The 144,179-nt window shown below is 45.7% G+C and overlaps 2 protein-coding genes and 1 long non-coding RNA gene across 3 annotated transcripts; 1 reads left to right on the plus strand and 2 right to left on the minus strand.

Moving 5' to 3' along the window:
• The first annotated feature begins 3,643 nt into the window (after positions 1 to 3,643).
• SHISA4 (shisa family member 4) lies at positions 3,644 to 68,551 on the plus strand. The gene is made up of 5 exons (XM_083173233.1): positions 3,644 to 3,875; positions 59,367 to 59,538; positions 60,120 to 60,253; positions 61,716 to 62,027; positions 66,638 to 68,551. The coding sequence occupies exons 1-5, from the start codon at positions 3,794 to 3,796 to the stop codon at positions 66,691 to 66,693; spliced, it is 756 nt and encodes a 251-aa protein (XP_083029359.1). The 5' UTR covers positions 3,644 to 3,793; the 3' UTR covers positions 66,694 to 68,551.
• On the minus strand, positions 18,075 to 24,109 carry LOC146059286 (uncharacterized). Its single transcript, XR_014470211.1, has 2 exons — positions 23,728 to 24,109; positions 18,075 to 18,184 (listed from the first exon to the last, which is right to left on the minus strand). It is a non-coding gene; the product is annotated as an uncharacterized LOC146059286 (long non-coding RNA).
• A 5,746-nt stretch (positions 68,552 to 74,297) lies between the features above and the next one.
• Positions 74,298 to 118,163, minus strand: LMOD1 (leiomodin 1). The gene is made up of 3 exons (XM_083173234.1): positions 117,552 to 118,163; positions 80,192 to 81,661; positions 74,298 to 75,100 (listed from the first exon to the last, which is right to left on the minus strand). The coding sequence occupies exons 1-3, from the start codon at positions 117,783 to 117,785 to the stop codon at positions 75,074 to 75,076; spliced, it is 1,731 nt and encodes a 576-aa protein (XP_083029360.1). The 5' UTR covers positions 117,786 to 118,163; the 3' UTR covers positions 74,298 to 75,073.
• Between the last annotated feature and the right edge of the window lie 26,016 nt (positions 118,164 to 144,179).

Consider the following 144,179-nt stretch of genomic DNA (forward strand, 5'->3'; position numbering starts at 1 on the left):
TAATAATAATAAAAAAAAAGAATATATATATATATATATATCACATACATACAGGGGTGTCAACAGCAGTGTAGACCCCTGGGCATAGCAATGTATTGGGGCCCCTACTGATCCTCCAGCGGTAGGGCTGGGGGAAGCTATTTACCCCTTTACTGCACAGATGGTGGGAGATGAGGTGGGAGAAGGGGGCATTGGGCTGAATGAAGGGGCCCTGATACATAACTTCCAGGGTGGTAGAGGATGTTTAATACGCAGAAGAGTGGTGTATAGTGGAGTGGGCTGCTTATTCATAATTTTCTGGTGGGAGGACAGCTTGCTTGACTGCAGATATCTCCAGTTCCCGGAACTATTTTTTAGCTTTTAATGGAATTGAAAACTAGAGAATCCCACCTACCAAATGGTACTGGGGACTAGGGGATCAGATTTCAGGAGGCAGAGCAATCTGCCAACGAGTATATAAAACTACATACCAGGTGTGTGGAGCTGGAGCATTAACCAGCTGCTGGAAGGCTGATATCTCTGGTTCTGGGAACAGTAGAGACAAGCTACTAGTGTCCATCAAAGGGGGAGAGTCCCAGCTTTTGGAATATACCCTCAGAAAAACTCTAAATTAGAAAGAATCTGAAATATCTGACTGGGAAGAGCAATTAACAGGCTTGGATGGGGACCACTGCTTTGAAGTCAGATATCTCCGGTTCCCAAGGGCCGATTTTTAAAATTCTTGTACCCATGGAAAGAGGGGACCCTCAGCCTTCAGCCTAGGTCCCTTAGACTCCTGAGGGGGTTTCTGGGTACTCAGACCCCCCCCCCCCCCCTGCGTGCGCTACTCGCTTGCATAACTTTTTGAAGTAAAGCCTGTGATGTCATAGCAAGACCGGATTAAGGGTAGTATGCTTAAATATGGTCGACAGTAACATTGTTGACATTCATAATTTTGACACATCAACTCTGCAATGTTAGCCTAGTTCAACATGTAAGCATCCTCAGAATGTCATTATGTCCACAATGTCGACACCTGCATGTCGGGTACAGATAGGGATTAAGAACAGATAGGGTTAGTGATAAGGGGAAAATACTGTAACGCTGCTGAGTCACCTGTCTGCTCTAGAACTGCTGCTCACATGAACACAGATGAAGAAGCTGCCGCCAGGACCAAGTAATTGACTGCTGGGCCACTACAGATGTTAGGTAAACATTCTATCATGCTGTGATAAGATCATTGTAGACATTACGAATTTGAACATGGTCATCTTAGTATGTTTACAACATGATGTAGGTTGACCTAACATACTACGCATAGATTAAGGACCACATGAGCAAAATTATCAATTGTGACAAGAGGAGGAGCCATGTGGGCATATGCACCCCTACACGCTTAGTGTCAAAGTCTCCCTAAATATGTAAAATTTGAAAAACATCAACATTTTGGGTGGAAAAATAGAAACTGTTTTAGGGGGGCATGCAATCTCGGCTGCCAATCTCTCCTGACAGCCATGATCCTGGCTGCCCGACAGCAAATCGGCAGGCAGGCAGCCTGCCCATTGGGAAAATGGCCGTGGATTGTCGGTCTACGGCCAGGATCGCTACAATCCACAGCCGTTATTGGTAGAACGGGCCCGACAGCTTTTATTGTCAGGCTTGTTCTGCCGTGATCCCTCTTTAATGCTGTTGGTAAAGACAGCATTGAATAGGGCCCCACCCCTATTTCCCCCATCGGGAATAGATGGGGAGGATTGCATACCCCCCTTAATACTTATGGTCAACAGGGTGGCCAGTCAGGAAGATGGTATTATCAATTTGTCATGATGAGAAGCAATTTTTAATTTGGATTCCTGGGACTGTAGTCCCATCCACGCTATTATTTTTCTGGCCTTATGTCACAGTGGTCAGCAATGCTACTTTACAGATCTGACATAAGTACTATGGGCCTTATTCTGGTTCACTCTTAGAGGCAAATTCCTTCTCAAATGGACAAAACCATGTGCACTGCAGGGGGACAGATGTTACTTGTGCAGAGAGAACTAGATTTGGGTGGGGTTTTTCTTCAAAGTGAGATCTATATTGCAGTGTAGAAATAAAGCAGTCAGTATTTTCCCTGCACAGAAAAAAAATTACTCACCCAAATCTAATTCTATCTGCACCTGTTAAATCTGCCCCCCTGCAGTGCACATGGTTTTGTCCATTTGAGAAGGAATTTGCCTCTAAGAGTAAACCAGAATAAGGCCCTATGGGCGAGATGTACTAAGCATAAAAAGTGATAAAATGGAAAGTGACAAACAACCAGCCAATCAGCTCCTACCTGACATGTCACAGGCTGGGTTTGAAAAATGTCAAGCAGGAGCTGATTGGCTGGCTGTTTATCACTCTCCATTTTATCACTTTTCAAGGCTAAGAACATCTGTCCCTATGTGTGGAGTTTGTATAATCCCACAATGTTTGGCTATTTCCTACACATTCTCTGGATTCCTTCTACAGCCCAGAAACATAATGGGGCAGATGTATTAAGCCTGGCAAAGAGATAAAGTCGAAGGAGATAATGCACCAGCCAATAAAGTCCCAACTGTTATATTTCAAACACAGCTTATTGGCTGGTGCATTATCTCTTTCCACTTTATCTCCAGTTTATCTCTTCTCTAGGCTTAATACATCTGCCTCATTGTTGGGTGATGAGGTAAAAAAAAAAAAATTGACCCTATGGTCGTTTGTCTTGGTTGCTGATCAATTCTATATGCAGAAAGATTAGTTGTCTTAAATGATCTGGCACACCAAAGGCGAGATTCACCAAACTAAAAATGCTGTAAAAACCCTGTTTTCGGGATTTTTACTGCATTTTCATATGCAGCAAAGCCCCACCGCTGGGTCTTTGCTGTGGGGGGTTACGCCAGTTCTATATGGCGTAACCCCATGGAAGCCTATGGGCTTCCTTTCGCGTCTCCCGGCGCACCCCCCACCGATCCGCGATGCCCTCCCTCACTTGTGTCCGGGCAACCTCCTGCTGTGCTGCCCGGACCAGTGATCTCCTCCTCCCTGCACAGCTTCCGGGTGCAGGGAGGAGGAAAAGGAGTCCTCACACAGCCGTGTGAGGGTTCAGGGAGGGAGGGGGGACCCACAGCACATCGCCGGCCATCGCTTTTGCGTTAAAAATCGCATGTTACTGCATATGCGATTATTAAAAATGCGGCGATGTGCTGCGGGAGTTATTAGAGAATTCCGCCCATTGTTCTGTGTGTAGGCAAGATGAATGATACCATGGATGACAAACTATTTGGTATTTGCCTGTCCACTCCCCTCCTCCATTTTCCCCAAGTCTTTAAGATTGTGATTGTTTTTTTTTTTTTTGTACCAAATGATATATCCTTAATGATTTGTGGTCCTGAACGGCCTATCTACTGTATAACCGGAGATCGTTTGTACAATCAATGTGTCTATGCACAATATCATTTGTCTGGGACAGTGTACAGGAGTTCAAGGAAAATTGTCAATGACACAGGATCATTGCCATCGTTAACAAGTAACAACAAGTAGTAAATAACATTTATACGCGTGTGTCCCCCGCAGATGCGGGCAATGTGCCGTTACGAGCGTAGGGCAGGCAGCGGGCATGTGCAGAGTGGGTTACTGTCACCGCCGGGAGGAGCGAGAGACGCCAGAGGAGGGGAGAGAGCTGCCTGCTGCGGCTGCCTGCCCCTCTCACACATCTCTCCACGCAGACTCCGGACCGCCGGAGGGTATAATACACAGCGAGGGTGACTCCCTCTAAGCTCCTGGCTGCACACTGCACAGTCCTTTCTGGATGTTGTGGAGGCGGCTGCAGAAGATGGCAGCGCAACTTCAGGGAGTCGCCTGGATCCTGCTCTGCGTCTTATCAACATTCGGTGAGATTCTGCTCCCCTGACGCTATCTGTGTGACTCACCAACAAATACAGTGTACGCGATACTTAGGTGTGGTTACAACTTGCTGTGTGCTGGGGGACTCAGTCCTGTTATGTTCGGTTATTTATAACTCTGGGGTACTTACTGTTCTCTGTGTTTGGTAAAGCTGATTATAGAATAAAGAGACATTTGCCCTAGAGCATTTTATATTACTTATTAGCATACAGTTTTGTTTCTTGTTTGTGTGTGAATATATATATATATATATATATATATATATATATATATATATTATTAATGTGTATATATTTTGTGTGTATTTATTTACACAGAATACATGAGTGGGAAGGGATACTGAAAAACAGGTCTATAAACGCATCTTGGTAAACAAATATGATATTGTGCCACATATATGATTATTGCACTGGTCACTACCTCTGCTGCACTGATCAATAGCTGCCTTCTCATTTTGAGGCCAAAACTGTACAGGTGGAGTACTGCCTCAAATAAGGTTTACAATTCCATGCCAAATTCTAGGAGGAGAGATGTTTTTCATGTACTGTGGCATAAGTAACTCCTGCAGCATGAACAGCATAGCACACAATGCAGTCAAAAGGTAAGTAACATGTGGATCTTGGCAAAAAAGTCATTATGCTGACCATAATTTATTGCAGAGACCATATTTGCTGACAGCAGTACAATTACAGTGTTGAGTAAACATATAAGGGCTGCAGTACTCTCATACATAGGGCCATATTCAATAAGAAAAATTTGCCGTGTTTCATGGCGAGTTTGTGCTATTTTCGCGTTGGAAGGAGCATTTTGCTCTCCAAAAGTGAACCACCCTATTCAATGTGATATTTTCGCCGTCTTTTTAAGTGATTTTCGCCGTGTCTCTCCGTGTAGCAATTCTCCATCTTTTCATGGAGAACTGCAATGTGAACTTTTAAACTAAAAGGTTTTTTTTTTTAAATTTTGGTGTAAAAAAATCAGGAATTTTTTTCTGTGAAGGGGCATGTTATTTTTATTCATGTGCTTATAGCACATGAATATATATTTAATAAAAAATATATATATTTAAAAAAAAAAAAAATTTCACAGAGCAGCCAGCAGGGGGACGGAGCTCTCGAGCCGCTAATTAGATATTCATATATTCACTGCACCCGATCATTACATATGCACGATCGGATGCAGTGAATACTGGGTCCCCCGCTGGCTATAGGGGGGGCAGCTTGTGCTGCCTGGGTCCCGGGGAGCCCTCCATCCCTCCACATATGTTCTGCCACCGTCCCCCGGCTCCCTGCCGCGGATGCTCGTCCGCTGCAGGGGTTAAGACTCGCCGCGAGTGGCGGCGAGTCTTAACCACATTGAATAGTGGGAGCAGGAGTGGCAGCGAGCCCTCCGGAACAGGGCGAGTGCATGGCGAGAGAAAAAATCTCTCGCCATGCACGGCGAATTTTTCTCATTGAATATGGCCCATAGTAATTCAGTATGATACTTTTGAAGACTTTCACAACTTTATGATACAGAGACCCATTATTAATCACAATCTCAATGCGATCTGGGCCCAATATTCACTCCCAGAATCGCAATGCAGTATGTGATCATACCGCATTATGTATCAAAAAGCATGTGGGTACAGAGCAGAGTCGGCACTAACCAATTTTATACCCTAGGCAACATTTTAGCTGGTGCCCCCTAGCACCACCACTAGTTCCGCCTCTATACCAGCATCCATTTCCATTATGTTACACAGTAGTGTCCGTTATTCACAATACTACCACATATTACTCCAACAGCACATTACTACTTTTCCACATTACATAACCCCATACAACTCCTTATTCACATTACACCACAGCCTATGGCTCCTTATTCACCTTACACAACCCTGTACTGCTCCTTATTCACATTACAAAATGTATACCCACAAAATATAAACATATAGATGTGACACTTTTTATCTTACCCTTGATTGGGTCGCAGGTATGAATGTGCCACGATTGTGAGTATTCGTGCCAAGCTGCGCTCCATTCGTGGAAGCTTCCGCACCCATGCGATCCTATAGATCACTGGGCATAAATAATATAATAATACAATAATTCTAAAATAAATTTTAAATATATCTATACATACTATAACATTTAATCAATACAAACAAATTACAGCTGTCTTGTTGTCTGCATACAGTGCAATGACTGCTGCATCCTCCTGCTTGTTATACCCGCTGTCTCTCCAAGATGAGCCATCTTCCCCACAGCGTACGCGGTGCCAAACTTCATTATACAGTGTGCCGGCACAGGCTTTCACTCTCCTCATTGGACGGCCGACGGTGGCGCAGACAACCTAGCAGTGCATTGTGGTGCCGTCAGCGACTGCCGATGAAGCCGCAGCACTGCAGATTGGTCTTCCCAGAGTAGTTTTCCTGGGGGTGCTTAATCCAGCCCTGGTCTGTGCGGCTCCTACTGCTACCTATTGTCAGGCAGAACCCGCCCTAGGCTTGGAGCTTGGAGTGGGTGCCCTTAGACATACAAATGTCCTAGGCCAGTGGTTACCAAACTTTTTGAATCACAGCACCCTACTGCATAAGAATATTTTTCACAGCACCCCTAGGCCAAAAGTGAGAATTTCATAAAAAAAATATTAAATTAAAAAAATTGTGATTACATTTTTACCCTAGGTCCAGTTATGTGGTGAGTAACATGATTCACTTCTGCTTACCCACATATTTTATAATCAAAATCAACTTTATTGGCCATGCATACATGCATACACTAGGACATTTTTGTGGACAACACAGCAGCACCAGTATGAAAACAAGAAGGGGGGGGGGGGAGGGGGCACATACATTATAAGCATTTTAATCCTTAAGGTACGTTTTTAGTGGACAGGTAGCAAAGAGTTTAGAGTTTATTTTATTTTAATGGGCAGAGTTCAGGATTTCGCTTGCTTGGACGCAGTTGTTCAGTGGATGGCTAATGGGAAGAAGCTTCTTGCAGATCTGGTAGTCCTCACAGGGACGGACCTGAAACGTCTTCCCGATGGTAGAATCTCAAACAGGTTGTAACCTGGTTGCAGCTTATCTGACACAATCCTTCCTGCACGCTTCCTGGCCCTGGCTGAGTATATATCTTTGACAGGGGGAGGCCAGTTCCAATGATTTTCTCTGCTGTCTTCACGACACTTTGTAGTCTTTGTTTGTCATTTTCACGGGCCCCCCATACCAAATTGTGATGGAGGAGCATAGGACGGACTCCACGATTGCAGTGTAGAAAACACACAGCAGATCCTGCGGAATGTTGAATTTCTTGAGTTGCCTCAAGAAGCACAGTCGCTGTTGGGCTTTTTTGACATTAGTGATTATGTTTGGTCCCCATTTCAAATCACTGGTAATGGATGTCCCCAGGAATTTGAAGGAGTTAACCCTCTCCACCTCTGCGTTGGATATTTCTAGCATGGCCAGGGCTTTTGGTTTGTTTCTGAAGTCAATCACCATCTCGACTGTTTTGGAAGGGTTTAGGACAAGGTTGTTGTCTGTCCACTTCTAGTCTGTATGCAGATTCATCACCCTCTTTGATTAGGCCAATGACTGTGGTGTCATCCACAAATTTTATGATTTTCACTGATTTCGCCATTGAGGTGCAGTTGTTAGTGTACAGGGAGAAGAGCAGTGGGGAGAGGATGCATCCTTGAGGGGCACCAGTGATGATCGTGTGTGCACTGGACATGTGGGCGCCGGCTCTCACCACCTGTGTCCTTTCCATTAGAAAGTCCGCAATCCAGGAGCATGTTGATTCTGGTACTCCTAAGGAATGGAGTTTTGGATGCAGGATGTGGGGGACGATAGTGTTAAAGGCCGAGCTGAAGTCCACGAATAGAACTCTCACATAGGTGCCGGGGAGGTCGAGGTGTTGTAGAATATGGTGCAGCCCCAGGTTGACCGCACCATATTGGAAGCCACAAGCACTGATTTTGCCTATTTCATTGACCATAAATAATTTGAATTTGTTATGGACCACCAACCTGAGGCACCACCTAGGCTCACACTTTTTGAACCACTGTCCTAGGCATTAGCCTGCTTTGCCTATGGCCAGCTCTGGTACAGGATCTCTGAAAGGAACTGTCCCTACAATTTGCTTGGAGTGAAGTTACCATATCAGCTCTCTTCACTGCTCTATTGAGACTTCTGCATATGTGTGGTCTACTGCCCGGGTTGGTTTAGAGATATCCTCTCCAAGCAAATTGGTAAAACAGAAAATGAAGGTGGGTTACTCTTAGTACGCAAATAATTTGCCACTAATATGGGTCACTCTGGAGTGTTCTTCGGCACACTCAGTACATAAAATGCACAAAATATTTACAATAAAATCACAATAAAAAAATACAATACTGCTAGACAGAATTGTATGGATCCATCCATGATCCATTTCTGTTACATTTTTTCCATATTTTCTTGTTTGCTGCCTTCATTGCCATATGTTGTATTTTCATAATTCAATAAATATATATTACAAAACAACAACAAAATACAATAATGATGATGATGTAAACATGTACAAACACAACAAGCTCCCAGGGTTCAGTTCTTGTAGGAACTGTTTGGAGAAAGCAGTTCTAAACAGGATTGTACAACAATTGCAAGCAGCCCAGGCAATATGCTGATGGTCAGGTCCTGTTAAATGGTATCACGCCTGCTGGGTGCCGGACGTCTCCCCGATAGTCGGGATTCCGACAGTCATTACTCCGACGTCGGAATCCCGACTGCTCCCTCATGGGGGTCCACGACCCCCATAGAGGGAGAATAAAATAGGTGGCGAGTGCAGCGAGCCCGTAAGGGGCTTCATTGCCCCCCAAGCCCCCCCCCCCCCCCGCTGTGCAGTCGGGATTCCAACGTCTGAGTAATGACTGTCGGAATCCCGACTGCTGGTGAAATATACCACACCCCGCCTGCTAGCTGTCACCGTCTCCCAGGAGAATACTCCCAACATGTTTGCTCTGGTTTTTCTCAAGGCTGTAATGTGTGTGTGCAGATAGTACTCCAGTGTGTTCCTGTAAGGTCCCCCCCCCACCAATCCCTGATCAGGGAAGGCGGTTCTGAACACACCAAAAGCCTTGAAAAAGACCAGAGGACAGGTAGAAACTTTTTCCCTGCACAGAAACAAAATAACCCACCCAAATCTAATTCTCTCTGCACGTTACATATGCCCCATCTGCAGTGAACATGGTTTTGTCCATTTGAGAAGGAATTTGCATTTGCGAGTGAAGCTGAGTAACCCCCTTAGTTCTCCTATTGCCAGGTCTGGTGCAGGGAGACGCAGTGGTGTGGCGGCCTTACGTCTATGTCAGTGGTCCTGCATGGCGGTGACATTGCAGGGAGGGCTCCGTTGTGGAGATGATTGTAAAGAGCTTGCTGCTGCTGCAGTGTAGTCGGACTGACCAGTGAACTAGGGGGAGTCGACGCGTTTAGTCTCATAGCATTGGAGACTTTTTCAAGATGCCACAGCTGGTTTGAGTTGCATTATTTAAGGGATTTCAAGAATTCATTATATCAATCACCTGTCAATTCAGTGATTTAGTAATTATTTGTTGTGCATTTGTATAAAAAAAAAATCTGTATATACATATAAGAAAATTTAAAAGCAAATAAACAATTAACATTGTAATTTATTTCTTGATTTTTAGGATTCTTGCATCTTATTCTATTATATCATAACCTCCAAAGCAACAGTAATAGCTGATGAGGTTGTCAATTATTCATTAGTCATTAGACATTAAGGGTGAGATTTAATGGGATGAGAGTTTCAGAAAGTGAGAGATTTGGTGAGAAATCTCCAGTTTTTTTAAAGTGGCAATCATTTACACTGCAAAGCCAGTTTGATTTTGCAGTGTAAATGATTGCCGCTTTAAAAAAACTGGAGATTTCTCACCAAATCTCTCACTTTCTGAAACTCTCATCCTATTAAATCTCACCATATGAGCTTTGCAAACAGTTCCATTTAAATGGATGTATATATAATCACTATAGTAACCACCCAGTCACTTGTGTGCGCCCCTAGTCCAGTGGCGTAACTAGAAATTTTGTTCCCCCAAGCCAAAAACATTTCTGCCCCCCCCCCCCCCCCGTGCACCTCTGTATCCCCTGTCCTATCTGCCCTCGATCCCCCCTGCACCTCTCCATCCTCTGTCCTACCTGCAGCATTCTGTCCCCGATCTGCATCTACCCATCCCTCTGTCCTCCCCTGTACCTTCTATCCCCCTTGCACCTCTCCATCCTCCTGCACCTCTGCCCCCCCCCCCTCACCTATCCATCTCCCCTGTCCCCCCTTCACCTGTCTATCCCCCTGCACCCCTGTATGGTACGCAAATAAAATGTATATAGAAAACATAAAAAAAAAAATTGACAAAATACCTGCCATTATTTACCTAACTTCTTCAGGCAGACAGCAGGATGGGGCGGGCAGAGGAGGTAAAGTGCTGCGCTAGTCCCTGTCTCATCCATGATCCATTGCAGCCTGCGTGCCAGCTACTCCTGGCGCAGGCTGCAACTTCACAGCGCCGGCTGCTGTAGCTGCTTCCACAGAGCAGTGCTGCGGTTGCTAGCATGCTCTCTCTCTCTTTCTCCACCACCCCCCATAGTGCTCACTTTTCATCTGCTGGCTGCCGCTCTATACAGCAAGCAGGGAAGTGGCGGCCACAGTGGAAGTACAGAGCGGGCTGTGTGGAAGGGGGAGTGACATGCAGGGAGAAAGGGGGAGGGGCTCTGTGTGAGGCTTGCTGTGTGAGGATGCTCATGACCCACCCACAGCCCGCCCCATGGACAGGTCATTAGGCGGGTCAATGAGCGTCCTCACCTACAACCAGAGACGAAGAAGAACTGAAGTCTGCGTATTGGCTGGCAGGCTGCTGCAGCTCACAAAGAACTGCAGCCTCCGGCTCCGTGACCCTGCGCCCTGTTGGCGCCGGCTCCCCCCCCCCCCCCTGGCCACCGCTAGCGCTGCGGACCCATAGCTACGCCACTGCCCTAGTCAATAATACCTGTGCATTACACTCCACACCTCATGTTGCACAAATGCTAGCTGATAGAAAATAAATCCTCCATGTTATTGTGACCCTGTTTAATTCATCACAAAAATTGTACAAATCTGCAGATAACTCTGGGGAGATCTTCCCTTTGCAAATATTACTTAATTACATCTTTATATTCAATCTAGCCATTACAGGAGAATTTTCATTTTTCACCCACACCCATTGAGATAACCGATTTCTGCAAAATTGAAGCATGTGCGCAGTACAAGCTAAAATAACTTCATTTTCCAGATACATAGAATTTTTTTTTTTTTAGATTCAGTAATTTTTATTATTTTTGCATACAAACAAGGAAACCCCCCCACATATAAAACATACATAAAATGGAATGAGTGACAGACGGAGTTGCAAATCCAATTATACAATAAGCAGAGTGTTAGTGAACCAAAAGGTATAGCTGAGACAGAACATTCTAGAAATCGCACTGCTGCGAAGTAATACAGGATATATGTATAAACCCGAGGGCGCCTACTCGGGTAAATATTGAGGTGGTTCCTTATACTGTATGAAGCAGTCATGCTCACTAAAAGGGAGCAATATCATCCAGCACTAAATAGTTTGTAGCATAAAGTAATTTACAACTATTTTAATAGTTACCAAGCAAGACCATCCATCGCGGTTACTGGAAAACTAAAATAAATCACACCCCCCCAAACGCCCAAATCAAACCACCCCTAAAACCCCCCACCCTGTACTACCCATCCCCAACTAGGGTGCACTTGGATCCCTAAACTATAGTCCCAGCCCAAACTTTAACTATCTATCTAAACCCTACCCCCCTCCCAGCTTTACTATACTACCCCCCCCCCCCCCCTCCCCTGCTGATACAGGATGTTAAGTTCAATGAATGTGGTGGCTTGGGGGCAGTTCCCCCAGACTCCAAAGACATAAATTCGATATTCAACTTCCCCACTAAATATAATAACCAATTTGTGTCCATTTTCCCATTCTAAACTAGTATATGTAATTAAACATTTTGTACAAAAGGGTACAGTACATGGAAACAATTAAAGCAGGCATAAGAAAAAGATTTACATAAGGGCATATCGGTGCAAAGCAGATATAACCTAGTAATAAAAATACATTTTAGTAAATTAGTCAGAACCAAGAGAAATGCAAAAACATTGTAGGTTTCCAAACAGCATGCGGATCTAGTCGTGCCAGCTCATCAGTCCCAAAAAGGATCTGTATATATCGATGCGGAGCTAATCGGGCCAGTTCTTCAGTCCCAGAAAGGATCTATATATAGCACACAGTAGGAGATCAGGCATCCACGTGTAGACTGGGGTAGGATCAAAACTCTTGTAAAGCATAGCCCAGAATCTCAGAGAGGTAGCGGGTATAGAAACGGATATATAATCGTAGCATCAGGATCTATAAGGGTGAAGCATGGTATAGCAGATCCAGAGAGGTGCAGCAGGTTATTGAGAGTCACAGAATCTGCATGTATTGTTACAGGGCAGTGAGGGGACGGAAAAATATCCACACAAACTGTTCCCAGCACGTAATCCATCGCAGGATACATAGAGGCTGTATCAGAATGAGCCAGAGGCATAGAATCCATGGTCATGGAGCATTCCCCTCGAGCATATAAAGCCTCATCCTTACCCAGATAGGCAGCAGGGGTAAGTACCTGGGGCGCAGTAACAGTGGTTACAGTAGGAGGGTTCTAATGCGCATATGGAGTACCCAAGGTACAATCATGTAGTACAGACAGCTCCCGACACAGCCTGTCAACAGTATAATTTATAGCCTGTAGTATACAATGCAGAAGGCTCACCATTTTAGCAGCAGGATTGTACAGATCTTGGTCTAGGTGAAGTACTCAGTCCACTTGCCAGGTAAGGGAGACCTTTAAGCAGATTTGCAGGCTCAGAAGAAGTAATGAGCGCCCATGGATCCCAGCCTGTGTAGAAGTCGCGTCACAAAGGTAGCCCAGGCCAGGGGCCAGACGACCAGGGCTGCACCCGCGCCTCCAGCCAGCCAAGCAGCGCAACTCCACAGAGGTGTCCCCCCGCTCACCGCTGTAAATCCACTGGAGGGTTACCGGCCACCACCTCCCGCCAGACCACCGGGCCAGGCACCTGCGCAGCTAATATGAGAGGGCGCGCTCCGGGAACTCCAGAGCCGCCAGCGGATCCAATATGGCGTCCACACCAGGAGGATAGGACACCCAGTCACGCCCGTACAGTCGCTCAGCTTTCTGTGCACCGCCCAGACAGGAGACAAACAGCGCGGGGAATCAGAAGCAGCTCCGGAGCCTGTGGGGGTACGTTTGCCGGTTGCTGGGACCACGGGGGAGGATATTAAACAAGGATCTGGTCGGAGCTCTAGCTCCCCGCGTTCGCTCGTGTTGCAGGCCAAGCCACGCCCCCAGATACATAGAATTTGACGGCAGATAAGAACCATTCGGTCCATCTAGCTTACCCCCCTTTTTTTTTAAATTGAGTATATTTATTGATTTTGCATTTAAAAGCAAACAAACACATTACAATATATTATAGATTGTGGTGTTACAAAAGAGGTGCACATAGCATATAAGATCATAATCTTTCAGATATACAGAAGGATTTACAAGATACATGTTAGCTCTCAATAGCATAGACAGTCACACAAATACCCAGAGGCGCCATCCGGGGCTTCGCATCCAGCAGTATGGAAGAAGATATAACAAAACAACATGCCTTACAAGCAGACACTACGCACCATCAAATTGCAGTATAGAAGCAGACATCAGATGAAAACACCACTTAGGATAATAAAATAGCTCGCTATCTAGCCTACTTAGATCTAAACCCACTAATACTTACAAAGAAAAAAACACCCACAAACCCCAAAGCAACCCTCCCACATAACACCCCACCCTGTACAACCTACCCCCAACTAAGGCATACCTGGTTCCCTCCCAACTAACTAAACTACTAACTCTAAAAAGGGATAAATTCGTGGCCTGCAGCTGTAAATAGCTAGCCTAGCCTAAAATCCTAATTCCTCCCTTACTCTCATCCCTCCATTCCCTACGCAATAGTACCTATCTAACCACCCCCCCTCCCCCCACCCCATATAAAGGATAACAAAACAAATGCCTAACGGGCAATAAAGCGGGATCAAATAGTTTTGAGGCCCAAGGGTAACTCCTCTGAATCCCACGGATAGAAAAGCTATGCAATAAACAAAGCACAGAATAAAAAAAAAAATGTTGGGTAAGCAGAATTTAGAAACCCAGTTACTGAAATATAAAGTGGCCCAGAGCAGGGAGCTCAGAATTATATGATCATCAGGATATAGAATATAGAACTGACCCCGACAGTTATATAGAACTGACCCCGACTCTCCCTAAGTAAGCACGGCTGCTTAACACATATTGGACATATATAACACAGATTCTATATCAGAGAAAGAGAACACATTAATGTAAAAATAAACAGAGATATATAGACAAACTATCCAATGTTAATATGCGGGCCAGGAATCTAGTCCGGCCATCTCTCAAGGTTATGAAGGGCCCTCGAAGTAGGGAATAGGATTGTCTCAAAGTATCGCAAACGCATCGAAAAACCAGGATATTTGAGTAACCGGATCCAGAGTTCCATAACAGCTGAAATAGACAGCGCAGGGTGACCTAAACAGTTCCCACCATAGTCCAAGCAGAGAATATAGAAAGATATCAGGGAGTATATTTCCATGAAGCAGTGAATTTCAGGATCTGTATAGCTTATAGTTCCAAGGCCAAGAAGGACAGCCTCCCCAACATTAGCACCATATCCAACCTGCTTACAGTAGACCAGTAGAGAAGCCGTTGGACAGAGCTTTGGAGAGTCCACAAAATCAGGTGTTGTTGGCATAGAGTCAGTAGTAGGGGTTACCTTCATTTGACAGGATTGATCCAGAAATGTCTCAGATGTAGGCAACACACAAGCCGCAGGTACAGGATTTTCTGAGATAATGTTCACATCTTCTAGTGCAATAAGGATCCTCTGTGTAAAGGCATTAATGGCCTCAAGGATGGGGTGTAAGTGGTCAAACATCGCTGATACAGTGTAGTAGAGGCATACCCCAAATAGATATTGAATGTAGGATAGTGGTGGCTAGCACACCACTCACCTAAATACACAAATGGTAGTGGATGGAGCAGCCCAATTTGCGCTTTATGAAAGGCTGTACCTTGGCAGTATGGACGACACAGTTTTCTCTCCCTCTGTTAGTGTAAGGGTGTCCCCGCAGGCTTGTGAAGGCCAGGCTCCTCCCTCACCAGAGCTGCAGTAGATGTGCCCCGTCTGAATGCCAGTATGTGTGCTGGGGAGCGCAGAATGGCAGCACAGAAGACCACCGCCGGGCGTCAGACAGACCAGCGCAGGAGCCGGGCACCCGGGCAATCAGTGCCCTGTCAGACAGCAGTGGCGGCAAGATGGTGTCGGCACCAGACCTCTGCCCTGCAGCTTGTAGTGAGCCGGATATCTCCACAGCAGGCGACCCGATCCTGCCCGTGGAGTGACCCAGGTAGTCTAGGAGATCTCCCCCACAATCAGAAGCGGCCAGGTACCGATGGGCAGAAACAGGATGGGTAGACAGGATGGTTGAAGTGGGGAGCAGCGGGAGAAAGCTTCCTCTTACCTGCCCGTCAAAGCCACGCCCCCAGCTTGCCCCTTTTTTAACCATATTGTTAACCTTAAACCCTATTTGATCCTCCTTTCTTTGTGAGGATGTCCTTATGTCTATGTTATACATGTTTAAATTGTTCTACTATATTAGCCTCTACCACCTCTGATGGGAGGCTATTCCACTTGTCCACTACCCTTTCTAAAGTAATTGTTCCTCAGATTTCCCATGAACCTCCCTCCCTCCAGTTTCTATAATGTCACCCCCTTTCCCATTCTCCAAACTCTACATATTTGAGATTTTTTCTGGGTAAGTTTTGTAGGCCATGTACAATTTTAGTTGCCCTTCTTTGTACTGTCTCTAGAGTATTTATATCCTTTTGGAGATATGGTCTCCAGAACTGGACACAGTATTCTAGATGAGATCGTACCAATGACCTATACCAGCCTCGGGTTGGTGGTCCAGGACCAATTCAAATTATTAACGCAGGGGTTCCCAATCTTTTTATAATCACTGCACCCTAGAGTATCAGAATTTTTCCAAGGCACCCCTAGACACCCAAAAATATATATCAAATGAAGTAGATTGTGTTTATATGTGCTTCTTAGGTTCAGTTACGTGGTAAAGGGCAGGATTTGGTTCACATTCTTTGTACACATTTTATGATTGGCAGCCACCAGCACTGGTTTTGTCCAGAAATAATTGTCCATCCCTACTGCCCCTATGGTATGTTACCCATAGCAACCAATGTCCACTAAGACCATCACGGTGTGTGCGGAGTGCAACGCATGTTCAGCAATTAAGCAATTGCTCGTTTGCAGAAAAATTGGTATTGTAGATATTTGCTTCAAACATTAAAAATCCACCAAGTGCAATTCACAAAAGGTTTCCCAATCTACTTCAAGTATTATCAAATATTACAAGCAGCTGTATAGAGAACACTCTTCACATAGAGAACACTCTTCACATGTAAACAAGATGAAACCTGAAGATTAGAAACAAATTGGCCAAGCCTCTGAGAGAGCATCAATGTCTGAAAATACATACTGACTGGAAGCTTTTAAATTACTAAAACATTTATCATGTTTTACCAACAGATTTTAATTTAGAAAATGTATTTTAAAGCCAGACAATGGGTGTGTAAATGCAATCTGTCCAAGGAAAAATTTCAACACAATACAGTACTTAAAATATATATATATATATATATATATAGGAGGCACTAGTCTGGTTCAAATAAACACTGCGTAATCTATCCCAAAGACCCTTTTTATTTGTTGCGTGTGCTGCAGCTCCACAGAACCAATCAGCAGTGTAATGGCTCATCCAAAAGATATATATTATGGAGTGCTACACACACAGCAAATGGAGTCAACCAATTGATCCAAATACAATTTATTATAAAAATATATGTTTTTAATAAATCATAAAAAATATGACATATAAAACAATTTGAAAAATTATATATATATATATATATATATATATATACACAGTGGTCGAAGTGGGGCGGTATACGGGGGTATGCCATACCGCCACTTTAATCTGAAGAGAAAAAAAAAACCTTTTTTCCCCCCCTCAGGATGCTCTCTGATCACTCAGCAGCGCATATTGTGCTTTTGTAATACCCCTGTACAACGGGGCAGTCTGGCAGGGGACGTTGATGGACAGGGGGGTGTCCGAAGGTGCGCACTATATTCACTCTTTACTTTTCCATACCCCCACTTCAAAATTTCCATACCCCCACTTCAAAATTTCCACTTCGACCACTGTATATATATATATATATATATATGTAAACAAGAAAAAGCATACTGTTTCATAAACATGTAATGCTAAGTTAGCTATAGAATATAAGCAAACAACTTATTGCAGCCACTGAGCGGATCTGAAACACTCCTTGAATGAATAATGTCACTTTGGCCCTTATTCTGATCGGTGCGGATATTCCCGAATTCTTACGGTGCGCTGTACGGCGGCGTGCGGGCATCGTCCGTAGAAACGCCCACGTGTCCTCCGCATTCGGACGGACTCACTCTTTAAGAACAGGGCGTGTGTACGGACGACATACAAACCGTGCGTGTGCGGTGGAAACGTACAGATTCTTGCACGGTCTTCCCGCACAAGCACGGTCTTACCGCGTGAGAACGTATGGAAAGCTGTCCGTACGCCCCGATGCGGAGTATTTACGCACAATCCAACACTTTTGTACTGAGTACACACAGCGATCACATGACCCACTTAGGCTATTAGGCAACCTCCTGAAAAAGGGATTGTTAGCAATTTCAATCAATTAAATGCTCATCTATACTGACCCACATTCCTACTACATTCATGACACACATTAACCCTTACAGCATGTGACCCTAACATACATCTATCTACACTATGTACATTTTGCTTATTTTAAACATTTTAAACAACTTACACATATACTTTAGCATGTTAGAAAAAAACACTGACAACTTTCAACTTTAAAGAACGATTTATTCATACAGAACGGTAAAAAAAAAAATTCAAATTTCCCCATCAATTATTTCGTCCATTAGGACCAACATTTCCCTCATCAGGCCTCTGACTCTAAGGAGGGCCCCACGGCGACCCTCCTCTGCTTGGGCAGGCTCATCTGTGGAGGAAATTAAAAATGAAAAATGACTAATGATATTCATGCATACATTTAACATAGTCAAACCTACATTTTAAACATGCATTCTGAGAGGTGTGTGTGTATATATATATATATATATATATTTCCAACAGAAGCGCCGCACTCCAGCCACTTGAATAAAGATTATTTAATAGTCAAGCTATAAAAAGCAACGTTTCAATACAATTAAGTATTATCGTCAGGCTACAGACATATTCAAACACACAGTTTAAATAGCAAAAATCCGCGCCTCACGGCCAGCGTGCACGCCCAGCCGGGGGACGCCTCCAGATGACATCATAATTGTTACGTTACTACACAAATGTGAAACAAAACCAAAACACTTATAAAGAAAAAACACACAACATTGAACATTGCATATAAAAAGTATCAATGTAACAAACACTATAATGAATGAAATATCAAAGACCCGCAACAGCAGCAGTTAACCAGAATGGAAATCAATGTAACAGTACATTTAAACCAACATTTTCATTCAGACCTTTGGGCGCAACTGTATCCAGCTTAATGATCCACTTAGCTTCACATTGTAGCAAAGCCAGTTTACGATCTCCTCCACGGGGAGACACTGCAATATGATCAATCATTCTATATTTGATGGTAGATACATTGTGTCTAGCAGTTAGAAAATGACGAGCTACTGGCTGCTCACTACCACCTTTCTTTACTGCTGTGGAGATAGCAGAACGATGGGCTGTCATTCTTTCTTTAAAAGCCCTCTCCGTTTTACCAATATAACTGAATCCACAGGGACAAATAATTTGGTATATAACATATCTAGAATTACATGTTAAAGTATGTCTAATAGAAATAGTTTTACCAGTCTGTGGATGGCAGAATGACGAACCTGGGATCATATAACGGCACGTAGTACAGGGGCATCGGACACAGCCCAATTTCTTAGAGCTATCACTAGGAGCAGTGTAGGTTTTAACCAAAAAGTCCCTTAAATTAGGGGGGCGTTTATAGCAAGACATTAAACGTGTAGTACCCAGACCCAAATCGGGGTCTGTCTGAATCATTGGCCATAATTTTTTAGCTGAATTATTAATTGCTGTACTCTTTTGATTAAATGAGTTTACCCATGGCAAAATAGGTTGATTGTCAGCATTGGATTTAGTGCTGTTAAGCAATGTCTCTCTGTCCAATCTGAGGATCTTTTCTTTAGTGGACAGGAGTTCAGATCTAACATAGCCACGTGCCGTAAACTTATCTATCATAGAATCCATCTGTACAATGGCCGTATCCCTATCAGAGCCAATGCGATACACACGTAGCAACTGAGAATAAGGAAGGCCATGTATTAGACTCTTAGGGTGACAGCTGGTAGGAAGTAATAGATTATTCCTGTCGGATACCTTGGAGAATAAACATGTGTCAATCTTACCTTCATTCAGGTTAATATTGACATCTAAAAAATGGACCTGGCTATTACTAAACGTTACATAAAGATGGTCTCCTGTCCGATGAAACCACTAATTGGTATGATAAGTTAAACACTCAGGTGCAAAATTATAAAAGGGACTTGATTAAATTTAAGAAGGACAAAAGGTCCAAAGTGGACACTGATTATGATACGAACACTGTTTACCGTTGGACTGATACAAGTAGAACTACTGGTCCCAGGAAACCTTTTTTCAGACGGCAGCGTAATAGGGGTGACTTTGATCAGGCCTCATCCACAGAATTCAATTCCTCCAATAGTGAGTCAGATAACCCCACAAGGGGTCCAAAAAACTCCAAAGCCGCCCACCCATCGGGGGTTTATACCAGGGCGAGAATCGCAGGAGGCTCCGTGGATATACCCGTAGAGGTGGCCGTGACAACCAAAAAAAGAGGCAAAGGGCGTGCAGCCAAGCCACCAATATAGCCCAAGAGTTGGTGGTGAATCTGTCTTCCTATGCGCTTACCCCTGCTGAACACAGTGTACTTTCAAAAGGTTTATCCTTTTGTCCTTCGTCTAATTTTTCTAAGGTTCAATGGACTGTGGATCAACATAGACTCCATCGGGGTCTTAAACTTAAAGAACATTTTGTAAAAAATCCTATTTTGCCACAATTGATACAACCTGAAGTGTTACCGGTGCAATTAACTAAATTATTGCCCAGGTCCAATTTTGAACCTCAGTCCTTTAATCCTACTATAAAAACTTTTATGCGGTTACTAAATGAAGATACAATGGACAATTGTGGTTCTACAAGTGATATACCTGTTAGTAATTTCAGCAGGGCTGATAGACTTGCTTTGAATGCACTACGTGACAATAGCTCTTTAATCTTTAGGTCCGCGGACAAAGGTGGTGCGCTCGTTATCCAGGATGCTGATCGTTACCATCTTCAGGTGATGGAACACCTGAATGATGAGCACACCTACAGTTTGTTACAGGAGGATCCTACACCTTTGTTTAAAGTTGATTTAATTGATGTGCTTCAAAGAGGTGTTGATGATAAACTCATTTCAGCAAAATTGATGAGTAGTTTGATTCCAGTACATCCGTTGGTACCGGTCTTTTACTGTATACCCAAGCTGCATAAATCAATGTCAAATCCACCGGGTAGACCAATAGTTTCAGCAAGAAAATCATTGTTTCAATTACTGTCGGTGTACATTGATAGTGTACTTCAACCCTGTATTCGTGTACATCCCTATTATCTATTGGATACTACCTCCCTGCTACGTAAACTTGCTTTAACTTCTGATTGGGGTAGTGATTTATGGCTATTCACTATTGATGTGAGTAGTCTTTACACTGTGATCCCTCACAGTGATGGCTTACTGGCGGTGAGGCGGTTTCTGAATGATAATGTTGAGTACATTGGTCCTGATGTGAGCCTGTTGGTAGATCTCTTGGAATTGATTTTAACCAAGAATTTTTTCTTATACCGTGACAAGTTTTATGTTCAGAACGTGGGATGTGCGATGGGGGCGGCGGTATCGCCATCCTACGCGAACATATTTATGTTTCAAGTGGAAAAAGAGTTGTTATTTGCAGATCCCTGTGTGGCGGGTAGGATTGTCTTATACACCCGCTACATAGACGATCTGTTGATATTTTGGAGAGGCAATCCTTTAGATCTGGTTAACATCATTGAGACACATAATTCTAGTCCCAGTCCAATTAAACTGACATTTACGTTTAGTAATAGCCAGGTCCATTTTTTAGATGTCAATATTAACCTGAATGAAGGTAAGATTGACACATGTTTATTCTCCAAGGTATCCGACAGGAATAATCTATTACTTCCTACCAGCTGTCACCCTAAGAGTCTAATACATGGCCTTCCTTATTCTCAGTTGCTACGTGTGTATCGCATTGGCTCTGATAGGGATACGGCCATTGTACAGATGGATTCTATGATAGATAAGTTTACGGCACGTGGCTATGTTAGATCTGAACTCCTGTCCACTAAAGAAAAGATCCTCAGATTGGACAGAGAGACATTGCTTAACAGCACTAAATCCAATGCTGACAATCAACCTATTTTGCCATGGGTAAACTCATTTAATCAAAAGAGTACAGCAATTAATAATTCAGCTAAAAAATTATGGCCAATGATTCAGACAGACCCCGATTTGGGTCTGGGTACTACACGTTTAATGTCTTGCTATAAACGCCCCCCTAATTTAAGGGACTTTTTGGTTAAAACCTACACTGCTCCTAGTGATAGCTCTAAGAAATTGGGCTGTGTCCGATGCCCCTGTACTACGTGCCGTTATATGATCCCAGGTTCGTCATTCTGCCATCCACAGACTGGTAAAACTATTTCTATTAGACATACTTTAACATGTAATTCTAGATATGTTATATACCAAATTATTTGTCCCTGTGGATTCAGTTATATTGGTAAAACGGAGAGGGCTTTTAAAGAAAGAATGACAGCCCATCGTTCTGCTATCTCCACAGCAGTAAAGAAAGGTGGTAGTGAGCAGCCAGTAGCTCGTCATTTTCTAACTGCTAGACACAATGTATCTACCATCAAATATAGAATGATTGATCATATTGCAGTGTCTCCCCGTGGAGGAGATCGTAAACTGGCTTTGCTACAATGTGAAGCTAAGTGGATCATTAAGCTGGATACAGTTGCGCCCAAAGGTCTGAATGAAAATGTTGGTTTAAATGTACTGTTACATTGATTTCCATTCTGGTTAACTGCTGCTGTTGCGGGTCTTTGATATTTCATTCATTATAGTGTTTGTTACATTGATACTTTTTATATGCAATGTTCAATGTTGTGTGTTTTTTCTTTATAAGTGTTTTGGTTTTGTTTCACATTTGTGTAGTAACGTAACAATTATGATGTCATCTGGAGGCGTCCCCCGGCTGGGCGTGCACGCTGGCCGTGAGGCGCGGATTTTTGCTATTTAAACTGTGTGTTTGAATATGTCTGTAGCCTGACGATAATACTTAATTGTATTGAAACGTTGCTTTTTATAGCTTGACTATTAAATAATCTTTATTCAAGTGGCTGGAGTGCGGCGCTTCTGTTGGAAATATATTGCTGTAATTGCCGTGTGGGCACCCGCCGAAGATACCTGTTTCAGTGGCTGTGCTGGATCGTCTGGATTCTATATATATATATATATATATATAACTATATATATATATACACACATATCTACCTATATATATGAGACATACACCTATACATACATGCATACATACTACATGGAAAGCCTGATTTTGGCCCTCTACCCTTTACTCTGTAGAACACCTCACAGTCATACTGCTCCTTCTCAATCCAAACCCACCCATGACTAAGCTCTGAGAAGCATGCCACGCGCTGCACCAATCACAATTCGGCAAACAAAGTTCAGTGTCTGTTATATGATGGAGCCTGGCAGGGGAGTTACACAACTCTCAGGAATGCTCAGTACATTTGTGCAATCAAGCATGGCTTGGCTGCTGATGGTCTGCTCCAGAAATCATTGTCAGAATGCCAGTTAGGGGAAGCTGCAGCACTAACCCACTCCCATGCTCAAAAGCATTACTAAGACCAAATACACACACAATTATGGTGAAAAACATACATGCAGACCGCAGGGGGTGGTTAGCTAGAGGAGGGCCCAGGGGCACTCACCACTTGTTACTCCAGTCTAAGCCACGCCTGGCCATACTCCATTTATGCCATACTGAATCTAGTTTACAAAGATCATTCACCAGTAAACTCTACTCACCTATATGAGCCTACAGATTGTATGCAACCAGCAGGGACATGTAACCCTTACATGAGCAAGTCATCACTTTCTTTCTGGATACAGATTAACTACACAGGTTCAGTGGCACTTCAATTCGACCTGAAAGCCATCCGCACAACCTGTGTCATTAATATGTGTCCAGGATGAAAGGGATGGTTTGGCCACCCTATCTAACCCCAAAGTGTGTCTGTTGCTACCCAATTTGTTGTTTGCCTTTATAGTATTTTCAAACACATTTGAATCAACAGTGCTACATATCAAATAGTGGATGACAAAAGGAATAACGAATCTTTATGTATACATACCACTTTCGGCCGCCTGCTCCACCTCACAGGCCTCCTCATCCTCCCCCTCTTCCTGGGCCTCCTCGGCCGGCACGACCTCCTCCTCGGCTGCCACCTCTGCCTCCACTGGCCACTCAGCCTCCTCCACTCCTTCACTTTCCTCTGCCACCCCTTCCTCATTCTCTTCCTCCTCGGCCATCGCTGGCTCCGCCTCCTCCTGGGCCTGGGGCGCCTCTGCCTCCTCCTGTGCCTGGCCTGCCTCTGCCTCCTCCCGGGCCTGCCTTGCTCGTGCACGTGCTGTGTTTGGGAAAAATCAAAAAAGTGCCAATTAGTGGTAATTTGTATTAAGCCTTATCAACCTATAAATGCAAAGGTTAGAGGTACTGATACTTGTACATGCAAACAGCTCCTCAGTAGCCTTTACAAAACACAGCCTGTAACATGGCAGGTATGCTGTGACATTTGGGCCATTGTAAGCATCACAAGCATTAATCCTCCCCAATAACATATTTTATGACCATTACAGGGTGTCAATCAGGAAGTAGCACTCATATATTGTATGCCATGTTTAACTCATGATCAGGCTGCTGACCTTAGTGGATTAAATAATGTCAGGTAAGCAATCATGTACAAATCCACATTTACTGTTGAAATACTCACATCTAGCAATGCTGGCCCTTATGGTTTGAAGCCTCTCTGGCTCCCTGCGCCGGAGGTCGGACCACCGCCGCTCAAGCTGAGCGATGGTCCGCCGCACATGGGTGCGGGCGTATATCCGCCGGCGGGCCACCGCATAGGCAGAGCGTTTCTGCCTATTCGTGATGAATGGGCCCGCACGACCCAGCCTGGTCTCCATAACGGAGACCAGTGTCTTCAGCTCGGCTGCAGAAAAGGGTGCTGCTCTGCCATAAGCCGCCATCTTAGCAATGGCACAAATCAAACAATCATGTGCTGTCATTGGTTGATCAGAGTGATATTTGGTATTAACTTTATTGTTCATTTGTACACTAACAGCGTGTATGCGCCCGAACAGACGGCTAACCCATTGCATCGCACACCCATCCTAAACAGTGTAAAATAAGATGGAAACACATTATATCTAATCTATAACATTCACCAAACATGGGTCTAAGCAACTGGTGAAATAGTGTGCATCTCTAGACACTTACACCTAACTCCACATGCTGCCATGTGTACACTTACCTTCTACTGGCCCCTACTACAGAGGTGGAATGAAAAGTAGCTAGCATCTAACCTGAATGTGGAGTGCTTTCACATGTGATTTGGATGCTAGCACTGATTACTTGTGGCTAAGTGGTGGACTGGATTGACATATGGAATGAGTAGTGTCAGTTGTACTACCTAGCAAACAAGTGCACAGTACAGAAGTACATTCAAATATACATTGCATGTCTGACCTCAGTTGTATTTGGTCATTGGTGTTGGAATCTGCATTTAGCAAATAAATCAGACTTACTAAGTTTGCCATGTTTTTGTGAAATATTTTTCAACACCAAGGGGCGGGACGTATGCGCCGCACGGTTGATGCTTGCGTACGGGACGCGGCCGTACGGAACGCAGGTTGCAGCTGATTAACGCCAATTACAGATATAGTATTTAAAGTTGTCCTAGAAAGGCAAACAGTTGTTGCAAACATGCCAGGCTCAGAGTCAGAGGAAGACCAGGTGGTGCAGAATCTCTTGTCCCGCATGGAAGCCAACACCACCTATGTGCCCCTCAACCCAGAGCCCACAGATGGCCCATCCACATCAGGCCAATCAGCAGCAGGGCCATCCTCAGCATCAGCAGAATCATTGGGAACACAGCAGGTGGCTTCCCAACATAGTAGCCAGGCCAGCACTTCAGGTACAGCAACCGGTGGCCGTGGCAGTGGCAGTGCCCGTGCCCGTGGCCGCAGTGGGGCAACAAAGGAACCAACCACAAGAAACATGGCATATGAACCGCGGGAGCTTGACATCCTGGTGACCCGGGCACGTGATTTAATTGAGTGCCCAGCGGTGAAGTTGACACACACAAGGAGATGGAAGATCTGGGAGGAGATAACGGCGGAGATTAATGCAGTGGCTCCACAAGTTCGTCAGACGGAGCACGTTAAGAAGAGGCAAGTACATGTGTGTTACATTTGAGTAGGACAAGTCCAGTAATGTTAACATTCAATATTAGATGGAGTTGGTCAATGGGTGTTCACGTTGCTTGGAGGCACAGACATGTTGGCCATTACATAGAATTGATAGTTATTGGAGGGTGACTGTTTTTGTATCTTGTAAGGGTTGGTTTGAAAAATGAATATAATGTAAGTTTGGTGTCAGTAGTCACATGTTGTATTATGTTTCAGATTGCAATGGGTGCTACAGCAAACATGAGTAGTTACATGTATTAATATGTACACTTTGATTGCAGGTGGCACGACTTCAAAGGCAACCTCAAGAAGAAATTGACCCAGCGGTGGGAACACAGCCAAACCTCTGGGGCTGGCCCCATGCCATCTAAGCTGGAGCTCACCCCCCTGGAAGAGATGGCCCAGTGCTGTATAGCAGTGGAGGAGATCCGGGGGGTGAGCACTATAGACAGCGAGTCCCCAGCGGAAGTGATGGCTTCTACGCTTGAAGGTAATTATTTGCCAGGCCATAAGTAGATGTTTAACATTTGGCACGGAATGTGTGGTAATAGGTAATTTCTCGTTCAACAGCATCCCCACCGCTTGGTCCAGATTCTCTTGAGGAGGCCGTGGAGTCTGTGCCACCTGGCCCCAGTAGCAGGCCCGTGCAGCAGCCGCCGGGATTGTCCGCGGCTGAATTGTCCATGTGGGGCCGTGTGCTGGATAGTATTGTGCAGCAGGGAGAGTCTGCATTCGAGCGGGTGCGTAGGGCCGAGGAGGTGCTGCAGGTTTTGACCACCAGCCAGCAGATTATTGCTGAGAGCCTGCAGGCTATGAGTGCCAGCCAGCAAGCTATGAGTACCAGCCATCAAGCTATTGCTGCTAGCCTGCAGGTGCTGGCTGATCAAGCCCTGCGGCAAAATGACCTCCTCCTCCGCCATAATGAACTTATGGTGGAGCTAGTTACCAGCAATAGGGCCCTAATGTCACCCGCTTCGGGTGCATTACCAACACCATCACTCCCTGCTGCCAGAGGGGGAAGAAGATCCACCCCCTCACCAGCATGTGCTCCACATGAGGCACCATCTGACTCTGGCCGTGGACGAGGCCGAAGACCTGCTGCACGTGGCAAGGAGCCTGCCAGGGGCAAACGTGCTCGCAAATGAACTTGTGTCCCCATTAATCTCCACCGTTATGTCTTCCCAAATCTTCCATTGAGCTGTGTGTGTCAGCATCCTGTGTCAACATCCGTGCCCAGGGTCACCACATTTGCCCGCGGTTCAAATGTCATGTTTGGTTCCCCTGTTGCCCTGTTTCTGCTAGCATTACTGTGTGCTGTACTTGAAGTGTCGGTGCTGTACTTTTGTTGTGAAGCCACCTGATGTGTTCCTAATGATTCTGCTGTGGCTATTTCTTCTATATTATTTATTTTTTGGCCTGTTATGGTCCCATTTGTTTTGTGTTGTTTTTTACATTTTTACCAAAGTGTCTTTAATAAATGTTATTTGAGCCCCACAAATGTCTGTATTAATTGATACATGCAGAAGTGCCATGTGTATTAGTATTAATAATATTAAGCTGTGTTGATTATTTGCAGTGTAAAAGTGTGTGACAAGTGCAGCATGTAATGTTCCCTTTAAGCTGCAATGCTTCCAATTGTAGCAGTGAGAAGCGTGTAATTAACAAGTAATGGGTAAAGTATGTGATTGTATTGTGTTCAGGTGACATTGGTTGAGGTGCGTCCGTCCTGATTATGCGTTCCGATTGCCTAGCGCATGACCGAGTGGTGTCCGCAAAGCAAGAGTAACCTGTTGGACACCGCACATTTCTTCCCTTTTTGCTCGCGTGCATTCGGCGTGCTGTCCGAATGCACGCCTACCAAAATGTGTGTACTCCCCCGTGTCCGCCCATGTTTCCGCCCAGTTTAGCCCACTTTGAAACTACGCCCCTGTGTCATTCCGCATGACGCCCATAACACACCCATATTGGCCGAGTGATTGCGGTGCACATTTCTGTACAGTATTAGTGAGAACAAGTACGGAGACCATGCGTGGCACATGCGCGTAGCGTTCTCCACGCTTGCGCAGACGGCTAAAAAACGCCATCCGAAAGAATTCGGAAAAGTCCGCACCGATCAGAATAAGGCCCTTTGTTTCAAAGGATATATATATATATATATATATGTGTGTTAATAGGGCAACTTGATACTTTTAGTCACAGTCTTTGCAGATAATGGAATGTTTTTATAATATTTGTGACACAAGCAAAAGGAGGGTTAATAGTTACCACCGTATCAGCCCTGGACCCGGGTCACGGAGTAGTGCATCTGCAGGTGTTTCCGTGGTGCACAACATGCTATGTAAGCTCCGTTCTATATGTGGTGTGCGGGTTGGCTTATTGGCTCCTTTTCTCACAATGGAGCCAGGGGTACCCGATCTGTTATCGTCTCTGTGTAGTATGGTGGTTGTGGCCAGTGGGAATTTGTGCACCTCCACTGTCGGCACAGCCGTCTCCTGCTGTCGTCGCTAATTGGCATAAGCCCCATGGTCCTTTTGTGGGGGAGATGTTACTCCATACAGTGTCCCAATTTTAGAGCTGCTGTCGGCTAGGGTTTAGAAAAGTCGTTTTAAGCTTGTGATCATCCTGGCATGGTGCGCGGCTTGCTCCCGCGTCTGATTTTGAAAACAAGATTGTGTGGAGGGTCCACGCTCCACTCAATCTCAGCTCAGTAGTCAGGTTGGGGGTGTGGTCTCAACGCGTTTCTCAGCCTACCAAAATCAATGGCTGCTTTATCAAGTGGTAACTATTAACCCTCCGGTACTTATGTATTATCTGGGCTCCCATGTTAAAAGCACCCCATTTTTTCATACCCCTACTATCCAACTATGCATAGAGTTGATTTTATACAGTGTGGCGAGCGCAGCGAGCCACCGTGCCCGAAGCGTGGTGAGGGGACGCGGTCTCATAAGAAAAACGGGAGCCCAGATATTACATAAGTACCAACCCTCCTTTTGCTTGTGTCACAAATATTATAAAAACATTCCATTATCCACAAAGACTGTGGCTAAAAGTATCAAGTTGCCCTATTAACACTATATATATATATATATATATATATATATATATATATATATATATATATATATCCAAGTGGGGAAATAAGCACTCACAAAATTCCTTCAATAAATGCTGGGGTGTCCATGAACTCAGGTGTCATACTTTAGAAGTATTAGCCACATGTATCCAATAAGGTAGAGCGCACTCACCAGACTTTCTCCAGAAAACTTGTTTAAAATCACAAAGCTTTATTGGTCCATTTTAAAAGTGGTCGACGTTTCGGGTCCACAGCTGACCCTTTTTCAAGACACTGCAACCAGTTGTACCACCAAGACAGCATAAAAACACTTGTCGCCCTGAGCCTGCTAAATACCCACAGACAGCCTCCCACAACTTGTTACTAGCCAATCGCAATGTTAGTTAACAATTTAATACATCTGTGTTAGCGCGCGTTACCTGACAAGCGGGAGTTACTGCTCAGTCTGACACGCCAGACCCGGCGTGCGTTCCACGACTTCCGGAAGTGATGTCGTCACTATCCGGCATTGTTTGCGTTCCAGCGCTTCTAAAACATAGTGGAAGCTACTTCCGCATTTGCGGTTCACATGTATTCCACTTGCGCTATCAGGTCAACGACCTGTCTATACGTATTTATATTAGCTTTGGGGAACGTTATGCAGGAGGGAGCTGTGAAGCAGAGAGCCAGCCCAGGAGACCAGTGTGTATGTACATAAAAAACAAACGATTAAAACAGTCTGAAACAGTGGGAAATGTCACCCCTCAGGATAGGAAAAAAAATTAACCCTGTCAGGTGCAAGTCCCACCGCCAGAGGCGCATCAGTGAAATGTGAAATTTTTTTGGAAAAATGAAAAAACATTGTATATCAAAAAATCAGCATATTAGGAACCATGATAGGTGCTTAATATTACAAATGATGAATAGGCTTACAAAAACTTGAAAGATGAACTGTACCGCACTTCTATTAAACATTCTACACCAGTAGATACCCAATGGTTGTCAAGGAGGAATGGCTGCTACAAGTGTCTTGGATGTATCACCTGCCGGGCACTTGTGGTGGGCTCCTATTTCTGTCATCCGCACAGTGGCAGAAAAATATTTTTAAGACATAAGTTGCATTGTCTGATGGACCATATCATCTACTATTTAATTTGTCCGTGTGGCCTTATGTATATAGGGAAGACTATCCGAACCCTACGAGAGAGAATGACACAACACCGTTCTACAATTAAATTGGCTCTCGAAACAGGCCACACTGACAAGCCGGTTGCAGCCCATTTTCTGTCTGCGAAACACCAAGTGTCATGTCTCCGTTATATGATCATCGATTGGATTGCACCCCCTATGCGTGGAGGTGACCGGGGCCTAATGCTGTTAAAAAAAGAAGCCTTCTGGATCCAACATTTAGATACGGTAGCACCAAAAGGGCTCAACGAAATGAACTCTTTATCCATGTTTTTGTAAGCCTATTCATCATTTGTAATATAGCGCAAGTGGAATACATGTGAACCGCAAATGCGGAAGTAGCTTCCACTATGTTTTAGAAGCGCTGGAACGCAAACAATGCCGGATAGTGACGACATCACTTCCGGAAGTCGTGGAACGCACGCCGGGTCTGGCGTGTCAGACTGAGCAGTAACTCCCGCTTGTCAGGTAACGCGCGCTAACACAGATGTATTAAATTGTTAACTAACATTGCGATTGGCTAGTAACAAGTTGTGGGAGGCTGTCTGTGGGTATTTAGCAGGCTCAGGGCGACAAGTGTTTTTATGCTGTCTTGGTGGTACAACTGGTTGCAGTGTCTTGAAAAAGGGTCAGCTGTGGACCCGAAACGTCGACCACTTTTAAAATGGACCAATAAAGCTTTGTGATTTTAAACAAGTTTTCTGGAGAAAGTCTGGTGAGTGCGCTCTACCTTATTGGATATATATATATATATATATAACATGCAGTCAGTCTGGCACTTTGTGGAGGGAAAAACAGCTACCCGGGTGCCCTCTGGGGGAACATGTAGTCACTGGCGCATACACAGGCAGCGGCACTGTTTAAAAGCTTTTTCAAATGGTGCTTTTATTTCCCGACGTTTCGGGGTATGAGAACCCCGGTTTCAAGGTGAATAAAGAACAGGTATACAATGTAAGATTCTACCTTAAATAGACAGGCTGGAAGGATGTGCTGGGCGTCCCGTTCGTGGCGTCGCTGCGGCTGCTTCCGGGTTGCCGGGTTCCGGTGACCTGTGCACTGACGTGCAGGCTTTGGTTGTCTAGCAACCAGTATCAACAATGCCGGGCTCTCGCCGTCTGTGCCGCAGTTACAGCCTCGGAGGGGACTGTGGGAATACAATAACAAAAACATGTAAAACCAAGTGCATGACTATATGATGCTGCTTTCCCACTGCAGACCCGTTTAAAGTACTGGTAATCTTAAATGGTATTTAAAACGGTATTAGCATTCCCACTGCAGCAGATTACCGTTTTAAATACCATTTAAGTACCATTCCCATTGCAGGTAAAACGTTTAAGCTGTTCAAAACGTTTTTACAGCAGAAATGAGTGCCTGTCATTTTAAATGGGCTTTTCAGGGTTAAAAAGGCACCTACCTATGATGTTTTCACAGTATAAAAGGAGGGGGAGGGGCCAGGACAGATTAGTGCAGCAATCACCTAGGGATGGCCATCGTTGCCATTGTCATCGATGGTTGCCATCGATGGCAATTCTGCAACTGGCCATCGATAGTGCTAAACTATGCTATGGTTGACCATCAATATTTTTGCATATCGATGGTCATCCATTATGTTTGTTTGATTGGCCTGTGGGCCAATCAAAACACGGGGGCGGGGCTTCGCAGGTGTCGGGGGCGGAGCTATGCTCCGTGTCCCGGCACTTAAAAAAAAAACAGCAAAACATCGTTTTGCTGTCTCATCGATGGAGGGAAACCATCTGGTTCTCCCTCATCGATGGCTAAAGTATTCGACATTGGCCATGAACCATCGATGATTTCAAATCATCGATGGTCGATGGCCATCCCTACAATCACCATGGCTAGCAGAGCACATGTCTCTGTGGATTTTGTCATTGTTTCTGCTGTAATGCTGATTGATTCAGCATGTGAGAGGGTCTTGCAGCTCCTTACATTCTGCTGTTTGATTAATTAAATATCACCAGCAATGCTCCAAAAACGTGTGCACTCTTCTACAATCTTCTCCCCACAAACTTCCTGGTTGTGGGGAGGGTCAGAACACAGTCAACAGCCTATCACTGAATTGTAGCCTGTTGTTATCACTAAATAACGTTTAAGAGGCATTCCCACTGCCTCAAAAACGTTATTTTAGCGTGTAGGACTCTGCTTTTAAAACGGGTTGAAATACCATTTAACTTTAAACGGTATTTCAACTCTGGCACTTTCCCACTGCAGCCTTAAACTGTATTTTGCACTGAAAAATCGGCAATTTACCGTTTTTGAGCTGCAGTGGGAAAGGGGCATTATACTAACAAACATTTCCTGTGAAAGTTAAGACACATGTGTGTGTTATTGCACATGTGATTGTGCTGTGAACAAATATACAGATAAAAAATACAAATAGAAGAGATGTTAAAAATGGAGTTAACAGTGGCTAACAATGGGTATCAAACTGAAGTTGCTATGAACCATCAGGGACATGGCTATGTCGGTTACCTCTTTTACTTTTAACGCAAAGTGGGGAACAATTGGTTGTTATAGATATGTTTCCCTAAGCCTTCCCTATCGTGTCTCTGTGGTTATAACCTAGCCCAGTGCCCAGAATACTTGCTGTATACGATGAAGATATAAGAATATATTAAATGAATATATAAATATATGAAGTTATAAGAATATATTAAATGATAGTCTGTCATTTAATCCATCAGGTTTGCTAGTTTTTAACACGACCAACAAACCTGATGGATTAAATGACAGACTATCATTTAATATATTCTTATAACATATCTTCATCGTATACAGCAAGTATTCTGGGCACTGGGCTAGGTTATAACCACAGAGACACGATAGGGAAGGCTTAGGGAAACATATCTATAACAACCAATTGTTCCCCACTTTGCGTTAAAAGTAAAAGAGGTAACCGACATAGCCATGTCCCTGATGGTTCATAGCAACTTCAGTTTGATACCCATTGTTAGCCACTGTTAACTCCATTTTTAACATCTCTTCTATTTGTATTTTTTATCTGTATATTTGTTCACAGCACAATCACATGTGCAAAATAACACACACATGTGTCTTAACTTTCACAGGAAATGTTGGTTAGTATAATATAGTCATGCACTTGGTTTGACATGTTTTTGTTATATTATATTCCAACAGTCCCCTCCGAGGCTGTAACTGCGGCACAGACGGTGAGAGCCCGGCATTGTTGATACTGGTTGCTAGACAACCAAAGCCTGCACGTCAGTGCACAGGTCACCGGAACCCGGCAACCCGGAAGCAGCCGCAGCGACGCCACGAACGGGACGCCCAGCACATCCTTCCAGCCGGTATATTTAAGGTAGGATATTATATTGTATACCCAGTGGCGTAACTATGAAAAAATCTCCCCCCCGCAACAACCCTTTTGCGCGCCCCCCGCCAGGTCGACCCCCCCAACCCCCTTACCCCCTGCACGTAGTGCCGCTGCGTCTGCCCAGGGACCTTCAGCCGGCGAATCAGTCTGCGCTGCGGCTCTCCGTCTCCCTGCTCTCCCGGCTCCTGCTGTGATAAAAAACATCACTCAGAAAATGGCTGCCCCCGTACAGCAGACCGTTTTTAAGGATGCTAGAGGAGGCCTCCGCCTCCTCTAGCATCCTCAAAAACGGTCTGCATTAAGGGGGCAGCCATTTTCTGTGTTTTACCTTTTTTATTGCAGACGGAGCAGGGAGAGCAGGGAGACGGAGAGCCGGCAAAAGATCCCGTGGCAGACGCAGCGGAACGGTAACAATAACCCCGCAGCCCCCCGGCGCCCTTACCTTCCAAGCGCCTCCCCGCCACCGCGGGGGCTGCGGGGCGATAGTTACGCCACTGTGTATACCTGTTCTTTATTTACCTTGAAAACGGGGTTCTCATACCCCGAAACGTCGGGAAATAAAAGCACCATTTGAAAAAGCCCACGGAAATAAAAGCACCATTTGAAAAAGCCCACGGAGTGCCGCTGCCTGTGTATGCGCCAGTGACTATATATATATATATATATATATATATATATATATATATATATATATACAGTATATATATATAGACTTCTTGGGATGGACACAGCACTCCAGACACGTAGATCTTCAAACGTATAAAGTTTTATTCAAAATGGCAACGTTTCAATGCGAATGCATTATCGTCAGGCTCCTGACGATAATGCATTCGCATTGAAACGTTGCCATTTTAAATAAAACTTTATACGTTTGAAGATCTACGTGTCTGGAGTGCTGTGTCCATCCCAAGAAGTCTACATACCCATTTGACACTGGCACCCGACTAAGCAACGATTGAAGGGAAGCTGTGCCCGGCATACAAAAAGTCTATATATATATATATATATATATATATATATATATATATATATATATATATATATATATATAGCATTTGTAATAGCTCCGGCACTCACTGCATAATACAAATAACTGTCCCGGTGCCCTCCACAGCATGCGCAGGCAGGCTAATGAATATCAGAAATATCAGCAGCGGCACTCGGTAAATAAAGTCAGTCGACACAACGCCATGACTGACTTTATTTACCGAGTGCCGCTGCTGATATTTCTGATATATATATATATATATTAAGCAATGGGGGGATCCCCTTCCTGCGCTCAGAGTGTACGAGCAGCTCCTCTGAGGGGTCCTCTGTTAGACAGGACCCGAAAGATAGGTATGTAAAGAAATGGAATTTCAGAGAGCCCTTCAGAATATAAGACAATTTAAAATAATTGATATTTAATAAAATATACAGATATATAAAAAACCTGTAATCAGGTAATATACAGATACATGTGATGAACAATGAATAAAGCTCTTATTAGTTTTTCAGTTCATATGATGACAGGGCCCAACGCGTTTCGTCATAATCATGACATTATCAGGGGCGAGAAATGAAATCGGATATCACTATGGTTGTCCTATACCGTGGTATCCACAGATGAACAATTCTAGATAATATTCGGGAATATCCCAATCACTCGAGACAGAAAAAGTTTTTCTCAAAGTCAATTAGGTTGTTTTTAGGGACTTTTGTTGGAAGAGAATTTCCACAATAATGGGCTCAGAAGCAGTAGCATGCAGCTGGAGTTCACCACAGTGTATGCATGCTACTGCTTCTGAGCCCATTATTGTGGAAATTCTCTTCCAACAAAAGTCCCTAAAAACAACCTCATTGACTTTGAGAAAAACTTTTTCTGTCTCGAGTGATTGGGATATTCCCGAATATTATCTAGAATTGTTCATCTGTGGATACCACGGTATAGGACAACCATAGTGATATCCGATTTCATTTCTCGCCCTCAGATGAAGTCATGATTATGACGAAACGCGTTGGGCCCTGTCATCATATGAACTGAACAACTAATAAGAGCTGTATTCATTGTTCATCACATGTATCTGTATATTACCTGTACTTGTTTCCTAGCACGGCCACACCGATTTACATCGGGGTGGTCGTGTCGGAAAAATCGCGTCGATCGCATCGCATGCGATTTGGTCGCATGCGATGCGACCGACCCGATTTTTTGATTAAATCAAATGTAAATTAGGTCCCTAGGACCCGATTTTACATTGGATTCAATGTTAAAATATTCCCTAGACCCCCAAATTTTACGACGTAAACTCCACCCCACGGTAGACGCCAACCCGAAGCGTGGCGAGCGCAGCGGTGCGTGTCCTCCGACCTTTTCATTCCCCTACTATCCACGTCGGCGTGGAGTTGAGAATATATAGTGTGGCGAGCGCAGCGAGCCACCGAGCCCGAAGCGTGGCGAGCGGACGCGTATAACTTCACAGGTATACGCGTCCCCTCGCGGGGCACGCTGCGCTCGCCACGCTTCGGGCTCGGTGGCTCGCTGCGCTCGCCACACTATATATTCTCAACTCCACGCCGACGTGGATAGTAGGGGAATGAAAAGGTCAGAGGACGCGCACCGCCGCCCCTCGCGGGCTCGCTGCGCTCGCCACGCTTCGGGTTGGCGTCTATCGTGGGGTGACGACGGGGCCATCTATATTGTGAAATGGGTCATATTGGCCCATTTCACATTTTTCACAATTTTTTCAATGTGAGATGTACTTAATCAAGTCCATCTCATCTTGTGCCATTATAATGGCACAAGACCGACGGGATCCTCACGATTTCAATGTTAAAAATTATTTTAACATTGAAGCCTATGGCAAAATCGGGGGCATCGCGTCGGGACCAATGTTAATGGTCCCGACCGACGCGATGCCCCCGATTTTGTACTTTTGCCGGCGAAATGGACCTGATTTCAAAGGAAATCGGGTCCATCGTGGGGATCGTGTACCTTAACTTAAAGGTACACGATCCCCACGATTGTGGCCGTGCTAGGAAACAAGTACCATATTACCTGATTACAGGTTTTTTATATATCTGTATATTTTATTAAATATCAATTATTTTAAATTGTCTTATATTCTGAAGCGCTCTCTGAAACTCCTTTTCTTTACATATATATAGCTGTCAGACCAGCACTCGACCCGAAAATGAGCGATGACCTAGGTGCCCCCTGGAACTATGATGTAGTATTCGTGCTGGACAAACAGCGGCACTCCACAGGATCTTTCAAATAAACAATGTGTTTAATAAAACCGACGTTTTGGGCCATAAACGGAACCCCTTCTTCAAGGTGTATAAACCTTGAAGAAGTGGTTCCGTTTATGGCCCCAAATCATCGGTTTTATTAAACACATTGTTTATTTGAAAAATCCTGTGGAGTGACGCTGTTTGTCCAGCACCAAATAATATATATATATATATATATATATATATATATATATATATATATATATATATATATATATATATATATATATATGCTTTGAAACAAAGTGACACTCAGTGGCTGCAAAAAGTTGTTTGCTTATATTCTATAGCTAACTTAGCATTAAATGTTTATGTAACAGTATGCTTTTTCTTATTTACATATATATATATATAACCACCTATAACCAATCAGCTAAACAATTCCACAACATACTAAGAAAACACTGGCACATTTTACAACAGGACCCTGACCTCACACCATCAATACCTGACAAACCAAAAATCACCTACCGAAAAGCCCCGGACATCAGACAAAGACTGGTACACAACCACATTAAACCCAAGACTTTGACACAGACAACCATTGACCACACCACAGGCTTCCACTACTGTGGAAGATGCACTGGCTGCAAAAACATGTCTAACAAATCCACTAAGAAAGTCCAGGCTTGGACATCCACAACAACAGGTAAAACATTCAAAATTGCACAACAGACATCATGTGAACACACAGGGGTGATATATCTTTTGAGATGCCCCTGTGGTCTAGAGTACATAGGAAGGACCACTCGCACACTCAAACAGCGCATATATGAACACATCAGGAACATCCGCATAGGATATGAAAATCACAGTGTATCCCTACATTACAAAAACCATCACAACAGCGACCCCAAGGATCTATTCTTCATGGGAATAGAAACCCCCCTTAAAAATTGGAGAGGGGGAAATCATATAGACACTCTCAACAAACGAGAGCTTTTCTGGATTTATACCATTAAGACACTGAACCCAAAAGGACTCAACATTGATTTCCATAACAGCCACTTGGGTTAAACCCTATGATCCTGACCCCATCATATAATGCTACTAACAGACACTGTGTTTTTCATAAATTATTTATACCCTGCAACCACCATTTAACACATTAAAATTGATACTTCTCCCATGTCCATTACTATTAAGCCAGACATCACCCCTCATCTACACTACCCACCGCATAACAACTGACACCCAGCCCTCATAGGGTTAACAGCCCTCCGTCCCACACACACAGAGCACAGCCCTTTTTGATTGACACCACATCACAGCCAATTAGAGACCCACAACCCAGACCAATCAAATCCCAATGATTGCGTCCACAGACACGCCCCTCCAGCATAAATCAAGCTTCACCCTCATCTGCACCATCCTTGATAAAGGCCCCAGTGGCTGAAACGCGTTGGACACTTCAAGCATCAACCCACAGCATCTACTGCAGCATCTACTGCACAGGCACGCATTCTCCTCCAGCCGGAGTCGAGCGCTCGGTCCCCGGTGACGTCATCGCGACATTGCGTCATCGCGACAACCCGGAAGTAGCGTCCGAGCAGGCCGCACTTCCATCGGAGCGGCTACACACTTCTCAAGCCAGCCGGGTCAGCATCCCTCACCTCGGAGTGGCACCCACAGCCCGGGACTTCAGCACAGCACCGCTGCGCACCACTCTGCAAGAGCATCACTGGGGTAAGAATCCTGGGAGCGGGACGCCGCCACCCAGCACAACCCATACAACCATCAAGTGACTTTGCCTCCAGCCCCCCCTTTGCTGCTGTTTGCTCTGGACTGTACTCCCCCCCATTTGCCCCACTCACAACCCCTTTCTCATTCCCATCTGCTCGCATAAGACATAAGCCTGCTGGTTTATGGTTAAAGGGTTCTGCTGACCCCTTACACCCGCAAGGGCTTATCACCAGCAGCTTCCACATCACCCCCACCTGTATGAGACATAAGCCTGCTAGGCTTATGGTAGAAAGGGGCCTGCTGGCACCCCAATTCCCCCACGGGGCTCATTCAAGGTTCACCCTTACTTCATATGTACATGTATTTGCAACTATAGAAATAAAAGACATTTTTTGATTTCACACCATCAGCATTGTGTCACTCATTTACACATACAGAGGAGAGCGCTTAACTAAAAACCTCTGATTTATACTATTTTGAGCACGGACCACTCAGTTAAGCTGCCCCACATACAAAAGGCTAATAAGCGCTGTAACCACCCCTATTATCTCATATATATATATATCACTTTTCAAATTGTTTTATATGTCATATTTTTTATGATTTATTAAAACCATATATTTTTTATAATAAATTGTAGATGAATCAATTGGTTGTGTGTGTAGCGCTCTATAATATATATCTTTTGGACCAGCTAATACAGTACTTGCAGTACTTAAGAGGCCCATACATTTGTCTGATTTGGGACGATTTCGCCAGATCCAGACAGATCTGGACGTGCAATTGGATGTGTTTAAAACCTCATCCAACCTGATTCGCGGTCCCGTGATCATCGGGTTGGACTTTACAGAATCAATCTGTCGGATCGGACCCTTCAGTGGCACATGGCAGGTGCTTTTTAGCACCCACGATGTGTTGCTCCGATCAGTAGGTGTGTGAGAGCGGTGAAGCACCGCTCTCACACACCTATGTGCAGCAGTGGGGTCTGTACAGCAGCGGCTGGGAAGTGGCATCCGTGCGGGGCAGGTAGCAGGGTCCCTGCAGTGCTGGGCAGTAAGTCAGTGGGGTCTGTGCAGCCAGGAACTAAGTAGAGCTATATGCTGGTCGGCGGTGCGGGAGCGCTGCTGTATTTGAAAACACTGGGCGGACGCTGATTGGCTGAATTCAGCCAATCAGTGTCCGGACAGTGTTTTCAAATACAGCAGCGTTTCCCGAGCCACCCCCCAGCAAATATCGCTACTTAGTTCTCAGCCACTCCAGGGACTCCGCTGCCTGCCCCACGCCGCATAGTGGCTTGCTACACTCACCACCTATTTTATTCTCCTTCTATGGGGGTCGTGGACCCCCATGAGGGAGAATAGCCGTCGGGGTAATGACTGCATGTGAGTGGAATCCTGACTGCCGGTGAGTCCGTGTTAGGGGATTTCTTTGCTCTTGTCATAAGGTAATACAGATACCACATTGGGTCATGAGGTAATACAGATACCACATTGAGTCTGTTCCACCCAAGTGAGACATGGAGCTATGTTTCTTTTGAAGGTTTTGAGCATGTCATTTTACCTCAGGCTCTCCACGTGCGCAACTTCTTCATAGTCTCATTGAGAATTTAATATCTGATTTACAACCTGTTCTCTTTACTTTAAAATTTGGTTTATACAAAAATAGAGAAGAGTTTCTGCTCAATATGCAGTGATTTTCTCTCTTTTGTATATTGAGTACTTGCTCAATTTGTCAGGTAAAATTAGGTAGATCATAGCCAAAAGGCCTGTTCGTGGCAGGTGATCCCGAAGAGACTACGAGGTGGCCATTTTGATGTAGCGGAATCTGGTTGATGTGTTCCCTTGCAGAAATATTACAAGGATGACCAAATTTAGCTTAGTAAACCTGTGCCTACCTCCACTAGGCAATCCAAGTATTTTTTTTTTCTCCACTGGATTTGGACTATTATGGGATTCCCTCTTACATTTAGTTACAACTGCAAGTAATGCTGCAGTCACCACCACCAGGTTCCTACATCCTTTACATTTATTTTTGTATAAACCAAATTTTAAAGTAAAGGAACAGCTTCTGGATATGTGTGGACATGCTGCTGCAGTACCTCCTATTTGGTGTCTGCTAATTCACATTGGGCCAAATGTATTCAGCTTTAACAAGTGATAAAGTAGATGGTAATAAAGAATGATAAAGTCCCAGCCAATCGGTCCTAACTAACTGTCATTTTTTAAACACCCAGTAACAACATAGTTAGGACATAGTTTAAACAACATAGTTAGGAGCTGATTGGTTGGTGTATCACTCTTTATTACCCTCCACTTTATGATGTTAAGGTTTAAAAACATTTCTCCTACTGGGCTAAATCCAGAACAGCTGGATATTGGAATAGTGTGTTGCACTATTCTGTTGGTCATTATATACAGATGTAGTTGTCTTAAAGGCAAAATGTTTATTGCTCAATGTCTTGAAAAAGACACTTCTGGCAAATGATACTGTGGGGTATAACGGGTGTGTTACAGGGGTCCGACAGTCGGGATCCCGACAGTCATTAGCCCAACGTCGGGATCCTGACTGGCCGGACCCAGACAGCATGGTGAGCGCAACTAAGCCCCTTGCGGGCTCGCTGCACTCGCCACGCTGCGGTTGTAGCGAGCCACCTTTTCTATTCTCCCTCTATGGGGGTCGTGGACCCCCATGAGGGAAAATAGAAGGCAGCCATCGGGAACCCAGCTGTCGGTGTTTTGACAGTCGGGATACCGGCGTCTGGTAAATGCCTGTCGGGACCCCGTCCGGCACCCGGTATAACACCATATAGATTTTACAGAAGTCAGCCCTTTCATTGGGACAAGCCTCAAATAGTCCTCATGGCATCCAAACAGAACCATCAGTTCACTCGGTACTCCTCTAGAACTCGGGACCCAGAGGCTGTAGATGCCTTAATGACGCCTTGGTTGTTTCAGATCATCTACCTATTCGTGCGGTTTGCGTTTCTACCTAGAGTCCTCAAGCGCAAAACCCGAGGACACACCACAGTCATCCTTATAGCTCCGGACTGGCCTCAAAGTGCATGATATTCAGATATGTGGCTTCTTCTCATATACAACACTTGGCCACTGCCTTCAGGGAGGACCTTCTTCAACATGGTTTGTTTGTTTATTCATACTAATCTGCATTTAATGGTGTGGCTGTTGAAACCACATTGCTGAGAAAATTGAGTACTCCCAGGTCTGTGATTCCGACTATGGTTCATGCTCAAAATCATGTATGTGACTTCAGTGCACTATTACCGTATTTGGAAATCAGAAGTGGTGCGAGTGTAAGTAATTTCATACCACATCGTTCAGGTTTGCCCTGCCTCCTACTTTTTTTTCAAGCAGGGTTCTTGAATGGATTAAGGCTAGGGTTTTTGCCTAGGCAAAGTCTGATTAGATATCAAAGTTCACACATGTTTTCAGTACCAGGATTCAAACTTAAAATACTGTCAATCCTGGGATACCTGGGAAACGCATATTTAATGGAATGATTCTATAGGCCGCCAAACTCGGCTCCTGATTGGCCGCTGGGCAGCCAAAAGAATCATCGGCCCTAGTCATTTTGTCCCCCGTATTTTGGGAACCAGGACCGGCCCTTGAGCCTGGTGCTGGTTTTATAAAATCCAGGGGAACCCTATTTGTTTTGCCCCGTGATTTTATGAAACCAGGTCCGGCTCTTTGAGCCCGGGGCTGGTTATGCTTAGGAGGGGGGACCTCATGCCGGTTTTTTCGCGTTGTTTTTTTTTTGTTTTACCAAAAATCGCAAGTTTAGAAATGTGCACATTTTCATGACTGAAAATGCGCACATTTCCATGACTTAAAATCGCCACAAATCGCACCATATCGAAATTTTCCCCCGCAAATTCGCATTTCCTTAAATATGCGGATTACAAGGGAAAAATGCGGGGGGGGGGGGGGGGGGAGTGCGATGTGCGGCGATATGGTGTGATTTTAAAAATTGCGAAAAACTCTCATTCTATTAAATGTCACCCTTTGTGTTTAAATTGAATGGAAATAAGTTTACCTGTTGCTGCTGAAGAAAAGCTGGTTTTGTTTTGGACTTAGGGCCGTATTCTGCTCGCTATGGTGGGACCGTAAACGGGCCGATCAGGGTTTTTTTTCATCTGCGCATGCGTAGCTTTCGCAATGCGCAAGTGTGGCGACCTCACACCGCTCACGGACGGGTCTCTCCGTGCGAAAAAACCTGTCCGCAAGAGTACGGTCATTGTGGGCGGCATGGGTGCGTTTTTATGTGAGCGGCCGAAATAATGTGGAAAACTGGGCGTAAACATGGGCGTACACGGGGGCGTGCACCAAAAATGTACGGTGCTACAACCGCTCGATCGACGAACGCACCGTGCATTTTGGGACAAAAACAGGCTGACGCCAAAGATAGCTCCAGACCACCCCTAGAGATACCGCATGAGAGCGGACGCCTGGGTCTGCTACTTAACGCTGATTACTACACCTGAATGTAATAAGCAATGCTGCAGCCTATTAAGTGAAAACCATGATTTCACTACCTGCAAGCCACACACAGCCCTCAAACACATTGGAAGCATAACTTTCTACACTTCTCTACATGTAAAGGTTGTTTTAATTTTAGGTAAGATTCATTCTAAGACCTGCTTATATATGTCAAGGTAGTTATTTTATAACCATCTAAGTAAGTGTTTTTGTATACTTTAAAAAGCAGGACACTTACTTCACAGAAGTCTAAATGTGTCAACTTTTTCACTGTAACACCAACATAACTTTATTTGGTACTCTTTACTTAGTTGGGCGCCCATCGCGGTGATCGCGGGCATCGCGACCAGTACATTAACGGCCGCGACGCGATGCCCGCGATCACCGCGATTTCCCATAGGGTTCAATGTTAAATTTAGTGCTGCCCGCGATTTTACATTCAATGCTTCAATGGCCGCGATTTGGCTATAGGAATCAATGTTAAATGGGCTACAGAGCCCAAATAGGCACAATTAACACTTAAATGTCCCCCCAAATTTGTAACGCCACCCCACGATCCACGCCAACCCGAAGCGTGGCGAGCGCAGCGAGCCCGCGAGGGGCGGCGTGACGCGTCCTCCGACCTTTTCATACCCCCACTATCCACGTCGGCGTGGAGTTGAGAATAGAATAGTGTGGCGAGCGGACGTGGAGACCTGTGAAGCCCGCGTAGGGCCACGTTTACCTGTGAAGGTATCCGCGTCCCCTCGCGGGGCTCGCTGCGCTCGCCACGCTTCGGGCTCGGTGGCTCGCTGCGCTCACCACACTATTCTATGCTCAACTCCACGCCGACGTGGATAGTGGGGGTATGAAAAGGTCGGAGGACGCGTACCGCCGCCCCTCGCGGGCTCGCTGCGCTCGCCACGCTTCGGGTTGGCGTGGATCGTGGGGTGGCGTTACAAATTTGGGGGGACATTTAAGTGTTAATTGTGCCTATTTGGGCTCTGTAGCCCATTTAACATTGATTCCTATGGCCAAATCGCGGCCATTGAAGCATTGAATGTAAAATCGCGGGCAGCACTAAATTTAACATTGAACCCTATGGGAAATCGCGGTGATCGCGGGCATCGCGTCGCGGCCGTTAATGTACTGGCCGCGATGCCCGCGATCACCGCGATTTCTTTACCCACGACGCCCGCGATGGAGATCGTGGGCGCCGTGATAGGTAAAGAGTACCCTTTATTTAAAAGTAAAACCAATGTGGGGACACATAGATAGTGATTAAAATGCAACATTAGAACATAATAAATATACATGTAATGAGGGTTAAAATGTTGTTTTATTAGGGTGTTTATTAAGGTAGACAATTGAGTTAATAGAAAACAATTATTGAATAACAATTAGAATAATTAATTAAACGTCTTAATTATAGTTAAAAAGGAAGATTTGCAGTGCCATATATGTGAAGGGTATGCCACCCTGCACGGACATACGCTCACTCTCATGATCGGTGACACACGCTGAGTTTTCCATTAAAAAAAGGCGAGACCCGTCCATGCACTGTGGCGTACGCTCCAATATACGGAAGATATCGGTGTGAAAACGGATGAGACCCGTCCGTATACGGTGGTGTACGCTCTGTTGTACGCCAGTTAATGGTGTCTAAGAGGAAACCCGTCCGTATACGGTGGCGTACGCTCAAGTGTACGCCACTCCCCATTGTCGGTGTTTGTGCCTGTCCGTATGCGTATGTTTTGTGGGCGAACTTAGGCTCACCGTCCGCGTAAAGGGAAAGGTACGGTGAAACGGACCATACATACGTTGCACCGACCGAACCAGAATAAGGCCCTTAATGTGCTGCTGGTTAGCCTCCTGTTAATTTGCTTATTAATAAAACCCTGTCTTGCTGCAACCTATTTTTTTTAAAGCCTACCTGTCTTGGAGCCAAGATCTCACAATACATACATACATACATACATAGACATACATACAAAAGTCAGTTCAGCAAGATTAGGTATATACAGTTGTGCTCATAAGTTTACATACCCTAGCAAAATTTGTGCTTTTTCTGGCCATTTGTCAGAGAATATGAATGATAACTCACAAACTTTTTTTCACTCATGGTCAGTGGTTGGATAAAGCCAGTTATTGTCAAACAACTGTGTTTACTCTTTTTAAATCATAATGACAACAGAAACTACCCAAATGACACAAAGGTTTACATACCCCAGTTCTTAATACCGTGTATTACCCTTTAACATCAATGACAGCTTGAAGTCTTTAAGGTGCCTATTGAATTATCATGATTGACATGTACCTTAACTTAACTCTAAATTACCCCTAGAAATAAATCACATAGACATTCTTATTCTAAAAAAAATCACACGGACAACAACTGCATAAGTTAAAAGGTCAACGATATTAATTAACGTGGTATGACCCTATTAAAAGGAATGGCCAGGAAAGCGCTTGGAGACCAGCTCAGGTCAAAAATGTTAGTAATGGCAGCGACTACAATGCCCCAACTTATAACCAGGGCGATGAAAAGCCTCCATTGAATTTAAGGCACAGCCCGCACTGTGACGGTCTTACCGCCCCTCCTATGGCATGGAGATGACACTTCCAGGAAGTGGCCAACGTCCCCCCTCGGTGGCAGGACCACCTGTACCTCAAAATTTAATGCTGGTCGAGAGTGCCTTCCCGCAACAGCTAGGTTCAAAATGACCACTATAGGTAACTACTGCAGAACCGCCACCCGCCAACCATAACAACAGACCTATGCTAAACTCAACAAAAAAACCCTGTCCTAAACAATGGAACAGGTCTTGGAGAAAGACCGTCATGCCCTCGTCTGACAAATGGACACCGTCTTTCCTATAGTAGTAGGGGGACTTGCGGACTAAAGATGGTGCCGAACGGCAATGCCGCCAAATGACGTGACCGCTATGGAAACCGTTAAAGTTAATCTTTTCCAAGGCAGCCAGATCCCAACAACCCCTCCAATGCAAGCGAGGCACAATGTCGGACCATACAATTCGCAACTCATGCCAGCGACCGACCAATGTCTTAAAATCTGCCTCTAACCTTAAGATCAGACCAAGGTGGACAACCAATACAGTACATCTGGGTGGCCCCATCTGTGTTCCTTAGCGAACAACAGGGTTAACAGACCGTCCCAGTGAAGCCCCCCTGACACCAAACCAATAAACCGCCCTTGCCACTAATGCTACGGGGGCCCTGGCAGCTAACTGATGCTTAGTGCCCGACAAACCAGACAGTTTCATGAGTCATTGAGGGAGGGGAAGGGGCTGAAAGAAGGGGTTAGTATTGTAAACTTAAACTGTAAGATAGCACAACTTAAGGTTAGGACATATACAATACACAACTTGAATTAGTACACAAAGGACACAAGTAAACGTGAAAACCTTAAAAAACCTCCAGTGGACTTGAGGGGGAAGCCAATTGTGAATCAGACTACTATCAGAGGAAAAATTAAAAAATTCCCTTCACACCCTCGATTCTGAAACGCTGTCCGTTCCAAAACCGAGTGTAAACAAAGTTTTTGGGTCCACTCAACAGGCGCGTGCTAAACCTTATCTAAACGTATATATGACTTATATGCGGAGGACTTCCAGTGGCCCAGCTCCTGGATGGCTGCCACCGGAAGTCCTGCCGCAGCTGCGCTGGTGGCCGCCTCAATATGGAACAAATTCGTCCCATAATCGGCGACCCCCATGCTCAACGCAGCCACACAATGCTTAAATACCGCAGTAAACTGAAAGCGCGTCAATGGCGGTGCATCAGCATGCGCAAAAAACTGTACTACCCCTACCGGACTCTGAGGCATATACGCCCCGGCCAGTCGCACGGTGCAGACTTCTCCCTCTGGCTGAGCCTTCAGGGACACCCACCAGCCTCTGTCTAACTGATCAGTCTTAGAATGGCGGATCTTACAAAGGACGAGCCCGTCCTGGAAGACCATGTCTTTGAACCGCAGACCGGAATCAGCGGCCCTCTTACTGGCTGCCACCAGCTCGCTGACGCGAAGGCCCCAAAGAATGCAAAAGAGAACGCCACCTGAAATAGCGACGCTTCACTCACGCTCTCTGCTACCCCGGGCACGCAGTCTATCAATTTCCGCAGCATCTGCAGATCGATAGGCTTGCGAGAGTCTGCCGCAACCGGCTGCTCCCTCACCCAACCCCTCGTAGCCTTTGCAAGCACAAAGGATTTGGTAGGGTCCTTTTCCCCGTGTGGCCGGGCATGGAACGAAATCCCGGCCAAGGCAGCCGCCATGGCCGACTTTGACCGGCCCACCCTATAGTGACTCCACACAAAAGCCAGCAAACGGTCTTCGACCGACTTACCGCTGCTCTCCTGGACCATCTGAAAAGCCACCCAATCTTGCTGAGCGGCTGCATACGCCCTACGAGTGGAAGGGGCCAGGGATCTCAAGGCTAATTCCTTCATGTCTGCTCTATGATCTGCCATACAGAACATGGACAAGTGAGCCCCTGGGGCGCTGCACTCTGTGCCAACAAAGCACATGTTCTATTTATAGTATAGTCATGGCTTGCAGTAATGGGATTTGAGGGAGGAAAAAAAGGGGGATTATTTATAAAACAGGTACCACTCATAAAAATGCATTAAGCTCAATTTCTATATTAAGACCTAGTGGCTCTAATGTTTAGATAAACAATAGTGCAAGTTGAAAACTCCCAATGGTTTGCGCAGCAATACAATTTATGCAGCTGGTAGTAGGATCAAGACCTAAGGTGTCCTCACACCTTTGTGAGTGAACGTGAATGAAGGTTTAGTGTATGAATACACAAAGTGGTAAGACCCCTTCACCACTGCAGTGAGGTAGAGAAAAGTTACGTCCCTACTGTGGATTCGCTCCTGGTGGAAGGAGTGGACTTCATCTTGCACAACAATTTTTCACAAATTTAATACCCTTAAACCTGGGGGACTTAACACAGACTTTGAGTTAAAATGTTTCCTCTAAAATCATATTTTAGCTTACTGCAATTGTTTTATCTCAATATGAAACCGTTTTTAACCTATTTCTTGTTCTTTATTTATTTTTTGGATACCCTTGAATGTGCAATGAAGTACTGGCACATCTTTCCCAAAACAAAGATGGCGCCTGGAGTTTCACTTACAAACAGAGGACTAGAGCGCACCTTACAAAGGGAGGAGTAGATATGATCTGACACTTCCAGAGCGGGGGAAAACAACAACACGCCACGCCCGATTGCAGATGACATCATCTCACGCACACTGGAAGTGCAGCACGCACCAACCGGAAGTGCGGCAAAAGACACATCCGGAACCCGGAAGAGGATACGCTGATCACATGGAGAGCTAGAGACCTCTGGATTGGACACCCAGAGGATAAAACTCGACCCAGAACTTCAGACCACACACTCCTTGAAAAATAACTCAGTGGAGGTGGAAACGCATTGGAGGAAGCCGGGGAAAGTGTTTGGGGACTGCGAAGTGGACACTCCATACCATCTGGATCTCAGGAGAGGGAACCGGTACCTGCCTGAGAAACCTATTGCCCTGATGCGAGTTTAGAGAGCTGCCTAAACCCAGTTCTCCACCACACAGGGTAATTGCCCACTTTCTGTCCCTACACCTACCTGGCTGTTTTATAGATTGTAATTTTGTGTGTTTTATTGGAATCTTTTTACATTAAATACTACACTATATCCGGTCCTACTTGTGCTTTATATCCATGTCCACATACCATGGTCTGATATACCTGGGAAGCAAGTCCATATACAGGGAGAAGAAAAGATAGAGACCTGAATATAGCCCTCAGGGAGAGCTTTGAATATTTCTATTCCTGGTTCGGAGGCGGAGAAGAGGAGACGCCACTCCCACAATAGGGACGTAACTTTTCTCTAATGTTTAGAGCCTGGACGCACCAATGCAAAAAGGTGCTAAACTTCTCAAAGTAGGAGCAAGAGACAGAGCATCCCATTGGCAAACATTTGTCCAAGAAAAACACCCTTCTAACTGAAAACCCATAAAACAGAATAAGTCGGGGTGTAACGGGAGCAAGACTTAGGGCCTTATTCTGGTTAGGTCGGTGAAACGACGTACGGTCCGTTTCACCATACGTTTCCCGTACGCGGACGGCGAGCGAAAGTCCGCCCACAGAACAGCCGCATACGGACGGTCACAAACACTGACAATGGGGAGTGGCGTACACTTGAGCGTACACCACCGCATATGGACGGGTCTCCTCTTAGACACCGTTAACTGGCGTACAACAGAGCGTACGCCACCGTATACGGACGGGTCTCGTCCGTTTTCACACCGACATCTTCCGTATATCTGAGCGTACGCCACAGTGCACGGACGGGTCTCGCCTTGTTTCAATGAAAAACAGCGTGTGTCACCGATCGTGAGAGTGAGCGTACGTCCGTGCACGGTGGCATACCCTTCACATATATGGCACTGCAAATCTTGCCTTTCAATTATAATTAAGACAATTAATTAATTATTCTAACTGTTATTCAATAATTGTTTTCTATTAACTCAATTGTCTACCTTAATAAACACCCTAATAAAACAATATTTTAACCCTCATTACATGTATATTTATTATGTTCTAATGTTGCATTTTAATCACTATCTATGTGTACTAACATTGGTTTTACTTTTAAATAAAGTTATGTTGGTGTTACAGTGAAAAAGTTGACACATGTCGACTTCTGTGAATTGAGTGTACTGCTTTTTAAAGTATAAAAAACACTTTCTGAATGGGTGTAGATGGTTATAAAATAACTACCTTGACATACTGTATATAAGCAGGTCTTAGAATGAATCTTACCTAAAATTAAAACGACCTTTACATGTAGAGAAGTGTAGAAAGATAAGCTTCCAATGTGTTTGAGGGCTGTGTGTGGCTTGCAGGTAGTGAAATCATGGTTTTCACTTAATAGCCTGCAGCATTGCTTATTACATTCAGGTGTAGTAATCAGCGTTAATTAGCAGAACCAGGCCACCGCTCTCATACGGTATCTCTAGGGGTGGTCTGGAGCTATCTTTTTTGGCCCAAAATGCACGGTGCGTTCGCCGATCGAGCGGTTGTAGAACCGTACATTTTTGGTGCACACCCCCGTGTAAGCCCATGTTTATGCGCAGTTTTCCTCATTATTCCGGCCGCTCCCCTAAAAACGCCCCCATGCCGCCCACAATGACCGTACTCTTGCGGACAGGTTTTTTCGCACTGAGAGACCCATCCGTGAGCGGTGTGAGGTCGCCGCACATGCGCATTGCGAAAGCTACGCATGCGCAGATGAGAAAAAAACCCTATCCGCCCGTATACGGTCCCACCGTACAAAGCAGAATAAACCCCTTAATGTCTAGCTTGGCCATGAGTGCGCCCTGTCCGAAACTGCGGACCAGGCAGAGTACCTCATTAAATAGTTGATAAAGTACGCTGCAAACATCATCAGGAATGGCGGCATTAATGGAAGCCCCGTGGGGGTAAGACAGGTGCTGGATTTACCCGGAGCTTTCTTGGGCACTACTCCCAAAGGGGAGAAACACATGTCAGGCAATGGCTCGGCAGAGAAAGGGCCGGCCATCCTGCCCAATGCCACCTCTGCCTGCACCTTCTGTCTCAACACCTCGGGGAAATCCACTGCCGACTTCTGCGGGAAACCACCCTGACCGCCTCGGGGATGGGCAAACTGAAACCACAATTAAAACCTTGCAACAAGAAACTGCCATCATCCCTATTCGGGTAAAAGCACAAACGGCGCTCCAGCTCGGATAGTACTATGGGAGAGGGGGCCTTACTTAGCGCCGGTGCCGGCCTCACCTGTGGCAGCAGACTTGCATGTCTTTGCAGGGTGACTGGCTCCGCAATTAAGACATTCGTGGCGAAAACAGCACTTAGTGCCCCTGCCGCACCTAGAGTCATTAAACGCAAAACACTTGCCTTTTGCGGCAGGCTTTTCGCCCTTCTTACCCAGGGGAAATTACTTTTTTGGGTGGGCCTCGGCTGAGGTGTGGCCTTTGCCAATAACCTCCAGCCATATTTCTACATATTTTATCCCCGTCGGCATGACCCGGGTCCGTCGTGGGTAAGAAGAAATTTTTTTGTCATAATCCCGCCACGCTGTGCCCTTGTAAGCAAGGAAAGACTCGTTCACCAGGAAAATATAACGAAAAACATTGGCATGCTCCTCGGGCCTAGTGTCTAAGTAGCAGGATGCAAATATGAGGAACCCTTTAGGCCAGTGGTGGAAACTCCGGTATGAGTTCTCCCCTGTGCCGGCTGCCTTCTTGGCCTTGTCAAACTCTATCTTCACATCACTAGTCAACGTGAATACGTCAATGAATTTCCCCTTCGCAATCTTTCCTTTTATACCCTTACGGAGACCCCTGGAGATTGCGGTATTACTGGAGTGAACCATGTCAGATGACAGCTGGAGAGCAGTGGCAGCCTTAGCCTTCCTAGCACGCTTGCCCCCACCCACTTGCCTCACTACAGTGCACGGCACTAGCTTAGCAAACTTGCACATGCACCGAGTGGCCCCCGATTCGTTGCTGCTAGCGGAGGAATGGCATGAGGAAGAACCAGAAGAAATATCATCGTCATGCTCACCGGTACCAGAATGACCGACTGCCTCCAGCATCCCACTTCCTTGTGATGTCTCAGCCATGGCCGGATCCTCTTCGGTGCGACAGTGACCGACGAATGAAGAGGTGCGGCCGGATGGGTCCCTGACAACATCGTATCAGTGTCCCGGGCCCCAGCCAGAGCATTCTCCCTTGGGATTTGTGCAGCAGGGGTTAGAGAAGCAATACCAACCAACGAAGCTCCCACTGACCCCGCGTAGGGAGCCGATGCGGTTGCAACTGAGCTAGCCAACAGGGGTGGCAGGACCGACAACCCATGGGAGCTAGCAGGGTTTGAGATACATACGTACCCCCCCCCCCAAGTACCTGGCCGTATGGGCCGCAAGGCTGGGTGACGGGCCTGTGTATGGCTGGTACGCCTGCCCTGGGAGGGCTTAAAACCCCATATGCTCCTGGCCCGTATAGTATGCTGGATGCTAGGGGCCAGCTAGGTAGGGAACGACCACTGCGAAGGTGCCTGCTGACCCGCAAAGGGCGGAAAGACTTTCTGGAAACCCTCCCCAAAACTGGGATAGCCAAAATGCCCACCCATGGGCGGGGTGCGATGCTGCGCCGCGTGCGCAGACCCCATGGCGGCCAATGGTGGGGGCTGGAAAAAGGGGCCTGCTGATGAGGGAATAGGGGCCTGATCCTGGAGGAGCTGAATGGACCCATGTATGCTACCCCCGGAGGGACGCTGCCCCGCAAACAAGCTACCCAGGGGAATACCACCTGCAGCATGCTGCAAACGGTATCCGGACTATTTGTCTACAACAACAAGATAGACAGCTATTAGGTCGACACCATTAGTTCGACAACTCAATAGGTTGACATGCCTTTAGGTCGACATACCATTAGGTTGACATGTCATTAGGTCGACACTGCCATTAGGTCGACAGTGTCTAGGTCGACAGTCAAAAGGTCGACATGTTTTTTTTTTTTTTACTGTTTTTTGAGCCGACATGTGCCGACAGGCGGTATTCCATGCCCTACCATCCACTACGGCGTGGAGTTAGATTATAATAGTGTGCCCGAAGCATTGGGAGCGATGCGAGGGGCTGCAGTTCACTTCAAACTGTGTCCATGTCGACTGTGTCGCAATTTGGGTAAAAAAACAGTGAAAAAAACCATGTCGACCTTTTGACTGTCGACCTAGACACTGTCGACCTAATGGCATGTTGACCTAATGGTATCTTCTTGTTGTAGACAAATGGTATCTTCTTGTTGTAGACAAATGGTCCCGCATCCGCTGCAAACTAGGGGACAAATAGTAACCAGCAGGGGGAGTCAGCACACCACTACTGCTGGTGTACAGGCCAGTTATTGCAGCCCCCATACCCAGTTGCCACCAGTTATAATGAGCATCCCCTCCTCAACTGGTGCCACAGGAGTGGACACCCCGAGGGGTGGGGAGCTCAGCCCCGCGGCAATGGTACCCGCTTCTGGGGTATGGATGGGGAGTAATCCAGCCGCCGCTGGGACCGTGTCACTTTCGGCCGGGGCAGGGGAGGAGTGAGAGAGAGGTGAAGAGCAGGTGACAGCGGGGGGGAACAAGTGCAGGAGCCGGGACAGCCGTGGGCTGTGCTACAACCAGCGCATGGGGGTCATTCCCAGATCGCCACCAGCCAGGCGGGGGTAGGGGGAGCATGCGGCGTTGACCGGCGGCTGACAATGCCGCCGGAGTGTGCCACAGGAGGTCTGCCGGCCACGGGGGGGGACCTACAGGAACTGGCCGGACGCCCACTTCCTGCCACCATGTGCTGGGGCCGCAGGCAGAGAACTAGAGGCATCAGTGAGCCAGCGAGGAGGGGGAACAGAGCGCCGCGGCCGGGACATTATGGAAGCAGGCAAGTGGGGAAATTATAGAAGTGGGACAGAGAAAAGAGGACAAAAGTTTATTTGAGGAAAAGTGAGAATGGGTGCACTTATCTGCTGCCTTGCAACGACTTCCAGACTAGATGAAAATCCAGACTTAAAGAGGAAGTAGCATCATCTGACCCCCCTTTATATACCCCTGCATAAACTACCACCCCTTCTACACCTAATTGGCTACTCTAACCATCAATCACCTGACTTCTATGGGTAATAAACCAGTCACAAAACTTTATTAGGGCAATCACAAAATTTGCAGGCTCTTAAATGCCCTCATGCCTATGCAGCCCTCGCTTAATCTTGTGGTAGTTGTGGATGAGGCTCTTTATTTTTTCAGATGGTAAAGCTGCCCATTCTTCTTGGCAAAAAGCCTCCAGTTCCTGTAAATTCTTGGGCTGTCTTGCATGAACTGCACATTTGAGAAGTCCCCAGAGTGGCTCAATGACATTGAGGTCAGGAGACAGATGACCACTCCAGAACCTTCACTTTATTCTGCTGTAGCCAATGACAGGTCGACTTGGCCTTGTGTTTTGGATAATTGTCATGTTAGAACGTCCAAGTACGTCCCATGCACAGCTTCCAGGTTGATGAGTGCAAATTTTCCTCCAGTATTTTCTGGTAACATGCTGCATTCATCCTGACATCAATTTTGACCAAGTTTCCAGTGCCTTTGTAGCTTACACATCCCCTAAACATCAGCAATCCACCTCCGTGTTTCACAGTAGGAATGGTGTACCTTTAATCATAGGCCTTGTTGACTCCTCTCCAAATGTAACGTCTATGGTTGTGGCCAAAAAGTTTAATTTTGGTCTCATCACTCCAAATGACTTTGTTCCAGAAGTTTTGAGGCTTCTCTCTGTGCTGTTTGGAGTATTGTAAGCGGGATGCTTTGTGGCATTTGCATAGTAATGGGTTTCTTGTGGCTACTTGACCATGCAGCAATTTTTTCTTCAAATGCTTCCTTATTGTGCATCTTGAAACAACCACAAAACTTTTTTTCAGAGTCCCGTATTTCAGCTGAAGTTATTTTATTTTTAGTTATGGAATTTTCTTTGTATCCCAAACAATTTTCCTGGCAGTTGTGGCTGAAATTTTTGTTGATCTACCTGAACGGGATTTGGTTTCCACGGAATCCCTCATTTTCCACTTCTTAATTAGAGTTTGAACACTGCTGATTGGCATTCTCAATTGCTTGGATATCTTTTTTTATCCCTTTCCTGTTTTATACATTTCAATTACCTTTTCCCGCAGATCCTTGGACAATTCTTTTGCTTACCCCATTACTCAGAATTCAGACACGTCAGTGCAACACTGGATGAAAGATGCAAGGGTCTTTCAGGAGACCAGAAACTCACTGACCTTTTATACACACTGATTACAAGCAAACAGATGGTTACCTTTAGTGAGGATGGTTACCTTTAGTAGCCATTCAAACCCATTTGTGTCAACTTGTGTGCATGTTATGAGGCCAAAATCTCCAGGGTATGTAAACTTTTGAGCAAGGTCATTTGGGTAATTTATGTTGTCATTATGATTTAAAAAGAGTAAACACAGTTGTTTGACAATAAATGGCTTCACCCAACCACTAACCATAAGTGAAAGAAAAGTTTGTGAGTTGTCATATATCTAGACGGTTATAATAAAAGTAAATGTTTCTGTCATTAGTGTATCACACTAGTGGGGCAGTACGGATGGTGTGGATGGTTAGCATTACTGCCTCACAGCACTGAGGTCATGGGTTCAATTCCCACCATAGCCCTAACTGTGCAGAGTTTGTATATTCTCCCCGTACTTACTTGTGTGGGTTTCCTCCAGGTACTCCAGTTTCCTCCCACATTCCAAAAATATACTGGTACGATAATTGGCTTCCAACAAAAATTAACCCTAGAATGTCTGTGTGTACATGTACATGTGGTAGGGGAGATACATTGTAAGCTCAACTAGGGCAGGGACTGATGTGAATGTTCAAATATTCTCTGTAAAGCGTTGAGGAACATGTGTGTGCTATATAAGAAACTGTTAATAAATAAATAATAAATTGGAAACCCCTTTTATGTAATTTTATTAATACTAATATACAGGGACGTGCAGTCAGGGGAGGCAGAGCCTCCCCTGTCATAACTGATAAAAAAAAAATACAAAGATGATATTTATTTCATATATGCTGTTATAAATATCTTATTTGATTTTTTTTTTATTAGTTAACTAATGAGGTGGGACTGGACACTGAGGGAGGCTGGGCGGCAGCGGGAGCTGTGCCTCCCGCTGACAATTGAAAACTGCCCTGCAGCAGGGGGCGGGAATAACCTGCAGGGGAGAAAAGATGCTGAGAAGCCCATCTAAATTGTATGGGAAAGCGGCATCTACTCCTCTGCCTCAGTGGCAGGGACGCACGCCCCTGTCACTGAGACAGATGTGATAGGACAGCGGAGAAGGCTGTCACTCACTGACAGCCTGTATCCGCTGTCCCTGAGCTGCACAGTGTCACTGTCAGTGTCTGCTGCAGGGACCTGATCAGCAGCATGTAAGTGTTTAGTTAATTAACACTGCACTTACACACAGAAATGACACACATTATATAATATAACATGTTCTATCATATTAAAAATGCATCCCGACCCCACTCAATTCCCCACACACTCACACTAGGTTTTATTTCACACTCACACACTTATTTTATTTAATTTGACATTTAACCAAGGGGCTGGCGGGAGTAGGGGCAGAAGCATTGCTGGCAGGAGCAGCTTTAGGGTTAGGGGCAGCAGTGGCGCTGGGCTGGCGCAAGTAGGGGCAGCAGCAGCGCTTGCAGGAGACAATCGGGCAACAGCAGTGAGTACCGCTTCTACCGGCCAGGCCGCTGCAGGGGTGCAGCTGACACTGACAGCTGTAATAATAATCAGCGCTGCGGGTGGTAGCAGGCAGGTGGTAGCGGGCAGGCGGGTGGTAGCGGGCGGGTGGTAGCGGGCAGGCGGGTGGTAGCGGGCGGGTGGTAGCGGGCGGGCAGGCGGGTGGTAGCGGGCGGGTGGTAGCGGGCGGGTATTTCATTCTGGCCGTCCACAGCTGGAATAATCGGCTGGTGGTAGCGGGCGGGCGGCGGGTATCTCATCTGCGGCTCAAAGCCGCGGGACTCGGCCGCCCACAGCCCTGCGCCGAACCCCCAGGCTCTACCAAACTCCCCCCTCCGGCTGCCGTGGTCCCTGTCAGGTCAAGAGCAGGGGTGCTTTCAGTGCTCTTCCCCGCATGTGAAGCGGGGAAGAGCACACACAGGCAGGGAGACCATAGGCTGCAGTGCTGGGCGATATAGATAGTAATTAGTAATTTTTGCACTACAAGTCCCAGCATGATTAGTCAGTTGCTGGGACTTGAAGTGCAAGAGTAAACGCTAATTACTATTTATATATTTATTTATAGCTATATTGGAAGCGGTGGCAGTGGGTGTAATATTTGAAATTTAAAGATGGCTGCCGGGAGCCAATCAGAGTGTGGCATGTCTTGGCTCCGCCCCCTCACAAAGGTTTTTTAAGAGTCGGGGTGAGCCAGCTGCTGGCAGTCTGCCTGCAGGAATGGAGCAGAGAAGAGCTCCCAAGAAACAAGACACCAGGAAGTCCTAGTAGGTGGCAGCCTTACAAAAGGCTGCTGCCCACCAGGTGAAGACGCCGGAAGCCCTGGTTTAGCGGCAGCCATGCAAAAGAGCTTATTGGCTGCCGCCTGCCAGGTGAAGATGCCGGAATCCCTGGTGCAGCGGCAGCCATGCAAAAGAGCTTATTGGCTGCCGCCTGCCCGGTGAAGACGCCGGAAGCCCTGGTGCGACGGCAGCCGTGCAAAAGAGCTTTTTGGCTGCTGTCCGCCAGGTGAAGACGCTGGAAGCCCTGGCATGGCGGCAGCCGTGCAAAAGAGCTTATTGGCTGCCGCCCGCCAGGTGAAGACTGCTGTGTGTTAATAAAACTTTACACGGTGTGGGTGTTTTTATTGGAGTATTGGTTCTGCTGTGGGACTACAAGTCCCAGCGGGCCCATTAATGCGCTGCATGCTGGGACTTGTGGTTCCCCAAGTCCCTGCATACAGGGAAAGGTTTGCTTTGATTTGTAGTTCCGCAGCAGAACCCAATACTTAACTTTTTTTACACTTATTTTATCAGCCCGGTGTCCACCGCCCTGGGACGCCGGGGACAGCCCCGGGCTTCAGCCCAGGATGGGTGAAGCCTGGAGGGGGGGACCCCTTTTTTGGGGGGGTCCCCACTTCCCCAGGTACCCCGTCCAGGGCTGACCAGCCAGGGTGATCATGCTTTGGCTGGAGAACCTTACATAAAAAGTGTCCCCCAGCTGTGGCATGACTCCACTGGCTGTTGGAGCCCGGTGCTGGTTCCAAAATATGGGGGACCCCCATTTTTTTGTCCCCTGTATTTTTTGGAACCAGGACCGGTCTAAGAGCCTGGTGCTGGTTTCTTAAATATGGGGGAACCCCACCATTCCCCCCCCCCCCCCATATTTGGGGAACCAGGACTGGCTCAATGAGCCCGGGGCTGGTTATGCTCGGGAGGGGGGACCCTACACGTTTTTTTTTTTTTTTTTTTACTTGTGCACACTTTTCTAGACAACCATGCACATATCTCACTGAACTGTGCATGGTTCTGTCAAACCTGTGTGCGAAATTTGGTAATGTTTACCAAAAGTCCTGTGAAGATGCAGGGAAATATACTGTATGTTATTGTTCAATTTCAATTAAATGGTAAACCTATCCGGTCTGTACTGTATGTGCGTAAATCTGGCTCTGATACTAGCCAGTGCCTCACCAGTCACTGACCTCACCGCACGTCACTGCTAATATACAGTACTTACATAGAGTTGCCAGCTTTCCCATTTAAAGTTGATACATGCTGCATATGTGGAAATGGCATATATAGCTGTACTAAAAGTTGCCGCATGTAACAGATACATATTTGGGTGTATGCCCACTGTTTAATCATTGACCTAGCAACTCTGAACAACCAGCTAATTATATGATAATGAGCAACATCCACTGTAATACATATCATTTCTAATTCTTGATAGAGAGCAGAATGAGCATCACAGTTTTTTACATATCTAATCCCTTATTGATAGATAAATGGTGGTATTAAGTCTTGGCCGATAATTCAGCCAGGCAGAAATATCGGCAATCAGTATTCAAAATATCGGCCATCAGTAGTCAATGACTCGGGCCCGTTTCGATGTTTGGGGTCTGCGCATGCACAAGCCCGTATTTGCACATGTGCCTACCCCGGCAACGCATGGCTTTGGAGAGTTTTTACTGATTTCTATTTGCAAAGGCCATCAAATGATTTTTCCGGCTAGTGGAGTCATGCGAGGGGATGTGTTCTTGTTACACATGCCCTTGCATGTTACCGAGGGGATTAGGCGGTGGTGGAGGGCAGGCAGGTTGCGTCTCAAGCGCTCAGTAAGCTACGATGCTCGCAGCTTACCAAGCCAAACTGAATCAGGCCCAAAGAGACAGGATCAAATCATAACTCACACTCTGGCTGAGGGTGTGCATGGAAGGACTCTATGGAGACTTTAAACAGTACTATTTTAACTTAACCTGCCTGGAAAACGGAGGAGGTCATGAAGTGCCACATGGGAAGGGGCAAGGAGGACAAAGGGGACTGTGGGGGAAAAGGTGAGGAACAAATTAAGTGGGAGGTGGGAAAAGTACATGACTGGTCCAAGAGGACATGCCAGCCCACAGTAACTAGCCACTCAATGTAGAGGTGAGCGGGTGCAGGGGGTAAGTATGGTCCTGAGGCAGTACGAGAAGGGCTGTGGAGAGGGAGGATGCAGAGCAGTCAGAAAGGTGATTATCATATTACCTGTAGATGGTCACCGTACTGCAGCCCACAACCCAGTACTTTGATTGGCACCTTTCATATTTATTTTGTTTAAGGGGCGGGGGAGGCTCCAGCGCCTATGTAATTGCATCATTTCACTGTCTGTTTTGTTTATTTTTTAGTGTCCGGGGATGAAGACTGTCTCTGGTATCAAGATCGCAGTGGTGGTTGGCATAATGGGCATGACTGCAATTTTTTTTACTTTTGCTGTGGGGACTGTCACCAGAGATACTGCTGTTTGGATCCTAGTAGAATGATCACTGAGAGAATGCAGAAGAATTGTCTTTCTTTAAGGTGTTTTTCCCTAACCCTTTTTTTCCTTTTATATAAAATTTTAGTATGTTCTAAGCTTTGCTTTCCCCTGTTCCAGTGTTGTTATTGCATAATTATTGGTATAGGGTCATTAGGTCTACAAGCATTGGGTCAACAGTTATTAGGTCGTCATGCAGGAAGGTCGATATGACTGAAGGTCGACAGGGTCATTAGGTCGACAATCAAAAGGTCGACATGGGGTTTTTCACATGTTTTTGAGCCGACGGACGGTATTTCATACCCTACCATCGACTAGGGCATGGTGGGAGAATAAAATAGTGCACGTAGCGGTGCTACGTTTCAGTGTCCATGTCGACTGTGTCGAAATTTGGGACAAACTTTTTTAAAAAACCCATGTCTACAAGGGTTGAGCTAATAAACACAAGGGTTAAGCTAATAAACTAAGGTTGAACCTGATGGGCGCAAGTCTCTTTTCAGCCTTAACTACTGTGTAACTATGCTGGAGACCTAATAAACCATACCCTTATTATTTTCCTTTTCCCCTTTGGTATAACCTCATTTTTGTAATTTTACACTAAACATTGTTTTTTTCTCTGCTACAGTCCAAAGACTATTGTTGGCATTGGCTTTGCAGTACTTCTTTTCTTCGTGGTGATTGTTACCCTGATTTGCTGCTTCATGTGCTCTTGCTGCTATTTGTACCAGCGACGCCACCAGAGAGGAACACCATACACAGGTAGGCATAGCAGCAACGCTGAGCAGTCTCCTTTGACTGTCCTAGCATCCCAGGTTTACTTAGGAAAACCCATCTTTACTAAGAATACAGGTCAAATGAGCTGTTGTTACAGTTTATTTAAATAAACAAAATGGAGTTTTTATTATTGCAAATATCTCCCAAGGTTTTGTCAGGATAGCAGTGGTGGTATATTTTTTGTATTCAAAAGCAATATGCCATCAATGTACCAAGTACATTGCTTGTATTCATAACTTGCTTTATCATAATGCACATGCCCCACCTGCAGTGCACATGGTTTTACACCCATTTTGGGAACAAATTTGTCCTGCGATCAGGTCAGAACTAGGCCCAAGGTTTACTACAACAAAAAAATGCATTTTTTGTTTAGGCTTGGGTCCTGTCCCCAAAATATAGAATTATGGTATGCAAATATTAGAAATACGGAAAATGCCTGAACCTAAAATACTTCTGGTCACAAGCATTTTACATGCCTAATTTGTCTCCAGAATTTACTCCTGTTGCATTCCTTACACATAAACAATTAGATGTTTACAATTCCACTCTATGAGCAGCTGGATGTGGTTTAAATCAGTTTAGGATGAGCAAGATAAACATATGCTTATAGGCAGAAGTTGTCACAGTCGTACAGACCTCACAGTTGCTAATGTTAAAGGTGCCCATATTTGCCTGCGAATCGGTCACTTTTCCTGCGATAAATTGCATGAAATGCATCCAAATTGCATGTGGTTGACATCAGGTCCGATGCGCTGTCCAGTGCACATTGCATCAGAGCCTGAACATGGCACCTGCTTCACGATAGGTAAGTCATCCAGCCAATCCTTCCAGCGGGCTTGGCTGGGGATCGCATCCGATACATTGTATGCAAAAGAACTGCATATGATGTATCGTATGCAGTCCTGCCACCCGGGAGGCTCAATCAGGGGCGACTTATCCCTTTGGAGATGTCACCTTAGTGTATGAGGACCTTAAGAAAAATGTTTTCCTTCCAGAACCATTGTATTAAATATTATCCCACTTAAATTATTTTGCTTATTTAAATCATTATGCTGATTACTGTTATTTACTTCTGCCTCAAAATATCTTTAAAAATTAAAAACTAATTTGTGTCATGTTATGAATAACTAACCTTTCTTAGCTGTAGCTGTACACATAGATAAGCTCTAAGGAACATTGCAGAGACCTACAAGCCATGCAGCTTTACTATTCTTGTTATATACATACATCGTAACACTGCATTACAAGGCTAAATTTCAGAAACAATTTACACTAGTACTTGATCCTACATGGGTCACAAAATTAAGTACCTGCTCGTATCAGACGGAATATAGGGAATGTGGCGTTCCCAAAAACTTTCCATTTTTAATAGTTGATATTGACAAATGCCAGCATTATGATTAATGTATATTTGACACAAATGTCTGATGGGTATTTTGTTTTACAGTTCAAGAAATCCAGATGTCAGGAGTTCCCCAGCAATCTATGTACCCTACTCAGCCTTCATACCCTACTCAGTCTTCATACCCTACTCAGCCTTCATACCCTACTCAGCCTCAATACAACATGCAGTCTCCATACCCTATGCAGCCTCCATACCCCCCACAACCTCCATACTCCACACAGCTACCATATCCAACAGATCCTAAATTTGCTTCACCTCAACCAGGATATGAACCTCTTCCAGTGTACCCACCAAGTGACCCAACAGCCCAATACCCTATGTATAATCCGGAACCTCCTGTGTACAATCAAAATGGTAAGATAGAATTTATTGTTTATTTTCCTGCCTTCATTTAAAGTTTTACTTGAATAATAGTAACTTTCTATCATTACTCTACTATTTTCAGATTCCCCCACAATAGTCTATTCATTTTAATGTATCAGTGGCAGGTTTTGTATTGTTTTACAAAATACATTATTAGACACAGATGTGTCCTCACTGACACACCAATGAAAATGCAGCTAATGGTGCCCATACATGTATCCAATCACATTAATTTGTCACATTAATTTGTCCTAAAGCACTGGTGCCCACAGTGCTTTATTCCAGCACCTGATCTCGTAAGTCATCTCCGACGCCACATCGGATGCTGGAAGAGAGCAAGCAGCAGTGTAGCGCAGCTCTGTGAAGGAGCGCTGGCGGTGGGCACCAGAATTTGAAAAAGCTATTTAAAACACTGGGCGGCCTTCTGATTGGCGTAGAGAACTCTCCGCCAGTCAGAGTCCTAACATTCAGGTGTCCGCTAATATGCTGAGAGCCCAATGTTTTAAATTGCTTTTTCAAATTCTGCCACCACCTCCAGTGCTCCTGCAGCCCACTCCCCGACCTCACCACCAGCCCTTAAGTAGACATGCATACAATGTGGTCAAAATCAAAGGATTGTAAGCAACATCGCCCTAGTGTATGGGCACCATTAGCCGCCCCATGAATTGCATAGCTTTAGAAAAACAATTAATCAATTAATTGTATTGCAAATAATCAACATTACTGTCTAGCCAGTCAAAAGGTCGACATGGGGGTTTTCACAGTTTTAGCCGACATGTGCCGACGACGGTATTTCATGCCCTACCATCCACTGTGAGAATAAAAAATAGTGTGCCTGAAGCATGGCGAGCGCAGCACACTTTTTTAGTATCCATGTTGACTGTGTCAACATTCAGGACAAAAACAAGTGAAAAAAAAACCATGTCAAACTTTTGCATGTCGACCTAATGCTTGTGTCGACCTAACCCCGATGTCAACCTTCAGTCATGTCAACCTAGATGCATGTCGACATTCAGTGGTCTACCTAATGACTGTAGACCTTGTTCTTGTCGACCCTATGACCCATACAGTCCATTAAAGGTTTTTGCTAAAAGAAGAAAAGAAACGGGGTCATTTCTAGAGCATTTGGCTTTATATTGTTTTGTGATTTTTCTTCGTTGTTGTAATGCTCCTTACACATTATTCACTACAGCATTATGGCCCTTCTAATAAGTTTCCTTTACGCCTTAGTATGCCCGCGCAGTAGTGCCACGTACACCATGTTATGCCACACACAGAAAGTCCCTTTGCAACATATTATGCCCCTTTCACTATATTAGTGTTAGGATGACTCAGCTCCATTTTCCCTGGGTACCCACTAGTACATTAAATATTCTGGCAATCAGTCCAATAAATAGCTATACATGATGTACTTAGTATGTGATTTTCTGCAGTGGGAAAGTGATAAATAAGCTAAGATAAGTTAGCGGTTCCTTCCTCCTTGCCTGTTGCCTTCGTTACCAAGGACTGTCTATGTACTAGTTCCAGGAACAGAAACAAGTCTTGCCACTGGTTCCATCACTCACATTCACATAATTTGAAGTTCACTCTATCAGGGTTTCCACACATCACATACACGCACAAGCACAGCATAACTTCACACACATAGCATACACACTTAAAAAATACACAGCATGTACACAAGACACACATAGCAAACATAGGGTGTGATATGGGATCCCGACAGTCATTATCATCGGGATCACGACTGGCCGGACCCAGACAGCCTGGTGAGCGCAACAAAGCCCCTTGTGGGCTCGCTGCGGGCACGGTGGGTAGCTACGCTCGCAACCTATTCTATTCTCCCTCTATGGGGGTCGTGGACCCCCATGAGGAAGAATAGCCGGTGGCTGTTGGGCCCCCGTGTGTCGGGGTTTTGACTGTCGGGATCCCGACGTCGGGCAAATGACTGTCGGGACCCCAAACATACACACAGCATACATAAACACAGCATGTACACATATACACATAGCAAACATACACACATACACACACACACATGCATACAAGCACACACAGCATATACACACAAACATACCACCCCCCCTCAAATATCAGCAAAGTGTACCTGCTCAGAAGCTGGGTACAGTCCAGGCCTTCTCACTCACAGCACATGTAGCACGGCTGGGGCTTAGAGGACCTGCACACTAGCTACCTCTATCTGCAACCTGCGGCAGCCTGTCTCTCTAACAGGAGGCAGCTGAGCTGCCGGCAGCTGCACAGCCAGTCGGCTGGAGTGGAGGTTGCTTTTAATAGAACAGCTGGGCTGCTTGGCCCGATGAATCGATAGGCAGGGGGGGTTTCTATGAACTCAGAAACCTCCCCTGTTTGCGCTGGTGATCAGTATTGCTCCGTGTCTCTGAATGCCTTTCTGCCATTTCATCTTGGATGTCATATCACTGCCTCAAACTCAAAATTTCCAAAACAGAATTAGTTATATTCGCACCAGCCAAGAGTAGTTACCAACCTGATATCTCTATCACTGTTGAAAACTTGACAGTCCATACTACCCCATAAGCTTGCTGCCGATGTGTCATTCCTGACTCTGAACTGTCCTTTATTCCTCACATTCAGTCTCTCTCTAAATCATTTTGCATGCATCTAAAAAACATATCCAAAATTCCACCTTATCTCACACAAGAAACTCTAATCCATACACTCATTATCTCACGCATTGACTATTGCAATAGCCCCCTCACCAGTCTTCCTAAGAAAAGACTCTCACCACTACAATACATTTTGAATGAAGCTATGAGGCTGATCTTTCTGGCTAGATATTCAAAATCTGATGATCTGTCAGTCACTCCACTGGTTGCCTGTATTCTACCGTATTCAATATAAAATACTTCTACTTATATACAAAGCCATTAACCTGATAATACAAACATACATCTCTTTGCTTATCTCAAAATATATCCCTGTCCGACCTCTCCACTCTGCACAAGATCTGCGTCTCTCATCCACATCATTACTAGATCTCAGTCATAATTGCAGGACTTTCTCAGCACCCACCCTATGGAATGCCCTTTCACACACATGAAGACTCTCCTCTAGCCTCCAAACTTTCAAGCGATCCTTGAAAAGTCACCTCTTCAGACAAGCCTATTATAGGGCCTTATTTTGGTTCATTCTTTCTGACAAAATCCTTCTTAGATGGACAAAACCATGTGCACTGCAGGGGGGCAGATGTAAAATGTGCAGAGAGAATTAGATTTGGGTGAGTTATTTAGTTTCTGTGCAGGGTAAATACTGACGGCTTTATTTTTACACTGCAATATAGATCTCACTTTGAAGTAAAACCCCACCCAAATCTAATTCTCTCTGCACATGTTACATCTGCCCCACCTGCAATGCACATGGTTTTGCCCATCTAAGAAGGATTTTGTCAGAAAGAATGAACCAAAATAAGGCCCATATTCCGGAACCCCCACATAACCTTCAGTATCTAATTGCATACCATAATGAATGTCTTGCAGTGTGGTGGGACTATAAGCTATAGATTCCTATTCTTAGGGCCCTTCTTCCTTTATGTCGGTCTGTTACTACACAGTTTGTTTAATCACTGTTGTTTCCAATTGTAAACTGCAATGGGATATGCTACGCTATATAAGTAACTGTAAACAAATAAAATAAATATATACTAGCAGCAATATCCTTCAATAGTTTTAATGACAGTGCAGCATTTGACAGCTGTAATTTTGTTTTAAGGATACATGGATGGGTGTGTTTATGATAAAATGTAACATCTTAGGTCAGTGGGGTAACTATTAAATTTGCACCCCCCGCCGCAAATTCGGGAAGCGCCCCCCCTTTAGGGTTAACAAACCCGCCTCCAACCCCTAGGGTCAACAAACCCCCCCCCCCCCCTCCCCGTGCAGCCGGTACCTCCTGCCGCCGGATCTTCTGTTAGAGGTCCCGGCTCCTGCAGCATATAAAAAGTGACACTCAGAAAATGGCTGCCCCCATAATGCAGACAGTTTTTGGGATGCTAGAATAGGCGGCGGCCTCCTCTAGAAACCTTAAAAACGGTCTGCTGTATGGGGGCAGCAATTTTCTGATTGTCATTTTTAATTAGCTGCAGGAGCTGAGACCCGACAGAAGCGTCGGGGGCAGGTGGCAGTGTGTAACTATAGCCCCGCAGATACTATAGCCCCGCAGATAGTTATGCTACTGTCTTAGGTTATATCTCCCTATAGGGCCAGATGTACTAAACTTGAAAAGTGATAAAATAGAGAGTGATAAACAGCCAGCCAATCAGCTCCTACCTGTGATCTCACAGGCTGTGTTTGAAAAATGTCAGGTAGTAGCTGATTGGTTGGTTGTTTATCACTCTCCATTTTATCACTTTTCAAGCTTAGTACATCTCGCCCATAGCTTTTGGAAGTAATCATTTATTTTATTAACTAGACATGACATTACAGTACCTATCTGATAATTTAAGATAACAAAAAAATACATTGCAAGTAAAACAGGTTAACTGCTAACAAATATTTAATGAATATCCTCCATTGAAAGATGCTTTAACAAATGTTAAAAATGTTGCTTCTCTTTCTCCTCCTCAGTTGCTGATCCATATCCTGCACCTCAGCAACCCAATGCGATGAAGCCTGGCCTATGACAACACAGATGCAGGAAATTCTTATTTTTTGACTTCACTCTCCCATTGAAAAACACATCATTATACCATTTAATTACACAGTTATTGAATGTAAGCATAATGTTCTTTGTATGGCTCATTGGGGCAGATGTATTAAGCCTTAACAAGATATAAATGCCAGGGTGATAAAGAGAGATAAACGTCCAGCCAATCACCTCCTAACTGCCATGTTACAGGCTGCGTTTGAAAAAAGTCAGTAAGGAGCTGATTGGCTGGACATTTATCTCTCTTTATCACCCTTACATTTATCTCTTGTTAAGGTTTAATACATCTGCCCCATTATTTGCCAATTTACAGATATGCTAATTGTGAGAATGAGCTCATAATTGCACTCCCTAGTTTTATTATTGTTATACGTTTTCTTGCGTTTATGTTTGATGCAATGTAACGGTGCCCATACAGAGTGCGATGCGTACCATGCATTTTTAACTAGATTGCATCGAGTTCAAAACGCATGTGATGTGCTAAAGCACTTTGCACTATGCGTTTTGAACTAGAAGCGATACAATTTTGTTCAAAAAGTACAGGCAGCACATACTTTAGCCCTTGTTCTCTTTGAATCACAAGGCTGAGAATTTAGCAGCCTTGCGCACAGACACCCGCCCCCCTTTGAATGCTGCGATCCCCCGCACAGCTGCCAATGGATGATTTGCATAATCATCCGTTCACAGTCTTGGGTGGGGGGAGATATTATTCGATGGTTGGCGACCATCGAATGATTTCTCCAGCGCTCACAGATCTGAGACGCCTCTGTGGTGTCTCATATCTCCGAGCGCCCTGTTTGGGAAGTTGGTGGGCAGCAGACATCCGCTGACCTCAGCTGCCCGCCCCCCACACCCACGTCATAGGGAAATTGACCATGACGAACGTCCATGAAACGCTGGGCTTTCCCATGGTTGAATCACACGCCCCTGGCCCGGACTTCTGTGTGCGAGAGCTGTGATCGCTCGCACACAGCGGCTGCACATGTACATAAATAAGTATGTGCAGTCGCCAAAAATCGGTCCCTTTATGTGCAGTGCAATGTGATGTGCGCGGTACACCGTGTATGGGCACCATTAGGTTTCGATTCATAAATTCTCTTTTGTGGGCCCCTTACAATGCTGCCTGTCCGGAGAAGATTTAATTTTGATTGAATTATTACACCGTGTTTTAAAGTAAATATGGCTTATGTCAAAGCAATGTCCCGTATCATTGATCATTGTCCCTCAAAGCCACATTACTTCTTTGAATGCAGGAAAGGGTTATATACTTCCTTGTATAGCTAAATCATCATCTGAGTCTGGCGAAGCATCACTGTTTGTGGCTTTGAAAACCACAGATGAGATTGTTGGTGAAATATCAGAAAGCTGTTAACAAATGTTTTTCGTTGAGTTTGAAATATTGATTATTCCTAAATTTCAAATTCACAAATGTATTAATGTTATTTACTAAGTATGTGTTTAGTAACTGTAGGAAACTTGGTATTGAACAAAACATGTTTTGACCTCTGGGTGGCACTGGTCTGTTGTCTATTCATTTTAAATTGCTAAAGCTATATTATAAGTGCAGAGTAAAGTGAAAGTATATCCTCATTATAAGTCATTTTTATTTATTTATTTTTAGAACAAGTAAATTCACTTTAATATTTATATACATCAAAACTGTCAGTCTCATTATTTGCTTAAGCCCGATTTAAAGTTCAAGTTTCACCTACAGCACATACTGAGGCGATTCATCAATTCATTGGAAACCAATCATCACCAAGGCACTGTAATATGTGGCTCGCTCATAAATATTCATTCACCCTATTAAATGTCTATTTCCATTGGCAACAGTCCTCCTTGACAATGATATGTTTAGTGTAAAACACAGCTGTAGTTTGCAAGGAATCTGGGTTTGGCTGCTGCTACAAGCTGCCCATGTTAGGCAAGAGAGCAGGGTGCATTTTGTTTGGAAGGGGATGAAGATTCCTTCCCACTTTTATTCATATGGATTGAGGACTATACAGCTTACAAACATTATCACAGGTCTAATTTATTGAAGGTTTTCTAATCTATGTACAGATTTGTGTATTAACAACTTACTTATCCATAGAGAGTTATTCAGAAAGTTAGTTATTTTCTCTACATAACACTGTATTACATGTCACATGGAAGTAGGGAAGCCAATCCCGGGGCATTTTTTCAATCCCGGGATTCGGGATTGAAAAATGCTCAATCCCGGGATTCCCGGGATCCCGGGATTGGCTTCCCTAATTTGAAAAAAAAAACGCCCCGGCCACCCTGCACATTCACAGAACTTACATTTGCGGTTGCTGGGTGGGTGGGCGAGCATGCAGATATTGCTGGGAGCCGGGTGGGCTGCAGGTATGTCCACTGGGCGGGTGGGCAGCTTCAGCTGGGCGGGCGGATGTACAGCTTCGGGTGGGCAGCTTCAGCTGGGCGGGCGGGTGTACAGCTTCGGGTGGGCAGCTTCAGCTGGGCGGGTGGGCAGCTTCAGCTGGGCGGGTGGGTGGGTGGGCAGCTTCGGGTGGGCAGCTTCAGCTGAGCGGGTGGGCAGCTTCTGGTGGGCAGCTTCGGGTGGGCAGCTTCAGCTGGGCGGGCGGGCAGCTTCAGCTGGGCAGCTGGGTAGCTGTTCGGGTGGTCGCGTAGCTTGGCGGGTGGGCGGGCGTGTGCTGATAAGCCGGGTTGCTGGGTGTGTGGGCGGCTCTGCTGTGTGGCCTGCGCAGCGTGACAGCTGACCTAATCACGCTGCGCAGGCCGCACGCCGGGTATGGGAGAAGCCGGGCAGCGTCTGAGCGGGTGCTCAGACGCTGCCCGGCATTAGACTGCACATGTGCAGTCTAATCCCGAAATCCCGGTATTGGAATCTCCAATACCGGGATTGAAATCCCGGCATTTTGGAGGCCAAATCCCGGGATCCCGCCGATCCCGGGATTGGCCACCCTACATGGAAGTAATGAATAGGAATGGAAGGAAGATGAGGATACCTACCTAAGCTGAGAGCTAATGAGAAATTGTATACAGCTCAGTTTTAAGTGTTAAGGCACCCATGCACAGGTCCTGTTTCCCTTGAGCTCCCCTGGCAGCTTACCGGGAGGCCTCTATCCAACTTGGCACTTGATAAATCGCATGTAATAGAACTCCCAGGGAGCTCAAGGTAAATCAGATGCAATACACTGTGGTTGCTGAAAAGCACCCATGATGGTCCGATTCCGATTGAACTAATGGGCTGCACATAAGATCAATGGATTCGATACACATGGGAACGCGCATTGGATCTGATGACGTCACATGCCTCTAAATTGGGCTGATTTCACCCTATATATTGGCCCAGGTCCATTGGAATAGGCTGACATCGACCCATGACGGACCTGTGTCTTCAGCTCATTAGTACAGCCAATTCCCAATGCTAAAGATATTTTTTCTTTATTGACAATTTTTTTTTATAATTTTAGTCTTTCCTCCTACTCCTCCTTACTCATTTCCCTATTCTTCTCATCCCTCTTTGCCTTAATGTTGTTAATTTTTTTAAATAACATGTTTATTTATATGTTATAATTTCTACTATGTAATTATAAATGTGTTTGCCTATAAAAGTAAAGTTATAAAAAAGTTAAGAGGTTAACAGCCGCAACTGAACATATAGCATTTGGCTGTTTAAGAACTATCTACCATCTATTGTTAAAAACATAGTATTCTGAATAAAATAATAAGAAATATTTCCCCACTTCTCATAATAAATGTTTTTATTTATTTTTACCAATTGAAACACACCACATCCAGCATTAATGTAAATATATATTTTCCATACTTCCCTTACCTCCAAGAAATTCCGCCCAGTTCCTTGTTAAATTAGCTGTATAGGCAGCAGAATGCCATGATTTGCGGTTCAATGTGTAATGGGTGAGGCCAATATGACAGTTTTATGACAATAGCATCACATGACCCCACTTCCTCTTAATGGACACCCAAATCGAATTGTTAAACTGTGAGAGGGCGAGGCCTAATGATGTGAATTTTCCTGTCCTGATCACTAGTCAGCAGAATCTCACATCCAGATCTATCAAACTCTCTAAAAAAGGACAAGTTGCCCCAAGCAAGTTATGAGGAAAGGCCCCATACACTGGGCGATATACATATAATTCAGGCACTTGTCATGAAATTCCATTGGTAAATCGCATATACAGTGCCCAAATTGCATGTATTTGGCACCTACTAGATTACTCCTGCATACCCTCCAACAGTACCGATTTATCCGGTACAGTACCTTTTTTTTATGGCCTGTACCGACTAAAACCAGCTGTACCAATTGTACCGGTTTTTAGTTGCAGGTGCGCAGCACGTCATCATCACACGTTACAAGCACAGGGCAAGCAGCGTCAGCGCCCGGGAATGTGCAGAGTAGATTACTGTCACCGCTAGGAGGAGCAAGAGACGCCAGAGGAGGGGAGAGAGCTGCCTGCTGCGGCTGCCCCTCACATCTCTCCATGCAGACTCCGGATCGCCGGAGGGTATGAACCACAGTGAGGGAGACTCTCTCAAAGCTCCTGGCTGCACACTGCATACCTCCCAACAGTCCCGATTTTAGCGGGACAGTCCCGATTATCAGGGCCTGTCCCGCTGTCCCTCCCGCGGCCAGCAGTGTCCTGCGGTGAGGGGGGCTGTTGGGAGTCCCCCCTGTCGGCTTTCTAAGCAGTGGGGAATAAACGCACAGCGTCTATTCCCTCAGCCAGCGGGCTGGGGGCATGGCTAGAGGCTCACAGAGCCTCTGGGTCATGCCCCCATAGCGGCAAAATAGGGGCGTGGCCTCATGGGAGAGCCGCGAGTATAGACCACGCCCCCGGAATTAGGTCACACACCCCCCCCCCCCCCCCGGAATTTTCGGTGCCCCTACGGCGCGCAGCAGCTTTGTCCCGGCTCCTGGACATGAAAAGTTGGGAGGTATGACACTGCACAGTCCTTTCTGGTCGTTGTGGAGACAGCAGCAGAAAATGGCAGCACAACTTCAGGGAGTCGCCTGGATCCTGCTCTGCATCTTATCAACATTCGGTGAGATTCTGCTCCCCTGACACTATCTGCGCGACTCTCCAGCAAATAGATATACCCGATAATTACACACCCTTCAACTTTACCATTGAAAGTATAGGAAAGGAGGCTTGACATTCCAATTGTGTACCGAATTCTTCCCCTCAAATGTTGGAGGGTATGCCCCTGCAGCAGGATAAATCCAGCACCTGGTTATCAGACGCACAATCCTCGGTTCTCAGGGGAAAATGCAGGATTTGGAAAAGGGGGTTTCCAGATTTGAATTTGGCCACCTATTCAATTGTATGGGAGTTTTCAAATCTGCCTGCCTGCGACAGTGTATTCAAACCGTCTTCAGGGTTAGGCGGTGTTTGTATACTGAATGGTTCTAAATATACTGCGTCTGTGTTTATTTACGGATGGGAGTGCCGCAGCTTTGGAGTCACATGTGCTTTATCTTGCTGGGAAGGCACATAGGGTGAGATTCAATGCTGTGTGAGCTGCTGGCCATGCCCCCAGCCCCTCTGCCTTATGGCTGAGAGGGGTTAGGGGAGTAACGGGGCCCTTCTCCTTTGGGAGAGGGTCCATAATTACGTACGCCCCCCTATGCACAATTTAGGTCACTGCACTGGGTGTTGGGAGCACACCTCGGGCTCCCTGAGTTTCTTCAAACCACAGGTGATGGTAATTATACATTACCAGGGAAGTTCAGGAACAGAGCATTTTCTCCTTGAAGAAGAGGGTCAGGTAGGCAACCCTGCTCATAGCAGGGTTGCCTACCTGACCCTCTCCTTCAAGGAGAAAATGCTCCCAACACCCAGTGCAGTGACCTAAATCGTGCATAGGGGGCCGTACGTACTTATGGACCCTCTCCCAAAGGAGAAGGGCCCCGTTACTCCCCTAACCCCTCTCAGCCATAAGGCTGAAGAGGGGAAAATAGGGATCGTGGGTAGGGTTGCCACCTCATCCCTTTAATCCTGGAGACATATTAATTACACAGGTTCTGTGGCTGGCTCACTTCAAGACTCAATTTCAACAGTTTTTTTTTTTTTTTTTTAAACAGCCATCAGACTTCATTCCAACTGTATTTTTTTAATCAGCCACATAACCTGTGTAATTAATATGTCTCCAGTTTTAAAGGGTTGAGGTGGCAACCCTAATCGTGGGTCCTCTTCACCGATGCTTAGAGAGACCCTCTTCCCTCAACCCCTGGGAGGGTTAGGGGGCGGTGGGTCCTCCGCACCGAAGTTTGTAGAGACCCTCAGTAGGCTTCCCTCCACCCTGCGGCTCTGGGTCACTCTCGGGGGACTGCAGCTCTCCCCAAAAGGATGAGAGCTTTGGTACGTTGGGGAGTGAATGGCCCATAAGGGTCATGCACACAGGCCAAAAACAAACGTGACACACTACAGAAAAACAGAATGTAACATATGACAACAACACTGTGAGGCAGCAATACAAACTACTGTGCCAATTCCTCTGCAATATAATTCGTTTACATGCTTTTGCTGAATATGTAGGAGTATTTGTACAAATTGAGGCATGAGGAACCTGGCACCTCTAATGAATCTGAGCTGCAGTTCATAAATCAGGATTACTGCCTTCGTGGCTGTAGCTGTTTTTCCTCCCCTGCCATTTTCTATCGCAAACACTCTCACCCTCCCTTGTCCTGTGAATAAGGAACAAGTTGCTATGATTTCCATATATGGAAAATTGAAGCATAAAGCATCGTTTCCCTGTCAGAGAGACTTGCAGTGCCAGACAATATATCCCCTAGAGAAACTTGCAGAACAGTATAAATACCCATGCATTTGTAATGTTTATTAAGCTCATAAAACAATCCTTTTCACAATAGATTTACAGTCAGACAAATATATATTATACATATATATATATATATCTGTGCGAATTTAGCATTTTAAATAACAGTGATACTCAGTACCCATCTATATGTTCGCACACAGCTTTCATGCCATGTATCTGTTAACCAGTTCACAGTGGAGAGGGTAACAGAGGAAAGTGCTTGATGCACTAAGGGCCTAATTCTGGTCTGATCGGTTCCCGGGATATTCGCACTGAGGTTTGTATTCTGCGTATATGTGCATGTGCAGGGCTACTGTGCAGATGCCTTTGGCAACAAGCAGAGTCGCCGAGGCGTCCACATGGGGAAGCCCAGTGCATCCTGGGCGTTCTCATGAAAACGTTGGACATCTCCATGTGAATGCAGGTGGGCAGCTGCCTGCCCAGGGCTGGCAGCTGATGACAGCCACCCACCCATTCTCGTTCCCCATTCGATTGCCTTGGCGACTCTGCAAGTTGCCGAAGGTATCCACACAGTAGCCCTGCACATGCGCACATGCAAATATGTGCAGAATGCAAACCTCTAGCCTGACATATTAGCAAACAGGGAAAAATCATTCAATGGTCAGTGACCATCGAATGATTTGGAATCCGTACGCCCCCCCCCCCCCCTCCCTCGTGAATGGATGTTTATACAAGACATCCATTTGCAGTGTGGCAGGGATGTTTGGATGGCAGCTGTAGGGGGGGGGGGGGGGGTTTGGTGGCAGATATTCACTTGCCCTGCGGGCGGTGTTGAATGGCTCGCTATGCACTGTATGGCTGCTTAGCGAGTCAACCAGAATTAGGCCCTAAGTGACCAGAGACAATGATATGTACTAAGTCTTAGAGAGTGAAAAAGTACCAGCCAGTCCACTCCGAATTGCCATGTAACAGGATGTGTTTTAAAAATAACATTTAGGAGCTGATCAGTTGGTATTTTCTCTCTCTCCACTTTATCACTCTCCAACGCTAAGTACATCTGCCCCTACTGTATATTTTTGTCTAACAATTAATTGTGTTTTACCATTTATCATGGATTTTACAGTGTACAAAGGAATAGCAAAATCCATATATTCGGGTGACAACTGTATGGAGATTGTGACATCATTCATCAGAAATTCAGAGAGACCTTCAAAGTGGGTTCAGGCTTCTGCAGTAGTGAAACAAACATTACATCTTGCCTTGAAAAAGTGATTAACAGGTTCCCATTTTTCACTGATCTCGTCTCGTCTGACATGTACGGTATACTACATTGTTGGATTCCCATCGTGTGTCCATTGTATGAAATGTCGCGATCATGGCTATGTATACAGATGATCAGTTACACTGATACAATAAATGTTGGCTAGCTAAGGCTGCAGTTGGATCCTAAGAAGCAATCTGAATAATTGCCGCAATAAAATTGATGTGTATTTAGAAAGACAACTTTTATATGTTTAGGTTGTTATGCACAAGAAGCAAAGTTTCTTCTGACATGTCGTCTTTTTTTTTTTTTACTTCAGCCATTTTGGCACTTCCACCTAGAGATAGAAAAAAAAACACATGGTGTGAAAATAGTTTGTTTTTAATTTGGTAACATAAATCGAGAAAATCAGTATAGTCCTCAAAGCCTTGATGGTATATGTAATGCCTTAAGGTAGGTTCCAAAATATTATAATTATTATATTGTGCAATATTAGTAGATTTGACCATTCTGCATTACATCCAATCTATGGCATTATGCAGTCTGATGTGCTTCTCGGTGGATAGGGGGATGCTTTGTTCTGTACTGGAGATATCACTTTCACATCACAAATGCCACCCAATTTGGACACGGGTCAGTCCCCGCATTTGCGATGCAAGGTCCCCCATAGGTTTATTTGTGTGATGTGAAAGGGGTGTGTGTGTGCAGGACCACATGACCACACAGTGGGGGTGACTCTGATGTGGTCACTACATTGTGAATTCACAACGACGACCGATGCTTACTGCCTGCGCATGCACATAATAGCTTATGCGCCTGTGCAGGTCTTCACTCCAGGCCCTCCAGTGGGGGGGGGGGGGGTGTGCAGTAGGCGGGCAGCGGGCGTTCACATGCATACCCACAAAAGCGCTGGATGCGCCCAGGAAAATGCTGGGCTTCCCCATGGTAACGGGGGCAGACACCTGCCTTCCAGGGGTGGCCGGCTGACATCACCGGATGTCAGCTGCCCGCCCTGTTGCCGGAGCAGAGTGCTGCTAATCTAGGTCACCAGAGAGCGACTTACATTAGCGAGCACTACAGAAATCATTCAATCCAATGATTTCGGGAACCCATGCAAGGCTGCGAATGGATACTTATGCAAAATCAGGGGGGGGGGGGAATTCGGGTGTGCGGTGGGCGGACTACAAGGCTCGCAAAGTAGCAAACTATTGCTGCTTTGTGAGCCAACCAGAATGAGGGCCCATATGTTGGACTCAAGTTGGAGCAACAATTAATCGGATAAAATCTCTGGACATGATATACTGTGTCATCGTTCTGGAAATTGCATAGTGTATACACCCCAATTCTTTTGTTGTGGGATTGCATGTGAAATTAGAATGGCCATTGCATCATTTCTTACAGAAGCATTCTCATATATGTATCTTAAATATGCTACACAACGAAAGACATTTTTTGCTGAAAATGCATCTTGGTTGCATATCAGCTGAGAGGGGCTGTTTGGTGCTACCACAGCAATGATGTATGTGGACACATTGGTACAGTACATAGACCCTTATTCAGATCTGATCGCAGTACAAATTTGTTCTCAAAATGGGCAAAACCATGTGCTCTGCAGGTGGGGCAGATGTAACATGTGCAGAGAGAGTTAAATTTGGGTGGGGTGTGTTGAAACTGAAATCTAAATTGCAGTGTAAAAATAATGCAGGCAATATTTACCCTGCACAGAAACATTATGGGGTTATGATGTAATAGGGGCAGAGAGTTATATTTGGGTGAGTTATTTTGTTTCTGTGCAGGGAAAATACTGACTGCTATATTACTACACTGCAATATAGATCTCACTTTGAAGGGAAACCCCACCCAAATCTAATTCTAACTGCACATGTTATATCTACCTTCCCTGTACAGTGGTATTGTCCATTTGAGAAGGAATTTTCCTCGGAGAGTGAACCAGAATAAGGCCCATAATATTGATGCATTGATAATATTAAGCCCCGTACACGCGGGGGCGATAGGGGCTGAAATCGCTGGGAATATGGTCGCTGGCGACCATATTGCCAGTCATGAAAGTGTGCCCCAGCGATAAATCGCCTTGTGCGCGCCCCCTTTTTTAGCCCCATTGTAATCGCTGGTCGCAGGAGCTTGCTCCTGCGACCAGCTGATTACCTCTGCGGCTCCCCCGGCAGAGGTTCCCGTTCATTAACGACCATCTCTGGTCGCTGATGAAAAGGAGAAACTGAGCAATATATTGCTGAGCAATATATCTCCTCCGTGTGTACGGGGCTTAAATGCATTGAAATAAGATAAATATTATACTTGACTCCTTTTCCTAATAGCGTGCATTTGGCTTTTTGGCACACACAGACCAACATCACAATGTGGTAAACAAAAATGGTTACTTCCTTAGGTGATAGTGCATATTAGGGATGGCCATCGGTGTAGTCGCCATCGATGGTGATACTGTAGCCAGCCATTATTAGTTACAAACTATGTGATGGATGACCATCGATAATTTCATCCATTTTCTTTAACAGACTGGCCCGTGGGCCAATCAGAATGTGGGGGCGGGGCTTCACAGGTGTCAGGGGCTTAAGCTATGCTCCGTGTCCCGGCACTTTGAAAAAAACAAACAAAAGCAAAACATAGGTTTTGCTGTGCCATCGATGGATGATAAACATCTGGTTCTCTGCATCAATGGCAAAAGTATTTAACATCGGCCATAAACCATCAATGATTTTGAATCATTGATGGTCGATGGCCATCCCTAGTGCATATACTGTATTCAGTATATAAAAGCCTTCAATCATACTGTTGCTGTGCTACAAATGGCAGTGGTACAGCAAATATTTAAAAAGTACTTTTTTAAATATATATTCAAATGCAATATATTTTTTTCAACATTTTTTTAAGCAGACATTTGGGTCGCACATGAGATGGAGCTGCAGCACAGTGCAACATTTAAATAGGGGAGCCACACCACCTGCCAGTGTGTGTTTGGCAGTGATGTTTGGCAGTATTTGTGGTGGTTTCGATGGTTTGGTGTCCCAGCACTTGCTCATTCAGTTTTATACTTGTACACTAAAGAAAGGGCTTAAGCTAGTTATACTCTATCACTAATTGGCTGATTGGCCTGATAATTGGATAGTGTTTCTGCTGGAGCATTAGCAGATAAAGATTACCACTTAAAATGTGATGTGACTACGATAAAGACATTATTACGGTGGTGCGACTAAAGCTGGGTACACACTAGAACAATGAGTACCCAGCCAATCCAATAACGGGGTTTTTACCGCATTTCTGTCTTAGAGAATCGCCCCCTGGGTGATTTTGCCCCCTTGGGCGATGCGTCTACATGGAGACGCATAGCAGAGCCAATCAGGGCTCAGCTATGCGTCTCCATGTAGAAGCATCGCCCAAGACGCTCTCAGCCTGTGTAGTGCTGGGACAGCGCTACACAGGCTGTTATCTGCACGGGAGAAAGCCGGTTCAGCCCGCTGTCAGTTCGGGCTGAGTCTGCTGTGATGCAGACAGACCAGCGCTGGATCCTGGATCGGTAAGTATGTTGGTGTAAAAGTGAGGTGTGTGGATGTGTATGTAATAAAGTTATACTTCTCTGTGTGTGTTTTCTTTTAACATTCTTTTTACAGGTGGACTACAAGTCCCAGCGGGCCCATTAATGCCCCGCATGCTGGGACTCGTGGTTCTCCAAGTCCCAGCCTGCGAGGGAAGGTCTGCTGGTACTTGTAGTTCTCCTGTATAAAGCAATGTTAGGATTGAAAGATTTAACCCTATCTGGCCGGCGTCCACTGGCCAGGGACGCCGGTGACTGCCCCGGGCTTCAGCCCTGGATGGGTGAAGCCTGGGGGGACACCCCTTTTTTGGGGGGGTCCCCACTCCTCCAGGTACCCCGTCCAAGGCTGACCAGCCATGGTGCTCATGGTACGGCCGGGGGACCTTATGTAAAATGTGTCCCCCGGCTGTGGCATGACACTGCGGGCTGTTGGAGCCCGGTGCTGGTTTCAAAATATGGGGGACCCCCAGATTTTTTGTCCCCCGTATTTTTGGAACCAGGACGGTCCAAGAGTCCGGGGCTGGTATCAGAAATACGGGGGACCCCTACGCTTTTTGTCCCCCGTATTTTTGGAACCAGGTCCGGCTCAATGAGCCCGGGGCTGGTTATGTACAGGAGGGGGGACCCCACGCCGTTTTTTTTATAACTTTTACACATATTTTACCAAAGAACCATACACAGATCACAATGATCTGTGCATGGTTCTGTCAAATTCGCCAGTCAGGATCAGGTCTATTTTTTTTTGCGATGTTTAGACCATTTTTTTTTTGGCGATTTCCAAATTCGCATCTCATTAAATATGCGAATTGTATATTTTTCAATGGGAAAACATCTGGATGCGAGTTCCGGAGATAAAAAAAAATCGCACTTTCAGAAAGTGCGATTTCGCCGCCAATACCGCATTTTTTGCCGATTTCCGCATCTCATTAATTATGCGTATTCGGAAAAAACCAACATTGATCTCTTATAAATGTCACCCCAAGTTTGAGTTGTTATTTAGCTCAAAATCACCCAGTGTGTATGTGCCTTAAGAATACTTTTAAAAACAGAAGTGTTAATAGTTTATTTTCATCAATTAACAAAATGCAAAGTGAATGCACAGAAGAATGAGTGAACAGAATGAGCTAAATCAAATATCTATTTGGTGTACTGTTGTTCTATTGTATACCCACCGTTCAGTCACACTATGTATCATTTATATGGAAAATGACATTACCTGCATTTGCTTGTCAATTTTCTATGCCACTTAGAATGTTCTTATGTTTATATAGACTACATAAAAAAGAACTATATTTGGCAGGAGTGAATCATATGTGTCTATATGCATGTATGGGGGATTATTACACTTTATAAATTAATACACCATATATAGGGGTTATTCAGACCTGATCGCTGCTCAGCGAAATTGCAAAGCACTGCAGTCAGAGAGCCGCACCTATGGGTTCCTGTTATAATTATTTATTTTTCAGAACAGAGGGTCATGGTTCCCAATGACTTTTTAGTGGCAGGGCAATAGGATACCCCTATCCTATGTTGGGATAATGTTAGGAATCTCTGGAGAATACAGGCATTGTCAAGCCTATGTGTTGCTTGCTGGAAAAACCTGCCATGCTGTAACTTGAGAATTGCCAAGATGTTAACCTAGTATGCTGTCTACCTGCTACAAATAAAGAACCAGATTTTATTTCTATCCAGTGTATGTGATTCCTTGTCACAATACATTTATTATTGTCACCTACATTTCGCTGCCTATCAGACAGGACAATAGTATGGTTCTGTAGCACTGAGGGTGACTTTCTTATTAATTCACACAAAATGATCTGTTCTATAAGAATGAGCCTATATTATTAAACTTACCTTTTTAAGCTTTTTGATATTACTGGTCCTAATGGATTCCAGCAGCTGATCTCTGGAGTTTTTCTCTGCAGGTCCTGCCTTCTCTACTACCCTTCGTTGAGATGCAGGTGACAAAGAATTCCTAATATTTTCATTAAAAAGTGGGGGTGCCAGAGGAGCCATTGGTGGAGGTGGAGGGGGTGGGATGGGCACACCTCCCTTTTTGGGGGTGCTCTTTTGGGTGCTGTTAGTGGCTGTCTTTGACATTGATTTTGGGGGGCCCTTTGGAGGGGGAATGACTTTGGGCACTTCCAAGCAGTTTTTCTTGTTCTCTGCTTCCTTTAAAGCTTTCTGCTCTGCCATTCTGCGCTGCCTTTGTTTATCCATGTTGCGACTCAATAAGTTGGTGACAGTCATGCGGGGTCCTGCAAGCTCAAAGTGGTAGCCAAGCTTTAACAAAGTTGTGTTCTCTTTCAATATTTTTGCTATTTCCATCTCAGTTTTCCCCCCACATATGTGGCGCTGGTTGTGAAAACGCAGTTCTGTCAGTGTGTCATTGTGCTGCAGAGCTCTAAAGATTGATAATATGCCTTTGCCTGTGATGTGGTTGGAGTCTAGATTTATACTAATAATGGTCTTGTTAGACTTCAACATGGCAGCGATGGCCAAAGCAATATGGTCATCAGCTCGAGTGTTAGCCAAGGAAAAGGTCTTAACAACGGTGTTGAACTCAAGGGCCTCTGTAAAACTCATAAGTGTCTCATTGGTAATACAATCTGAATTATTCAGGTTCAACTCTGTCATTTCTGCTTCATTATTTTTCACTTTCTCTATAAGTTCATCAAAAATACTATTTGACTCATCATCTTTGTTTTCCTCTGCAGAATTCTTAGCTCCATTTTCAGCTTTTATTTGCTCTGTTGTTTGTGAATTCTTTTTATCTTGCTCACTTGGTTGTTTTTCTTGTGGTATTTTTTTATTGGCTTTAACACTCTCTAATTTATCTTTTTTCTCAGAGGGCTTGTCAGAAATCTTTTCAGAGGGCTTGTCAGAAATCTCAGTGGGCTTGTCAGAAATCTTCTCAGTGGGCTTGTCTGAAATATTTTTTTTGTCCAGTTTATTTTCAGCTTGTACCTCGGGTACTGCATTCTTTTCTATCTTTTCTACAACCTTTTCTTTTTTCTCCTCAGTTTTTAACTTTTCTGCTTTCTCTTTTCCCGTTTGTTTTGTATTCTTTTCTTCATCTAGCTTTTTAGATGGTGTTTTCTCTCCCTTGTCCTTGTCTATGGTACTATTGTTTTTTTCTTGTCTGAATCTCTCCCTCATTTTGCTCACCCGTTCATCCTTTGGTTTGTCTAAGTCTTTTTTATCATTCGATTTGGTGTCTTTTGCATCCTCCTTTTTTTTTGCAGAGGATGAACCTGGCGTACGAGACTCCTTTACCTTTTCTTCAACTTTTTTCTCTTCTTTCACATTTTCAGATTTACCACCCTATAAAAAAGCAAAATAAAATGTTAAATTGCAGAGGCATAAGCAGAATTAGGCCCATGGTGCCCCTCCCCTTAAAAAAGGTCTGACAACAGTCTGTGAGTGTGGGCCAGACTCACAAGAATCAGCTTCCCATTTCACAGTCTCTAGCAGCAGTGGGTGCACCTTTGCTTGCTGCAGCACAGGCTAAGTGGTACCAGGCAGGAGCCATCCTGTCCATTTTCCTATTAGCAGTGCTCCTGGGATAGAGCCAATTAACTCAAAAGCAGGTGACCCTCAAAGCTTCATTGGAGGAACTGCTGCTGTAAATGCAGCTGCCCCCTCAGGGCTTAAAGCTAGGAAGCAGGCAATCCATTGCCTCAGGAAGTTACACCCCTGTTAAATTGTGATGCTTATTAAAGGCTAGACTTTCAGACCAGTATTCACCATGGGGGAGATTCTCTAAGAATCTCCGCCCCCCTTCGCCGCCCATCGCATACTTAATTATCGCATACAGTATGTTCTAACATATGCGATAATTAAGGCAAAAAGACAGCTCTTGCGTTAAGAGCTGTCCTTTGCGGTGAGAGTCGCCGGGTCCCAGCAGGTCGCGGCGGCTCTCCCCTCCCTCACACACCCGACGCTGCTGCTGCTGCGCCGGGCTCTCCTCCTCCCTGCACCCGGAAGAGGATCAGTGCAGGGAGGAGGTCACAGGTCCGGGCAGCACTGCGCTGTGCTGCCCGGACACAGGTGAGGGGGGAGGGGGCGATGCGGGGCGGCGGGGGGCGGCGGGGGGCGGCGGAGGGATGCGGTAGAAGCCCATTGGCTTCTATGGGGCATCGGCAGATTTTTCTGGCGATGCCCCCCGCCGCGGTAACCCAAAATGCGGTAAAACCCCCGATAACGGGGTTTTTACCACATTCCTTGTTTAGAGAATCTCCCCCCATGTCACAGGCATGCTAAATGCATAAAAACTGCATAGTTAAATAGCTGTTGTGTATGGCAATGCTATGCTTTATTTTTCCAATCTTTCTTGTGTCCTCTCTTATTCCATCTCTCTCTTCCCATTTTTCCTTACTATTGTGTCGTTTGTAATCTGTATACAGGGGCGGATCCAGGATAAAATGACAGGGGGGGGCACCATGATAAGGGCGAGATGTACTAAAGGGAAAATGCGGTAAACCCCCCGTTTTACCGCATTTTCCTATGTACTATTACCCGACCGCACCGTCACCGCAGTGTAGGGTATCGCCACCTTTGGGTGGCGATACCCTATAGAAGCCTATGGGCTTCTTTTCGCCGCCCGACGCCTCCGCCGAAAAACCCGCCGACCCCCCTCTCCCCCTCCCTCTCTTACCTGGTCCAGGTCCTCCTGGACCCGGAAGGTAACACCTTCCTCCCCCTAGTGACGCAGCCGGACGTCCTTCCGGCTGCAGGGGGGAGGAAGAGGCGCCGGGGACAGCTTGCATAGCTGTCCCCGGCGTGAGGGATGCAGAAGGGGGCAGAGAGGTGACGGAGACCCCCCGCACACCACATTCCAGGTATCGCGGGGGGCCTCCGTCACCGCATCGCGATGCCAGCCGCATATGTTAGTACATATGCGGCGGCATCGCGGCGGGGGGGGCCCCGATGGGCGGCGATGTATTTTAATACATCCCGCCCTAAAAGAGGGTTTAGGTGGGGGAGGGGAGGTGTTAGTGGTGCCAGTGTACATGCTAAGAGAGCGGCAGAGAGAGAGTGGGAATGGGATTAAAAATAGGCCCTGGCATTTAAAGTGCGCAGGCCCACCATGGCAACAAAAGTGAAGGATGTAGTTGTGCGCGCGCCGAAGGCGCGCTCCGGAAAAGGGTGTGTGGCCACTCAACAGGGGGCGTGTCCTTGAGTGTAGTGTACAACAACTTCTACACATTATGCAACAAAATACTAGACCCCATTATACTTGCCCCTTACACATGATGCCAAATGGAATGAGCCAAAATTCATATAATGCCACTCGGATTGAGCCAAAGTTCACATAATGCCACATGGATTGAGCCAAAATTTACATAATAACACATGGATTGAGCCAAATTCATAAAATGCCAAATGGGTTGAGACAACATTCACATAATGCCACATGGATTGAGCCAAAATTCACATAATGCCACATGGATTGAGCCAAAATTCACATAATACCACACGGATTGAGCCAGAATTCACATAATGCCACACGGATTGAGCCAGAATTCACATAATGCCACACAGATTAACCCAAAATTCACAAGACGCTTCATAAACAGGGACATTGTCTGCCAAAGGCGCGCATTAAACATTTACACCATAATGTCCATTACACGTTAAGTTACACGCCATTATGTCCATTATGTATTATGCCAAACACCATAATGCCTATTAAAAATCATGCTACATAAGTGCTGCTTATCTACATGCTCATTGCCAAGGGTTCCATGCTCATTGCCAGAGGTTCCATGCTCGTTGCCATGTGGGATTACATGCTCATTGCCAAGGGGGAATACATGCTTGCGGTAAATGGGGGACAACCGCCGCCAGGCAGAAGTGATAGCCGCTGACAGTGACAGAGCCTGGCTGTATTCAGAGCACTGCAGGTCCTGGCTATTTGAAATAATACCCCTTTCACACCAGAAAATGCATTACCAGGTTGGCTCCTTTTACACCAGCCTAGTCCCTGCATTTTCTGGTGTGAGGGGGAGAGAAAACCACCCCTCCCCCCCTTTAACCAGTTATCTCATTAAGGGGCAGATTTATTAAGCTTGGAGAAGAGATAAACTGGAGATAAAGTGGAGAAAAGGTAAAAGGAGATAAAGCACCAGTCAATCAACTCCCAACTGTCTTTTTCAAACACAGCTGATTGGCTGTGCTTTATCTCCTTTTACCTTTTCTCTGCTTTATCTCTGGAACCGATTGAATTATATGGACCAGCCTGGTATCATATTGAAGGCCCAGCGATTTGGAATTGAATGAGATCAACTTCAAGCTTCTGTGATGCCAGGGGGAGAACTGGCAGCCGTCGGAACCGGGTGGGGGTCAGAATTGACGGGTCCCATATTATCCTATGGAGAAAAAAACGTTACAGCTTTGCCAGGCGATATCTCCGGTTCCCGCCCCCCTGAATCCGCCACTTTCTGTATATCAGCATCCCAAATGCTGGTCAGCCATATGTATCCCTTAACCATTTGAATGACAACATCTCTGTGAGAAATGAGCAAAATATCAGCAAAAAAAGCCAGCATCACATATAAGGAAACATTACAGGTCATTATGATGAATAAACATATTTGCTTTGCAATTTTCAGTGACAATTTTCATTTTGGCAAATTCACTTGTCACTCAAAGAGCCAGATGCACTAAGCTTCAAAGGTGATAAAATGGAGAGTGATAAACAGCCAGCCAATCAGCTCCAACCTGCCATGTCACAGACTGTGTTTGAAAAATGTCAGGCAGGAACTGATTCAGTGGCATAGCTTGTGTAAGGCAGCCCCCACCACTGCTTGGAGGAGCGGGGGCTGCATGGGCGCCGGAAGCCTCTCACTCTAACCTGCAGAGCTGAGGTGAGGTCCGTCCTGTCTCACTCCGTCTCTCTCCCTCCCTTCCTCCCAGCAGCAGCAGCATTACAGGCAGGAAGTTCGGAACTGTTTCTGTGTACACAGGAGTACACACAACCTCCGTCCCTCCGCGCAGGCTGGGCAGCTGCAGCATCGTCCCTCTCCCTGCTTTCTGTTCTTGACCATCCTGCTCCAGTGGCTGCCTTCTATTCCCCTGCACTCTGCACTCTGGTTACAGAGCCCTCCCCTTCTACAGGCTTCAGCACAGGAGCTGAACACAACAATAAGGTGTCCCCCAATAAGATCGTGAAGAAGAAGAAGACTTGTCCGGGAACCTTTACCAGATGACTGGACCGGATCGTGAAGAAGAAGAAGACGAATCTGGGAACCTTTACCAGATGACTGTTGGCAGGCACAGATGACTGACAGCAGATATTGATGGCTGGCAGCAGATACAGAAGACTGTCAGCAGGTACTGATGGCTGGCAGCAGGTACAGATGGCTGATAGCAGGTGCTGATGGCTGGCCGCTGATGCAGATTACTGTCAGCAGGTACTGATGGCTGGCAGCAGGTACAGATGGCTGGCAGCGGGTACAGATGGCTGGCAGCAGATGCAGATGACTGTCAGAGGGTAATGATGGCTGGCAGCGGGTACAGATGGCTGGCTGCAGGTACCGATGACTGGCAGCGGGGACAGATGGCTGACAGCAGGTGTAGATGACTGTCAGCGGATACAGATGGCTGTCAAGAAATGAATGCTGGATACAAGTGCTGGATTACAGGTAACAGGTTCTGAACTGCAGGGAATGAGTGCAGGATACAAGTGCAGCATTCCAGGTAACAGGTGCTGAACTGAGATTAATGAGTGCAGGATACAAGTGCATGATACCAGGTAACAAACGCTGGGAAACAGGAATACCAAAGAGTATAAGCTGGAGCACAGGTTGAAGCTTCCTCCCAAGGGATTGATAACAAAGCACTGGCATCTGTCTGCCCCAGAGAGCTCAGCTTTATCTCCCTGGCCGGATCCTGATTGGTGGGGCTGAATTGAGGACCGACGCTATTGGCCGGCTACAACAACATGGCGGCACCAAACAAACATCTAGTGCTGGTTTCCCCCGCCGGGAGTGCACACCGGAGACCCCAGTAAGATGGTCGCGGCCAGGTGAACTGGATGCCGCGCTCCCCGCCCTGCACCTGGACGGACAGCTAGCGGACCCCGCCACCGGAGATGAACAGGGGAGCGGCGCACCCCAGTACGGGCCGTGACACTGAGACTTACATAGTGGGTGATATTCATCAACACTTAAAATACAGCGAAACCTCCAAATGTACTTTTGAGAGGTTTAGCCGAAACCCAGAATGTGATACGGTACTTGTGAGTTATCCGGGCGTCCGATTTTTAAATCGGGTCGGATCGGGACATCGCATCGCATCGCATGCGACCATCGGATGCGATGCGATGCGATGCGATGCGATGACCCGATTTTTCCATAGGAATCAATGTTAAAATGGACTGAGTCCATTTTAACATGGAATTCAATGGGCAAAAGGGTCCTTTTCATACCCCTACTATCCAAGTGGGCATGGAGTTGGATATAAACCTGTGGCGAGCGTAGCGAGCCACCGAGCCCGAAGCGTGGCGAGCGTAGCGAGCCCCGCGAGGGGACACGGAATACCGTCCCCTCGCGGGGCTCGCTTCGCTCGCCACGCTTCGGGCTCGGTGGCTCGCTACGCTCGCCACAGGTTTATATCCAACTCCATGCCCACTTGGATAGTAGGGGTATGAAAAGGACCCCTTTTTCCATAGGAATCATTTTAACATTGATTCCTATGGAAAAATCGGGTCATCGCATCCGATGATCGCATGCGATGCGATGCGATGCGATATCGCATCGCATCGCATCTGATTGTATGCCTTAACAACTTAAGGCATACAATCAAAAAATCGGACGCCCGGATAACTCACAAGTACCTGTGATACGTTTTTGGGCATTGATGCAGTGGGAAAAACTATCTTCAGATGGACGTAGCCCTATAAATACCTAAGCGCTTCTATTATGTCTTCCTACTACTGTGAGAGATGCGAACTCTCAGCACCCCTGTGGTGCCTGCATCACTCGACACATGTGCAGATAAGACTCCAGTTATTAAACTCAGTAGTCCTATAATGGCAAAGGACAGGTCTTCTGCCACAAGCCGCAGTAAACCTATCTATTGAAAGTGACATAGTAAAATTGCAATATTTGTGGACAACATGAAATTGAGTAAGGAAATGAACTCAGGAGAGGAAACACTGCAAAGTGACTTCATTAACCTAGAAAGGTGGGCGGGAAGGTGGAAAATGTGGTTTAACGTTGATAAATGTAAAGTAATTCATTATTGGAACAAAAATGAACAATCTACTTATAGGCTAAATGGAGTTATTATAGGGAATTCTGCTGTAGAGATAGTGCACACTGCTCAGGTGCAGCAGTAAAAGCAAACAGGACACTGGCATGCATTAAAAGTGGAATGGATCCAAGGATCAAAGGACATAAATGAATTGGAACAGGTAGAGAGAAGGGCAACTCAGCTAGTAAAAGGTCTTGAAACACTAGAATACAAAGACAGGTTAACCAGGCTCAGTGGCAAACGCAGGATTTTTAGAGGGGGGTTTCCAAATATAATCCAAAATATCCCACTCTGCAGTACATTGTAGTAAGTACAGGAGTTTGGGGGAGCGGTAACAGCCAAAATTGGTCTTTTATACAATGGATACTGTATGGAATACAGTATCAATATTTAACAGTACAGATGGTCTATAGCAGGCATTCCCAACCACGGTCCTCAAGGCACACCAACAGTGCAGGTTTTTGTGATATCCAGGCTTCAGCACAGATGGTTTAATCAGAATCACTAAGGTACTAATTAAGTCACCTGTGCGGAAGCCCGGATATCACTAAAACCTGCAGTGTTAGTGTGCCTTGAGGACCGTGGTTGGGAATGCCTGGTCTATAGTATAGGTTGTTTCAAACATTTAAATAAGAGGAAATCTATAAACATATAATAAATACACAAACATAATAGGTTTACTCGCAAAGGCAAATTCGTTCTCAAATGGACAATACCATTGTCACTGCAGGGGGGGGGGGGGCAGATGTAACATGTGCAGAGTTAGATTTGGGTGGGTTATTTTATTTCTGTGCAGGGTAAATACTGATTGCTTTATCTTACACTGCAATATAGATCTCACTTTGAAGTAAAACCCCACCCAAACCTAATTCTCTCTGCATATGTTACATCTGCCCCACCTGCAGTGCACATTGTTTTGTCCATTAGAGAGAGAATTTGCCTTTGCGAGAGATCCAGAATTAGGGCCAATATCCCACTTCATGGTAAGGCTCCTGTCTCTTCCTCTTTGCAGCTACTCTCTGTAAAGACCCGATTTTTAATTGTATAGTCACCGATGGGTGATTTCATACCCCCACTATCCAACTACGCATGGAGTTGATTTTATATAGTGTGGCGATCGCAGCGAGCCACCGAGCCCGAAGCGTGGCGAGGGGATGCAGATTACTTTACATGTATTCTGCTTCCCCTCGCGGGGCTCGCTGCGATCGCCACACTATATAAAATCAACTCCGTGTGTAGTTGGATAGTGGGGGTATGAAATCACCCATGGGTGACTATACAATTAAAAATCGGGTCTTTACAATGAAAAATCGGGCGCCCAGATGAAGAACAAGCATGTAACCCCCTGGCAACAAACGGTACTTATGTAATATAAGTACCGTTTGTTGCCAGGGGGTTACATGCTCCTTGCCATGGGGATTACATGTTTATTGCCATGGGGGAATACATGCACGTTGACACGGGGGAGGGGGGATACATGCTCATTGCCCAGGGGTTTTACATGCTTGTACTTCAGCGGGGTTACATGCTCGATGCCAGGGGTTTTACATGCTTGTTTCCCAGGAAGGTTACATGCTCGTTGTCTAGGTAGCAGTCCTCAGCCATCTGAAATGTAGCGCTGGCTTGTGAATCAATCAGAGCTTAAGGCCCGGAAGCCGCTCTGATTGTCTGCCCCCATGCTGCGAGCTTTGAATAGGCACACGAGCTTGCGCTGCATTTTAAATGGCCAAATGCCCTCGGAGGCCCTGTAGCTGAAGCGCCTTAGCGGCAGGGGGTACAGCTATTATCACCATGAATGTACCCCCCTGCTGCTATGGTACTTTTGCTTCAGGGTCTCTGGCCAATCAGAGCTCACAGCCCAGTTAGCCACGATGATTGCCTGCCAGGCTGCAACCTCTGATTGGCTCACAAGGTAGCAACACATGGCTGAGGGCCGCCAGAGGAGGGGTAGCTGCATTAGGCAGGCTCACCCGGTGAACATGCCTATGCCCCTGGTATCAGAGGTAATAGTTTTTGGTAACTATGGTGGAGATGTATGAAGAGGTAAAAAAAAGTGAAGTGAGCCAGTGGAGAACTTGGCAATCAATCAACTGTTTTTTTTCTTTCTTTTTATAGAAGACAATGTTACCTCAAAGCTGATTGGTTGCCCTAATCCTTTTTTTTTTTGCATTTTATATATACAATATATTTATATTTATTTATACATTAAAGGGTCAAGAAACAGGTAGCTAGGAGGACTAGGTAATTCTTAACAGAATTAAGTGAGTAGGGCACTGATCATGAAGTGAGGGCACTGAGCATGGGGATATAAACTGCTATGAGGAAATTAAGGGCCTGATTCAGGTTTTCTCGGCAATCTGCGAACATTGCAGTATACCGAGCACATGAGACGCCACCCTGACGACTCGGTAGACAACGTGCTGCCGCCCAGCTGTCGCACAAATGATGGAAGAGAAACAAGTGTTTATTACCATAGCAACTACAACAACTACTGCATATATATTGTAGATCTTCAGAATATACACATAATGACAGCAAAAATCATATACAAAGAGTATGTAAGTATAAAGGCATGCTAGCAATACAAACTTACTAATTATATAATATTTATTGAAATACGTTAAGACCAATTGCCTCATTAAGACCTCTCGGGGCCATAGTACCCCTCCTGAGAATCCAGCGAGCTTAACATTCATATCGCAATTACTACCCCAAATTGATACAGGTATGTGGTCGATCATATGATACTTCAAACAGGCAATGCTATGATGAGCCTGTAAAAAGTGTCGGGCAAGAGCGTGTTCGCTCGTACCTGTCTTCAGAGCTTTTCTAATGGAAGACCGAGGAGCCGCCATCCGCTCTTTGAAGCTCCTCTCTGTCTAACCAATCTACAGTAGCTCAGTCTACAGGGACATACTACCTGGTGTGCCACATATTTAGAATTGCATAATATACTGTATGTGCAGTGGCGTTTTTTTACCTATGAGCCGCAGGGCTGCAGCCCCCCAGGTAAAATCCACCACTGTCTCTGCCTAAGTGAAGCCAGAGGCAGTCTGCGAGACTGCACTGGCTTCCTATTGGAAGTCTGACCTGCCAGTCACTCAAGGCATCCCATCGGGAGGTGTTCCCTCTCTCCGGGATGCCTCTCTCTGCGCAAATGCGCAGCAGCCCCCAAAACGGGTTCTGTGCATGCACAGTACCGCAGACCATACTACGCATGCACTGGAACCTGATCAAGTCTCCGAAGGCTGCTGCAAAGGAAGCCCCTGGAGGCTTGGGCCAGCGCATGCGCAGTATGTATGACGTTACTGCGCATGAGCTAGCCCCGTGCAAGGACAGGGGTGCGCGCGGCGTCCGGGGATGGATGCAGTGACCAGGGGTAGGAGGGGGGGGCGCATTGCAGCAGCCCTCCCCCTCCAAGAAAAAGAGGGGGGGTCAGTTACCGAAGTAACTGGAGGGGCGCCTGTATGAGTGGTCTCTACCAGCAGCTGTCAAAAAAGGGATTGTCAGTCCCTATAGAAAATAGAAAAAAGGAAGGTAGACTGCGCTCATTGATGACAGAATGAGGATATTTAAAACAGAGTATATTTTAATACTACGATAGCATGTGTAAAATACAATATAAATTCACAATAAAATGAAGAGGGGAAGGGGGGGGGGAGAAAAGGAATAAGCTGCATCCACTGAATGGTTGATATCACCTTTTTGTAAGTCCACAGTTCGATGGGAACCAAATGCTGGTTCGATCCTGTAGTGCTTGACCACAGCGGTGCTCTATAAAACTTTATCCAGATGTAGTGTGGGGGTAGCGAGCCTCCCAATTGGAAAGTTAGGTCGAGACGTCCGCTGGGTGACACTGGGTGGGTATTAGATAGGCGGCTTGCCTTCAGAAGGAGAGTGCCTCACTCCAGGTCAGGTATGCCGGTGATGTTTCGCAGCTTTAGGATCTCCAGTTGGTAGTGGATAGTGGTGGTGAGGAGCAGCGTATTCAAGGGGCCAAATTGCAGCCTGGGCCAACGCGTTTCGCTGCAGACAGCAGCTTTTTCAAGGCTCTCCCCCTCCATATTGGTAAGAACCGCCACTGTGTATGTCTGATGGAAACTGAATAACCTGCAGTGAGTGAGAGAATGTGTCACCTGGGATGAGAAATTTACATGTACAGCGAATGCAACCCAGATGTTTACGGGCCGGCTCAACAGCATGAATTAAAATGTATTCGTTTTAGCCAAATGGTCTCTCAGGCTATGACCCCATTTAAAACAGGGCATCAGCCTGGTGTTGCCTAAATTCAATTCAGGATCAGTTTGTATAATATCCCATCATCTTTTTGCCTACAATTTGTGGGCTGCAGATATTATGGAATAAATGGGTCCACAGCAGAATCAGTTTTAGGGATTTCCTATCAAGAGCGAGTAGTTTATCCCTAATAATGTATAGTTCAGCACAATCATATCCGCGAGCTACAAAATTATTAATCATTTGGTCAAGTTGTATTGATGCAGTCTTATCAATCGAATTCACCCTTCTCACCCTAAGTAGCTGCGAATACGGTAAACCCTGGATCAACTGTCTAGGGTGAAATCGTGTGTAATCTAATTCCATTACTTTTGGTCAGCTATCAACAATAAAACAAGAGCATTTCAATTCTATAAAAATAACATGAATGAGGAGGCGTTCGCAAAATACAAAGAATCAAACAAAACTTGTAAAGGGGTAATCAAAGCAGCTAAAATATTATATGAAGAGTGTATAGCCACTGAAAGCAAAACCAACCCAAAGAAGTTCTTTAAATACATAAATAGTAAATGTTTAATTAAGGAAAACATAGGCCCATTAACTGATATTAGTGGAAAAAGTGTTACTGAGGACAAGGGAAAAGCAAAACTGTTAAATAAGTTATTCTCATCAGTATTTACTAAGGGAGAGCAGACAGTGGAACGTACTTTGTACCACAAACGGGACAAACAAGCCAGATCTCATTGTGGATTTCACGCCGAATGAAATAATACTGAGGCTAAGCAAACTCAAAACAAATAAATCACCGGGGCCAGATGGGATTCATCCGAGGGTATTAATGGAATTAAGGGATGAACTAGCTAACCCCCTACATTATATCTTTAGCAAGTCACTATCGTCAGGTATAGTACCAAAAGACTGAAGAACTGAAGGCAGAGGTAGTGCCAATATTCAAAAAAGGAAGAATTCTGCAAATTACAGACCCGTTAGTATAACATCAATAGTGGGTAATGGTAATGGAAATGCTATAGATGTGATTTTCCTAGATTTCACTAAAGCATTTGATACTGTCCCACACAAGAGGTTGATTAATAAAATGGAGAACCTAGGATTGGGTGAAAATATCTGCAGATGGGTAGGGAATTGGCTGTGTATTAGAGAACAAAGAATGGTTGTGAGTAGTGCCGTATCAGATACGATACCGGTATTAAGTGGAGTGCCCCAGGGTTCGGTTTTAGGGCCCATTCTATTTAACATTTTTATTAACGATATTGGGACGGGTTACTCAGCAATGTATCCATTTTTGCGGATGATACAAAACTTAGCAAAGTCATCAAATCATCAGAAGATGTCACCATGCTCCAAAATGATCTTGCAATTCTAGATGAGTGGGCAAAAATTGGAAGATGAGGTTCATTGTAGATAAATGTAAGGTTATGCACCTTGGGAGACACAACCAGTGTGCTAATTATAACCTTAGCGGAGAGAAACTGGGTAATTCCATACTTGAAAAGGATCTAGGAGTCCAAATAGACAGCAAACTGGGATGTAGTGCCCATTGTAATGTAGCTACAAAAAAGGCCAACAAAATTTTAGCATGTATTAAAAGAGGTATGGAAACTAGGGACTCAAGGGTAATTATGCCACTGTATAAAGCATTGGTAAGACCTCACCTCGAATACGGAGTGCAATTCTGCACCCCACACTATAAAAAGGACATCATAGAATTAGAAAAAATCCAAAGACGAGCAACAAAGCTTATTAGGGGAATGGAGAATTTAAGCTACGAGGAGAGATTAAGCAAGTTGGGACTATTTACAATGGAAAAGAGACGTTTAAGGGAGGACATGCTCAACATGTACAAGTATATCAGGGGCCAAAATAAGGAACTGTCACACATCATCTTTTCTACTAGAAAGGAATCTAGGACGCGAGGGCATGAGTACAGATTAGTAGAAAAAAGATTTTGTTCAGCTAGTAGAAAGAATTTCTTTACGGTCAGAACAGTCAAACTCTGGAACTCTCTTCCCGGAGAGGTTGTGACGGCTGGCACAATAAATGCGTTCAAGGCAAAGTTGGACAAACATTTACTGGATAAAAACATTCATGGGTACAATTAAGAAATATAATCTGTCTGTAAAATATCAGAACCTACCAAATCAGCAATGGATAATCTATACTAGGTTGAACTAGATGGACGCAAGTCTTTTTTCAGCCTTACCTACTATGTAACTATGTAACTTTTATATTGAATTTACCGCTGTTTTAATACTGCTACTTATGCCACTGTATTTTACTCTCTTATATTTTCTTCCTGTTACCCCACTTTATGTTATACCTCTACTATATTTGCCCATTCTCTCTACCTGCTGTCTCATGTCTTGACCATCCCTGCCATACTCTCCTTACCTGCACCTCATGTCACCTGTCTGTCTTCCCTTCCTTCTAGATTGTAAGCTTCTTAGAGCAAGGTCCTCTTCCCTCCTGTTCTCACAGCACTCTTCTTGCACTTCAATTACAGCTATCTTACTCACCTACAATCATAGGCGAATCTAGAATTATGGTAATGGGTGGTCCCAGATCTAGACATAACAGCAGGGGGACCTTTGCGCGGCGTAGCCGTGCAGCAAAAAGGGGGTGTGGCCTCATGGGAAGGAGGCAAGGCATCACACAAAGAGGTGTGGTATTACACTTTAGACCATACACAGTAATGCCCATTACACATTTTAGCAAACTCTGTAATACCCATTACACATAAAGCCACACACCGTAATTCCAATTACACATAAGGCCACACACCATAATGCCCATTACACATTGTGCCACACATCATGATGCCCATTACATACTATATAACAAACCATAATGCCTATTACATATTTGCCACATAAGTGTTGCTTACCTACTTGCTTATTGCTAGGGGGTTCTTGCTTGATGGCACCATAGTACCCATTACACATGATGCCGCACACCATAGTACCCATTACACATGATGCCGCACACCATAGTACCCATTACACATGATGCTGCACACATAATGTCCCTTACACATGATGCTGCACACATAATGCCGCTTACACTTGATGCTGCACACCGTAATGCCCCTTACACATTAGACGACACATTATGCGTAATGCCCCCATATACCGCCACTTGTAACGTCCCTTAAGCAATGCCCCCAAAAGTGCCACTTACTGTAAATCTTTATATGAGCCTTCGCTGATGCTGCAGGGAGAGATGGAGAGCGGTGCAGCTGCTTCTATGGGGAGAGGAGCAGAGTGCAGTGCAGAGCACGGTCCCACTCCCCTCCTGGTGTCCCCTCTAGCCGAGTGGACATTTTAAATATTGTGCGCGCTGTTGTTGTGCGTGACGTCGGGGGAGCACACTGGGCGCCGGCATCACATGATTAAAGGGGGGGGTGGGCTGAGGTGAAAGCGGGGAGAAGAATTGAAGCGGAAGCTGCAGGGGTGACAGTCATTGACAGCTGGGCAGAGAGCAGGGGGCTGCCCGGCTGTATTCAGAGCACCCCTTTCACAACAGAAAATGCAGGGATTTACCCAGGAATATGGTCCCAGGATCATGCAGGGACATTCCCAGGCTGACCCCTTAAACACCAGCCTAGTCCCTGCATTTTATGGTGTGAGGGGGAGAGACAACCACTCCCCTCTTCCTACCCCCCTTTAACCAACCAGCTATATCTTTGGAACCAACTGACCCATTTACATGAGTAATATCATATTGAAGAACTTTTGAGTTGGCTTAGAATGATTTTGGTCCCGTGAAACTGGGCTGTTTGGTTCCAGAGAAATCTGCCCTCAAAGAACATAAACAGTCATGAAATTACATTTAAGAAATGAAAAAAAAAAACCGGTTTAACCTCAATATCCCTGGAACCAATTAACCCATATGGATCCAGCCTGGTATCAGATTGAAGGCCCAGCGATTTGGGTTCGACTGAGATCAACCTCGAGCTATAGTGATGCCGAAGGGGGATCTGGCAGCCATTGAACTGGATGGGGGTCGGAATTAGTGGGTTCCATGTTATCCTATAGGGAAAACGTTCCAGCTTTGCCTGGCCGTATATCTCCAGTTCCCAGGGGGCTAGAGACACGGGGCTGGGCTTGTTGGAAAACCCCATCCCTCAGCTACAAAATGGGCTAATGGGTGGTCCTGTGCACCCCCGGACCACCCCCTAGATTCGCCTATGCCTACAACCTATACCTGCATCTCTTCTCATTTACTTCGCTATATCTCAGCTCTATTGTGTACTAAGAATTGTGCTTTAATTGTGTTATGTCTAGTTCTGTGTACCCTTCTGTGTTCTATATGTACGGCGCAGCGTACCACTTGTGACGCCTTATAAATAAAACTATAATAATAATAATAATAATAATAGGGTGGCTACTAGAGTGGTACAGCACATTATTTCTATCTGTAGACTTTTTGAATAGACTAGTGGATAGAATACCTCCTTTAATAGTAATGGGCACATAGTTAAAAGTTTAAGAAGCTGTGCCAGACCTTCTTGGATTATATATACAGGGCCGGCGCCACCACTAGGCAGCTTTAAGCATTTGCCTAGGGTGCCATCCACTGGAGGGCGGTAGTTGTGTGCAGAAGGTAAGCGGCGGTCATTACCCCCCCCCCCAGTGACTCGTGGCAGCCGCAACTAAACCCCCCCCCCTCCCCCAAGTGACTTGTTGGCATCACCTGCGCTCCCACCCAGGGGCGTAACTAGAACTCTGTGGGCCCCATACAGTGGCGTAGCTACTGTAAGGCAGCCCCAGCAGCCGCTTGGAGGAGCAAGCACCCGCTTGACGCACTGACATGCTGCTGCCTGCCGCTGCCTGCTGGCTGAGCACCGGAGGCGAGTCAGCCATGAAAGAGATGACAAATCCCCCCACTGACTCAATTGACTGTACACAGAGCTGGCAATTGGCTACTGTGTACAGGATAGGCGGGCGGATGGGTGTGCTAGGGTGGCCTGGGATGCGCCGGAGCCAAGGAAAACAGCAGTGTCTGCTGGTCTCTCTTCCTCTATCCTGCTTCAGCTTCTCCGCTGGGGAAACATGTTGGAGAGGAGCCCAGGGGGCGCCACAAACTTTTTGGCAGGGGGGAGCAAAATTTATAGTTACGCCACTGGCCCCATAGCAAAATCTTGAAAGGGCCCCCCAATTACCGTTGTACTTATTTATTCAAAAGGGTGCAGAGGATTGCCTGCTGGGCCCTCGCCCACCCCCTACCCAAGTAGTCTGGCCCCATTGTAGTTGCATCCCCTGTTACTCCACTGAGCATACAAAGGTACCATTAATGCAGTGCAGCAGTACTGTGTTTTTAATACTTTTGGGATGTGTTTTAACCCCTTCCCGACATATGACGTACATTTACGTCATATGTCGGTTGCGGGGGAATCAAGCCAGCTCACGGAGTGAGCTGGCTTGAAAGAGAGCAGGTAATGGCTGTATATTACAGCCAGGTACCTGCTCTCACGGCCACGAGCGGCGAGTTCGCCGATCGTGGCCGTTTAACCCTTTAAGCACCGCGGGCAAAGCGCCCGCAGTGCTTAAATAGCTGATCGGAGGGGGGGGCGCCCCCCTCCGGCGCCGATCGGGGCCCCCCGCGGCGAGATCGGAGGGTGCCGATCGGTTGCCATGGTAGCCAGGGGTCTAATGTAGACCCCTGTGCTGGCCGTGTCAGCATTCCTATTACATCCTGCCTGAGGCAGGATGTAATAGAAAGTGCTGAAAATCACTATGTTCAGCCATAGAGCTCTATGGCTGAACCTAGTACAGGCGATCGCGCCCCCTAGTGGTCAAGTACACTAGGGGGCCTTGTAGTAAAAGTAAAAAAAAAAAAAAATAAGTTTAAAAATTAAAAAAAAATAAAAAAATATTAAAAGTTCAAATCACCCCCCTTTCCCCATTTCACAAATAAAAATAAATAAAAAATAAAAAAATAAACATATTTGGTATCGCCGCGTTCCTAAAAGTCCGATCTATTAAAATATAACATTAGTTATCCCGCACGGTTAAAGGCGTAAACGGAAAATAATTCCCAACGCCAAAACTACGTTTTTTGGTCACATCGCCTACCCAAAAAAAAATAACTAAAAGAGATCAGAAAGTCGCCCATATCCCATAATGGTATTAATTAAAAAGTACACTTCAGCCCGCAAAAAATGAGCCCTCACCCAGGTCCGTAGGTGGAAAAATAAAAAAGTTATAAGCCGCAGAACATGGCGACGCGACGCAAATTAGAAAAACCGTAAAATTTTCTATTTTTTTATTTAGTGGTAAAACATAACGAAAACTATATAAGTTTGGTATCACCGGAATCGTAACGACCCATAGAATAAAGATAACCCATCATTTTAAACGAACTATGAACTCCAAAAAAACCGTAACCAGCGCAAAATTGTGGAATTGCGTTTTTTTTCTTTTTTACCCCACATTGAATTATTTCCTGATTCCCCAGAATATTATACGGTATAGTAAATGGTACCATTAAAAAGTACAACTTGTCCCGCAAAAAAAAAGCCCTCATGTGTCTATATAGCCGGAAAATTAAAAAAGTTACGCTTATTTGAACGCGAGGAGGAAAAAAAAAAAATTAACAAAAAAGGCCTCGTCGGGAAGGGGTTAATACTTTTTTTAGTGCAAGTGTTAAGTAATATGCAGTATTTTAATGGTGTCCCCCTGGGAGAACCCCATTGACACTATCCAGCTGGGAGGACCCCACTAGCAGAAACCAGCTTGGAGAACCCCACTGGCAGCAACCAGATTAAAGGACCCCATTGATAGTACATACCTGGGAGACCACACTGTTACTATCCATCTTGGAGGACCCCACTAACAGCAACCAGCAGGGAGGACCCCACTGAGCCATTACAGAGCCCCATGGCTCCCTTGCTTCCCTCACTGTATACACACACACGCTGCAGTATACAGATGTAAATCATACCTCCCAACTTTCGGTGCTCACCAGTCGGGACGCTGCGGCTGCGCGCCGGAGGCGCGCCGAAATTTTCGGGGGGCGTGGCCTAATTTGGGGCGTGGCCTATACTCGCGGCTCCCCCGCGAGGCCACGCCCCCATTTTGCCGCTATGGGGGCATGACCCAGAGGCTCTGTGAGCCTCTAGCCATGCCCCCAGCCCCCTAGCTACGGGAATAGACGCATGCGCATGCGCACAGCGTTTATTCCCCGCTGCTTAGCAGCCGACAGGGGGGACTCCCAACAGCCCCCCCACACCGCGGGACACTGCCGCCCGCGGGTGGGACATCGGGACAGCCCCTGACAATCGGGACTGTCCCGATAAAATCGGGACTGTTGGGAGGTATGTGTAAATCATAGACATATACACACAGGGGGGAGGGGGGTGTATATGTATGTATGTATATATGGTTTTATATATATATATATATATTTATGTGTGAAAGAGACGCTGCAAACAGTGGCCCTTATTCTGATCGGTGCGGATATTCCCGCATTCTTACGGTGCGGTCCGCACGCCACGGTGTTTTGCCGCGTGCGGCCATCGTCCGTAGAAACGCCCACGTGTCCTCCGCATTCGGACGGACTCACTCTTTAAGAACAGGGCGTGTTTACGGACGACATACAAACCATGCGTGTGCGGGAGAAACACTCCGATTCGGCACGGTATTACAGAGTATTACAGAGTATGCTCGGGAATACCGCATCCGAACGGGAGCCAAGCGGTGCTACCGCACGTAAGCGGAGTATTTACGCCAAACAACCCACTATGAAGTATCTTCTGCTATACATCACATGACCCACTTATTCAATTACCTATCCTCATAAAAAACTGCTTATTTGGAATTGGAATCAATTAGATTCCAATATATCCTTACAAGCATGCCTAACACATGCATTGCACACATTAACCCTTACAGCAATTGAAGTGCAATGGTTTGTATTACACCCTGTGTAAAAGATTATAAACAATCTACACATATACTATTTAAAGTGCAAATAAAACCAACAACTGTGAACTTGCATAAAGAATTTATTAAACCACACAATTAACATAACTAAAAAAAAATAGAAAATTATAATTTAAAGAAGCTGATCTTTCAGGTCCTGCAGGTCTGCTTGAGCCAGCCACAGATGGTGCTCCAGTCGCAGGAGGGCCCCACGCACCCCCTCATCTGCCGGTGTGGTGTCATCTGTGGGCATGTCAAAGGGGCAACAATTAGTCATGTTATTCTTGCATACATTTCACATACTGCGACATAAATTGCACAAATGCTTGGTGACATGTGTGTATATATATATATATCTATGTAGAGCATGGGTCCTCAAACTGCGGCCCTCCAGATGTTGTGAAACTACAAATCCCAGCATGCCTTGCCACAGTTTTGCTATAAGGAAGTGTTAAAACTGTGGCAAGGCATGCCGGGATTTGTAGTTTCACAACATCTGGAGGGCCGCAGTTTGAGGACCCATGATGTAGAGAGATAGAGACACACATAGATAAATAGATATGACACATACATATATACATACATGCTAACTTATTTACTACATACTGTCTTTTTCGGCCTATACCCTTTACTCTGCAGAAGACATAACAGTCATATTGTTTCTTCTCAGTCACAACCCACCCATGACTAACCAATGACAAGCAGGTCATGGCCTCCGTCAATAAGAACTTGTCACAATCTGCTCAGTCTAAGTTCAGTGATGGTTCGTGGCATGGGAGTAATGCAAATGTCAGGAATGCACAGTACACATCCTCAAAATCATAATTCTGTCTAAAGCAACCTACAATTCTGTGAGGGAAAAATAAAAATCAGAACTACAGGGGGTATTTAGGTAGAGGAGGCTCCTGGGACACTGGCAACTTCTGACTCCATTCCAAGGTAGGCCGGGACATACTCCATTTATAGCATACATCCTAGAGTTTATAAATAACATTCACCAACAATATAGATTCCACTATTTGATGGGTCATAATCAACGCTTGCAGCAGGTGAATTTAATCCACAAATGATCCACTCATCCCTTTACGCCAGGATCCTGTTTAACTACAACGGTTATGTGGCAGTCAAAATGGAGCTCCACGCCATCCCACAAACCGGTGTAATTCAGAGGTGTCCTGGATGAAAGGGATGCCTTGGACACCCCATCTAACCCGTACCTGTATCTGTAGCTACCCACTTTGGGGTCTATATGAATAGTATGGGAAAAAAATTTTTTATCACCAGTGCTACATAAAAAATACCAGTACAACTACTTCATGAATGATGCATTATGTTAACATACCGATCTGCTGATCTTCCGGGGCCTGGCACGCCTCCTCCCCTTCATCATCCGAGTCCTCCGGGGCAACCGTGGCCTCCTCCGAACCCTCCTCCGCCAGCTCCTCTGCACCAACAACCTCCTCCTCCAACACCTCCTCCTCCTCCAACACCTCCTCCTCCTCCAACACCTCCTCCTCCTCCTCCTCCTCCTCCTCCTCCTCCACCACCACCTCCTCCTCCACCTCCTCCTCCGCCACCAACACCTCCTCCTCCGCAACCAACTCCGCTTCCACATCCTCCTCCACCACCTCCTCCTCCTCCACCACCATCTCCTCCTCCTCCACTTCCTCCTCCTCCACCATTGCCGCCACCTCCTCCTCCGGGTCTTGGGCCTCCTCCTGTGCCAGGGCAGCCTCCGCCTCTTCACGGGCCTGTTGTGCTTGGGCTCGTGCTGTGTGTTAGAAAAAAACATCATGGTCAATGTGGGGTCATTGGGGCACATGTATTAATCCATAACAAGACATACATGGAAGGGTGATAATGATGGCAAACGATGCAGGAAAGTAGCTCCTTACTGTTAATGGATTCAAAATTGTGACATTTAAAGTAGTATGTGATTGGTAGTAATTTGTTCACACATTACAACCCAGGCATTTAGCAATGTGTAACACATATTAGATCTGGCACATTGTATGCATCATAATCCTCAATGCTATGGCATTACATATAAAAGCCACATGACTGCATGTTAACCAGGAAGAAGCACACATAACAGTCTATGGACTTTTAAACCCATGGACACCCACTTATCATGAGACACATTTTATTGTTTATATATGCTATGTTGTAAGTGCGAAATTTCATAGCTAAAATACTCACATTCAGCAATTTCGCCCCTGAGTTGCTCAAGCAGCTGGGGCTGGCGCCTGCGGAGGTCCGACCACCGCCTCTCCAGCTGCCCGAGGGACCTCCGCACCCGAGTGCGGGCGTAAATTCGGCGCCCTGCCGCTGCATAGGCCCTCCGCTTATGCCTGTTGGTTATGAAGGGCCCTGCACGGCCCAGCCTTGTCTCCATGACGGAGACAAGAACCCTCAGCTCCGCATGTGTGAAGGGTTCTGCCCTTCGTGTCTCCGCCATGTTGACAATGGCATCTATCAACCAATCAGCTGGTGGCATTGGTTGATCACAGTTATTTGTGTTAATAACTTTATTGTTCATCTTTACATGAACAGCGTCTCTGCGCCAACACAAATGGTGAAAAATTCGCTTGCCTTCAAAACAGTAGTGTTGATGTATGGCAATGAACAAATCTGATATATATAAAACACAGTGTGTATGCACTTAGCAAATCCAATGACGCCTCGCTCCGCCAAGCAACGCGTGCTATAGCTTAGCAACGCATAGCTGTACTTAGCATTATTTACTCTATGCATCTATGTGTATGCGTACATTTATGTGTAAAAGACACATACACACACTTGCAGGTATCCTGAGACCAGCATTATACAACAGCCCTGCCTGCCTGCCTGCCTGCCTGCCTGCCTGCCTGCCTGCCTGCTCCTTGAAATGTTGAAACATGTGAATAAATTCTAATATCATATATATAGATATATATATATATATATATATATATATATATAGATATATATATATATATATATATATATATATATATCTGCAAACAAATCAGACATCAACACATGAAAAAATCCAAAACACATTACAGAATAAATCAATGTACTCACCAGTCATCAGGGATAGTATCAACTACAATAATGAAGATATAACAAACACATAAGATCCCTTTAACAAGGTATAATAATTAGCACCAATATTTATCTTCCCCCCAAACTAAGCACATATGATAAATATCTCCTATTTCTTTGCCATTAGGAGGGCAGGCTGGCTAATTTTCGTGTTGTAACACTGACAACTAACACACTGTACTTATTTGAAGGGGTGATTTGTACAATAATTGGTGTGTTCTGTCAACTCAATAACATGTACCTGAAGTATCTTTGCGCCACAGAGTCCCGCAGCTGGTATCCCCTCCGGCATTCAGGGGCGCGGGATGGGCGCATGGGCGGATCTTGCGGCTCAGATGGTACCTCCCACTCATCAAAGGGTATCTCACGCCGCACAGCAATGTTGTGGAAAAATATACACAGGCCCACGATCCTCGACACCATTTCAGGCGCATATTGTAAGTCACCACCAGTGCGGTGGAGCACTCTAAATCGACCTTTTAAAAGGCCAATTGAGCGCTCCACCACTTGCCTGGTGGCAACATGCGCCCGATTGAATGCCTCCTGTGGGCCCGGTGCTGGGTAGCTGTACGGCGTAAGTAGCCAGGGCGTACATGGGTAACCGGAGTCACCCAGAACCCACGCATCACGGCCTTCCAGCTCTTGGAGTCTATGCCATATCCCGGTTTGTCGGATGACATGAGAGTCATGGGCACTTCCGGGAAACTTCGAGTTGAAGGCGAGAATCTCCATGGATGGGCCACATACCACCATCACGTTCAGTGAGTGGAACAATTTGCGGTTCCTATATATCTTCTCACTTCGAGATGGAGGCACAAATGGTACATGGGTGCCATCCACAGCCCCTATCACATTAGGGAAGCCAGCAATTTGATGGAAGGCCTGCTGGCTTCTGCGCAGGGTCTCGGTGGCAAATGTCATGGCCATGAAGTGCCCCTTGCGCCTGAACATGGCCGACGTCACACGCCTCAGGATTCGGCAGAAGGCCGGCTGAGATATTCCAGCAAGTACTGCCACTACTTGTTGGAATGATCCTGAGGCGCAGAAATGCAACACCGCCAGCAGCTGTGTGTGAGGCGGAATTGCTGTCGTGATCCCGTGTAGAGGTTCCAGATCGCTCTGAATTAAGGTGAGCAGATCCAGAATGACATGTGGCGGTAACCGGTACCTAGTAAGTACCTCATCATCGGGCATAGCAAACAGAGTCACCCGTGTGCGATAGATTCTAGCACGTCCTGGCCTCCTTGGCCGACGAGTGGGGAGAGCCGCAAGTGCCCTTAGCCTCCTCTCCATGTAGCGCATAATAGCTTCAGCAACCTATAAAGAAATGAACATAAATACTGATGCACCTATGCACATAATGGCCATATCCCACTACAAATAGATTTGTAGCCTTCAATACGTACAATAGATGGGCGCCCCATGAAATCCCGCAGATCCATTTGACTCTCTAATGATGACACAATAATATGAACTCAATACACACCGTCCAAAACACACAGATAAAGGTGTCAGCATTTTTTGCCGACATCATGTACTATGACACATTTCATCTATTGCTGGGACATGTTGTCCTGCAATAGATGAACCCACACAGGTTTAAGCCCTGTGAGTGAAATAGTGAACATGTGACATGTTGCAATAATAATACACCACTTTGCTGGCCCAACAATCTGTAGTCAGTGAGGCAATAGTGCATACATTCATACACTTACATTGTTAATGGATATCATATCTACAAGGAGCATGGAAGAGCTTACCTTAGACCCTGACAAGTCCAGATCTGAAGACAAATGATTCTAGCAGGAAGACATTATTTATAGGGCTCTCACATGTGTGGTCTATAACAGTAGAGATGAGTATTGCATGACTTGTGGCCTGGATTCTCTAAGGGAATGGGCTACTTTTAGCTTGCACTAAAACGCCACAATACCACAGTAGTCATGAATGAAATGTCATGTCATGCTAGCAAATAGCATGTGTATTGAGCAATAGTCACAGGTGTATCAGAAGATTCTATGCAATGTTAGCATTGGTGACCAGTATTTCATGTCGAACTTTCGCCAGGTTTTACACAATGGAATTTCCGCCACCGTATGCGGCGCGAAAAACCAGCGACGTACGCTCACGCACGGAACGCAGCTGCCGCTGATGTCCGCCAAACAGATTACACAAACAGTATATAAAGGTGTATTAGAAGGTGACAATGTTGTTGCTAACATGTCTGGATCCCAACCAGAGGTGGACCCAGTGCTGCAGCAACTATTTGACCAGATGGACTCCAGCACCACCTATGTGCCACTGCACATGCGGGCAGTGGGTAATGAGGAGGCTGCTGGCCCTTCTCCAGCAGGGGAACCTGCACCTGACCATTCTACAGCAGGGCAACCTACACCTGGCCCTTCTGCAGCAGGCCAACCTGCAGCTGGCTCATATCCACCATCAGCAGAATTGTTTGGAACACAACAGGGGACTTCACAAGGTAGTACCATGGCCAGCACTTCAAGTGCAGCGACTGGTGCCAGGGGGCGTGGCCAGGGACGTGGCAAGGGGCGAGCCAGTGCAACAGCGGAACCACCCAAAAAAAATAAGGCATATGAAGCACAGGAGCTGGCCATCCTGGTTCCCCGAGCACGTGATTGGATAGAGTGTCCATCCGAGAGGCTGACACACACACGCAGATGGAAGATTTGGGAACAGATAACGGCAGAGATTAATGAAGTAGCGCCACAAGTTCGTGAGACGGACCATGTGAAGAAGAGGCAAGTTGTTTTGTGATACATGTGGCCAGTAATAGCCAAGTAATGATTGAATTGATGCTTAAATGCATTTAGCAAATGGCCCGTGAGGTTGTTACGATACACATACATTATTGCCATGTAATTTCATTGTGAGTTAGAGTAGGGTGATTGTGAATGTGTATTGTAACGGTTGATATCATAGTTGCATGTAATATTATATATGGGACAATAATCACATGTTGTAATATGTAGCACAGAGCAATGGCTGCAACAGCTAACATTGGGAGTGACATGTATTAATATGTCAACTTACATTGCAGGTGGCAGGACTTCAAAACCAACCTGAAGAGGAAGCTGACCAAGCGGTGGGACCACAGCCAGACATCTGGGGCCGGCCCCATGCCATCAGGGCTAGAGCTCACCCCCCTGGAGGTGATGGCCGAGAGCTGCATATCAGTTGAGGAGATCCGGGGGGTGAGCACTATGGATAGCGAGGCCCCAGCTGAAGTGTTTGCGTCTTTTCTGGAAGGTAAATATTGGTCATGCCATAAACTTGTGCAAGTAATTATCGTAGAATGTCTCCTAATTGTGTTTATCTTTGCCCACAGACACCCCACCGCTTGGTGACGACTCTGTTCAGGAGGTGGAGGAGTCCGTGCCACCTGGCCCCAGAGGTAGGCCTGTGCAGCAGCAGGCATCGGGCCAAGCCGATTTTGGCCGCCTTGGCCGAGGTGCTTGGGGACATCAACCAGCAGGGAGACTTGGCATCAGAACGGGTGCGTAGGACCGAGGAGATCCTGGCGAGCTTGGTCAGCACCCAGCAGTCCATGGCTGCGAGCATGCAGGCCATGGCTGCAAGTGCTCAGGTGCTGGCCGAGCAAGCCACCCGCCAAAATGATCTCCTCCTCCACCATAATGAGCTTATGGTGGAGCTGGTTACCAGCAACAGGGTCCTAATGTCATCCGTTTCTGGTGCATTACCACCGGCAACACTCCCTGCTGGCAGGAGGGGTAGACCAGCCACCCCTTCCACATCATCTGCTCCACCTGCCCCAGCATCTGGCCGTCCCCGAAGAGCTGCTGCACAGGCCAAGGAGCCTACCAAGGCCAAACGTGGTCGGAAATGAACTTGTGGCTGCATTAATCTCTGCCGTTATGTGTTCCCAAATCTTCCATTGTGCTGTGTGTGTCAGCTTCTTGTGTCCAATCACGTGCTGAGGGGAACCAGCTGAGCCCTTGCTTCATATGTCCTTTGTGGTTCCCCTGTTGCCCTCTTTTGCCTGGCATTACTGTCAGCTGTACTTGAAGTGATGGCCATGGTACTATCTTGTGAAGTCCCCGGTTGTGTTCCAAATGATTCTGCTGATGGTGCATATGAGCCAGCTGCAGGTTGGCCTGCTGCAGAAGGGCCAGGTGTAGGGTTGCCCTGCTGTTGAATGGTCAGGTGCAGCTTGCCCTGCTGTAGAAGGGCCAGCAGCCTCATCATTTCCCACTGGCTGCATGTGCAGTGGCACATAGAGGTGCTGGAGTCCATCTGTGTGCAATTATATTTGTTTTGTATTATTATTTATTTTGCGGCATTCCTGCCATGTTTGTTTATTGTTTGTATGTATTATTTTATGGTCATTGCATCACACTGCCATTGACTGTGACATGAATATAAATAAATGTGTTTACTTTACCCAAAATGTGTGGTTTCATGAGTACATGTCAAATACACATGGGTATTGCTAGTATTAATATTCTGTCATGTCCATTGTTAGCAGTTTGAAAGTGTCTGACAAGTACAGCATATGTGGGTGTTTAGTACGGGTTCCTTGAAGCAGCAATGGTTTCAATTAAAGCACTGACAAGCGTCCTATTAGTGAGTAATGAGTAAAGGAGTAGATTCTATTGGGTTCAGGTGTTAATGGTTTGTAGTCATTAGGCGTACGTTCGCCTACCGCATGAACGAGTGGTGTACGCAAAGCAATAGTACACTTGTGGACACCGCACATTTCTGCCCTTTTTGATCGCGTGCATTCGGAGTGGTTTCCGAATGTACGCCCCCAACATAAGTGTACTCCCCCGTGTCCGCCCATGTTTCCGCCCGTTTTGCCCACTTTGAAACTACGCCCATGTGCCATTCCGCATGACGCCCATAATACGCCCATATTTCCCGACTGATTGCGGGCAACAGTTTTGGACGGGATTTTGCCGAACTGGTACGGAGTCTAGGCGTGGCACATGCGCGTTGCGTTCTCCACGCATGCGCAGACGGCGAAAAGACGCGATCCGTAAGAATGCGGTAAAGTCCGCGTCAATCAGAATAAGGGCCAGTGTTTTGGAGACACGCAGACACTAGACATAGGGGGGAACAGGGTGGATCTGAGTTCCTCCACCTCTAATGGGCTCTGGAACATTTTTCACCTCCCCATTGTGCCCTGTGCAGTAATTCTCACAGAAAAGCATTCTACTTTGCAGGTGGGGGCCTAGAACCATACACTGGCCAGGCTCTGCCTAATGGGGGGGGGGGAAGGAGTGGGGTAATTGTGTAATTAGGTAGTATAGTGAAAGGAGTCCCCCCCCCCCCCCATCTCTCCATGACCACTTTAAGCCCTATATATATATGGGTTCATACAGCAGCACTCACAGGGCATACACTGGACAAAAATCAGACCACTCTGATCTTAGATGTTTTACATGCCAGTTGTTTTCTGCACTTCACTGTTTGCTGTTGAAGCTATGTTGCACAGTCAGCTGTCCTGAGGAAGGGGCGCAAGCCTCGAAACTGTCGACACATATATGCTGACATCGTTTTCACTGTGATTTTTTCCACATGATTTGAATACAAGTTTTTGTCTGTTTTACTGAGAGTGCCGCCTCCAGTCTTCATTTATTTGAAAACCAACGCTATATATAATATATATATATATATATATATATATATATATATATATACAAAGAGACCGAATATTAAGAGACCTAAGTGCAAGTGAAACAGACTGTTAAAGTCGGGCTTCATTGGTCCCAAGATAATTAAAAGGACTTGCGCACTATTGCACACTATTGTTTGTTGTATATATATATATATATATATATATATATATATATATATATATATATATATATATATAAAAGAAATGGAGAGATAGAGGGGGGCACCCAATAGTGCAATAAAGTTTTTTTATTTTTAAAAAACAAGTAAAAAATAAACACTCATTAAAAAGGACTCATACCGAGTTTGACCTCAGCAGTGGACTGATTACCACTAGATATATACACAATCCTCACTGGCAGTACTGCATTCCCATAGCTATAGTCACCGCTTCAGACGGCTTCCACAGGACCTCCTGCTTCTCCGAACTGCCGGCGTCTCACGGAGTCCCAGGGTAGATGTTACACGGCTTGCGTCTGCTCTCTGCCAGGAGTTTCAGAAAGAACGTCACGATGGCCACGCCCCTACGCGTTTCGTCATGGACTTCGCCAGTGAAGCAGGAGGTCCTGTGGAAGCCGTCTGAAGCGGTGACTATAGCTATGGGAATGCAGTACTGCCAGTGAGGATTGTGTATATATCTAGTGGTAATCAGTCCACTGCTGAGGTCAAACTCGATACGAGTCCTTTTTAATGAGTGTTTATTTTTTACTTGTTTTTTTAAAATAAAAAAACTTTATTGCACTATTGGGCGCCCCCCTCTATCTCTCCATTTCTTCTAGATCCTTGGTGCTTGGGATAAGCACATATCAGAAGGGGAGCGACGGTCCAATAAAATATTTAAAGGACAAGTGCAGATTGAAACTAACATTGGGTGTCTGGGAGCTAACTAGCACCGACACAAGAGCCCAGTTAATTGGGCATTTTCCTGCAAGTGTCAGCGCTCCTTTACCACCAACAAACTATCTGATTTATATATATATATAAACACATATAAAATACAGAAGTTTCCGATAATTATTTTCACAAAGGTGTATTATTGATTCCTGATTTGACCTTAGATGGATATTGGTCTCTTTCAATTCCTGATTCCTGATATTGGTCAAATCAGGAATCAATACACCTTTGTGAAAATAAATATCGGAAAACTTCTGTATTTTTTATTTTATATGTTTTATTGTTTGGAATAAACATATTCTATTTTAAGATAAATCTGTTGTTGGTGAAACACATCTAAGCGCACCTCTACATCTTTCTCTTTATCTCTTTCTATTGGACCTCTATTAACAGCGAGGCCCTAGAGTAGTGCTGCTTTCCAAAAAGCGCAGGACAAGGTCACAACCCCCCTTTATTTCTGAATATATATATATATATATATATATATACACACATATATACACACACACACACACACACACACACACACACACACACACACACACACACACGGCATTGGCCACAACCACACATCACTGGTCACAGCGTAGGCACTTAGACATTTCCAACCCAAGACACATGTGGCCCTTAATTTGGTCCTGCATACCAGTCTCAATAGGAATGGCTGTAGTGTTTTGTGCTTTCGGGAATGACATGTAATAGGAGCTAGATTATTACATACCTCCCAACTTTTGCAGGAGGAGACCTGAGACATTCCACACCTGAGGTGCGCCTCTCTCTGGAAAAGGAGTGGGGCTCTAAGTATTGTGGGTGGGGCATGGTGCGAAGAGGCGGGGCATCACTTCACAATCATGTATGGTCGTAACTTTGGGAGCGTGCCCAGTGCTCCCTGAGCAGCTCCCTCTTTGTACTGATATATGCTGTGCACATGTGCCCATCTCTAATGCAGGAAAAGCCTCTTAGATGAAGGTTCTCCAAACCTTTATCTAATTTTATTACACCTAAGCAAAATAAACACTTGCTTGTGCGCTGTTCTGCAAACCCAGGAGAAATAGTGGGTCTGACCAGAGATGAATGTTAATGCCACCACAGCAGCTGTGCAAAAATGTCAACGTGGTCAGGATTTGTATTGTGACAACTACCAACGCCTCAGATCTGCCACTTCCATATAAAGATACATCAATTTAGTACACATTAGCCATTGACCTTCTAAGTAACCCTATAGTTGCACATCCTGGCTGCTGACAGTGAGACGTCAAAGCCATAGTAAGTGTGAATGGGATTACATAGAAACCTATGGGGATGCAGCTGTCAGCACCAATGGAGGAATCGCAGCAATTTTTGCAGCTATCTGCTGCAGTCCACCCTTCATACATTCGGAGAACACGCAATATTTGTGGCTAACACATTTTCGATGAAAAAACTGTTTGTTTACAATTGTAAATGGGCCCTTCATTCCCTTACTGTGAACAGCGTTGCAAAAGTACCTTGTATTTGCGCAGTCAGCTGTTAATTGCTCCTCTGTGTAATAATTAGCATTGTGACCACACCTGAGTTAGTCATCTGGTATTGTAATATATCTTGGTAATTAGGAAATAACAAAGATGTCATAAATTACCTCAGTAACTCTTAGGGGCGCATTTATCATTGGAATGCGATACCGGGGCGGTGACATCGCCCGACATCGCATTGCGGTACCCTGCAATACCGCCGGGATGTATCATCTGGCAGGCGCAGGGACAGGGCTCCGAAAGCTGGAAGCCGGGGGGTCTGCACATGCGCGGTTATGCGCTGACCCCCGCCGACCCCTCTTACTGCACTGCCCTGCTCGGGCAGTGCGATGTATAGCCATAGGCTACAATGGGCTATCGCCATCCCAGAATGGCGATAGCCCAGGGGTGCGATGCCGGGCTGCCCGATGTTGATACATTGGGCATCTTCGCATCCCCCATAGAAACCTATGGGGGATGCGGCCGGCAGCGCTGCAGGGAGGATCGCAGCAGGGATCGGAGATCCCTGCTGTGGTCCCCCTCTAATACATTTAGGTGAAACTTAATATTTGCGGTTAACCCCCAAAAATACCCGTTTTAGCCGCAAATATTAGTTGATAAATGGGCCCCAGAACCTTAATGGCAATAATAATCCTAACATAAAAGTTGGTAAATAGCAAATACTCTACAGCTGATGTAGCCAGAAAATGTACTAACTTAGGGCCTGATTCAGACTAGAGTACATGTACAGGCTGCCCGCCACCCAGCATGCAAAGGGATGTGTTCCTTAACACATCCATAGGTGCCCATTCTGTGGGTGCTTGAGGGCCCGAGCACCCACGGAAATTGATGAGCACCCACCCGCTCAGAAGCGACCCACTCGCCCGTGTCCCACTGCACTGTGTGGACATTTATGTATTTGCCACTGTTGCCATGATTTGAATATTGGAGACAACTGTGCTGCATAATATAAATCAGTATTATTTTGTGGCCACGCCCCTTTACCATGAAGCCACTCCCCTATATTTTTGGCTTGAGCACCCACCAGCAAAAACATAAATCGGCACCTATGAACACATCCCCTTATATGCAGCCAAATGGGGGAGAAATCATTCGAAGGTCGCACACCATCAAATGATTTCTCTCCCTTTCGGTAATAAAACTCAGTCTAAACTGACTTTTATTCTGGCCACAGATTACGGAAAAGGGGGCGGGCACTGATGTCATGTGACGTCAACCATCCCATCCCACGCAGGCCTTGACATGACTGTCGACTGGGAATGGCCAGTGTTTTTATGCGGATGCCTCCCCCCCCCCCCCATGTTCGCTCCTGGAGTTTGCACGTGTCCATATTCATGCAAACCCCTACAATTCGTGCGCAAACCCCCACCATCGGACACGGGGCCAAATTCACACCCAAACGAACGGGTCTGAATCGACCGTTGATGTAGTAGGTCAGAAGTGTGTCCGTTGCCATTGAAATGAGCCAGATGGACCTACACCTCTACCTATACACATAGGAGCTTGCAGTGGCGGATCTAGACTTCTTTTCTAGGGGGGGGGGGCGGTTTACTGTTTAAACTTGACCCTCCCCCTCCAGTTGTGACTCATCCCCTTTCCATTCCTGACTCCTCCCATTGTAAGACTGCAAAAAACACCCCCCCACCACCACAAATAATAATAATTAAAAAAAAAACAATAATAAATGTTAACGAAAAAACTGTACACCAGACGTTTGGAGCTGGAGCAGGGACCAGCTGCTGGAAGGCTGATATCTCTGGTTCTGGGCATGATAGAGACAAGCCTCTAGTGTCGACAGAAAGGGGAGAGTCCCAGCTTTTGGAATATACTCTCAGAAAAACTCTAAGTCAGACAAAACCTGAGAAATATGACTGGGAATTGCAATTAACAGGCTTGGATGGGGACCACTGCTTTGAAGTCAGATATCTCCGGTTCCCAAGGGCCGATTTTCAAAAATTCTTGTACCCTTGGAAATAGGGGACCCTCAGCTTTCAGCCTAGGGCTCTTAGACTCCTGGGGGGGGGGGTTATAGGTACTCAGAACTCCTCCCTGTGTGCGCCACTGGGCCTAGATTCCATATTAAACGGATTGTGGCCTAGCTGGCAAAAGGCCATACCCCATTTTTGTGTTCACGCCTTTGGAATTACATTTGTAGGAGCAAGACCTTGTGTCATACCTCAGTTTTTATTTAGGCTGGTGGTAAGACAAGCACATTGACAATGCATCATTTCCATAATATTCCCAATATAAAAAACTAATTCCCTTTTCAGTTTGTTGTAATTTTTTTATTAGCGGGACTTTTGACAATCCAGAGTGATGTTTTGATTTCCCTTATTTCAGTGTTGAAAAAAATGACTTACAGAAGGTAAGTAGACACACACACACACACACACTCTGCTATGTAGCTGCACACCTGCTCTGACATCTGACCACCGCACCCAGCCTTTTGTATGTCATTTTTACTCATTCACTATTATTTTCTCTTATCTTTGCCACACATTTATTGCACACTGTTTCCCTCTTCACGCCTGCTCACATTTGCCTCACTTCTGACCTTCTCTGTTCCCTTCATCTTCTCACTTGTTGTTGTTTCATACTTAATTGGATTACTCAATCAACCTGATTTTACCCACTGGTCTCCTCTCTGACAGTAGTTCCTTGCCTGTTACCTTCTCTCTCACTTTGTTTTCTACCAATCTACTACAGACGCTGTCTGTCCTCCCAAATCCCTCTGTCTGCTTTCACTAACCTACCCTCTCACCTTCGGTTCCTCATGGCTGTTAATCTCTCAACTTCACTTTCTCCAACTGCTCCTCCCCCCTCCCATCCCATACCTATCCTGACCACTCGCCCCCGCACCCCCACCCTCCCAATGACCCCCCCTCGCTTCTGCAATCCCAAAAACCTTATCCACATAAATACACAACCCACCCCCCCTCTTTCCTGTGCACTATGGAACGCCAGATCCATCTGCAACAAACTCCCTGCCATCCATGACCTATTCATCTCTAGAGCATTCCACCTCCTTGCTATCACCGAGACCTGGCTCTCCACCTCTGATTCTGTCTCTCCAGCTGCTCTCTCCCACGGTGGCCTCTCTTTCTCTCACACTCCCAGGCCTGACGGTCGCCAAGGTGGCGGTGTGGGTTTTCTCCTCTCAGCCTCATGCACCCACAGTGTCATTCACCCTGAACCCTCTCTCCTTTTCTCCTCCTTTGAGTCTCACTCTATCCGTCTATACTACCCCTACCACCTCCGTGTCGCTGCAATCTATCGCCCCCCTGGCCCTATCTCCCAATTTCTTGACAACTTCGCCGCCTGGCTTCCACACTTCCTCTCCTCTGACCTGCCATCTGTCATTCTTGGTGACTTTAACATCCCCTTGGATAACCCCGCTGATCCTGGCACCTCCAAACTCCTCTCTCTCTGCTCCTCTCTTGGCCTATCTCAGTGGACTACCTCTCCCACCCACATCCAAGGACACTCCCTCGATCTCGTCTTCTCTCGCTCTTGTTCCCTTACTAACTACACTATCTCAGCTTTTCCTCTTTCTGACCATCACCTCATCTCCTTCTCCCTCACTGCTTCCCCCTCTCCCACCCCCCCTCCCAAGCGCATTGTCTCACGGCATAACGTCAACACACTTGATCTTGCTGCCTTCTCAAACACGCTGTGTCCTCTTCTCGCCCCAATCGCCCTCATGTCCTGCCCGAACCTCGCTGCCTCCCTCTATAATGACACCCTATCTTCGGCATTGGACTCTGCCTGCCCTCCCTCCTCTATCCCCCTTCGATGCTCCAACCCCCAACCGTGGCACTCGCCTATCACCCGATTCCTTAAAAAGTGCTCTCGCACTGCTGAGCGCTTCTGGAAGAAATCACGCTCCCTTGCAGATTATCTCCATTTCAAATTCATTCTTTCCTCCTTCAGCTCTGCCCTTGCTCTGGCCAAGGAATCCTACTTTAAGTCCCTCATCCTTTCCCAATCATCCAATCCCCGCAGGCTCTTCGCCACCTTCAACTCCTTGCTCTCCCCCCCTCCTCCAGCTCTTCCGTCCTCCATCGTAGCCGCTGATTTTGCTACCTACTTTTCAACCAAAATCTCCTCTCTCAGGACTGCCATCACTGCTGCCATGACCTCACCCTCTCCCTCCTCCCCTCCTACATCTCCACTCCCCTCCTTCCAACCCCTGTCCTCATTTTACCCCACCACTGCTGCTGAAGTCCACTCTATCCTTCAATCCGCTTCTCCCTCCACCTGCCCGCTTGATCCTATCCCCTCCAATATTATCCGTCGTCTCAGTCCATCAGTCTGCTCTCACCTGGCTCACCTCTTTAATCTTTCCCTATCCTCTGGGATCTTCCCTTCCTCCTTCAAACACGCTCTTGTCTCCCCAATTCTCAAAAAAACAAATCTGGACCCCAACTCTCCATCCAACTACAGGCCCATCTCCCTCCTCCCTTTTGCCTCCAAACTCCTAGAACGTCTGACCTATAATCGTCTCCTAAGCCACCTTACTGCTAACTCCATTCTAGACCCCCTCCAATCCGGGTTCCGCCCCTTACATTCCACTGAAACTGCCCTGACCAAAGTCACTAACGATCTACTATCGGCTAAATCCAAAGGCCTCTTCTCTATCCTCATCCAGCTTGATCTGTCTGCTGCCTTTGACACTGTTGACCACCCTCTCCTGCTCAACACCCTCCGCTCCTTTGGAATCACTGGCACGGTCTTCTCCTGGTTCACCTCATACCTCTCCGATCGCTCCTTCTCCGTCTGCACTCCGAGCTCCTCCTCTTTTACTACCCCCCAGCCAGTCGGTGTTCCCCAAGGGTCAGTCCTTGGCCCTCTCCTCTTCTCCCTCTACACCACCTCTCTGGGCACCCTCATCAGCTCCTATGGTTTTCATTACCACCTTTATGCTGATGATACCCTAATCTATCTCTCCTCCCCCGACTTATCCCCATCACTTCTGTCCAAGGTCTCCGAATGCCTCACGGCCATCTCAGCCTGGATGACCCAACGCTTCCTGAAACTAAACATGGCTAAAACTGAACTTCTAATCTTCCATCCCCCGAACATCCCCTCTTCTCCCACTATCTCCATCAGCATTGGTGAAACCGAGATCACGTCCACCGACCAAACGCGCTGCCTCGGTGTCATCATTGACTCCTCCCTCTCTTTCACCCCCCACATTCGTGCTCTCTCACAGTCTTGCCGCTTTCACCTACGCAACATCTCACGCATCAGACCATTCCTCTCCACTGACGCGACCAAAATTCTCATTCACTCTCTTGTCATCTCCCGCCTTGACTACTGCAACATCCTTCTCTCTGGGCTACCTCTCACCCGCCTCGCACCTCTCCAATCCATTCTTAACGCTGCTGCTAGGCTCATCTTCCTCTCCCGCCGCTCTACCTCCGCCTCCCCCCTCTGTTTATCTCTTCACTGGCTCCCCATTCCTTTCCGAGTTCTCTTTAAACTCCTCACCACCACCTACAAGGCTCTCTCCTCCTCCACAGCTCCCTACCTCTCTTCACTGATCTCTATCCACACTCCCTCTCGTCCTCTTCGCTCCATCGCTGACCGCCGACTGACCTCTCACCTAATCACCTCCTCCCACTCCCGTGTCCAAGATTTCTCTCGCGCTGCCCCCCTGCACTGGAACAACCTCCCGCCACCCATCAGGCTATCTGATTCCCTTACCTCCTTCAAGCGCTCCCTCAAAACCCACTTTTTTCGACTAGCCTATCCCTCCTCCTAACCTCTTTTGATCCTCCTATCCTGCCTCCGTTCCCCTCCGTTCCTACTTATCCTATTGTATTGCGTTCGTCCACCCACCTATTTTTAGTATGTTAACTCTTATGAGCAGGGCCCTCCTTCCTCACGTACTCACCCTACCTCATTACCTCACCTGTGCTCCTGTCCTGTTCTTCCCTTCCTCTACTTCATCTTCAGTCTCCTTGACAATTTTGACACCTACTTCTGAACTGATGCTGATTTTAGTTCTACCAGCTATACCCCTATTTATACTGTATCTTTCAACACACCCTGTACGTTACCTTGTAATTTTTTTTTTTTGTTTGCTATGTACGGCGCTGCGGACACTTTGCGGCGCCTTATAAATAAACGTACTACTACTACTACTTTCACCCCCTCGCGGTCTTCCTGATGCTGGGTACAGCTGAGCATACTCTTCCCGTGATGTGATGTCATGACATCACATCGACCACACAGCAAAGTACAGTAGCGCTGAGTCATAGGAAACAAGTGGCAGTGCTGCAGGTGTGGGAACCACATCTCATTAAGAAAAGAGCCACATGTGGCTCAAGAGCCACAGGTTGGCCACTCCTGATCTACAGTATCTAGATGGACAGTCAATAGGTCGACACCAAAAAGTCAACATACAATAGGTCAACACAGACAAAATTTTGACATGCGCTAGGTTAACACTGGCAAAAGGTCGACATCGTCATTATGTCAACACAAGCAAAAGGTCAGCATGAAAATGTTTTTTTGTTTTTTTTTGTCATCATCGTGGACTACAATTGAGAACGGTCACAGTCTATGTAATAATCCACCCCCTCCCAAGTACATATGGTTTATGGGTGAGACTAGAGCAGCACTTACCTCAGGTGCTAGCTGTGCCTGGGCCAGTCTCTTGCTCTCTCTCTCTGCCTCCCTCTGGCTGGACGCCCTCTCAGTCTGGTCCCTGCGCAGCCCAGCAGACACCCCGGCGTCCGGGTCCCCTGCATCCAGCTCCTTTTGCAGCTGCTCCATCTCCTCGGGAGATAACGTGGACAGCAAGTTATCAATGTCTGGGTCTTCGCTCACCTGGCGTCGGTACTTAGCCACCCGCGACATGCTGACTGATCGCTGGGAGTAGAAGATCGGAGACACCTGGGGGGGAGATTGCGGAATGGATGTAGAGAAAAGGCAGGCACAGAGGATGAGGGGGACAGGTTGGACACACTCCGTGGTACAGGATACCCACTACCACAGATCGGCCACGGAATTCCACAGCACTTTTTGAACTCTGATAAAACTTGTATCAGACAGCACAATCCCGGTATAACGGTAACAACTCAATGCAAAGTAGAACGTCTGTCAGGTCTCTAATGGATCGCTATGGAATTATTTTGCGAAAGATGACAATCCTGCAGATTATTCTTCTAGAACAAGGAATACCCTCAGGTGCGGGTGCATGAGCCCGAACAAGGGGATACTGTGTTATTACAATTATCATCTCATTTCTCCCCCACCCCTTTCTCCTCTGGAGCTTCCCCCCTTCTCCTCTGCCAAAGGCTCAGATTCAATACATTCTTGTGAATGTTCCACTCATGCCCAAATTTAGAGAGAGGACACATCGCTTTTTATGGAAATCAGTGAGGGCTGGAGAGAACGTGCCTAGTATCTATGTACACACATAACAGCTGTATGCATGCCATGGGCTGCTGCAGCACTAAGGAATATGATCAACTTTCTACTATTATATAGGTTCATTAATAAAGGGGTTTTCATATAAAGTGCACTACATATACCAGAAGATCCATGCTGATAAACACCACTTACTCAGAGATAAAAGTGAGTATACCCAGTAATATAATTGAGACTTTACTTATTTCTGTCCCCAAGATAAGGAACTTGTAAGTATAATCTTCATTAATTAACAAATCCTTATTTGGTAAAGAATAAAAAAATCTCACTGTTTACAGTCAGTTTGCTGTGAAATATCTGTGGCTCTAACAGTTATTACTACACACCCCAGGAATGTCATGCAGGACCACAGATCATAATAACATATACCGTGCGTCCTCCCCAATGCCACCTGCGAGTAGGGAACGCAGAGGGATGATGGGGTTATAAGGTTAATTTGAAGCAATGTATGCATTAAATCATACTTAAAAGAAACTACAAAGGAAACGTTGTTGATTATAGAGGGTTGATCAGTAGCAGAGACCAAAATAAACCAGAACCTGTCCGTGTACTAGGGATTTCTTTGCAGATCAAAGAAGTAACAAGATGTGAAGTCTATTTATCAAAGAATATTTAAGGGATATTCCCCATGTACCTGAAAATATTAAGGATCCCATGACTGTATCTATAAAAGACCCATTGTGGACTGAATAAGCAGCTTTACTGCTCTCCTCTGCTGGCACTTGTAGTTCTACAAGAAGCATAAAGCTCTGGCAGCCATGGCTATACTTGCATTTCTTCATGTATGTATTCAATACAAAATTATTTTACTTACACACAACGCCATAAACCAAACTACACCAACATACATCTCTTCTCTTATCTCAAAATATCATCCAACACGACCTCTACGCTCCTCCCAAGATCTGCGTCTCTCATCCACACTCATTACCCGCTCCCATTCCCGACTGCAGGACTTTCTTCGGGCTGCACCCACTCTGTGGAATGCCCTCCCAAGCACAATAAGACTCTCCTCCAGTCTCCAAACCTATAAGCGTGCCCTGAAAACTCATCTCTTCAGGTAAGCTTATCAAATTCCAGAACCAGTCACGGAACCTTGCATTCTGGTATAATCGATGCAATAAAGAATACAGTATCTATCCTTATGTATCAATCACTGTTTCCCTGGAGATTGTAAGCTTGCGAGCAGGGCCCTCCTACCTTTTGACTGTCTGTAAATACCCTGTTTGTTGTATCACTGTCTCCTTTTGTAAAGCACAACAGAATATGCTGCGCTATATAGGAAACTGTTAATAAATAAATAAAGAATACATTTATACAAGCCTCAGTGTACTGTAGCAGTTTAAGGTTATCTGTAATTGCTGGGACCAGTAGTACCACATAAAAATGCATTTTTTAATTACCACAACAGCTAATTGTTTACGGGAGCAGTGCCAGAGCTTTCATTATCCGGCTGTTCTATCTAACGGAGTAGGAAAACCTTTTTAGAGGCCCCAATTCCCGTAGGAATCCAACCCTGTGCTGCATAATCTGTGTCATGACAGAGTCTGTTTTTGCTTGCAAGATTTTGTCACAGCAAGGGACCCATTTATTATTTCATATTTGTGGCTAATTCCCCCAAAACAATCCTTTTAAGTACCCCGGAATGTACAGTATATAGGAGAGACTGCAGCAGGAATCTCTGATACCTGCTGTGATCCCTCCTGTCCCATTCACAGCCGTATCCCCCAAAGGTTTCTATGGGGGATGTGATGCTGCCATTTGTTGCCTATGGGCTACTTACCGAAGCTCTGGTCGGGCAGCACAGCCACAGACCACCAGAAACCGGCAAAGCAGATCGCAGGGATGGGCAACTTTCAGACATACATCTCACCGATAGGATCGCATATTGCAACGCGATCCTGGGCGGTAAGATTCCACCCAGATCACATTGTGTAGGTGACCCTTAGTTAATGGGCTTAGTTGGTTTTCTCATAGCAGGGATATGAACACTCATCATTTCATTAGATCATTTTGTGGGGTCATTGCAGTAGCAAACACAGGATTTCTAGATGGGGGTTTCCAACTGCTTTATTTTAGATTGTATGTGGTCAGGCCATAAAGAGGACATAGGCATTGAACCAGCTATAACATGCACATACATTGTACTTAACAGGGTATTGTCTAATCGCTGTGCCCAATTATCCCCCCACAAATGACATAACTCTCTTGTTGGATAAAATTGGCCACAGCAGCCATCTTTATTGAAACAATACAAAATTAACAATAATCAAAAACATTCCCCACGGAAGGTGGTCCCCGAGGCCCTCAATAAATCAATCCACACCTCTAAGCACTTCCAGGAGTTGTTACCCCCAGCCGATAGCGATTGGCTCGAGGGCACCAATTGTCAACACCCAGTGCTCATTAATTAGCCTCACCCAGGGGAGTCCAGCCCCCTCATGGGGCCCTCCCCGCCGCATAATTAAGCCTCAATGCCACCAACCTCGAGGACCCCCCTCCGCACAGGCCACTGTGACAAAAGACAACCTATCAATAATTCTTCCTAAAAATTATAAAATTAGGGAGGGTGGGTGGGAGCTGTTCAGAAAAATCTCCCAGTGACCCCTATTTCCTGCCTGCACTCTGCTTATATACCCTTACTACACCCCGTTAAGCCCCTCCCCCTATGACCCTCTCCTTAGACACCCCTTCTATGACTGTCCAGCTAGTCAGCTCCCTACAAACCCTGTCAGGGGAGCCTACCCCCAGGCTTTGCCTCCAGTCCGGCTCCTACATGACAGGGTATTGTCTAATCGCTGTGCCCAATTATCCCCCCACAAATGACATAACTCTCTTGTTGGATAAAATTGGCCACAGCAGCCATCTTTATTGAAACAATACAAAATTAACAATAATCAAAAACATTCCCCACGGAAGGTGGTCCCCGAGGCCCTCAATAAATCAATCCACACCTCTAAGCACTTCCAGGAGTTGTTACCCCCAGCCGATAGCGATTGGCTCGAGGGCACCAATTGTCAACACCCAGTGCTCATTAATTAGCCTCACCCAGGGGAGTCCAGCCCCCTCATGGGGCCCTCCCCGCCGCATAATTAAGCCTCAATGCCACCAACCTCGAGGACCCCCCTCCGCCACCAAGCACGGGGTTAAGCCCTTGACCCCGGGCGACCCCCCCACATCCGGAACGCTGTTTCTATCCCTTCCTGTAGTCCCAAGGACCAAACATCGATCCCTACAGCGTTCAAATGCACACCGTCTCCTCTCCAAAAAGCACCGGCACCAGACTCAAGTTCCCTGTGCCTCACCACCACCGCGCCGTTTCTAGCCATAAAACGCCCAATTGCCCTGTTGACTTTTATCCGTGCCTTATTGATCTTGTCAGCCGACCTTGCATCCCTCCAATAACGGCGCGGCACAATATCCGACCAAACTGTGATCACCTCTGGAAACATTGCCCATAAACGTAGGAGATCAAACTTGATATCCCGTATCAACTCCCTAAATGGTCTGCTCCCAAGGTCATTCCCTCCCACGTGCAACACTAATATGTCGGGAGCCCTATCGAGCCAAACAAAACGGTGAAATTCCTGTAACATTCCACTCCATACCATACCGCGCTTCCCCAGCCATCGAACCACTGCCTCCTCTCTATCCAAACCTAGCTGGCGGCCGTTCGGTCTGACATCAGCCCGCAAAGCTCCCCAAAAGACATATGAATGTCCTAAAATCCAAATCAGGCACGGGGGATGCCCTAAAATTAGAAAGAACACAATCAGCCTCAACAATCCCCTAAACGAACATATGAACGAAAACGAGACGATTCCCATCGCCCAATGCGCTTAATCAGCTCATCTCCCAAACCCATCCTAGCAGCCTCAGTTGCGGCCCCGATGCGGAAAGAGTGACCCGCGTATTCCTCCCCCTTGAGGCCCAACGTCCGCAGGACTGCTCTAAACACGCTTGTGAACTGGAACCATGATAAAAAGGACCCATTCGCATGCATCAGCAAAGGATCCCTTTCTCTGCCCACTCTGACTTCCTTAAATATCCTCAGCCGTGCTACCGGGCACATATCTGAGCCCGGTACAGAGAAGAGAACTACCTTCTTCCCCCTCCCTAATTGATCCGTCTTAGACCTCCTCACCACTAGCTCCACCCTATCCGAGTATAAATCCACATCCTCCCCTAACAAACCTCCCGGCCTGGAGACGCTTGGACTCACGAGTTCACCAATCCGCAGTGCCCCGAAGAAGGCAAGCGAAAAGGCTACCCCGAACAACCTTTCCTCGAAATTGGAACTACAGACCTCACCCAACTTCCTGCCCATATTCTGCAACAACTGGAAGGACACCGGCCTTCTCTGATCCTGTACTACATGTCCTTTTCTCCAGCCTTTTAAAGCCTGCGCAATCAGGAAATTCTTTGTGACATCAGGCCTCCCACCTGCACGAAACCCAAAAGCTAAGCCCGCCATACAGCGCGTGATCTTAGCCACTGACCAACCAATCTCCTTACAATGGCCTATGTATAGCAAGACAGCCAACTCGTCATCATCCTCTTTCAAACCTACTACCTCACGCCATTCTAACCAGCTCCGCCATTCCTGGTTGTATGCCGACCATGTATTTGGGGCCAAGGATTCCCTGATGAGCTGATCGACTACCCGTCCAGCAGAGCCCAGAGCCGACTCGGGAACCCGGTCCCCTCCCTGTCCGCCTCTGGCGCCAACTCCCGGAATCGTTCCCACTGTGAACGAGATAAAGAATCCGCAATGCCGTTAGAGACACCGGGAACGTGCCTAGCCACAACCCACAAATTCAAAGCCAGACATTCCAATACCAACTGCTGCAAAATAGTAACCACCGGAGGTGAAGATGCCGACAATTGATTAATAGCCATGACCACCCCCAAATTATCGCAGTAAAAACAAATCTTCCTATCGCGGAACAGCTCACCCCAAACAACAACTGCAACCAAAATAGGAAACAATTCCAACAATGCTAAATTTTTAACCAAGCCTCTCTGCACCCAAGACTCCGGCCACCGGCCCACACACCAATGTCCCTGGCAATAAGCCCCAAAACCGCCACTCCCAGCGGCGTCTGTGAAAAGGTCTAGCTCTGTAGCCACGCACGTGTCTGACATCCACAACGCCCTGCCATTAAAGGTTTCCAGAAAAGATGCCCACACCCGCAAGTCCCCTTTCAACTCACTACCTAATCTGACAAAATGATGAGGAAGAACCACCCCTGCTTTCGCTGCTGCCAGCCTCCTGCTGAAAATGCGGCCCATCGGCATAATGCGACACGCAAAATTCAACTTACCCAGCAAGGACTGTAATTCCCTCAATCTGATTTTCTTCAACAGCAACGCCCTCCCTACCTCGGCCTTCAAACCCAGTAACTTTTCTTCAGGCAAGCGACACTCCATATTCACAGTATCAATGACAATACCCAAAAAACTGATCACAGTCGCAGGGCCCTCCGTCTTTCCCGGAGCAAGCGGGACCCCAAAGTCTGCCGACACCCTTTCAACAGTCCTCAACAATAAATCACATACACCGGTCCCCCCGGGACCAATACATAAAAAATCATCTAGGTAATGAATAACTGAACTGCACCCAGAGACATCCTTAACCACCCACTCCAAAAAGGAACTAAAGACCTCAAAATAAGCACACGACAAGGAGCACCCCATCGGTAAACAACGATCAACAAAAAACTCCACATCCCAACAACATCCCAACAAGCGCAAACTGGTTGGATGAACAGGCAGCAACCGGAATGCCGATTCAATATCAGTCTTTGCCAACATGGCCCCTTTCCCAAACCGCTTCACCCACTTAACGGCCGCATCAAAGGATGTATAAACCACCGAGCAGATGTCGGGGTCAATGCCATCATTGACCGACGCCCCTTTTGGGAAGGATAAATGGTGTATCAGACGAAACTTGTTCGCCTCCTTTTTTGGCACCACCCCCAACGGAGAGACTATCAAATCTGGCCACGGTGCCGCCCTAAACGGTCCAGCCATACGACCCAGCTGCACCTCCTAAACAGTTTTTCCTGCACCACTTCAGGATGCTCCCTAGCAGACTTCAAATTCCTCCTAAAACTTCCTGACACCTGCACGTCAGAAGGTATCTTAAAACCTTCCCTAAACCCCTCCTCCAACAAGGCGGCTGTCCGCTGGTCAGGATACCTACGCAGATAACCCAGCATCCTTTCCAGCCGAACTGGTGTCGCCCCCTTTTGAACTACTGTCTCGGGACTTCCCTCTGAAGCATTTATTTGCCCCATGGTTCCCTCCACATGATGAACATTCATGCTTGAATTTGCATTTTGCTCCAAACCGGCATGACCCGTCGTTGAAGGCAAAGCAGAGTCCCTTCTGCATGGCCGTCCCGCTTGTGGCCTCTCTCGGCCCCCCCCCATCCCCACGAAAGGGCTGCCCACTTTTTATGGGGGCCGTTACCTTTAACCATAAAGCAATATCCTTATGATCCCAACGAATGTTGGGGCGAACCGCCTTCCTCTGCCTAAACTGCTCATCATACCTGAGCCAGGCCATGCCCCCGTACACACGGTATGCCTCTCCTATCGCATCCATGTAACAGAATAAGCCTGAACAATTGTCAGGTGCCTTCTCCCCAATCACACTAGCTAAAATAGCAAATGCCTGTAACCAATTTGTGAATGACCGCGGTATCAGCCGATACCGCCGCCGTTCCTCCTCCTCCTTTTTCTCCTCTGTATTTCAAAAATTTGGTCTTCGGTACAATTTCATTTTAGGCGTCGGAATTGGCCGCCTGGGATATTATTTTTCCATTGGTGGTGATGGTTGCTGTTGTAGGCCAGCATGTTGTTGCCATTTACGTTCTTGATATGGGTGCGTGTATTGATCTTGTTTTCCTTGATATAGACTTCTAGGTCAAGGAAGACCACCATCTCTTTGCTGTCTATTGTCGTAAATTCCAGATTTAATAGGTTGTTGTTCATATGTTTCTTGAAGTCAGAAAGTTCTTCTTGTGTTCCGTCCCATATAAAGAATAAATCGTCTATGTACCGTTTCCAGCATCTGATTTTTGTCAGATATTGGTTGTTGGTCCATATATTGGTGTCTTCCCACCATGATACAAATAAATTCGCGTAACTCGGTGCGAAGGATGTTCCCATGGCGGTCCCCTGTTCCTGGTTGTAAAATTCGCCATTGTACCAGAAATAATTATGTCTTAAAATAAAATAAAGGGGGGGCGTGGCCTGACCGGGATTGGGAGCAGCAGCTTCCCAGCAAAGCTCCGGACTCTTTGAGCTTATTTTGTGGGTTCCTACCATATATACCCCACCACTGACGCACCCCCCTGCCTGCTGCACACTGGGGACACCGGCTGAGGTGAGCTGCGGAGCCGGGAGACGCTGTGAGGCGTTTTCGCGGGTTGCGGCCTACCCGCCGGAAAAGCCTGGGACTAAATTTTAGAGGCCAGCCGGGATTCAGGCTCCGTGGCGGCGATCGCGGCAAAACGGACCTGCCGAAGGTAAATAAAGACCTTACCTCCCTCCCCACAGCCTTGTCTACCTCCTGGGACACCAGCAGAGGACCACAGACTTGGTAGGACGAGTAGGGAGAAGGGAGATTGCCTGCCATAACTTCCAAGCCTTTTACACTGGCAGCCATCTTAACTAATCCCTGCAGCCTGTATAGACCAGGATATACAGCAATATATACACAGCCTGCTATGCACTATTGTGTTCTAGCCTGATTTATACTTTGTTCCAGCCTGCTATATTTGGACATTTCTACAGCCTGATGTCTGGATAATACAGGCTTGCAGTTTTACCTCAGTGTGTATTCAGTGACTTAGGATATCTCTCTTTATCCGGTCAGTAGCTACATGTAGAATGTGTCACTCTCCACCAAACAAAACATTTCTGTGATTTAGTTTTGTGCTGCATTTATTTGAAACATCACTGCTATCTGACATTTGCAGGCCTGCTGGTCAGACTGCAGCTTACAACTTGAATCCTGCTTCTTCATATTCCACGGAGACATAATCACAAGAATCTCACTCGTGACAGCCCACATTAACACCAGAATAAGTGAATGCCCCCCCCCCCCTGCTGTATTGAGTGGATGCCTGGACCTCTCTTCTGACACAAAGGTCACTCTGCGGGTTCTACCCATCCCCACCCTCCAAATCAATTCTGGACCAGCGTCCTTACACAGGCTGGACACTGGTATAATACACTGCTTGGACACCTCTTGCATATTACAATATAGGCGGGTTGCCTGCACGGCTACCTGCTGCTGGCCAGAGGGGCCGTGCAATAAACTTGCTTGAAGTTGCTATCTGGAGGATTAAGTGCTGGGCGATTCCTTATCATTTGTTATTCCTATACATCACTATGGATAAATTTGTGGCCAAACGGGCCCAGAAGGGTAACCAACAGGGCAGGGGTCGTGGAAAGGCGACTGCATCACAATCTTCGCCTGGCTCCCCAGTGTCGGGCCAGGAGGAGGACCCTGACACGGCCCACTCCCTGACCATGCACAACCCGTCAACACAAGACATCACAGCCATCTTGTCGACGCTATTAGACCAAAAATTGGCCCCGATTAAAGAATCCATAGACTCTACTCTCACTCAGCTGACGCAACATGCACAGAGGCTGACGGAGGCGGAGCAGAGAATTTCTGATTTGGAGGACGAATTGGCGACGTCAAAGGCGACAATAACACAACAGGAAAAGTTGGTGAATACCATACATGACAAGCTCGAAGATCTGGAGAACAGAAATAGAAGAAATAATGTACGCATCATAGGCCTCCCAGAATCCATCAAAAATTCAGAACTCATGCCTCTGGTTACAGACTGGCTGCCTAGAGAGTTGGGCTGTGTTCCGCCGGAGGGTTCCCTGATGGTGGAAAGGGTCCACCGTGTGGGGCCAGATAGACAGTCCACAAGAGATCGACCCAGACCAGTCATTATGAGAATACTTAACTACGCAGACAAGGTCCGCTTACTTGATGCTTATAGAAAATGCAAAGAATTACAGTATCAAGGAGCCAAAATATTGCTATTCCAGGATTTTTCTTTCCTGGTTGCCTCACAACGGAGAGAGTTTGCACCGGCATGCAAGAAATTATTCGAATTAGGCCGAAAATTTGCCTTATTATACCCAGCAAGACTTAGGGTATATCATGAGGGACGACCTTACTTCCTAGACACTCCTATGGCTGCCAACAACTTCATAGACTCCCTCAAAGATGACTCTGCTTCCCGCATGTCTGATGCGGATTGACTCTCCCTGATATACTTTACCTCTGCTACTATATCCTCTCAAGGTATTCTCATTCAGGTTCCTAAATAATATAGTTTATTTCATGCTACTACTGTTTCTATATTATCATATTCTTATCCCATTCTTATTGTCCACTAAGATAACCCGGACTATACAAAGCTTGGGTGTTCGTTTGCAGTGTCCAACGCCATGTTGCAATATTTTGCAGCATACTTGGTTGCATTCTTGGCTTCAAAAAAAGTTCAAAAACGTTTGGTTTACATTTTATCGTATTGCATTTGTGAAATGTTATTTCTCCACAGGTACATTGGGATGTTGTGGCTTGTTTCTCCTGTTCTCTGACCCGCTCGCTGGGACGGGCTGGAGAACTAAGACTAGGTACTGTTTTGGGTTGGCTAATCCTAGGACAGGTATTGGATAGACATGACAGCCACACTTGATAGTTCTACTAGAGTACAAAGTTTCTTAAAATTTGTTTCATGGAATGTGGAGGGGCTAAATTCACCCATCAAGAGACGTAAGATATTGACTCACTTAAAGAGGCTCAAACCTGACATAGTGTTCCTTCAAGAAACCCATTGGGACATAAAAGACCCTAATGTCTTGCGAGATACCTGGGTGGGTGACTTTAGGGCTGAATCCTTTACATCAAAACGAAGGGGCGTGTTGATCCTTTTTCGTAAGCACCTTCCCTATACCATTAGAGATGTATGGACGGACCCGGAGGGCCATTTTATTTTTATAAAGATCTTGCTATTTGGCACAGTTTACACGTTGGTAGATATCTATGCACCAGTCAGTCAGCACAAATCATTCTATACAGCAATATATTCCAAACTACTTCAATGGGCTGATGGTGAAATAATTATGGGTGGTGATTTTAACTGCGTACAATCTATGGGACTGGATAGGTCTGCGGGAGTTGGGGGGGGGGAAATGGGGGGGACTGCTACCCCTATAAACATACTAACTAACAACCTAGGCCTTTGTGATCCATGGAGGTGCCAATATCCAATATCTAGAGAATATTCCTTTTATTCACATCCGCACCGCTCCTCATCTAGGATAGATTACTGGTTACTGTCTAAGTCATTATACCACAAGGTCCTAGACTCTGGGATCAACCTCATTACAATATCAGACCATGCCCCGGTGTGGTTTACACTGTCCCTGAAAGACCCGATTTTGACATCATATAATTGGAGATTTCCCTCTTACCTGTCTAATTCCGCTGATTTCCAGGCTCACCTGAAACAGGCGGTCCTCATGTATCAGAAAGATAATGCAGAACATGAGCAAGATATTAACCTGTATTGGGCGGCAGCCAAACCGGTGATTAGGGGTCAGATTATGGAGTATGTGGCCAGGAAACGTAAGAAACTGGCCAGTGCTATAGCGGTTTGTAGCTCCAGACTAGCGGAAACATATGATGCTTTGTTATTGTGTGACTCTGATGAGACGTTGGCCTCATATCGAGCTGCCAAACAGGCCTACGATACTTTATGCACGGAAAGGGCTCAATTTACACATAATGTCCAAAGAAACAGGTATTTTCGTGGTTGTAACAAAACAGGGAAATTGCTGGCTAACCTGGTTCGCACCCACTCAGCCCCATCACAGATTCTTCAAATACAATCTACCCAGGGCTCCTTGGTAGCGAACCCACGAGAGATCTTAAAAAATTTCCAAGAATACTATAAACAACTCTACTCAGCCCCACCTGATGATCCTACAGCGGGATTTGATTTCCTTGGCTCAGCAGACCTACCTGAGCTTACATCGGAGGAAAGGGACTTGTTGATATCCCCTGTAACTGATCTTGAAATATCTCCCCTTATCAAATCACTAGCGAAGGGAAAATCCCCAGGCCCTGATGGCTTTGGGGCAGAGTTCTACCAAATGGCACATGATCAGGTCCTGCCCCATCTTACCTCCTTATTTAACTCCATGCTCTCGGGCAACCCTGCACCAAACGGCTTCACCGAAGCTAGAATTGTGGTGTTCCCCAAGCCCGGGAAAGACCCCTTAAAGATACAGTCATATAGACCTATTTCCCTGTTGAACCAGGATCTAAAACTTTTTACTAAATTACTTGCCCAAAGACTCCAGTCCATCTTACCTAGGATTCTTCATTCGGCTCAAAATGGCTTTGTGCGGGGGCGGACCTCCGTACACAACGTGAGACTGTTGGTTGCCGCTTTACATAGATCACATCAGCTTTCTGCTAGAGAAGCTATCATAGTTAGCTGTGATGCCGATAAGGCGTTCGACAGGGTTTCCTGGTCACATATTCTCAGGGTCCTTCAGATCCAACAATTTGGGGAGGGCTTTATGAATATCTTTCGTATGCTATACACTGGCCCCACAGCACACTTAACGGTAAATGGCCTAAACTCCACGGATTTTATATTACACAGAGGGACACGCCAAGGCTGCCCACTCTCGCCACTACTTTTTAATTTGGCCTTGGATCCACTAATTAGGGCTTTCTTTAAGGATCAGGTTTGGAGGGGTATACCTATTGGTAGGTCGGAGATAAAGGTGTCAGCTTTTGCTGACGATTTATTACTCTATATTAGTAATCCTAAGGAGGCTTTACTGGGTTTACAACGAATTCTGTCAGATTTTCATAAGATATCTGGCTTCTTGATAAATTTTGATAAAACAGAGGCCCTGGCGATCTATCCCGAGGCTACAAAGGGGTGGTCCTATACATTCCCATTCCGATGGGCACGAGATTATTTGACATATTTAGGTTTGAGGTTTCCTAGGCAGGTATCAGATATTTATTCAATCAATTATACACATTTTATCTCTCAGTTAAAGACAGATTTTGCAAAGTGGCAGCATTTACCGCTCTCCTACTTGGGACGCTGCCAGTTGTTTCGAATGATCTCCTTTCCACGTCTTCTCTACCCGGTCCAGATGCTGCCGTATCTTATAAACAAACATGATGTTATGCTGATTAATAGGGCCCTCACGAAATTCATATGGGCAGGCAAACGCCCGAGAATCGCGCTATTTAAGCTACAACAGACCTTATCTTTAGGAGGTATTAATCTCCCTAACATTCAAGATTATGCCCTAGCTTCGAATGTGAGGTATGCTCTGGACTGGGTGGGGGGAACCAACCACTATGTTGACCTGGCCATTGACCAGGCATTCCTCCCCAACTCCTCACTAATCGCTCTTCTACATTCCCCAATAACGACTATTGAACAGTCCATCAAAATTAACCCTTTACTTTATTCCCCTTATGCAGCATGGCGCTCAATACGCCAGAGATCTAAACTATTTAGTACACGGTCCTTATTCTTACCCCTAACCTACAATCGAGCCTTCCAAGAGGGCAACCCAGATATGGTATTTGAGAGGTGGCACCTCCAGGGATTACGATTGGTATATCAGTTTCTCAACACTGAACATACCGCAATGATCACATTATCGGCATTAAAGGAAAGATTCCCGAATATTACCATACCAGTATTCGCATATTTTCAGGCTAGAAGTTATATCTCCAAATTGCTGCCCACTCTACCAAAGGCTGAATTCACTAATACCTTGAACAATTTGATAATTAGTAGTGAGGGCAGGACACTATCAACCTCAATGCTATATGACCTTATAAGAAGGAAAATAGACCTAACCACAAATACCACCGGAATATCTAAATGGCAGGATGCATCTCCAGGGCTTGGTACTATAGATGTAATTAGACTCACAGTTAGACTTAACAAACAATTGGTTTCTGCGTCTTACGCAGAAATGCAATATAAAATCTTGCACAGGGCATATTATACCCCCAAACTGAGATATCTAACTGGAATATCGAATAACTCCAACTGTTTCAAGTGTAAATCTCCAGATGCAGAGATCACACACTGTTTGTGGTCCTGTAGGGTAGTGCAACTCTTTTGGGATGATGTGCAGTCATACATCACAAACACGTTGCTTATCACATTCAAAATTACCATGCCCTGGGCCTTTTGGAACTATTATCCCCCTTCACTCTCCCCCAAACTCACTCAAGGTGCCCGTCTTCTTCTGGCTAGGATAGCCACAGCAGCTAAGAAGACCATACTCTCGAGATGGATACATCCTGACAATATATCACTAACACTATTTATTCCTAGATTGATCTATATGTTCCAAATGGACTGGGTCGAATGTATGCTTGATGTGGAGACCAGGGCTGCAAAATTCTTCGATATATGGCTGCCATATATAGTCACATTACCTACCATAGAAAGGGACACTATGAGAAAGATTGTTCGCTGGACTACTTGGTATAACATGTCAGTTCTAAAGACGGGAACTCCCCCCTTCTAAGATTTGCCATAGACAATATACTGGCTACTTCACAGCCTCATGTAACAATCTTTGTGCTCTATAAAGAAAAATACCTATATATGTTTATAGAACCTAAGTATATACAATGTACCTGTGATTCTGATTTTGATTTCGTATGGACTATGTTTAATGCAATGTCAGCTGTTTTTTTTTTTGCTATGTTAATAAAGATATTTAAAAAAAAAAAAATAAAATAAAAAAAAATAAATAAAATAAAATCAATACTGTCCATAAGAAAGTTTATTTGACGGTTTGAAATATCGGATTGGTTGGTGAGATAGTGTCTTGTTGCTTCACAGCCTGCTTCATGATTAATCACTGTATAGAGGGATTTTATGTCACTGGTGCAGAGCGTGTATGTTTCCTTCCATTCCGTCTGTTCTAGAGTTTGTAAGATGCTCATAGTGTCTTTAGAAAACTTTTTTGTACTTTTACCAGGGGTTGAAGGAAATAGTCTATGTATTTTGAGAGATTTGATGTTAGAGATCCAATTCCTGACACAATTGGTCGGCCGGGGGTTTTTTTTTTGTCCTTATGGATTTTGGGTAGGTGATAGAAGGTTGGTAATTTCGGAAAGTCTGTAAAAATGTACTCATATTCTTTTTGAGTAATGATGCCTATTTCTAGGCCTTCTTGGAGTTGTTCTTGTAGTAGTTTTTGGTATGTGAAGGTTGGGTCTTGGTCCAGTTTCCTGTAGGTGTTGATATCGAAGAGGAGTTTTTCTGCCTCTTTTTCGTAGTCTTCTCTATCCGGGATCACCACCCCTCCTCCCTTGTCAGCAGACTTTATTACTATTTTTGTGTCTTGTTGAAGATTTTTCAGTGCCTTTTGTTCTTCTTTTGTGAAATTGTAATTTATTTTTGTTTCTTTGTTGATGTTGTTGATGTCATTTTCTATCAATTTCTGGAAGGTTGAGATGTGTGGGCCTTTTATATGGTTTGGAAAGAAGACTGATGTTGGCTTGAAGTTCGTGTGTTGAAATTCAGTAGTTTGATTTTCTATTGTTTGTTCTTCCTTGGTGGCAAAAATTTTTTTAATGCAAAGTTTGCGGATGAATTTTTGGGTGTCGATGTATAATTCGAATTCATCTATTTTCGAGTGGGGTGCAAATTTTAGTCCTTTTTTAAGAACCTGTAGTTCTATTGGGCTTAGAGTTCTTTTGCTTAAGTTGAAGACTGTTTCTGTTTTGTCTTCTGGTATTTTTATTATTTTTTTTCTTTTTTTGATTCCTCCCCTTGTTCCTCGTTTTGTTTTTATGGATTGTTTTTTCTCCTCTTCTGTGCCGACTGTAATGAGTCCGGAGGCTGTTCGTTCTGCCAGGCTATGTCTAAAAAAGCCGCATCTGTTTCTTCATCATCTTCATATTCCCCATCAGTTTCAATTTCTTCAGTGTAGTTTCTTTTTCGTGAGTGTTTTTGTCCACCGTTTTTGTTCTTTTCAATGTTGTTTAAAAGGGTCATGAAGTTAGATGTCTCTTCCTCTTTTGCTTGGTGTATTCCTTCTTGAAAGGAATTCCTTATTAGTTTGTATGGATTTATTTTTTCATCGGGATTCTTTTTGTTGTACGTTTCCTTCAAGGGTCTTTGATGGTATGATCCATATGTCGAAGGTTTTCTTTGACGTGTTTCTTTTCTTCTTGTAGTAGTATACGTTTGATTTGTTGTTTTTCTTAGTGTTGGTTTTCTCCGGTATGAGGTTATGTTTTCTTTTTCTTCTCGGTCACGTTGGAATTTTCTTTGTTTTATTTGAATGATGTTATCTTCAATTTTTTCCATTTTTGTGTTCGTCATCTTGATTAGATTCTGGAAGTCTTCCAGTGAAGATAGAGGTTCGAATTTCTTCTCTATTGTGTTGATGGATGTGTTGATCCTTTGTAGTGATGCTTTTCTGTCTTCTATAATTATGGAGATTAATTCTCTTGAACACTTCGTTAGAGCATCGTTCCATTTGGTGCTGAAGCTTTCATCTTCCGACTGAAATGTACAATTCTTTTTTAGTTGTAATCCTTTCAGTATAAGTTGTTGTTCTAGATATTTCGATAATGTTGTTATTTCCCACCATTGTTTTATTTCTGTAGCATATAGCTTTTCCAGTTTTAAATTCTGCGACCAATTTTTAAAACTGGAAAAGCTATATGCTACAGAAATAAAACAATGGTGGGAAATAACAACATTATCGAAATATCTAGAACAACAACTTATACCGAAAGGATTACAACTAAAAAAGAATTGTACATTTCAGTCGGAAGATGAAAGCTTCAGCACCAAATAGAACGATGCTCTAACGAAGTGTTCAAGAGAATTAATCTCCATAATTATAGAAGACAGAAAAGCATCACTACAAAGGATCAACACATCCATCAACACAATAGAGAAGAAATTCGAACCTCTATCTTCACTGGAAGACTTCCAGAATCTAATCAAGATGACGAACACAAAAATGGAAAAAATTGAAGATAACATCATTCAAATAAAACAAAGAAAATTCCAACGTGACCGAGAAGAAAAAGAAAACATAACCTCATACCGGAGAAAACCAACACTAAGAAAAACAACAAATCAAACGTATACTACTACAAGAAGAAAAGAAACACGTCAAAGAAAACCTTCGACATATGGATCATACCATCAAAGACCCTTGAAGGAAACGTACAACAAAAAGAATCCCGATGAAAAAATAAATCCATACAAACTAATAAGGAATTCCTTTCAAGAAGGAATACACCAAGCAAAAGAGGAAGAGACATCTAACTTCATGACCCTTTTAAACAACATTGAAAAGAACAAAAACGGTGGACAAAAACACTCACGAAAAAGAAACTACACTGAAGAAATTGAAACTGATGGGGAATATGAAGATGATGAAGAAACAGATGCGGCTTTTTTAGACATAGCCTGGCAGAACGAACAGCCTCCGGACTCATTACAGTCGGCACAGAAGAGGAGAAAAAACAATCCATAAAAACAAAACGAGGAACAAGGGGAGGAATCAAAAAAAGAAAAAAAATAATAAAAATACCAGAAGACAAAACAGAAACAGTCTTCAACTTAAGCAAAAGAACTCTAAGCCCAATAGAACTACAGGTTCTTAAAAAAGGACTAAAATTTGCACCCCACTCGAAAATAGATGAATTCGAATTATACATCGACACCCAAAAATTCATCCGCAAACTTTGCATTAAAAATTTTTTTGCCACCAAGGAAGAACAAACAATAGAAAACCAAACTACTGAATTTCAACACACGAACTTCAAGCCAACATCAGTCTTCTTTCCAAACCATATAAAAGGCCCACACATCTCAACCTTCCAGAAATTGATAGAAAATGACATCAACAACATCAACAAAAAAACAAAAATAAATTACAATTTCACAAAAGAAGAACAAAAGGCACTGAAAAATCTTCAACAAGACACAAAAATAGTAATAAAGTCTGCCGACAAGGGAGGAGGGGTGGTGATCCAGGATAGAGAAGACTATGAAAAAGAGGCAGAAAAACTCCTCTTCGATATCAACACCTACAGGAAACTGGACCAAGACCCAACCTTCACATACCAAAAACTACTACAAGAACAACTCCAAGAAGGCCTAGAAATAGGCATCATTACTCAAAAAGAATATGAGTACATTTTTACAGACTTTCCGAAATTACCAACCTTCTATCACCTACCCAAAATCCATAAGGACAAAAAAAAACCCCCCGGCCGACCAATTGTGTCAGGAATTGGATCTCTAACATCAAATCTCTCAAAATACATAGACTATTTCCTTCAACCCCTGGTAAAAGTACAAAAAAGTTTTCTAAAAGACACTATGAGCATCTTACAAACTCTAGAACAGACGGAATGGAAGGAAACATACACGCTCTGCACCAGTGACATAAAATCCCTCTATACAGTGATTAATCACGAAGCAGGCTGTGAAGCAACAAGACACTATCTCACCAACCAATCCGATATTTCAAACCGTCAAATAAACTTTCTTATGGACAGTATTGATTTTATTTTAAGACATAATTATTTCTGGTACAATGGCGAATTTTACAACCAGGAACAGGGGACCGCCATGGGAACATCCTTCGCACCGAGTTACGCGAATTTATTTGTATCATGGTGGGAAGACACCAATATATGGACCAACAACCAATATCTGACAAAAATCAGATGCTGGAAACGGTACATAGACGATTTATTCTTTATATGGGACGGAACACAAGAAGAACTTTCTGACTTCAAGAAACATATGAACAACAACCTATTAAATCTGGAATTTACGACAATAGACAGCAAAGAGATGGTGGTCTTCCTTGACCTAGAAGTCTATATCAAGGAAAACAAGATCAATACACGCACCCATATCAAGAACGTAAATGGCAACAACATGCTGGCCTACAACAGCAACCATCACCACCAATGGAAAAATAATATCCCAGGCGGCCAATTCCGACGCCTAAAACGAAATTGTACCGAAGACCAAATTTTTGAAATACAGAGCCAAGAACTTGAAACAAAATTCCTACAGAAAGGATATAAAAAAGATTTTTTGAAAGAACAAATCAATAAAACAAAAAAACTAGACAGAAAAGAACTCATCACATACAAAACCAAAACGGAAAAAGAAATGCCAATAACCTTCATCACAAAATACAGTAGCAATCACAAGAATCTAGAGAAGATACTAAATCAACATTGGCACATCCTTATGCTTGATGAACAACTCAGCCAAATATTACCAACGATACCGAAAATCATATACCGGAAAGCAAAAAACTTGAAACAGACACTAACCAACAGCTACCTTCCAGTTGAAGAAAAAGAAAAGAAAAAAACATCAAAAGGCTTCTTTCACTGCATGCAATGCAAGGGATGCAAGAACCAAAAAACAAACACAAAACCGATAAAAAATTTCATGTCAACCCAAAACAAAACAAAATTCCAGATAAAAAGTAACTTCTCGTGCGAAACAGAAGGAGCTATATATCTCCTGGAGTGCCCATGTGGGCTCCAGTACGTTGGCCAAACAAAAAGGAAATTGAAAATTCGAATCGCAGAACATCTGTATAATATAAAAAGGGGTTTGAAAACGCATAGCGTATCAGCCCACTTCGCAGAAAGACACAACAAAGATCCAAAAGGTCTTATCTTCGTGGGAATACAAAATGTCAAACCACATTGGAGAGGAGAAGACCTAGTCACATCTTTAAAAAAATCAGAAACGAAATGGATGTTCCTATTGAATACATTAGAGCCAAAAGGACTGAACATAGATATTGAACTAAAAGTCTTCCTGTGAAAGAAAAAATGAAAAAAAGAAAAAAAGAAATTCCTTCAGCCCCACCTCCCCCTCCCCACCCACCAGCAATTTCCTGCCACTCTGAGCAGACAAACCCTTACTTCAATTCTACTTCTTTTCTTCTCTTTTTCTTTTCTAAACTTTGTTTATTCATTTAGTTATTCTCATTTTTTTATTTTTTGGTTACTTTTATATTCATTTTTATTTTTATTTCTATTTTTTATTTTTAATTTTTATTTCCATTGTTTACACTTATTTTTATTTTCATTTGTATTTTTATTTTTATTTATTTTTATTTTTAATTGTTTTAAGCGCAAAAATGGGAACAACAAAAATTTCCCATTTCCAATGGATCATAGGGACCATGAGGTTGCCGCCATAACGGAAGTCACCTGTCAGTGACAACTTCCGTTTTTATTAATAAAGTTGCTATAAATAAAAAAATCGTTTTAAAATCAGATCATCCTTGAAAAAGCATCCTACTGGATGTGAAACGCGTTGGATTGAGAGAAAGGAGCAGGTCAGCTACTAAAGGGGTACTGCATCGCTAACCCCAAGCTAAACGCCGCAAGTCTGAACGAGGGTGACGTCACCGGAAGCCGCCCGCCGCATACGGAAGCCACAGTACGGAGAAACACCGCTGCCTTCCCCTGTCTATCAGGTCAGATGCAAGGGTTAGACTAGTTTAGTTAGCGTGACGCTCTGGACTACTGCCTCTCACTAAAACATTCACTCAAGAGAGTGTAAACATCAGCGCTAAGTTGTCATTTTATTTATAATCTTTATTTTTATTTATTATTTTTTTATATTTTAATTTATTTTTATTATTTATTTTTATTTTTTATTTTCATTATTTAATTTCATCTACTTTTTGTAACTTCTATTATCCTTATCCTTCTGCCGATCCTTATTGCTCTCCTCCACCCCAATCTCCTATTTCTTACATCCACCATTGTTTCCCTTCCCTTCCCCTCCCCACAAGCGCCTAGTAAACTCTTGCTTCACAGCAAATTACCTTCAGAATGTCGGTAGCCAAGGGACCCATTGTGATGCTGCCCTTTGTTGATACAGTGGGCAGCATCTAGTGACTCCTGCAGTGCGACGCTGCTCCAGGCAGAGGAGGGGGCCTGGCCAGAGGAGACTGCAGATGGGACTCCTCCTCCCTTAAAACACCTCAGCTGGAAACGATGTTGAAATAAACACAAACTGATCGTAATGTATTATTGGACTCGAACTGAGGGTGATCTGCAATGGGATCATAGTGCTGACCGGGCTGGATCTGTATTGATGATAATGTCATGCCTAATTGTAAAGCTGGCCCAGGAAGGGTAAAGGGGATCTAGGCACTACAGTGCAAGGAAGGCTTTGCTGAAGCCAGAAAAGCTGCACTAGCACCTTATTTTAAATATAGCCAGAAGAAGAATGTACTGTAAGCCCTCATGTGCTTTTCCTTTTCTTACTTATACCATCTTCAGTGGCACCAAATCCTGCAGTGTTCTGCCACCCTGATACTTATTTCATACCTCCCAACTGTCACGATTTTAGAGGGACAGTCCCGATTTTCGGGTCCTGTCCCTCTGTCCCACCCGCGGCAGGCATTGTCCCGCTGCGGGGGGTGGCAGTTGGGAGACCCCCCAATCTAGTAGAATAGACGCTGTGCGCATTCTCGTATGAAAATGAGGTTGCGGCTAATTAGCATAAGCCGCGCCCTCATTTGCATACGCCCAGCCCCCTTTTCGGGCGCTCGCGCGGCTTCGCCACGCGAGTGTCCCTATTTCTTCAAGCCAAAAGTTGGGAGGTATGCTTATTTGAGTGTTGTCTGCTGATGCAACTGTTTATGGGGTATACGGTCATTAGGTCGACACACCTAAGGTCGAAATGCTTTGGCTCGACTACTGAAGGTCAACATGGCCTTAGGTCGACACCTGAAAAGGTCGACATGGGCTTATGTCGACAGGGTCGTTAGGTCAACACAAACATGATGTCAACATGGGGAAGGTCAACAATCAAAAGGTCAGGGTTGCAAGTATAGTAGTACGGGGTGGTACAGCATACTGCCAAAATATATGGTACCGGTACCCCATACCGCCATAACAAAAACTGTAGAGCGCTCACTGCGCATGTGAAGGTGTGCATCATGATGAGACACCCCCTCCTTCTGCACTCCTGGTGGCAGTGTGCCAGACTGGAGTTGATGGCATCCGACACGGCATGCTTCCCTGATGGGGACCTTTACTGCTCATGTTAGCAGACCTGGCGTCTGCTCAAGCAGCTTATCAGTACTGGCTGCTTGAGCACTGAGCAGATGCGGGGGCTGGCACAGGCAGGACGACTCTCTTCTTACGGAAGGGTCTGCAGTGACAGCCTCCAAGCGGTGGAGGCCAGAACTAAGGATCTGCAATGAGCCTGCAGCCATCCCTCATCCCCAGCCCAGTGTCCCCCTTTTCCTGCAAAGAGCCCTCATCTGACACACTCACCCAGTGTCCCCCCTTCCCAACCAACCCACTATAACCCCCCATATAGAACCCGCCTTAGCCCAGTGTCCCCCTCATATATCTATTTACCCCCCCACCTCACACACACACACCACTTTCCCACAATTCTATCTCACCGTCCCCTTCCCCACTCCCACACAAAACACTGGTCCGTAAAATATATTATTATGCAGGTAGCTGTGCCGGGCTGCTGGGTAGGTTGTGCCAGGTCTGCTATGTAGCCTAGGCTGTGCCAGGGTTATGGGATAGGCTGTGCCAGGATTGCTAGATAGGCTATGCCAGGGCTGCTGGTAGCCTAGGCTGTGTCAGGGCTGCTAGGCAGAATAGGCTGTGTCAGGGCTGCTGGGCAGACTAGGCTGTGTCAGGGCTGCTGGGTATGCTGTGCCAGGGCTGCTAGGCAGGAAAACGGGCTGTAAATTTGGTCATGTAGCCACTCCCCTTGTTTCATATAGCCATGCCCTGACCACGCCCAGTTTTCAGCGGCACAGTGCCACTAAGACATTATTTCTAGTAGCACCACTGCAAAACATGGGTTTTTAAAGTTTTTTTTAGACATGTGCCAACAGGTGGTATTTCATGCCACACCATCCACCAGGGCATTGAGGGATAATAGAATAGTGTGCCAAGCATAGCGAGGCACCTGCCCGAAGCATGGCGAGTACAGTGAGCCATGCAAGGGGGCCGTGCTGCACCGTTACACTTTAGACAAGGGGGTCTCCAGATATCCTTGATTTTTTTATTTGAAGACTTGGTGGCGCCCCCCAGATCCCGGCGCCCTAGGCAAATGCCTATAGCTGCCTAATGGTAGAGCCGGCCCTGACTGGAGAATAAAGGGATTTTTGTAAGAACTTACCGTTCAAACCCCTTTCTCTGAGTCCAGTCCGGTGACACAGCTAACCTTGGGATGTAGGAGGGTCCGCAGGAGCCAAGGCACCTATTGCTGAAAGCTTTCCACTGGACGCAGGCTCCTCCCCTTTTGCATCCCATGCTTCAGTTCAACTTAAAAAGCACACTAGGATACACAACTCAGTACAATGCCCGACATCTTATATGCACAATCATATAACCATAACATGACACACATGAACGGTATGACTTAGTATGACTAAGCGTAGGGAGGGATCGCTGTGTCACCGGAATGGACTCAGAGAAAGGGGTTCAAATGGTAAGTTCTTACAAAAATCCCCTTTTCTCTTTCCTCCAGTCCGGTGACACAGCTAACCTTGGGACGTTCACGAGCCGGTCGTTTGGGAGGGTAGGTCGTTTGGGAGGGTACGCTCAGACTGCCCGTCCGAATGAAGCATCCTCCGACGCGAACTCATGAAACCTGTACATTTTCTGCACCTGGATCTAGCTCGGCTCCGTTTGATCCCCGGAATGAAGACAGCAGACAGAATCGGAATGTTGATTTCTGCCCAGGTGAATATCCTCGAGACTTCCTTCATTGCCATCCTGCTGCGAGTCCTGCCCTGATGATTCAGGTAAGCCACAGCCATGGCATTGTCTGACTGCACTCTGATTGGAAGACCCTTCAAACAATCCTCGGCCTGTTGGAGAGTCTTCCAGACTGCTCGAAGTTCCAATATATTTATTGGAAGTCTGGATTCCTGTTTGGACCACAGACCCTGCAACCGATGGCGAAGGGCAACTGGCCCCCAACCCCTGAGACTGGCGTCGGTCGTTATCACCACCAAGTCCCAAGAGCGAAGTGACCGCACTAGCTGCAACGTCTCTATGTACGTCCACCACAGTAAGGACTCCTTTGTCTCCTGAGAGAGAAGTAAGCTTTCCTGTTTCACAGTCTTTGCATTCCCTGACCATCAGGACAGAATGTTCCATTGAAACGTTCTGGAATGAAACCTGGCAACCTGAAGCGTCTGGAAAGTCGCCACCATCTTACCCAGGAGTTTCACCCCTTGCCAGACTGTAGGCCTTGGAGCCTGCAGTAAAAGTAGAACTAACTGACGGATGTCCTTTGCTTTGGTCTCTGATAGGAAAACCCGGTGTAAATGGATGTCCAAGATTACCCCCAGAAACAGCAATCTCTGGGAGGGAACCAAATGGGATTTGGTCAGATTTAGCACCCATTCCATGTACTGCAAAAACTCGCTATGTTCCAGCAACTTGTCTTCTGACTCTGCTTTGAATAGCAGATCGTCTAATTATGGGATGATCAAAATCCCCCTTAGCCTCAGTGACGCAGCCATGACCGCCATCACCTTTGTGAATACCCTTGGTGCTGTCGCCAGACCAAAGGGTAGGGCCTGGAACTGTAAATGAGTCTCACCTATCGCAAAGCGAAGTAAGGACTGGTGTTCTCTGCGTATGGGTATGTGTAGATATGTATTCTGGATGTCTACGGATGCTAAAAATTCCCCTGGCTCTATGCTGCCAAGAAATGAGTGGAGGGACTCCATTCGGAAGTGATCCACCCAGAGGTGTTGATTTAAAGATTTCAAATTTAGTATGGGTCTCACTGACCCATCTGGTTTGGGCACCAAGAAGAGTATCGCATAAAAACCCTTCTTGTGTTCCTCCTGAGGGACCACAACCCTTTTTTTCCCTGAGAGCCAAGGCCGCTCCCAAAAGGACCGTGAGTGAAGTGGCTTCCCTTGGTAAAGGAGTTGGCAGAAATCTCCTTGGAGGATTCCCCCTGAGATTTATCTGATAACCTTTTTTGACAATGGACAGGACCCAAGGTCGGAATGTTCCACTTGTCCCGATACTGCAGGAGGCGACCCCCCACTCTGAGCCCAGAATGGGGAGCCTGTACCCCGTCATGCGGAGGACTTATCCTCTCCTTTTGACACTTGCTTCTTACTGAAGGCCCCAAATCTGGATTTGGCAGCCGTACCAGCGAAAAGTAGGCTTAAAAGCCCCAAACTTAGAGCCTGAAGTCTTAGCGGTGGTAGGCAAGAAAGTTCTCCCCCCCCCCCCCTCGTGGCCTGTTTAGTAATGGCTTCTAGTTCAGAACATAAAAGTAATTCCCCTTTGAACTCTAGGGTTTCCAGGGCTTTCTTTGATTCGCTGTCAGCATCCCAGGCCTTCAGCCAGAGGGCTCACCTCGCCGACACAGAAGTGGCTGACACCTTGGACGCCATTTTAGCGCCTTCTTCCCCAGCCTCAGTGATGTACTCTGCTGCACATCTGAGTTTTTCGGCCAGGATAAACGCCTCAGAATCAGGCCGCAGCTGATCTCCCAAAGCCTCAGCCCACTTATTCATAGCTTTCGCTACCCAAGCTGAGGCAATAATGGGGCGGAGTGTATATATCACTCCCTCAAAAACTGCTTTTAGGAATCCTCCCACATTTTTATCTACTGGATCCTTAAAGGCTACACCACCCTGAACTGGCAATGCTGTAGCCTTTATATTCTAGCCACTGGGGAGAGCTGGCCCTAGCCTAAATGACACCCTAGGCAAGATTTTGGCTGGTGCCCCCTAGCACCACCACTAGTTCCACTTCTGACACTGCTCCCCTTTCCCAGCACCATCAACCCTCATCATAGCAGTCATCATTTTGGTGCTCCTACCCGCAATATTTTAAATAGAAACAGTGCACACATTCGATGCGCAGCCCAAACAGGGGTGTGTCCTTGCTGGGAAGGGACATGCCCACACAATAGTACCCCCAATTCAAATTATGCCACACAGTAGTGCAACTTTATTCACATTATAATATGCGATGGTGTCCCTTATTCACGTTACATCACACAGTAGTACCACTTTACCTTATATACATTACTCCTCACATTATACCCTTGGAAAAAAATCCTGAGAAAATATTGTATTTTAAGCACCTCCATTGCCACACTGCAACCCAGCACAAAGCAGTGTGTGCTGGGCAGAGGAGAAGAGCTGGAGCTGCTGCTGTCACTTAAGGGGAGGGGGCCCGGGGCCCCTACTGGGCCCTTCCATCAGACTTTCACCTGGATAATTTGTACGCCCTACCCCTTTCTCTCGGCACCCCTGATAATACCACACCCCTTACATATGACACACATTATTAATGTCCTTATAAACATAATGCCCCTTACACATTATGCCAACCTTTATTAATGCCGGGATGTTCTAAAGGGAAAATGCGTTAAAACTGAGGTTTTACCACATTTTCCTATGTACCATTACCCGTCCGCCCCGTCTCCGCCGGGCAGGGTATCACCACCTCTGGGTGGCGATACCCTATAGAAGCTTGTGGGCTTCTATCGCCGCTCGCTGCCCGCGCAATCCGCCCCCCATCGATCTCCTCCTCCCCCAGCAGGTGTCACAGCCGGGAGGACATCCGGCTGCAGGGGGGAGGAGGAGACGCCGGGGACACTGACAGCCGCCGGGATGTGACGGAGACCCCTGCATACCACATTACAGGTATTGCGGGGTCTCTGTCACC

This window comes from Crinia signifera, chromosome 2 (assembly GCF_055691185.1).
Source record: "Crinia signifera chromosome 2, ASM5569118v1, whole genome shotgun sequence".
NCBI classification, from domain to species: domain Eukaryota; kingdom Metazoa; phylum Chordata; class Amphibia; order Anura; family Myobatrachidae; genus Crinia; species Crinia signifera.

Excerpts from the sequence above, each read along its gene's own strand:
- LMOD1 (XM_083173234.1), bottom strand. The coding sequence starts at position 117,785 with ATGTCGCGGGTGGCTAAGTACCGACGCCAGGTGAGCGAAGACCCAGAC. Across the intron at positions 81,662-117,551 it reads AGGCACAGCTAGCACCTGAG|GGTGGTAAATCTGAAAATGT; the intron begins GTAAGTGCTGCT and ends GCTTTTTTATAG. Across the intron at positions 75,101-80,191 it reads ATATCAAAAAGCTTAAAAAG|GTGGAAGTGCCAAAATGGCT; the intron begins GTAAGTTTAATA and ends TTCTATCTCTAG.
- SHISA4 (XM_083173233.1), top strand. The coding sequence starts at position 3,794 with ATGTTGTGGAGGCGGCTGCAGAAGATGGCAGCGCAACTTCAGGGAGTC. Across the intron at positions 3,876-59,366 it reads CTGCGTCTTATCAACATTCG|TGTCCGGGGATGAAGACTGT; the intron begins GTGAGATTCTGC and ends TTTATTTTTTAG. Across the intron at positions 59,539-60,119 it reads AAGAATTGTCTTTCTTTAAG|TCCAAAGACTATTGTTGGCA; the intron begins GTGTTTTTCCCT and ends TCTCTGCTACAG.